Here is a 144,179-nt window from a genome sequence, read left to right as displayed (position 1 = left end):
ACTTATGAGGCTTAGAATAATACTTCAGGTTGAATGTTTTTTTGCTTGTTATCTATTCAATCTATCACAAAATGTTTCAAATGGAGGCATTGCAAGCAAATTTTCTAATCCATTCATAGTAAAGTAGAGAAATATGCAAATACACCCTTTAACCTAGACAAAATAAAAAATGTACATTCCTTATCAGCTTTATCTTTTTCACAACTAGTTCATTAAGGTCTCAATGATTTGAGCTTAACCAATATCCTCAATAGTAGGGGAAATATCAACAAAAGGATATGTAATTTCTATGTCCAATTTGATAACTCTTGCATCACTAACTAAACCAAATATATCCTTGTATTTGTCCCATCTATTTGGGAGCAGTACACTCCTCAATTTAGAAGGATAAGCTATTTTAAAATGCATTTCAATCAAGCCCACATTCTTTCTTAAAGGTAGGGCATTTTTTATTCAACTCGATCACAAACCCTTATGTCATTTTGACCTTCCAAGTATAATATTCAGAAGGATTGATAAGATAAAATAGTGATTCAACAATAGAACCACAAGCATAAATAGAGCAAAAAAACAAATTGTTGACACAAACATATCTTAATCCTCCTAGATCTGAAGCATGACTAAAAATGAAGCCTTCCTCGTGAATAAAACTTCTCCATGAGATAGTTTGTCGAAGACAATAAATTAGATGTTAAAATTGCAAAAGCTGAATAAATAAAAGTACATGGACAAAATGATAGAGCTCTTCATTGCCTTTCAAATGTTGTTGGAATCACAAAAAAATTACAACATGACAAAAAGTTGAGTTAGAATGCCAAAAGGAAGATATGTTTCAATCTACAATAAATGCTACCGAATAGCAAAATTTTTGGAAAAATATTTGCACAATTAAGGTTTATTTTGCTACGGGAATAGAAATATGGGAATTGGAGTTGTTATTCTAGAATAGAAAATGGGATACATATTCCTATTCTTGTTTGGTTCAGTCAAAATTTGATGGGGAATTCACGAACCCAAAAATTTATGTTTTATAAAATAAATAAAACTGGAATAGGAATACATATTCCAATTCCACCTATTTAGGTGAAATTTTAAATCCTCATTTGTGGGCCAAAATTGGAATACATATTCTTATTCACAATTTCAATTTGCTGCACCCAAACAAAGAATTCAAAAATTTAAGAATTTACATATGCCTATTCCACTCATATTCCACTCATAGATTTGGCTTTGTGACAAAATTGTTTTGATTACCTAAAAATAGGTTTTAAAGGACCCAAAATCTTTAACAAAGTAGCGAAGAAGAACTAACTAAAGAGTTCAAAAAATAAATGGCCCCATTGAGCAAATAAACATACAAAGAAACATGAGGCCAAGTACAACTATGCATAAAAAGACAGCAAAAAGAAAGCAAAAGGAAAACACCTGGACAGCTACAAAGTTTTAGCAAGTCTACAGCTTGTTCTGCCAAAATGTTCATATTTTCTACAGTAGCTTTCATTTCATCCATCTTTTTCACTTCCCCTCCTGCATTCTTCTTGGAGTTGGCCCTTGTGTGCTTACTCGACCCCTGTTCCTCATGCACAACAGAGGAGTCAAGTGTTTTAGCCCGATCCATTTTGTTCAGCCAAGTATTGAAGTTATTAGCCACATTCTTTAGGATGCTACAATTTTTGTCGACCAAATTCTTGATCTTTTTTTCCATAGTACTAACTCTAGCATCCATGCTCTCCATCCTTTTTTGAATTTCTTTATTAACCTGTTTCGAATTCCTTTTTTTTGTTTCGATTTGAGGCATCCTTTTCATTAGGTTTTAAACTTCTTCGGAATTGCCAATAACTTCAGACAGCCTATCAATATGTTGGCCCAACATATGCTTCCCCCTTGCCGTCCTATTGAGCTACTCAAAATCCTTTGAAATCACCTGCATTTGTTGTTTAAGGGTCCCTACCTCCTTCAATATTGACCTTGGGTTACCCATGATTCCCTTCAGGAATCCCTTCTCAACCTCCTCCCTACTATGGTCAAAATGGTTTTCTAGCTCCTCTTGTCTGCCATTGCCTAAATCCACCTCATTTGGCACATTATCCTCATTCTAAGCTAAAACCAATTTTCTTTTTCTTTCCATCCTTTGAGTTAAAGGCTCATCATCAGAGGGAACAAAGACCCTATCCTCATTCAAACCCTTATTACCCGAGCCCTTCCCTACACTTCCTCTCTTCTAAGATCCCTTTCTCATTTCCTCCTCGTAGTCAATATCTTATTCCGACTCACTCCCCTTTCCTTTCTTTTAATTCTTGGAACTGCTGCCAAAATCCCCTTTCATGCTCTTCTTTACATCCACCTCATCCCCTTCATCCTTGGTTTCCTTATCCAAGTCCTCCTTCGAATCACTGCCCTCCATCTCATAATCAATTGCTTTCTTACTTTGTCTGGGCCTATCCACCTTTTTAGACTTCAGAAGGTTCATAATGAGAACCATTAACCCCTCATGGCAGACATGATCTCCATCTGGGTCATTTTGAGAAGGCCAGAATGGAATTACCCAGAGACTATCTAAGATAAAAAGGCATATTTATCCTAATTCCATGCCTAAAATGATTGACTAACATGAAATGGTGCCCATAAATCTTTGTGAAGCGACCATCCAAAGTAAGATACTCAATAATCACAAACATCACAAATCTCCAAGGGCACGAAATGGAAGCTGGGTTGAAGTAGGAATTACATATTTTAATCAGTCTGTTGTATTCTTTGGTAGAATCCACAAACTCGTCGACCACTCTATTAGACAGCTTTCGATCCTGATAAAAATTAATGCCCTCCATCTCTAGACCTGTAGCCTCGACTATGATTTCTTCAATCACCTCCATTCTTTGATTTCCCACTAGAATAGTCCCATCTCTCCAAGTCTTAATAAACTGCCTAGTAATAGCAGGGTTATTTTCTTTTAACTTTTCCATAAAACCAATAAAGTTTCCTTGCTCAAGAATTTCCTATATTTCCTTCTTCTTCCACCACTCTTTACAACTAGTTGGTTCAATTCATTTTCATTTTCCTCCCATCTTCCTATCTCAAAAATGAATATCTTGTCTTCTCATAAAAACCCTGTACAAATGAATGTTGTAGTCGATTTCATAGCCAAGGCACACAGTGGCAAATAAGACCCACAATCCATGTGGAATTAAGTGAAAATGCTCTGTCCTTCTCATAAAAGCCCAACACTTCCCAATTTTGTCCATAAAATAATTAAATTTTTCTGACATAGTCATCATCATTCAAGCACTTTTGCTTACTTCTAAATTTATCATGTTCGATTAGTAAGCACCCCTCTATAGGTATTACATCATTATTGTTCCATATAATCTTTTCTTCACTCTTACATGCCACGTTAGTTGCCCAGTCAACAACTTGATTTGTTTCTCTATAATTATGAGTAGCAACACAAATTTTAAAGGAATTGATAATATCAATGGCTTGACAAATAATATTGTTAATAGTCCAAGAAGACTTGGTCATTCTATTAAGGAAATTAATAATATTAAGGGAGTCCCCCTCAAGCCATATTTTATTCAAATTCAAACTCTTTGCATAGATAAGACCATAAAGGGCAACATTAGCCTCAGCCACATGATTAGTTTGAATACCAATAGGGATGGCCATTCCCCCCATTCTATCTCATTACACATTCCTAACAATGATGCCACAACCAGCAATTCTTGGGTTGCCCTTCGAGGCCCCATCAAAATTTATCTTATACCAGCCCATCGGGGGACAATCCCATCTAGCTAGATCCCTGAGGTTAGGACAGATTTGCATCAATCTGATATCATTAAGATTCCAATTCTGGATCACCAAAGCTTCCCATTCATTATGAGGTTGTTGATCTTTTCCACTGGATCTGATATTCTTAGTCACCAAATTCTTAATCTTATAGAAAACCTAATCAGGATTAGATTCAACTCCCCTAAACACCCTATCATTTTGTTCCTTCCAAACACCCCAGCAAAGGAATAGGAGAATAAAATCCCACAATCTCAAAACTAAGGCATTATTAGAAGTAGGCTTCCAACCGTTGAAAAAGTGTTGAATGGTATTAGGGAAAACCCAAGCAATATTTAGTAGACCACTGACCCTATCCCACACCCTTTTAGTATAGGAGCAGTGCAAGGTCAAATGGTTGACTGACTCAACATCATTCTTACAAAGGTAACATCTATTAACAATATTGAACCCTCTCTTCAATAAGTTATCTGTAGTAAAAAAAATTCCTAGCAAAAGAATCCAAAAAAATTTGTTAACTTTAGGAATCATACCTTTAAACCACGCTTTAGCCCAACAAGGCTCAGATACTCTTCAAGAGCATTAGCATACACCAAAGACATAGAGAAGAGCCCATTAGAATTAAATTTCCAGATCAGTGCATCCTCCTCATGGCTTAAGAAGATCGCATTTAGAATCTTGTTGAGATCATCCAGGTTTCTATCCACCCTCTTGAAGTCTAGCCACTTATTCCCCTCCCAATAATCTTGAACAAAAACCCTGAAGAGATTCTTACATTTCTCCATAGAATCATTCCACCTTTGATCAACACTAAGTGGATGATCAAGAATCCAAATATCATCCCAAAAAAGAACATTCCTTCCATTTCCCACCTTCCATCTAACCCCTTTCTTAATAATTTATTTATATTTTTGAGCATATTTCCAAATCATAGAACCCCCTTGCATCAACTCATTATTAAGAAAGTAATTAAGATCTTGGTTCTCCCTATTATACTTATCGTTCCAAATATCACAACAACCACCTTCCTCATTATGCCATCTCCATAACAACTTGGCAATCAAAGCATCATTCATAGTGGTAACTCTTCTCAGACCAAGGCCACCTTTATTCAAAAGCATACAAAGTTTTTCCCAAGAAATTAGGGGCAGTCTTTTCTTTTTTTCCATACCCGTCCATAAGAAAAGCTTCTGAATTTTTTCAATAGCCAACACAAAATTTATAGAGATCTTAAAAACACTCAGGGCATATAGTGAAACATTCTATAAAATGGATTTGAGAACAATAACCTTACCAGCCCGACTAAGGAGGGAACCGTTCCACCCAACTAACTTCGAGTGAATTTTGTCAATCAACGAACTCCAGAAGATCTCAGGTGGGTCCATACAAAGAGGTAATCCTAGATAAGAACCTGGCAAGGTGTCAATCTCATAGCCAATAATTCTTTTAATTTTGTTCTATCTCTTATCATGAACATTGACAAAATATATCACACTTTTACTCCAGTTAATGATTTGACCCAAAGCTTGCTCATAATCCTCCAAAGCCCTCTTAATATTGCTAGCATTTTGAACTAAAGCTTCTCCCATAACTATAGAATCATCCACAAATTGTTGATGCAAACAAATCAACTCTTTGGAAGAGGGTTTAAGACCAACAAAATCCCCCACACTCAACAAATTTTCCACAAAGCTTCCCAAACATTCAACCATTAAAATAAAGAGGATAGGTGAAAGCGGATCCCACTGCTTTAAACCATGCGAAGCCCAAAAAAAAGAGGTAGGATAACCATTCAAAAGAACTGAGAAAGAAGCCGAAGAGACCAACATAAAGACCAAATCCCTAAATCTCTTATTAAAACCAAAAGCTTTGAGACCTCTTAGAAGAAAAGCCCAGTCCACTCTATCATAAGCTTTGGATAGATCTAACTTAAGGAGAAACCCCTCTTTCTTGGAAGCAGTGAGAGAGAATATTTTCATGCACCGATATAATTGAATCCAAAATCTACCTACCAAGATCAAAACCATTTTATTGCTTGGAAATCAAGCTAGGGAGAAGGGACAAAATTATGAGATAAGCACTTTAGAAATAACTTTATAAAAAGAATTACAAAGACTGATTGGTCAAAACTAATCCATACTATCAACACCCAACTTCTTAGAAATTAAAGCAAGGAAAGTACCATTCAATTCTTTGAGCATTTTCCTAGAACCAAAGAACTCCTTAACTCCATTACAAACATCATCACTAATGATACCCCAATACTTATGAAAAAACAAGAAAGGAAACTCATCTATCCCTAGAGCCCTGTCTCCATCAAAGAAGAAAATAGCCTTTGATATTTCTTCATAAGATGGAATAGTAGGAATTTATTCTGATCCTCTAAAATACAATTTGGAATATAATTCAAAAACATATTTTTTTTATCCTTGTCCAAATTGGGGTCACCTTGATTTAAATTGCTGAAAAAATCCATGGCTTCCCTCTTAATAATCTCCTCATCCTCCGTGGACCCACCATTAGTATTGAGTCTAGAAATTCTATTAGTCATCCTATGCTTCAAAGTTGTCATGTGAAAGTACTTCACATTCCAGTCTCCTTCCTTAAAAAAAAAAATTCTAGATCTCTGCCTCTAGAACATCTCCTCCTTAGTAATAATGTCATGAATCTTAGTCAATTTCACACTTTCTTCCTTCCTAGAAATAGTCTCATAACCATCAACCTGAATTTTATCCTGAATATATTTAAGTTCCTCAAAGACCTTCTTTTTATTCTCAAGAATGTTCCCAAAAGTATCCTTATTCCAAATTTTGATATTTTTTAAAACATTTTTCAACTTAGCAGCAACTTTGAACATGGCAATACCCTCCACACGAATGTTCCACCATTCCTTCATAAGATTTTCCAATCCCAGATGGAGAGTCCACATTTTTTCAAATCGAAAAGGATAATTCTTCTGAAAGGTTAATAGATCAGCCACAAGAAAAATGGGATACTAATCCGAACCGATAAGAACTTGAGTTGCAAGAGAGCATTTATATTTTAAAAACCAATCACTAATAATAAGTGATCTATCCAATCTAACTTGAATAAGTTCCTTTCGAGTTCTTCTATTTGTCCAAGTATAATCAATTCCATGCAGATCCATATCATGAAGAAGATGATAATCAATAAAGTCCATTAAATCCAATCTATTATCCAAATTGGTCTGACTCCCTCCCATCTTTTCAAATTCTTTCAGCAGAGTATTAAAATCCCCCATAATGATCCAATTCTCCTCCACAAAGTTTTTTCTTTGATTGGTAATATTTTCCCAAAGAGCCTTTCTACCCCATTTAGAATTGGAAGCATAGACATTAGTAAGCACCCAAGCAGTGCCATCCTTAGAGTTGGTAAATCTTATGTTCATCATATTTCTATTCTGAGAAATAAGTTCCCCATCAATATATTTATCATTCCAGTAAACCGCCATACCACCAAAGGCCCCATCTGAATCATTCCCAATAATCTTGCCTCCCCTAAAAACCAAGAGGTTGTCTACTTCATCCTTCAACATTTTTGTTTCTTGAATTAGAACAAAATCTGGTTTATTATCCTTGATCATATTTTTAATAATATCTTATTTGTGAGGATTATTTAATCCTCTGATATTCCATGATATGAACTTCATTTCTTATGGAAAATTTTTGTTTCTAAGATAGTCCTCTGACTACCATTTTCAATACTTCTATTAGTCTCAACCATTCTTCTCTGCACATTAGATGGTCTACCTACCAAAGAGGGAGATACACCCACATCTCCAATCTTAAAGCCTTTACCCATAGGTGTTGCATGAGTATAGTAGTCCCTAGCCTTGCAATTCTTCATTTCCCCTTTTTAACTTCCTTTTCCCAAAGGTGTGCTAGGGATATCTCCTTTCTTATTGCTCCTAGTTTTAACCAGAACATTCTCTTCGTTCTTTTTGGAGATACACCCTCAAGTTTCTTTTTAGACTGAGGTTCTAATACCGCCAGCTTGAATCTAGTCTACACCAGAGTTCTCCTCTGCACCCTGTTGCCCTTTAAAGATTTCCTCAACTTCTCCCCTATTATGATTGCTATCTATGGCTATAACATCTGCCAAGGGTTCAATTAGACATTGATCTACCTTACTCATGGAGAGAGAAGCAAATTCCTCAAATGAATTAAAACCATCTTCAATAGGAATATCATTATGGATCTGCCCACTATCTTTTTCTTCCCCAATATTGGGACTAATCATACCTCCTCCATGAGCAATACTTATATCATTACTACTTTGATCCAGTGGTACCCTAACCTGATTATCCCCTTCAACATTCTTCTTTGGTTGAGAAGCTTCTTCATCAACCACCGATGACCCCTTTACCAAACCACTGACCACTTGGGAAATCCTAACCTCCCCTCTGCTATTCTCATCTCCATTCTAATCATTCAATCCTTTTCGCACCCAAATTTTTTTTAACTTTTTGGGTGGAGCATTCAATGATGGACATTTTTTAGCCCAATGTCCAATTTTTTTGTAGTGGAAACACGCAAAGGGGATAGTCTCATACTCAATATTCTACTTCCAAGTACCAAGTTTAGATTTGAGCAAAATAAATTCTGGCATATCTGAAACTTGAAAAACACCCACACAGATTCTAGCATAAGTTATCCTTCTCTCAGAGACAGTGACTGGATCCATAGAGAGGAGCTCACCAAAGGTACTAGTAATACCTTGAAACACATCCTCCACCCAGAACTCCAGCGGTAACCCTGTCAATCTAATCCAAACTAGATCTTGGATACTAGATTCATCCAGAGAATACTAGATTGACAAAATTGTTGACAATTGGCTATATGTAGATATGTAAATGTTGTCATTAATGGCCACACATGATGTACATGCTTGTAGAAAACCTCGAAAATAAAGATACTTAGCTTTTTGGTACTCAGAAAATTGTCTAAGTATGGAAATGGTTTACAATTGTGTATTATTTTATGTATAACCTATTTATATGATGTTATTCTTGAGAGAGAAGATATTTGGGAATAGTATACATGTTGATGATAATGTATATAACCTCGGACATCAATACAGACAGTACAAAAGAAAGATATTTAAGATGTACAAAACATCGTAATGAAAGGTAAAGGAATGATTTTGTTTACAAAATAATTACTTGACCAATTAGGGACGACATCCTAGATGTTTACTCTAAGTTGGGAAAGTTTATTTTGGTCTTAGCCAACCTCGCAAAAATTTGTGAAAAGGCATGGTATTTATACAAAGACATCTTGTGAGATTATTGTGAAGTGTAATGCAAAAGTTGTGAATGCAAAGTTTTGTATCATATGTAGAAGCGAATTTTAATAACCTAATTTTGTGATTTGAGATTGAGCTGAGGTCATAGATCAGCTAAAAGAAGGTACAACATCCATACTTTTGTATTCAATGAACTTTAATTACTTTTTTGGGTAGTGAGCTCTTCTTGCACTCATTGTACCACAACTCCTAATAGGGATTCAAAGTCTCCTAATAGGGACTCATATGTACTTAATGAGTTTATAGACTCTTAGCAAGGTCCATCCTCTAACAAGGAACATTTATATTAGTACATCATCTAGTGGGTATCATCCCCATCGAGGTTTTCCCTTGGCCAGGGTTTCCTTAGTTAACAAAATATGGTGTTATGAGTTCCCTCTATGCATGGTTACTTTTATTGTTCAACATTACTTGTTTACTTTCTTATGCATGGTTCAAGTAATTAATAATATCTAATTGCTGACAAAAGTTTGTAGAATACTGAATCACCTACCCGCCCGCACCCCCCCCCCGCCCGACATTCCCTATTTCTAACAAAAATCTCATTTTCAAACAATGCCCTTTGTGTAAAATATAGTTTTTTTTTGAAGGCCTCATTTAGTTACTAGGGGGAAAATTTGTGCAATTAGGGATTTAGGATTGATTGCCCATATGATTTTTGACTATCAAAGATAAAAGACCCACTAGACATCAGGTAGGTAATGGAGAGCTAGTGATGAAGGTTGACATTAACTCCAATTGTAATTAACAACACTAAGCCTCAATCATTTATGTGACTATAAGCAATGGCACTTAGAAAATTAAATGACACAATAATAAAATAAAATATTCTTTTAAAAAATGAATTGAAATAAAAAATTGTTCCTTTAGTTGGCAAAAGGCAATGTAAGTCTGGGATTAATTCAAAGATGAGGTGATGTAGTGTATATAATCATTATGTAAGCAAGAGAATATTGGACGCGGCTGTCATCCCTACAAACTGTACATTTGACCAATTTTTAAAAACGAAAAATTTCAACATTTGATCTTCATGATCTGCATAGTTTGTCATTGAAAACAACGAAAAAATTGGAAAAACATCACTACATTTTCGTGAATCTGGAAAAAAAATTTTGACTTTATTTTTTCTTTAGTGCATTTTGTCCAGAGATTAGACTATCCTGAGAATGTCAATTATGTGATACAACCCTTACTCCTATATGGATTGTGTATATCCATATGGTACGGATCTAAATGGTAGGAATCTGTACAAATGGATGCCAAATGTGGCAGCATACTCAATGCTCATGAACCATTTTCCATTATACCTTAAAGAGAAGTCATTTCATGCATATAGGAACAAGATGGATTTCATAAAATGCTTTTAGTAATCACAAGTAAACATAATTTGCAAGTGTACAATAGAATGCCGCAACATTTTTCAGCATCTCTCACATTATGTCTGTGCAAAATGTGAAAGCTTTGGGACAATTTATATTGGAAGCAATAAGAGATATGGTGCAACCTATTTGCGAAATGCTTATAAGGACACCTCATGGATTACTATGATTGTGCAATACGCATAAGATATATTTGTTGAAAATCCTTGAGAATCATTCAAGCTAATGTACTGGATAGTTGTAAAGTCAAATTCCACAGCCTTCACTTATATTTTTGTTGCATGGGCATGCTAACGTGGAGGTTTTGGGATGAGGTAAAATCATCCCTCCAAGAATAATGGACAAGGTTTTAGTCAGAAGTTCTTGCTACATGTGTGAACCATACATAGCAATAAGGCTCGATATGAATGAGGAAAAGAGATTAATGCAATCCAAATGAGTTTATAGTGTGTTGTTGATATACATCAAATCATAATTACAAAATTGAATCAATGTAGAGACATTTGAAAAAAAAAATTGCAGCTTTAGAGAAGACGTGTAAACTATTTGACAAAATGTCTCAAGGAATGCGGATACAGAGAATGCAAGTGAATCATTTGTTAGAATGTCTCAAAAAGATATCATCTGAAGGGATGGAATAAGCTCGAGGGCAAAGAATAAACATTAATCAAAGGATGATGAAGAGTGATTTTTAAATTTTATAATTGTATATATTATGAATAAAGAACTCTATTAGCATAAAAAATATTAGACAATGGCTTAGCACATGCAAGAGATCATCTAGTGTCCAAAACTTATGTCACAATGCATGTGGGTATACAATCTTGATAATGGGAGGTGGGGGTAGTTTATGGTAGAGTGGTAGAAAGGCTTGATCTGGTGTCAATTGCAATTGTGTTTTAATTGTCTATTGTTAACAAGGGATATATGGAAGAAAATTTTGAGGAACAAATGCCTTAATTTGAAGCAAAAATTCGGCTCGTGCTACTAGTTGCTTGCAATTTGGGACCTAGAAATTTTAAAACCTTCAAGTCCTATCTTTGTCTCATAAGATATTATCCATATGATATAGTCAACCTCTGTATACTAATGAAAGGAGATTTAACTATCCTCATTTGTACCACTAAAAAGCAAGATGGAAGACATGTTTCAATTTCATTCTTCAATCACGATTGAAGACCATCAACAATTAGTGTATGAAGCTAAAGATGAGAAATTTAGAAAAAACAATAATGCTTCATTTGAAGCCACCAATGAAAAAAGGTCTCAATCTTTTTGTGATCACTACACATTCCTGCGAGTCATATTTAATGTTTTATTGTTCAAGTCGGATATAAGAAACTACATAGATTTGTTGCTTGTTAAGAAGAAATTGGGCTTCTCCTCTAGCAAGACATGATGACGGTGGATTCAATCAGAATGGAGAGAGGACATCAAGTATTGTAGAAGTTCTTAAAATTCCTCCAAAATCTAACACAATTATAGGTAATCAAAAATTCCAACTACTTATCTCCAACTAAAATAATTTTATTACAACTGAGTGATCAACATTTGTCAAAGGTTCCTTTTTTGAAAGATGGTTCTTGTGCGTGCTATGGTTTCAGTGGCGAAGGCTTCACAGTTACTGAGTTGTGGGGGTTGGTTGGCTTCAGTTTAGGCTACGCCTGTTGCATTTTTCGTAACTAATAACGTTGGTGGCTCTGCGCCCTCTGTGGGTAGGGACAGAGCACCTTTTGCAGGGTCCAAACCTGTTGGGGGTTTACTTGCAAAAAACGTGGTTATGCTTGTACATGGCCTTGTGTGCTCTTTACTTGGTGATGTTGTGTTGGGCTCTTCTTTGGTGTCCTCGGTTGTTAAGGCTCCATTGGTGGCCTCTGGTGTCCCTACAACTAGTGCTAGTGAAGGGTCCTGACTCCTTTAGTTCTTCTTATGCCCAAATCATTGGTGGTGATTTGGAGGTTGTTGGTAGCAGGGATGAAGCCAAACCATTTCCTGTTTTCCCTTCTATTATGATGGACCTTGAAGAGGATACAATTTTAGATATAAATGAGCAAAAAAAGACTCTTATGGGGGATGTTATCTGCAGGTATAAGGGATTCTGGCCCACTCTCCTGGGGCTCCATGCTTGGATTTCAAAGCATTAGGAACCACACATTTCTAACTTTGTGTAGATCTTCCCTATGGCTAACAACTTCTTTATTGCAAGATTTGATAACCTTGAGGACAGGAGGGTCATTCTTTGTGACCACTTTTATACTTTAGAAAATTAGTTTCTCTTGATGATCAAACCTTGGATTTAGAATTTTAATTCATCTTCTCAATCTTTTTTGTAAGATGAATATATGGGTTCATCTTTCAAATCTTCCCCTTCATCTTTTGTTGGATTTTTTTCTTGGGGAAGTGGGTGAGCTTTAGGAGATTTTTTAATTGTAGCTTTTGCATTTTCTAATATGTTTCACTCCACTTATGCTTGGATTCTTGTACACATCGATGCTTCTAAAGGATTACCAATGAAGATTAAATTTTTTTATCTGAAGGGATCATGGATTCAAACTTTAGATTATGAAGATATTCTTTATAGATGTAGAAAATGCTTCAAAATAGGTCATGTGGCAGCTAAGTGTGACATAGCCAGAGTCAAATCTAAGAGGCTATCTTCATGGTGGAAGGGTGCTTTGTCAGAACAATATACGTTTATTTAAAAATCCTCTCACGAGGAAGTGAATACCACAAATGGGAAACATGGTTCTATTGGAGTTTCTCATGTGATAGTTGCCTAGGATTGGGATGAATTTCCCTCTGCTAATTCTATCTTGGGAAAGGTGGAGGTTGCTACTAGTTTAGATATGCTAGTTGTGTGCTCTAAGGGTCTTGTTGGTCAAGCACTTAAGAATGTGATGGTGGTTTTGTCTGGGTTTGTTGTAGTTGATTGAAGAAATTATGATGTTATTGGCTTTTTCCATAATGACGTTATTGAGATTTTTGGTGCTGGAACTGTCTAGTAAAAAATGTATAAGGTTTCTATTAGGATGACTCTTGGTGTTAGTCCAGTATTAGCATCTAAGCCTTGTTCTAGTGTTTCTTCTCAAGACTCACATTCTTGGCAGATAAAGCGGCTATGGTTGAGGAGGGATGGATCTTGGTTATTGGAAAGCATTCTAAGAAGTCCCCTCCTCACTTTGATATGACTCTACACTCCCAAGGGAAGGGAGGTAAAGGAAAAACCTAGTTTCTCCTTTTGTTTTGTAGGTTGTGCATTCCTTTTTGCAAAACCCTTTGGAATAGTTTGGGCTTCATTATTATATATTCTCTATCTATGTCTTGGTTGTGGGATTTTCTTTCTCCTCTCAGAAAATTTAAACTTGATAGCTTTCTTTTTTAAATTGTCTTTATAATATTGGTCTTGGATAGAGCTATACTTGTCATTCTTTGATTGTTCTACTCTAGGATGCTTGACGTGTAATGATATTCAGTGGAAGCTTTTTTAACTTGTGTACAAGGTTTCAGGTTCCTTCAAAACTTGTTTTTGCCTTAATCAAAAATTTGTGTCAAAGGTTTGAAACTGAGTTTGGATGTAAGTTGAATGTTTTTGTTCTTCTAAGGCGTCCTTCAATTAGTGCTTTGTAAATATGTCAGTGATTTGTTTCTTAGTAACCATATACTCTAGTTTTACTTCTTTCTCTGTCACCTTCTCTCTCAAGAAATGATAATTGATTGAAATATATTTTTTCCTTGAATGTAACACATGGTTCTATGAAATATATATGGTACTTGAATTATCATAGTGTATAGTAATTGGTTCATCATAGATAACTTTGGTATCCTTCAACATTTTCTTCATCCAAATAACTTGTATACAATTAATAGCAACGGCAACATATTCAACTTCGGCAATAGATTGTGAAATACAATCTTGTTTTTTACTTAACAAGGAAACTTTCTTCTTAAGAAGAATGTTCCTCCAGTAGTTCCCTTTTCATCATTAGTATTGTGTGTCGATGTGCATCACTATATATATGAGGTGTAAATAATTAGTTTTGTCATATCATAGTCCATAATCCATTATTCATTTCAAGTATCTCAATATTCTTTTAATACCAACATGATATTCCTTTGGAATAATTTGGAATCTAGCAACATTTCTAGCTACATTAGATATGTTAGGTCTTACATGAGTTAGGTATAACAATCCACCAATCATAGATCTATATCTAGTCTAATTAGTACTCTTAGAATCATCATCCTCTTTCACTTTACATCTTATAGTCATTGGTATTCCAATTGAATTTGAATCTTCCATACCAAAAAAAGTCAATAATTCTTGTGCATAATTGCTCTATGACATGAAAATCCATGTCTCAGTTTGAGTAATTTGAAAACCAAGAAATAATTTTATCTATCCTATCATCTCAAATTCTTTCTGCATATTATTAGAAAAATTGAAACTTGTCCTATCATCCGCAAAGACTACAACACTCAAAATGCTTTCAAAATTAAATTTGAAGTATATATTATTGGCTACATTACATTTATTAAATACTAGCTTTAATAAATATTTATATAATCTTGCATACCATGCTTTGGGGGCTTGTTTTAATCAAAATAAATCATTCTTCAATCAATACACCATATCCTTTTAATTATCCACATTAAATCCATATGGTTGCTCAACATAATCTTCTTCCTTAAGATCTCCATTTAGAAATATCAATTTAACATCTATATGATATGCCATGAACTTTTGTAAGCAACATAAGAAAGAAGCATTCTAACAACTTCAGTTCTAGCAACAGGTGCAAATATCTCATCAAAATCTGTACCATCCATCTATGAACATCCTTTGCAAACCAGTATACCTTTTTTTATAACCATTTCCACATTTTTATTCAACTCATCAAAAAACTCATTTAATTCCAATAACATTTTCATCTTTAGGTCTAGGAACTAAAATCTGTGTCTTGTTCTTCTAAACCTAATCAACTTCTTCTTTCACAACTTTAATCCATCTATCATCTTTGTAGACTCCATTAACACTTTTAGGCTCAATTTTTGAAATCAAACTAATTTCATCTCTAGTAATATTTCCTCTAGTCATAACTCCTTGATTCTTATCACCAATAATTGGATCTTTAGTACAATTAAGATTTACATACCTTAGTGTCTTTGGAGCAAGAAATTCATCAACTTTGATTTCATTGTCAATCTGTTCAACTGAACCTTCGTGATCTTTATTCAAATTTTGATTGTTCTCTCAAGTGATTCATTAATGTACAACCTCTCATGTATCTAAAATATTTCATGAACTTCCACATTGGCACTCTAAACAAGTTTCTTGCATCTCAGATTATAGTGTTGCTGGGCTTTTCTCTTAGTAAAATAACTAAGAAATATTCCTTCATCACTTATAGGATAAAATTTCCCTATTTCATCATCTCTTGTGATGTAATATTTGCTTCCAAAAATTCTAAAATACTTAATGTAAGCACATGCACATAACATAGTCCATAAAGTGTCTTACTAGTAGCATGCTTTATCTAAACTTTGTTCAATGTGTAGAATGCAATAGCAACAAGTTTATTCTAGTGCATGTGAAGTACATTTCCTTCCAACAACATAGTCCTCATCAAAAATTGTCATGTTCCTTTTCCTTATTATTCCATTTTGTTGAGAGATTTTAGGGCTAGACATTTGTCTCCTTATTCCACATTTTTCACAATATGCATTGAATTCTTCAAATGTAAACTCTCCACCACAATCTCATCTCAAACATTTTAAATTCATTCTCAACTTTGGCTTTAAATATCATGAATTTATATAAATATTTTGAGTTTTCCTTCAAAAATACAACCCATATCATTGTAGAATAATCTTCAATGAATAGAATGAAATATCTCTAACCATACCAAGTCCTTATCTTAGTCAGACCAAATAGATTTGTAAGAACCAAGTCTAAAATTCTAGTGGTAGTAAATGTCTTGTTCTTGAAAGTAGTTCTTGTTTCTTTCCCGATAGTGCATTCCTTGCATAAAGTTCTAATAGGCTTCATGAACTTCAGTAGATCTTCCATAGCATTAGTAGTACTCTAATCTTCACAATATTATCAAATTTGTGTTACAAAATCTCTTATGCCATAACTAATTGTCATCAATCTTTGCAACCAAACATCAATTATCTATTGAACTCAGATAAAAAAATATTACCTCTAATTTTTGCTCCAAATGAAATCTTAATTCTGGAATCATTTGTAATAGTGCACATTACATCCTTAAATTGTAGATTGTAATCTTTGTCAACCAATTGTTCAACACTCAAAAGATTATGCTTTAGTCTATGAACAAATAAAACATCATCAATGTTATTCTTACCATCAAGAGCTATTGATCATCTTCCTTTGATCAAGCAAGGATTGTTGTCACCAAATCTAATAACACCACCATCATACTTATCAAGATTTACAAATGTATTCACATCTCATGTCATATGGTATGAACATCTACTATTGATGCAATGAGAATCCAAGGGTATTTCTACTGGAGGTAATCTGGATCCCTATAAATAACCACACAATGGAAACACAACAACAAGATACACAATTTGATACCAAACGCAACTCTTTATTCAAAAACAATTGTTTACATGCAATGTGCTCGGTCGTAAGGCCTTTTGGGTTAGGGCCAAATACAAAAAGGAATTACAAAACAGTTCTACAAGATCCCTCAAGATCCAACTCCACACTAATCCCAGCCGGTCTAGATCCACACTCCAATAGAAAACCTGAAGGAAATCTCAACTTGTGCTTGCAAGCCCACCAAGCAATATCCTGGTTTACCAAGCCTCGGCCACTAGCCCTTCAAATTTTTCTCCTACACTTCATCCTCTTCTCCAAGCTTTATGAATCTTAATCTTTGACTTAAGACTCCACAAAAAACCCTTACTTAATCCAACTAAGCCACAAGTCATCCTAGCCCATTACAAATTAAAATAAATCCTTACATTAAATGTTTGCATAATCCACAAGTCAAATGCAACAAAAATTAAATCCACATACACAAATTAAATGCTAAAAGTCGGCTCACTGACAACTCGGGCACCACAAGAACCAAGACCAAACTGAGTGTTAGGGAAAACCATGTCGAGTGTCAGCATTTCACCAGACATAACTAAGTTCCTTCACTAATTGAGCACCAGTATGTGTCAAGTCCTTCAGAAGAAACGAAGCCCCTTCATTGACTAAGCTACTCAGGCAACACTATTGTCGAGCTCTCAATATCTGCCGAGTGCCCCAAGCAATGTCAAATATCTTCATTAGCCAAGTCACTCGGTTAATATAGAAACCAAACCAAATCAGTATCGACTAATTTACCCTCCATTCTTTGACCGAGCTCTCCAACTCTAAGGTCAAACCAAACCAAGATGTAGGATTGAAAGCCAACCAAGGATGCTCCTGCATCAACTATCTATTATACATTCATCCCTTTTCTCTAACTATGTAGCCTAGGATTTTTCTCCAATCATGGGGGTTTCATCATTAATAGCAATAAAGATAATTTCTTCCTCACTCTTCTCAAATTCATCATCAATAGTGTTACTTTTAGATGAACACTCAATTGTATTTGCACTACCTGATGTTGATTTGTGTTTTCCAAAAGCAACAACCTCTTATGTTTGTAATGAGCATAAGTCATTAAGAGACATGTCCCTTCATGGGCCATGTCTATTCATTAACTAAATAATTAATATAATAACAAATTTAATCATATATATATATATATATATATATAATGAATGCATATATGTAAATTATATCTAATATATAATTATACTAAAGATTTATTTGACAAAAGCTAACAAAAACCAACACTTCCTCTTGGCTAGGGAGGACGCAGTGCCTGCCCGTAGTTCACATTTCTATTATCATTGTCGAACTCTTTTAGGCCAATTTTATGTTTGATAATTACTAGCAATATTTTGAGTTTATCAGGTATTGTTTCACATTTAGTTTATTATATGATGAGAGTACTTGGTACTCTATATTTCATGTATGCAAGATGATTATTACAGTACTTTCAGTTATTGATGATGATTAGTTAGATGGATTATTATGTATTTTCTTATGGATACTTGCCCCATACTGCATGTGTATGGTGTGCGTGTTTGTTTTTCTTTATGTATGTCATTTCTGATGTGGTTAAAGAAGGGAGTCATAGTCACCTGCTAGTCGGGATCTACACAATGCACCACTTCCTGCCATTGCCTATTTAGATTAGTATATATTGTGTTTGTACATGTGTGGATTTTATGTAGGTTGCAGGTACCAGTATCAACTTCCCTAAATTGTCAGGATGAGCGTACCTTATCACATTATCTCAATGGTAAGAGAGGGGAGATAAATTCTTAAGTCCAAATCCTAAACCCTTAAGCCATTTGTCCTAATCGATAATTAGGACAAGTATTTGAGTCGAGTACCCTCTAAATGCGTCAAATGACGTTAATTCGTGATTATAACCTTTTAGTTTGATTTTGTATGTGTTTTTCTATGATGAGTTTTTGTATTTTATTTTATGAGTCTTTGGTGTATTTTCTATTAATTAAGTCTAATTAAAAGATTAAATTAATGATTTAATTTAATGAAAAATTATTATGACATTTTAATATTTAATTGTATTTAATTAATTAAGAAATTAATTAAATAAAAATAATTAAAGTTGGAGATAAAAGTTATAAGTTTAAATTTAGAATGTGATAATATTTGTTTAATTTAATAATAATATATTTAGAGTTCATTTTTAAATAAATGCTAAATATTATTGTTATTTAAGTTAATAAATATTTTATCAAATTAAACATTTGAAAATAAATTAAAAGTGAAAAAGGATATTAAATTATGAAAAAGTTCAATGTTCGCATGATGGATGCATGAGATGAAAATATAAGAAATTAATTAAAAAGATAAAACATGTGAACTTAATAAAGATATTTTAATAAAGTGCACATAAGATTCAATTTAATAAATTAATGGAAAAAGAAGTCAAGTGAAAATTAAATAAAGTAATTTAATAATTCATTTGACGTGAATGGAAAAGATTAAGAAAAGATAAAAGAAAGATAAATAAAAGTTAATATAGAGTTTGAGTCTGGTGACCAAGGAGTCCTCTCGAGTGAATGCACAATTAGTGCCCCGATTTAAGGACAGAACTCCTTATCACAAATGGAGGGGTTCATTTTCAGGGATTGAAGTTTTTGGAAGGACGCGAATTTTTGGAAGCAAAATTTGGAAGGGAATTTTTGGGAAAATTTCAGAGAGAAGTTTTGGATACAAGCAAATTTTCTAACAATCTTCGGGTGGTTGCGTATTAGCATCAAGTTCAGGTAGGGTCTTGTGTTTTGATCACTGATTAGTTACACAATTTTCTTTTCATGTCTTCTTCGTGCCTGTGGATTGTGAATTTGAATTTCTCTGTGATGAATCCTTGAACATTTCAATATTGTAATTATTGAGTGCATGACAATACCCTCTGTATAGGTGGAGATTAGAAAAGAAATCAAAGACCCTCGTTTAGTAGATTAAGAAATTAGATCTTGATTCAGGAAGGGTTTGAAATAAGAAGAAAATTAGAAATTAGAAATTTGATTAGTTAATTGTATTTTTTCCTATTAGACTTAAATTGCAAAGGTTTTAAAAAGAAAAATATGTATATATAAATTATTATATTGTATTGGAGATTTGTTTTATTTAAATTTTATAATTGATAAAATATAATAAAACAAATTTAATTAAAATTGATTTTTTTTTAAAAAATCATTTGAATTTATATATGGGAGGGTGTTTGTTAGAATTTGATAAAATTTATATTTTGAAAAAAAAAAGAATATAATACATATTGTGGAATGTTGTTTTAAAATTTTAAAAAGAAATTAAAAATAAATAAATATAAAATAATATAAAACTTACCCCACTTACCTCTTTCCTGCTCCCACGTGCGTGTGTACCTGCATTAATTCGCAAGATACTTGCATTGATCGCAGGTGGCATTAATGTCGGCGGCCCTTTTTAAGGAGGTCGCACAGTTATAAAAGCCAGCAGCTTTTAAGTTATTGTGATGTGTGTTTTTTTTATATATAAGTTTTTAATTATAAATTAATTTTTTATTATTATTATTTAATAGTAATTTTATATAAATTTTAATATTATTTATAATTTTATTAATAAATTTTAATGTATTAACTTTATTATTATTTAGTAATATTTTAATAATAAGTTTTATAATATTTATTAAAAAGGATTTAATTCAAAGATTTAGTTGTTAATTAATTAAGTTAATTAATTGTGTGTGTGTGTGTGTGTGTGTGTGTGTAGTTTATTAAAGAATTTGTTAATAGTTGTTGATTATTAATTAATGATTAATTATTAATTTGGTAATGTAAATGAATATTGAAACTAATTTGAATTAATGATAAATATCATTTAATAATGTTAATTATATTTATCATTTAAATTTTTTATTTTTAATGGGTTTGGGTTTATTTTTATTTAATAATCAATTATTATTATTTTAATAATATAATAAATTATTATGATTACCTTTAAGCCATGATATGATTTTATAAATGAGAATGTGTTTATTTGCAAGGGTAAAATTGTGATTCTTATCTACTCGAAAACTTATACTGAAAATGGAAACTGAAAATTTTACTGATTAGCTTAACTGTGTGTTTACAAAACAAACCAAACTATTAGATTATTTTGTCTTCTATGTGATGTCTATGTTTGGGGTTTGGGTGGTCCTTGAGTGTTGACTAGTTTAGAACGTTTACCAGAGCTCAAGGGTTGTGTGACTATGATGTTAAGATGTTTTGATTTCGATCTTTTTAAAACCCAACCATGGTAATGCAATGGCATGCTCTATGATATGTGTGGATTATTTATTGTTATTGCTTTCCAGTTTCCTGAGTGAAGCTGGGGTATATGTATATGAGATATTTGACTTAACCATTTTTGAGTCCTCAATCAGTTATACTTGGGTTACTTTCTAGTCGCCTTGATAGGACTAAAGTGTTTGTTTGATCTCGGTGATGTCATTTTGTGACATGTTTGACTTAACCATTTTGATTTGTTGATCAATATTAATGGTATGCTTTGTGGTTGCTTGTTGAGAACCGAAGGATATTGTGATTTATCTTTGATGCTTTCTAGTTGCTCGCAGAGAACTGATGTGATTATCATAGATTATCTTTTGATGCTTTCTAGTCACTTGTATAGGGTTGAGGTGATATTTATATGATTCTTGATTTATACTTTTATGAGCCTAGGGTACATAATCTATTGTAGTGTCGGGAAGTGGCTTGCAATGGGGGCCAGGGACCCTAAGTGGTCATGGTGGTAACCCATTCTAAGTTGTTTAATAAGTAAAAACATTACACTAAATGGGGATTAAAATGAACCTAATAAGAGTCTTTGTATGTTCTCGCCCATGCCTCGATGTGCTAGTACAGACTAGGATGGGAGTAGAGAGAATGCTTGGTTGCGACCTTGCATTCCATAGTATGCCTTGTCAGTATGAGAGGATAGTAGTGGTTGCAGTGGGATCACTAGGGACCTGGGAGTCCTAAGGGACTGCTCGGATAACTTTGAGCATAATTCATGCGATGACACTTGCTCACTTACATAGTAGGTTTCCTACATGTCTTGTGTGCCTCTAGGAATTAGATGTTGATCTGTCTTAGAACCTTTGAGTTAGAATACTTTTAGGATTCCCTGGACCTAGAGAGTACTTGTGATATGTGATTTGATGTCCTGTTTGGGACTTGAGACTATCTCCTCAGCGTGGTGGGAGTGGGCCATTTAGGTTCCACGTAGTTGGGTGGTAGTGCTTTTTACTCTTACCATTGAGATCCGTCTGTAGTCATCGTGGCTAGAGCTTCGTGGGATGCTTGTTTATCATGTTTAGATGATGATATTTACTAGTGCATTTCCTTATATTGATGATTAGCATGTGATAGGTGATGTTATCTACTTTGTAGGATCATCTTATGTTTTATTCTAGAATGTTAGATTTCCTTATGCTTATGTTGTAGCATGTTTTAGTAGTGATGTCCCTATTAGATAGTACCGACGATCTGATCGATGGCTTGGGATGTTATGCACCGGGGACGGCTAGGGCCCACAATGGTCTTATGATGCTATTAACAGTTGGGAGGAACCATGCACTTAGTTAGTTGTGTTTTATGATGGATAGTGGTGTTTTATTATGGATGGATGTATCGTGTATGGTGGATGGTTTCATTTATTTTATTTGTACTTATATCATGGATCCAAGGAGGAGGATGTATTTTTATTTCTACATATGTATATTCTTTTAGCCTTTCATACCCTGTGACATGTACAGTGGACGATTGAGCATTCCGAATTTCATTTGTCAAGAGGCATTTGGAACAAATGTATATTATGGACATTGGACTTTTCATTATTCTTTCATGTGGATATGGTAGTAGTTAGACTTAGAATTAATTAAATTTAAATGTGACTCAATGTCTTGGGATTCTTAAGGAATGTAACCTGTTATGTATGCTTATAGTTGATTCTATGTTATTGCTTCCGCTACTATGTGTTTGATGTGTATGAGTAATCTATCTTGTTAAAAAAAAATGTTTGGAAAACTTAGTAAAACTTTTGGTTAATTCCTTTGGATCCTTTGGTGAGGCGTTACATCTAGTATCAGAGCTCAAGTTTCTACATTGGGAGCTATGGGTATATTGGAATGCCACTAGTGTTAACTAGTTGAACAAAAATGAAAACTTTAAATTTTCATGTATACTTTTTCAAATTGGAACTTGAACTAGTTAAACTGAAACAAAACTTAAACTTTTAGTTGTATATTTTTCATACTTCAACAATTGAACTTCTATTGAAATTATACGTAAACCTAAACTATGTTTTTAATCTATGCTTTAAGGTAGTATGCCTTTGATTGTCTTTGCGAGCATTATGTTATCCTTGTTTAGGATGTTTTAGGGGATCTATTTCAGTATTTGTTAAAAGGATGAATGTTGGACCAATGTGATTTTTGGTTTACTATTAAACCAAAATCATATTGTTGTAACTATGTTGTAGTGTTCTCAGTGGAGTCATATCCTCCTACAAGGGGGAAGGTTTCAATGGGACCCACACAGTGAGCTCTTCAATATTACCATTCTTGTAGGCTTCCAGGAGTAAGCCTAAGCCTAAGGGGGTGGATGTAGTGCCTGCCCCTAGTTTGCATTTCTATTATCATTGTCGAACTCTTTTAGGCCAATTTTATGTTTGATAATTAGTAGCAGTATTTTGAGTTTATCAGATATTGTTTCACATTCAGTTTATTATATGATGAGATTACTCGATACTCTATATTTCATGTATGCAAGATGATTATTACAGTATTTTCAATTATTGATGATGGTTAGTTAGATGGATTATTATGCGTTTTCTTATGGATACTTACCCCATACTGCATATGTATGGTGTGTGTGTGTGTGTGTTTGTTTTTCTTTATGTATGGCATTTTTGATGTAGTTAAGGAAGGGAGTCATAGTCACCTACTAGTCGGGATCTACACGATGTGCCACTTCTTGCCATTGTCTGTTTAGATTAGTATATATTGTGTTTTTACATATGTGGATTTTATGTAGGTTGCAGGTACCAGGTATCGACTTCCCTGAATTGGCAAGATGAGCGTACCCTATCGCATTATCTCAATGGTAAGAGAGGGGAGATAAATTCTTAAGTCCAAATCCTAAACCCTTAAGCCATTTGTCCTAATTGATAATTAGGACAAGTAACTGAGTCAAGTATCCTTTGAATATGTCGAATGATGTTAATTCATGATTATAACCCTTTAGTTTAATTTTGTATGTGTTTTTCTATGATGGATTTTCGTATTTTATTTTATGATTCTTTGGTGTATTTTTTATTAATTAAGTCTAATTAAAAAATTAAATTAATGATTTAATTTAAAGAAAAATTATTATGACATTTTAATATTTAATTGTATTTAATTAATTGAGATATTTATTAAATAAAAATAATTAAATTTGGAGATAAAAGTTATAAGTTTAAATTTAGAACATGATAATATTTGTTTAATTTAATAATAATATATTTAGAGTTCATTTTTAAATAAATGCTAAATATTATTGTTATTTAAGTTAATAAATATTTTATAAAATTAAACGTTCGAAAATAAATTAAAAGTGAAAAGGGATATTAAATTATGAAAAAGTTTAATGTTCCCATGATGCATGCATGAGATGAAAATATAAGAAATTAATTAAAAAGATAAAACATGTGAACTTAATAAAGATATTTTAATAAAGTGCGCATGAGATTAAATTTAATAAATTAATGGAAAAAGAAGTCAAGTGAAAATTAAATAAAGTAATTTAATAATTCATTTGACGTGCATGGAAAAGATTAAGAAAAGATAAAGGAAAGATAGATAAAAGTTAATATAGAATTTAAGTCTAGTGAGCAAGGAGTCCTCTTGGGTGAACGCACAATTAGTGCTCTGATTTAAGGAGAGAACTCCTTATCACCAGTGGAGGGGTTCATTTTCGGGTACCAAAGTTTTTGGAAGGACACAAATTTTTGGAAGCAAAATTTGGAAGGGAATTTTTGGGAAAGTTTCAAAGAGAAGTTTTGGATAGAAGCGAATTTTCTCACAATCTTCGGGTGGTTGCATATTAGCATCAGGTTCAAGCAGGGTCTTGTGTTTTGATCACTAATTAATTATGCAATTTTCTTTTCCTGTCTTCTTTGTGCCTATGGATTGTGAATTTGAATTTCTCTGTGATGAATCCTCAAACATTTTAATATTGTAATTATTGAGTGCATGACAATACCCTCTGTATATGTGGAGATTAGAAAAGAAATCAAAGGCCCTCGTTTAGTAGACTAAGAAATTAGATCTTGATTCGGGAAGGGTTTGAAATAAGAAGAAAATTAGAAATTAGAAATTCAATTGGTTAATTGTATTTTTTCCTATTAGACTTAAATTGTAAAGGTTTTAAAAAGAAACATATGTATATATAAATTATTATATTGTATTGGGGATTTGTTTTATTTAAATTTTATAATTGATAAAATTTAATAAAAAAAAGTTAATTAAAATCGATTTTTTTTTAAAAATAATAATCATTTGAATTTATATATGGGAGGGTGTTCGTTAGAATTTGATAAAATTTATATTTTAAAAAAAAGAATATAATGCATATTGTGGAATGTTGTTTTAAAAATTTAAAAATAAATAAATATAAAATAATATAAAACTTACCCCAGTTACCTCTTTGTTGCTCCCACAAGTGTGTGTACCTGCATTAATTTGCAGGGTAGCTGCGTTGACTGCAGGCAACATTAATGACGGTAGCCCTTTTTAAGGAGGTTGCATAGCTATAAAAGCCAGCAGCTTTTAAGTTATTGTGATGTGTTATATATATATATATATATATATATATATATATATATATATATATATATATATATATATATATATATATATATATATATATATATATATATATATATATATATATATATATATATATATATATATATATATATATATATATATAAGTTTTTAATTATAAATTAATTTGTATTTATTATTATTTAATAGTAATTTTATATAAATTTTAATATTATTTATAATTTTATTAATAAATTTTAATGTATTAACTTTATTATTATTTAGTAATATTTTAATAATAATTTTTATAATATTTATTTAAAAGGATTTAATTCAAAGATTTAGTTATTAATTAATTAAGTTAATTAATGATATATATATATATATATATATATATATATATATAGTTTATTAAAGAATTCATTAATAGTTGTTGATTATTAATTAATTAGTAATTATTAATTATTAATTTGGTAATGTAAATGAATATTGAAACTAATTTGAATTAATGATAAATATCAGTTAATAATGTTAATTATATTTATCATTTAAATTTTTGATTTTTAATGGGTTTGGGTTTATTTTTATTTAATAATCAATTATTATTATTTTAATAATATAATAAATGATTATTATTGCCTTTAAGTCATGATATGATTTTATAAACGAGAATGGATTTATTTGCAAGGGTAACATTGTGATTCTTATCTACTCGAAAACTTATACTAAAAATGAAAACTGAAAACTTTACTGATTAACTTAACTATGTGTGTTTACAAAACAAACCAAACTATTAGATTATTCTATCTTCTATGTGATGTCTATGTTTGAAGTTTGGGTGGTCTTAAAGTGTTGACCAGTTTAGGATGTTTACCAAAGGCTCGAGGGTTGTGTGACTGTGATGTTATGATGTTTTGATTTCAATCTTTTTAAAACGCAACCATGGTAATGTGATGGCATGCTCTATGATGTGTGTGGATTATTGATTGTTATTGCTTTTCAGTTTCTTGAGTGAAGCTAGGGTATATGTATATGAGATATTTGATTTAACCATTTTTGAGACCTCGATTAGTTATACTTGGGTTACTCTCCAGTCACCTTGATGAGATTGAAGTGTTTGTTTGATCTTGGTGATGTCATGTTGTGACATGTTTGACTTAACCATTTTGAGTCATTATTGATTAGTATTAATGGTATGCTTTCCGCTTGCTCATTGAGAACGGATGGATATTCTGATTTATCTTTGATGTTTTCCAATTGCTCGCAGAGAACTGATGTGATTATTGTGGATTATCTTTTGATGCTTTCTAGTCACTTGTATAGGGATGAGGTGATATTTATAAGATTCTTGATTTATACTTTTATGAGCCTAGGGTAGGTAATCTACTTGTAGTGTCGGGATGTAGTGCATGCCCCTAGTTTGCATTTCTACTATCTTTGACAAGCCCTTTTAGACCAGTTTTATGCTTGATGATTAGTGGCATTGTTTTAAGATTATCATATATTGTTTTACATTTAGTTGATTATGTGATGAGATTACTTGGTACTCTATATTTTATGTATGCATGATGTTATTACAATGTTTGCAGTTATTGATGATGATTAGTTAGATGGTTTATTATCATATGTGTTTTCTTATGAATACTTACCCCATACTGCATGTGTATGGTGTGCGTGTTTGTTTTCTTTATGTATGGTGTTTCTAATGTGGTTAAGGAAGGGAGTCGTAGTCACCTGCTAGTCGGGATCTACACAATGCACCACTTCCTACCATTGCCTGTTTAGCTTAGAATATTGTATTTGTACATGTGTGGATTTTATGCAGGTTGCAAGTACCAGGTATTGACTTCCCTAAAGTGCCAGGATAAGCGTACCCTATCGCATTATCTCAATGTTAAGAGAGGGGAGATAAATTCTCAAGTCCAAATCCTAAACCCTTAAGCCATTTGTCCTAATTGATAATTAGGACAAGTATCTCAGTTTTGAACCCTCTGAATGCATTGAATGATGTTAATTCATGATTATAACCCTTTAATTTGATTTTTTATGTGTTTTTCTTTGATGGGTTTTCGTATGTTTTTTATTAGATAAACAGGTTTTACAGGGACCCTAAAACCCAAGAGTTAAAACATTAACAAGGCTGAAAATAAGTGAGAAAATCCTACCCAAAAGAGTTCAAGTTCAAAGGCTGATAATAAGCACAAGGCCTAGCTGAAAAACAAAGAACATAGAAAAGACCAAGAACAGAAACAACTAGAACCAACAAAGGCAAAAGCCCTAACAAAAAGCCAAAAAAAGGCACATATAGAAATAAAAGAACAGGTAGTGGATTAGTCCTCATTCATTCTCTCCAGCTCTTGCATGACCTGAGCAACCTCATAGGCCATCTGGTTCTCCTCAGCCTCTTGCTAGTGTACCCTTTGATCCTCCTGGTCCTGACCATTGTTGATGTTGTCCTTTGCAAGGTCGACCACCAGTCTAACTTTTTTCCTATTTTTTCCTTCCTCATCTTCCTTCATAACTCTGTCTTTGATCCAACCAATTAAAGATATGATGTTGTTGTTAATGGAGCTTAGCAGCGAAATCATCTGGTTCGAGAGATTGTGATTGTAGATCTTGAGGTTGTTAATCCTTCTCTCCGCCAGACTGAGCCTCTCACCGTGGCCGTCTCTATTATCAGAATCCACTCCATTCCTATTTTCCTCCATATGACCCACCTACTCTTTGACCTCCTCCAGCTCATGGAAAAGCCACTTGATTGATCTGAAGTTACCAATCATACTATTGCAGGCATTGTTCAAGAGGTTCATCCTAGTTTCCCTTGCTTTATCCAAAATAGCCACAATCGCCAGGCCTATGAGTTCGTCAAGCTGCAACCCTTCTTGGTTTTCCACGAGGACCTGCGGGTTCATGGCCTCTCTAAAAATGCCCATTTTTGAGGTCCTAACATTAAAGTTTTTCCAAGCTTTCCTCCCGTCTTTAACCTGCACCTCCCCTCCCTCGATCTCAAAATCCATTTTTTGCTCCTCAGGTTGGGCTTGAATATGGATAGGAGAAAGAGGCAGTGAAGACATATCCAGTTCTTGCTGCATTCTCTCATCCTCCAGACCCTCCCTCTTGCATTTCTTCCCTCCTCAGTCTTCCTTATTATCCTCCAACATCTCCTTCTCCTCCTCTTTCATCTCCACATCCTCCTCATCATCGTTGTCAACCTTCTCATCCTTCACAGGTTGCTTCTGCCCATGAACCCTAGGGCTTTTTCTACTAGGGGTTATGGAAGAAGGCAAATTCTTGACCTGATGGGTGATTTTTTTACTAGCGGAAGAAATCCTGCCATCCTCAGAGCTTAAGCTCTGAATATCATCTGAGTCTAAAGAGAAGCTGGAACTTCTAGAGGTCACATTCTTAGTCTAAGGGAGAGCATTGCTTATTGTCTGAGCCTTAAAGTGCTCATAAATAAGTAGCAAGAGCCCCTCATGTAGAGCGGGGTTATCAGTGGACTTCTTTTTGAAGCTATCCACTGCCTTGCTCATGGAAGTTAACAAGTAGAAAGGAAAAGAAATTTTACAGCTATGCTGAAAATGATTCAAAAGAACAAAGTGGTGGGTACGAGCCCGATCAAACCTAGGGTCCAAAGTAATATACTTGATTACAGCTCTCAGAACATACCTTCACAGTTTCTTCATGGTATCAGGAACATAGTACGTGTCAATCTTCTTCAGGGCTTTTAGTTCCTCCACATTCTTCATAAAATCCCGCACAACATTAGATGAGAGCTTCTTGTCCCTGAAGAACTTAAAACCCTCAATCGAGATTTCAAAAACGGTCGATATCACCTCCTCAATGATCTTGAAAGAAACCCCATTCACCTTAACTCTGCCATCCTTCCATGATCCAACCATACTATTGGTCACCTCTTGATCAAATCCATGCAATTTTTTAATGTATCTAGTAATCCCACCCTGATCCAGCTACTCCCAAAATTTTTCCCTGCTCCTCCATTTCTCTATTTCACCCATCGGCTCCTTTCTACACCTTTCACCTACCATATCTACACTCTACACACACTCAATTCTCATATGCACCTCACATTGTAACTGATAGGAACCTCTATGTATGAGTAGAATGCAAAAAGAATTAACCTTTATGTTGCTCCTATTGCAAATGCAAAAAATGATCCACAAAGCATGTCTAATAATCTGTAATAAATTACAGCAATTACGATTTTCCATGCTACCTTTTTGGGAAGTACCCTTTCCCCTTAATCCATTCATACTCATAATTACACATTGATCTTCTCTCTACTTCCTTGGATCTTGTCCAGTTTGATCATGCTTTTGACATCTGCCAGCAAACTATTTTTGGGATGCCATGTCATTATTTGGTTTGTGTCGACCCCTATATTAGCAAACCTATTGACTACCGGGTTAGCTTCCCAGAATATATGAGTGAAGTGGACTCTACTGAATTTGACAAGAGTCTCACGTGTCTCATCAATAAGATTTGCAATCGATCATGATGGATGAGAGTTTCTTTTAATACATTTTATAATGTTGTTCAAATCCCCTTCAAGCCAAAGGTTAGTAACTCTAATTTCAAAAGCCAGTTTGATAGCATTACACACAGCATTCGCTTCTGCAAAGTGGTTGGTTTGAAATCCCAGTGGGAGGGAAAAAGCCACAATACATCACCATTTTCATTCCTTATTATGCCTCCACTTCTCGAGGAGCCAAGATTTCTCTTGGAAGCTCCATCGAAGTTGGCTTTATGTCATCCTTCCGAGGGGAGAAGCCATTTGGCTTCCTGTCTTTTCCTCTTTCTGTCTTTTGCCTTCTCCTTTTTTTTGCCACCTAATTCTATATCTCCCCCTTTCCTCACTAAATAGTTTTCCATAATGTTAGAAAATATTTTCTTCCCTATCACTATAGTCAGCTCTTCTTTATCTCTAAAGATTCTATTGTTTCTCTCCTTCCAAATGCTCCAACAAAAATGAGGCAGGATCCAGGAACTTAATTCTTGGAGATTAGACCTATTGAAAATGCATTTCCATTGACAGAAGAGATCTAGAAGGTTAAAAGGCACACACCAGCTGAAGCCCAAGTCTTGGGTGAGGAAAACCCAAACCTCCCTGGAGAAGGAGCAATGAATGAGCAAATGATTGTCAGTCTTCGTCTGATCTTTACATAACACACATCTGCTAGGCATAATATGACCTCTTTTAATGAGGTTATCCTGGGTGAGGAATATATTAATTTTTGGAGTGAGGCCAGGGAGCCAAGCCCTCGACCAAGGAGGAACCTCAATTAATCTCTAAAGGGCCGAATACCCAGAGGCAACAGTATATAGCCCATTGGCGTTATCTCCCTAGACCAATTCATCCCTATTCTTGTTTAGGGCCATAGAGTTTAGCATTATCATAATAGGATTAAGATCTTCAGAGATGACGAAAAGGTCTATCCATCCCTGGTCGTTCCTATAGTTACTAACTTTTTGCCCAAAATGGTTGATGCAGTCATTCACCCAGACCTCATAGCTGGGGTTGTTCATAAGAGGGACCTGAATAAGCCAGCTATCGGACCAAAACTGGATATCCTCCCCATTTTCCAATTTCCAAGAGACTCTAGAATTTTTCAAGTCCCTGGCTTTTAAAAAACCATTCCAAATAGCGGATCCTCTTGGGATATCTTTACTGAAGAGGGTAAACTGTTAAGAGGGTCTTTTTTCATATGTTGCTTTATGAGTCTTTGGTGGATTTTCTATAAATTAAGTCTAATTAAAAGATTAAATTAATGATTTAATTTAATGGAAAATTATTATGATATTTTAATATTTAATTATATTTAATTAATTGAAAAATTAATTAAATAAAAAGGAATTAAATTTGAGGATAAGAGTTATAAGAATAAATTTAGAACGTGATAATATTTATTTAATTTAATAATAATCTATTTAGAGTTCATTTTTAAATAAATGCTAAATATTATTGTTATTTAAGTTAATAAATATTTATCAAATTAAACATTCAAAAATAAATTAAAAATAAAAAGATATTAATTATTAAAAAGTTTTAAGTTTGCATGATTTATGCATGAGATTAAATTTAATAAATTATTTGAAAAGTGAAGTCAAGTAAAAATTAAATAAAGTTATTTAATTAATTCATTTAACGTGCATGAAAAGATTAAGAAAAGATTAAGAAAGATAAATAAAAGTTAATATGGAGTTCGAGTCTTGTGAGCAAGGAGTCCTCTCGGGTGAACGCACAATTAGTGCCCCGATTTGAGGAGAGAACTCCTTATCACCACTTGAGGGTTCATTTTCGGGAGAGAGGAATTGGGAGATGAATTTGGACAGGAATTTTTGAAGCAAATTTGTAAGCGAATTTTGGAGAAGGAAGAAGATTTTCGAAAGGGAGAAGATTTTGAAAGAAGAAACTTTGACTCTCACAAATCTTTTTAGGTGTTGCATTGTTTTCATCATTATCTAGGTAAATTCTTGTGCTTTAATTCACATAGTAAATTTAGGATTTCCATTCTTCCTGTCTTCTTCGTGACTGTGAATTGTTTGTGCATACTTATCTGCGACGAATCTTTCAATAATATATTTTGGATTTACTAGAATGCTTGTGGGTTCTTTTGTATACGTGGGGATTAATATATTGTTAAAACCCTTTTTCAATAGAAGTAAAATTGTAAATTAAATTGGGATTTGGGTTTGAATTAAAATGGAACTGAGAAATTAAATTTGTGTAGGGTTTGAAAGAAAAGAAAATCTAAAATGAGAAAATTTGAATGGTTGATACTAATTTTTCTATCAAACTATAATTGCAAGTGATATTAAAAATATATATACATATAAAAAAAAATATGTATTAAATTTTATGGAAGGGGAATGTTGTTCGTTTATTGTTAAAATAAATAAAAATTATTTATTATACATTTGGAGGGGGGGGGGGGAGGGGGGGTCTTTGTTTTAAACAAGCTATATATATGTGTGTGTGTGTGTGTGTGTGTGTGTCTATATATATATATGTGTGTGTGTGTGTGTGTGTGTGTGTGTGTGTGTATACACACACACACACACACACATATATATATATATATATATATATATATATATATATATATATATATATATATGTATATATATATATATATATATATGTATGTATATACACATATATATGTATATATGTGTATATACATATATATGTATATATAGATATATAGATATATGTATAGATATATGTATAGATATATGTATATATGTATATGTGTGTGTGTATATATATATATATATATATGTATATATATGTATATATATAATAAATTAGGTGGGGCAGGTGAACCACTTACCTATCGGCGTTGTACGCTACTGGCGCAAGCCGCGACAGTAGTACTACTGTCACAGACCCAGCGTTAGCAGCGTATGCTGCTCGGCAACCCCTTTATGGGGAGGCCAGCAGCCTTATCATATGCGATTTTTAAAAAAATCGTTATTTTATATATTTTAAGTTTTAATAATTTAAATCGCATTTAATCTTATTAAATTTTAATTATATTAAAATTTATATTATCGATTATTAATAATTCCATTATTAAATTATATTAATATTTTATAAGTCAATAAAATAATAATGAATGTAAGATAGTTTAATAAATTTTTAATTATTTTAATTGAATTTGAATTAATTAAGATTTATGAAAAATGAAAGTTGTTAATGAAGTTGTAAATTTAAATATTATTGTTAAAAAATTAATAATATTGATTTTAATTAAAATTGTAATTATTTTATTTAAAATCGATATTGGTTACTTTTATAACTTAAATAAATACTATCCTCAAAATTTATTCTTTTAGGAGATTGACTTTAATAATGAGGGTCACTTTATATAATTGAGTTGAATATATGAATGAGTTATTAGGTGGGATAAACTAAGAACCTTATACACTTAAAATGTTCATTGAGATGCAAATTGGAACTTTACTTTTAACTCTATTGTGTATTTCAAAATCAAAATTTAACTATGCAACCTATACTCTATTATTTGTATGTTGTTTATGTTTTGGGGTTTCGAGGTTTGTCCTAATGTTGACCAATTTAGGTTGTTACCAGAGGCTTGGGGTTTCTGTGAATGTGATGTTATGGTGATTTATTCTCGATTTTTTCATCCCAACCATGGTAATGTGATGGCATGCTATATGATGTGAATGGATTATTGATTGTTATAGCTTTCTAGTCTTCTCCTATGAAGCTGAGGTGTATGTTTATGAGATACCTGACTTAACCATTTTTTAGTCATCGATCAATTATATTTGATTTTCTTTCTAGTCACCTTGATGGGACTGAAGTGTTTTCTTTGATCATGGTGATATCATGTTGTGACATGTTTAGACTTGACCATTTTGGAGTCTTCAATCAGTATTGTTTTGGGATACTTTATGGTTGCTCATTGAGAACCGATGGATATTATGATTTTTTATTTGATGCTTTTAGTTGCTCGTGGAGAACTGATGTGATTATTGTGGATTATCTTTTGATGCTTTTCAGTCGCTTGTATAGGGCTAAGGTGATTTTTATATGATCATTGATTTGTGCTTTTATTGAGCTTAGGGTAGGTTATTTATATGTAGTGTCAGGAAGTGGCTTGCAATGGGGGACAGAGCCCCACAATTGCTCTGGGAATAACCCATTGTAAGTTGTTTTAATAAGTGAAAATATTACACTAAATACTAACTTAAATGAACCTAATAAGAGTCAATTGTATGTTCTCACCCATGCATTGAGTGTTAGTACAAACTAGGATGGGAGTAAAGAAAATGCTTGGTTATGACCTTGCATTCCATAGTATGCCTTGTCAGTATAAGAGGATACTAGTGGCCGCATAGGGATCACTAGGGACCCTAGAGTCCTAAGCTAACTGCTAGGGTAACTTCTACATGATTCATGCAATGACACTTGCCCGCTTACATAGCAGGTTTCCTATGTGTCTTGTGTGCCTCTAGGTCTAGATGTTGATCTATGTGTTCGAACCCTTGAGTTAGATTACCTTTAGGATTTTCTGGACTTAGAGAGTATTTGTGTTATGTGATTTGATACCCTATTTGGGACTTGAGACTATCTCCACAATGTGGTGGGAGTGGGCCATTTAGGTTCCACGCAGTTGAGTGGTAGTGCTTTTTACTCTTACCATTGAGATTCGTCCATAGTCACCATGGCTGAAGCTTTTTGGGATGATTGTTTATCATGTTTAGGTGATATTATTTTCCGATGCATATCTTTATATTGATGATTAGCATGTTAGATTTCTTTATGTGTATGTTGTAGCATATTTTAGTAGTGATGTCCCTATTACTATAGTACCTATGATTTTTCAATGGCTTGGGATGTTACGCGCAGGGGATGGCTACGGCCCATGATGGTCTAATGATGCTATTGATGGTTGGGAGGAATCACGCACCTAGTTAGATGCATTTTATGATGGTTAGTTATATTTCATGTGGGATGTTTATATCTTTTATGATGGATGGATGTATCATGTATGGTGGATGGTTTCTTTTATTTTACTGTACTTTATATCATGGATTCAAGGAGGATGATGTATCTTTATTTCTATTTCTACATATGTATATTCATTTACCCTTTCATACCGTATGGCATGTACAATGGATGATTGAGCATTCCGAATTAATTTGCCAAGAGGCATTCAGAACAAATGTATAATATGGACATTGTACTTTTTGATTATTCTTTCATGTGGATGTGGCAATTGTTAGACTTAGAATTAATTAAATTAAATGTGATTCAATGTCATGAGATCCTTAAGGGAATGTAACCTGTCATGTATGATTTTAGTTGATTGTATGTTATTGCTTCTGCTACTATGTGTTTGATGTGTATGATTATCTTTCTTGTTTTAAAAAAAAATGTTTGGAAAACTTAGTAAAACTTTAGGTTAATTCTTTTGGATCCCTTGGCAGGGCGTTACATCTGGTATCAGAGCCCGAGTTTCTATAGTGGGAGCTCTGAGTATATTGGAATGCCACTAGTGCTAACTAGTTGAACAAAATGAAAACTTTAAACTATTTGTGTATATCTTTCAAACTAAAACTTGAACTAGTTGAACTAAAACTAAACTAAAACTTTTAGTTGTATATTTTTTCATACTTCAACACTTAGTTGTCAAACAAAAAATTATACTTAAACCTAAATATAGGCAAACTGAAAATTGAAACTTATTCTGTTTTTAAGACATGTATCTTGTATCTATGCTTTAAGGTATTATGTCTTTAATTGTATTTGTGAGCATTATGTTTAGAGAGTGTTTAGGGGATCTATTTCAGTATTTGTTAAAGTATGAATGTTGGATCAATATGGTTTTCAGTTTACTATTAAACCAGAATCATATTGCCCTAAGTGTGTTGTGGTGTTCTCAGTAGAGTCATATTCTCCTACAGGGGGAAAGAGTCCAATGGGACCCGCATAGTGAGTTCTTAGCCTTACTTTTCTTGTAGGCTTCCAGGAGTAAGCCTAAATCTAGGGGGGCGGATGTAGTGCCTGCCCCTAGTTCACATTTTTGCTATCTTTGACGAGCTCTTTTAGACCAGTTTTATGCTTGATGATTAGTGGAATTATTTTAAGATTATTAGATATTCTTTTACATTCAGTTGATTATGTGATGAGATTACTTGGTACTCTATATTTCATGTATGCATGATGTTTATTACAGTGTTTGCAGTTATTGATGATGATTAGTTAGATGGTTTATTATCATGTGTTTTCTTACGAATACTTACCCCATACTGCATGTGTATGGTGTGCGTGTTTGTTTCCTTTATGTATGGTATTTCTAATGTGGTTAAGGAAGGGAGTTATAGTCACCTGCTAGTCGGGATCTACACGATGCACCACTTCCTACCATTGCCTATTTAGCTTAGAATATTGTGTTTGTACATGCATGGATTTTATGCAAGTTGCAGGTACTAGGAATCGACTTCCTTGAATTGGCAAGATGAGCGTACCCTATCGCATTATCTCAATGGTAAGAGAGGGGAGATAAATTCTTAAGTCCAAATCCTAAACCCTTAAGCCATTTGTCCTAATTGATAATTAGGACAAGTATCTGAGTTGTGAACCCTCCAAATGCATTGAATGACGTTAATTTGTGATTATAACCCTTTAATTTGATTTTGTATGTGTTTTTCTTTGGTGGGTTTTTGTATGTTTTTGATAAGGTAAACAGGTTTTAAGGGGTCCTGAAACCCATAAGTTTAACAACAAGAAAGGCTGAAAATAAGCGAAAAATTGCCCAGCCAAATCATAATCCTTACGGCTGAAAATAAGCCCAAAGGCCCAGCCCGAAACAGCTGCCCACTAAAAAGGCCAGAGAACCAACCAGAAAAAACGGAGACCAGACAAAAAGCCAAAGCCAGGAGAAACAAAAACCAAAGGACAGAGACCAAACCTAGCAGACTACTTCTCCATCTCGAGCATGGTCTGGGCAGCTTCGGCGCACTCTTGTTGCTCTTCTACCTTATGATCCTGGGCGTTCGTCAAATCCTGCTCCATAGTGCTGTCCTTGGCTTTATCCACATCCAGCCTATCTTTGTCTCTGTTCTGTTTATCATCTTCCTCCATCTGGCTCCTGTCTTTGAGATTATCCAAGAGAGAGAGGATGTTGTCGTTGATCGAAGCGAGGAGGGAGATCATTTGACTAGCCAGGTTGTGATTGTAGTTCTCAATATTTTTTACTCTCCTCTCCATCAGAGTCTCCCAGCTGTTCCGGTCGCCTTGGCTTTCAGTACCTGTCTTGCTCTTGATTTTTTCCATTTGGGAAACCCTATCTCTGACATCCTCAAGCTCATGGAAAAGCCATTTAATTGATCTGAAGTTTTCGATCATGCTATTGCGGGCATTGTTCAACAGATTCATACCCGTTTCTCTTGCATTATCAGAAATAGCCACCATAGCCGGGTCAATTAGCTCATTGAGTCTAGGCTTCTCGAGGTCGTCCACCAGGAGTTGGGGGTTCATCGCCTCTCTGTAAATTCCCATAGTGGCCGTTCTCACATTGAATTTCTTCCAAGCCTTCCTTCTGTTATTAACTTGTACTTCCCCCTCAATCTGTCCAGAGTTGTCATTTTCCTCCAAAGGAGGCTGAGGATGTATAGGGGAGAGGGGAATGGGCAGAGAATCCTTTCCCTGACTGCTGGAGTGCTCCATGCTCTCTCCTTCCCTCTTCTGTCTTTTTCTCAGTTTCTCCTCATCCAGCTCCTCCTTCGAAACCTTGTCAGAATCATCAGTATCCATTTCCTCCTCCTCCTCAGCAGAGCCAATTTTAGCTGGGGTATGACCTCTAGGGCTCTTTCTGCTGGGTAATTTGATAGAGGGGTAATCCTTCTTATGGCTTTTAGTCTTCTTACCTGAATGCTCAAAAACCTCATCAGAGCTGATGCTCTCGACATCGTCAGAATCTGAGGAAAAACTGGAGCTACTCTTGTCAACATCCGCCCCCTGGATAGGGTTTTTGCTAATGGTTTGAGCGTGGAAGTGCTCATGAATCAGAAGCAGAAGACCCTCATGCAGTGTCGGGTTGACGGTAGCTTTCTTTTTAAAACTAGAAATGGCCTTGCTCATCGAGTTAAAAAGATAATACGGGAAGGAGATCTTACTACCATGGGTTTTTGTATGTTGCTTTATGAGTCTTTGGTGGATTTTCTATTAATTAAGTCTAATTAAAAGATTAAATTAATGATTTAATTTAATGGAAAATTATTGAGATATTTTAATATTTAATTATATTTAATTAATTGGAAAATTAATTAAATAAAAAGGAATTAAATTTGAGGATAGGAGTTATAAGAATAAATTTAGAACATGATAATATTTATTTAATTTAATAATAATATATTTAGAGTTCATTTTTAAATAAATGCTAAATATTATTGTTATTTAAGTTAATAAATATTTATCAAATTAAACGTTTGAAAATAAATTAAAAGTGAAAAGATATTAATTATTGAAAAGTTTTAAGTTTGCATGACTTATGCATGAGATTAAATTTAATAAATTATTTGAAAAGCGAAGTCAAGTGAAAATTAAATAAAGTTATTTAAGTAATTCATTTAACGTGCATGGAAAAGATTAAAGAAAAGATAAAGAAAGATAAATAAAAGTTAATATGGAGTTCAAGTCTTGTGAGCAAGGAGTCCTCTCAGGTGCACACACAATTAGTGCCCCGATTTGAGGAGAGAACTCGTTATCACCACTTGAGGGTTCATTTTTGGGAGAGAGGAATTGGGAGATGAATTTGGATAGGAATTTTGGAAGCAAATTTTGGAGAAGGAAGAAGATTTTCAAAAGGGAGAAGATTTTGAGAGAAGAAACTTTGACTCTCACAAATCTTTTCAGGCATTCCATTGTTAGCATCAAAATCCAAGTAGATTCTTGTGTTTTAATTCGCATAGTAAATTTACAATTTATATTCTTCATGTCTTCTTCATGACTATGAATTGTTTGTGCATACTTCTCTACGATGAATCTTTCAGTAATATATTTTAGATTTACTAGAATGCTTGTGGGTTCTTCTGTATATGTGGGGATTAATGTATCGTTAAAACCCTTTTTCAATAGAAGTAAAATTGTAAATTAAATCAAGATTTGGGTTTGAATTAAAATGGTACTGAGAAATTAAATTTGGGTAGGGTTTGAAAGAAAAGAAAATCTAAAATGAGAAAATTTGAATGGTTGATAATAATTTTTCTATCAAACTATAATTGAAAATGATATTAAAAAAATAATAATATAAAAAAATAAGTATTAAATTTTATGGAAGGAGAGTGTTGTTCATTTATTGTTAAAATAAATAAAAATTATTTATTATACATTTGGGGAGGGGGGGAGGGGGTCTTTGTTTTAAACAAACAATGTAAATTATATATATATAATTATAAAAATTAAAAATTAAATTGGGAGGGGTGGGTGACCCCCACTTACTTGCGGACATCGTACGTTGTTGGCGCAGACCCTACATCAATAGGGTACGTCGCTCGGTAGCCCCTTTATGGGGAGGTCAACAACCTTATCATATGCAATTTTTAAAAAAAATTGTTATTTTATATATTTTAAGTTTTAATAATTTAAATCACATTCAATTTTATTAAATTTTAATTATATTAAAATTTATATTATCAATTATTAATAATTCTATTATTAAATTATATTAATATTTTATAATTTAATAAAATAATAATGAATGTAAGATAGTTTAATAAAATTTTAATTATTTTAATTGAATTTGAATTAATTAAGATTTGTGAAAAATAAAAGTTGTTAATGAAGTTGTAAATTTAAATATTATTGTTAAAAAAATTAATAATATTGATTTTAATTAAAATTATAATTATTTTATTTAAAATCGATAATGGTTACTTTTATAACTTAAATAAATAAATATTATCCTCAAAATTTATTCTTTTAGGAGATTGACTTTAATAATGAGGGTCACTTTATATAATTGAGTTGAATATATGAATGGGTTATTAGGTGGGATAAACTAAGAACCTTATACACTTAAAACATTCATTGAGATGCAAACTAGAACTTTACTTTTAACTCTATTGTGTATTTCAAAATCAAAATTTAACTATGCAACCTATACTCTGTTATTTGTGTGTTGTCTATGTTTTGGGGTTTCGAGGTTTGTCCTAATGTTGACCAGTTTAGGTTGTTACCAAAGGCTTGGGGGTTCTGTGAATGTGATGTTATGGTGATTTGTTCTCGATCTTTTCATCTCAACCATGGTAATGTGATGGCATGCTATATGATGTGAATGGATTATTGATTATTATTGCTTTCCAATCTTCTCATATGAAGCTAAGGTGTATGTTTATGAGATACCTAACTTAACCATTTTTGAGTCATTGATCTGTTATATTTGATTTTCTTTCCAATCGCCTTGATGGGAATGAAGTGTTTTCTTTGATCTTGGTGATGTCATGTTGTGACATGTTTTGACTTGACCATTTTGGAGTCTTCGATTAGTTTTGTTTTGGGATACTTTCTGGTTGCTCGTTGAGAACCGATGGATATTATGATTTGTCATTTGATGCTTTCAATTTCTCGTAGAGAACTGATGTGATTATTGTGGATTATCTTTTGATGCTTTTCAATCGCTTGTATAGGGCTGAGGTGATTTTTATATGATCATTGATTTGTTCTTTTATTAAGCTTAGGGTAGGTTATCTATATGTAGTGTCGGGAAGTGGCTTGCAATGGGGGACAGAGGCCCTAAGTGGCTCTAGGAATAACCCATTGTAAGTTTTTTTAATAAGTGAAAATATTACACTAAATACTAACTTAAATGAACCTAATAAGAGTTAATTGTATGTTCTCACCCATGCCTCGAGTGCTAGTACAGACTAGGATGGGAGTAGAGAGAATGCTTGCTTACGACCTTGCATTTTGTAGTATGCCTTGTCAGTACGAGAGGATACTAGTGGCCACATAGGGATCACTAGGGACTCTAGAGTCCTAAGCTAACTGCTAGGGTAACTTCATCATGATTCATGTGATGACACTTGCCCACTCACATAGTAGGTTTCCTACGTGTCTTGTGTGCCTCTAGGTCTAGATGTTGATCTATGTGTTGGAACCCTTGAATTAGATTACCTTTAGGATTTCCTGGACTTAGAGCATATTTGTGTTATGTGATTTGATATCTTGTTTGAAACTTGAGACTATCTCTACAGTGCAGTGGGAGTGCGTCATTTAGGTTCCACGCGGTTGGGTGGTAGTGCTTTTTACTCTTACCGTTGAGATCCGTCTATAGTCACCATGGCTGAAGCTTCTTGGGATGCTTGTTTATCATGTTTAGGTGATGTTATTTTTTGATGCATTTTTTTATATTGATGATTAGCATGTTTGATTTCTTTATGTGTATGTTGTAGCATGTTTTAGTAGTGATGTCCCTATTACTATAGTACCTATGATTTTTTTGGTGGCTTGGGATGTTACACATGGGGGATGGCTAGGGCCCACGATGTTCTAATGATGCTATTGATGGTTGGGAGAAACCGCGCACTTAGTTAGATGTGTTTTATGATGGTTAGTTGTATTTCATGTTGGATATTTATATCTTTTATGATGGATGGATGTATCATGTATGGTGGATGGTTTATTTTATTTTACTGTACTTCGTATCATGGATTCAAGGAGGAGGATGTATCTTTATTTCTATTTCTACATATGTATATTCTTTTAGCCTTTCATACCCTATGGCATATATAGTGGATGATTGAGCATTCCAAATTAATTTGCCAAGAGACATTCAGAACAAATGTATAATATGGACATTGGACTTTCTGATTATTCTTTCATGTGGATGTGGTAGTTGTTAGACTTAGAATTAATTAAATTAAATTTGATTCAACCTCATGGGGTCCTTAAGGGAATGTAACCTGTCATGTATGCTTTTAGTTGATTGTATTTTGTTGCTTCTACTACTATGTGTTTGATGTGTATGATTATCTTTCTTGTTTTTAAAAAAGAAAATGTTTGGCAAACTTACTAAAACTTTAGGTTAATTCTTTTGGATCCCTTGGCGGGGTGTTACACAAGAAGTGACTTGCAATGGGGGTTGGGGAGCTTAAGTGGTCTTGGGGGTAATCCATTGTAAGTTGTTTAATAAGTGAAAATATTACACTAAATGAGGATTAAAATGGACCTAATAGGATTCTTTGTATGTTCTCATCCATGCCTCGAGTGCTAGTACAGACTAGGATGGGAGTAGAGAGAACACTTGGTTGCGACCTTGCATTTCGTAGTATGTCTTGTCAGTATGAGAGGATACTAGTTGCCATAGTGGGATCACTAGGGACCCGAGAGTCCTAAGGGACTACTCGGGTAACTCTGAGAGTGATTCATACGATGACACTTGCCCGCTTACATAGTAGGTTTCCTACGTGTCTTATGTGCCTCTGGGAATTAGATGTCGATCTGTCTTAGAACCTTTGAGTTAAAATGCTTTTAGGATTCCTTGGACCTAGAGAGTACTTCTGATATGTGATTTGATATCCTGTTTAGGACTTGAGACTATCTCCTTAGCGCAGTGGGAGTGGGCCATTTAAGTTCCACGCAGTTGGGTGGTAGTGCTTTTTAATCTTACCATTCAAATTCTTTCATAGTCATCATGGCTAGAGATTCATGGGATGCTTGTTTATCATGTTTAGATGATGTTATTTATTGATGCATTTCCTTATATTGATGATTATCATGTGATAGGTGATGTTATCTACTTTGTAGGATCATCTTATGCTTTATTCTAGCATGTTAAATTTCTTTATGCTTATGTTGTAGCATGTTTTAGTAGTGATGTGCCTATTATGATAGTACCGACGATCTGGTCGATGGCTTAGGATGTTATGTGCAGGGTATGGCTAGGGCCCATGATGGTCTTATGATGCTATTGATGGTTGCGAGGAACCACGCACTTAGTTAATTGTGTTTTATGATGGATAGTGGTGTTTTATTATGGATGTATGTACCGTGTATGGTGGATGGTTTCATTTATTTTATTTGTACTTGTATCATGGATCTGAGGAGGATGATGTATTTTTATTTCTACATATGTATATTATTTTAGCCTTTCATACCTTGTAACATGTATAGTGGATGATTGAGCATTCTGAATTTCATTTCCAAGAGGCATTCGGAACAAATGTATATTATGGACATTGGACTTTTCATTATTCTTTCATTTGGATGTGGTAGTAGTTAGACTTAGAATTAATTAAATTTAAATGTGACTCAATGTCTTGGGATCCTTAAGGAATGTAACCTATCATGTATGTTTATAGTTGATTGTATGTTTTTGCTTCCGCTACTATGTGTTTGATGTGTATGAGTAATCTATCTTGTTAAAAAAATGTTTGGCAAACTTAGTAAAACTTTTGGTTAATTCTTTTGAATCCTTTGGTGAGGAATTATAGAGGATAAACATAAGACAAAAATTACACCATTGGTAATATTGGGAATGGAGAATTTTAAGCATATCTTTGATAAGGAGATATCCATTATTTTGATATCACATTTGATATCATGAGTATTGGCCTCCAAAATATCAACATATGATATTCACCAAATACTCTGAGTAACATTTTGATATCATAATTGATAGCATGAGTATTGGTCTCCAGAATATCAACACATAATATTCACCGAGTACTCAATAAGGTAATGGCTTGTAGAATATCAACATATGATATTCACCAAATACCTATTATATATTTATACAAATAACTCATAGACCATGAAGTGAATGACATCTAACACTTAGTTATTGATTTACAAGATATAATCCATGATAATTTGTTTCACCATTTATATACATTGTATATCATTACTTTAAGCTATTGTAAGATTGTCACATTCCAATAACTTATGCAAATACAAGTGATAATCATTTGGAAGTCATCACTTCCTCATGATGTACATAGGGGTTAGGCCCATTAAAATCATATAGTCTCACACATGTAATTTCAAACTTTCTCTGAATATCAATCATTGGAGCTCCTCCTTCAAATTTGTCTTTGATAAAGTGTCAAACTCCTTTTGAATTTGATATCAATCCTACTTTTCCTACAAGAGCATCTTCCAAAACAATCAAGGCAAATAGCTCGTATAGTGGATGTAATACTTAAGGATAATAAATACTTATGTGTACATCAACATCCTTGATTTTGTTGTCATCACTAATGATTATCTAAATTACTAATTCCACCTGTAGATGTATTATTATTAGCAGTAAGGTATGCAAATTTTGATCCCCATATCACAATACTATTTCTCCTTCTTGTACTTAGGTATAAGCATATTCAATCATTTAATTGTATTTCTAATACCAAATTTAGGACATACCTCCTTACCTTATAAACTTTTTTTTCCTTCTTGTCTACTTTTCCTTCTTCATAGACACTACATTGACTTGACATGTCATGATTCATTTATGTGATCTCTGGGGTAGGCTTTAAACTACCTACTTCATTCATCACTCTTATTGGCAATCCCTCTCTAAGCTTCCCCAAGAGTTGCATTTGATATTGATGTAAACTTCAAATTGCGTAAGGCACTAGTTGTACGCAACATAACATCTTCCAAATGCTCAAGATCGCAGAGCTTCTTGAGAGACTTCTTGAGAATTTGTAACCATATGTGCAAATCATTGTATACTCTAAATATGCTTGTGAATGTAATTCCTAGACTTGGACGTTGGCGACAAGAAATTCATTACCATTTTGATAGCCATGAAACACATGAATAGTTATTTGATTATAGTTGAAATTACATATTCAATATCCCTTTTAGCAATCATAGTTACAGTTGAATTGACAGGCTTAGAAATTCTAATGCTAGTGAAGCTAAGTATTTCTCCAAGAATAAAATATTGCTCCCTAACATCGATCCTTCCTAGCATTATGTTTTCCTAATCCTTGCATTGGAAATGCTTTCTTCTCTCCCATCTTTGTCATGGATGTGAGTGTGAGCAATGTGAAATGTTCAGATTGCAGATTTGTTAATATAAGTCATTTTTCTGAAATACAAATGGTCTTTTCCTTCCTGTTGCCACTTGATGTGGACCCTCCTTAACATTTGATAAGAATACAATTCCTTAACAAATGCCACATAGGCCAAATACCATAATTTTCATAAAATTCAAGTCAATAGATGACTACATAGTCAAATAAACAAGTAATTAAAATATATTCTTACAATTATGTAACTTTTCGTGTTCGGTCTATATGTCAAAATGAAAGAAACAATAATAATTAAATTACAAATGCCAAGTATCGACCAAAATGTTGAGTACAACATGTCATCACATGACTATACATTTAAGTTATACATCCAAGAGGTTGATCGCCATGTCAGCTTCAATACAACAAGAGAATTAAGTCTATCATACATCAAAAATCACCATAGAAGAATGTCAACCTTCATGTCGAACATTACACAATGACTACATCACATGAGTATAAGATCATGAAATAACACAAACAATAAAGAATGATGCCATCGAATCTTTGTCCATCTGCATGTATCCCTATATCATTTTGTAGAACTCAGTTGCATTCTTATCGCAAAATAATTGAGGCAACCACCTCTTATGGAAAAGTTGCAGTAAATCCTCCCACGACATCTCACAATGTTGTATCTTCTTTTCAACCATCACATTTTTTCACCATGTGGCTGCTTCTCCAACTAGCTAAAAAGTGGCCCACACTGTCCTTGATTTTTCTAATAAATTTTGGATAAGGAAATATCTCTCCATAATAGCTATCCAAGCCTCAACATCTTCTCCTTAAGTCTTACCCTTGAAAGTAGGAGTGTCCTTGAGATCCTTACTTAGTGTTGAGATAATGGTTGTTGCACACATTACATAATATTTGTTATATTATTTTATTTTATTTTATTATGTAATGTTGTATCTAGGAGCACCTAGATGGATGTACAACATGTAAAGATTTCAATGGGATATTCTTGATGAGTTTTATTGTAACATTGTGATAATATTTTATGTATTTTTTTAATATTGGTGAAAATAATTAAAATTTCAATATTAAATGTGGGGTCAATGGGTTAGATAGCACATAGTTTTAGCAAATGGTTTATGAAATACCATTTGGTGGTTTTGTGGGACTTGCTACTATATAAGCAGCCACAAAGTAGTTGTTGTGTGAGAAGACAGAAGGAAAAAGGGAAAGAGTCGAGTGGGACAAGGCTTGACAAGTTAGCCAAAGGAGCATTTGTGAAGGTTGGAAGCATGGCATGGGATGTGTGGATTCATGTTTGTTCACATAGATTGTTTGGTAGTGACTATGGATTTGAAGGCTTCCATGGTTGTATTGCAATGGAAATTTTGTTGAATAATATACGGTGATAGATGCTTTTGGAGGCTAAGTTTTTCCCTCAATGAGGGTTTCTCAAGGTATATCTTGTGTCACATTTTTGTGGGTATGTTATCTATTCTCTTGCATGTGGATTTTAATTGCATGTTTATTTCAAATCTATTATGGGTTATGTGGAAATAGTTATATTATTTGTTGCAAATTTCCTTACAAGTGGTATCAAAGCTATGATTTTATTATTGTAACCCTAGATTGAATCCATGGAAATGCATGAGAGGATAAAAGAAAGGGAAAGATATGATGAGTTATTTATTGCAGATCTGAGGATTTTGAGTTTGTTGTTATGATGGGATATTGATAGATTTTGGGCACATGAAATTGTTAGACAAAAGAGTTTTTTGGATGTTTCATTTAAATGAGGGTTTTACGGGGAACTTGTAGAAATGACCTCCTGGATAAAAACAAACATCATCATTGGATCTAGGTTGACGTTTCCATAAATTTTGATATTTAATATGCCCTAGTTTGGCCATGTTCAAAGGAAATGAAAGAGTTTTTTAGTTTCAGCCCATGATAACCATCAAATTTAATCCTGTCAAAATTTTTGTCACAAAAAAAATTGCAATGAAAATGGTAAAATAACTGTCTTAGTAAAACGACCATAACTTTATCAGGATATTGGATTTCAGACTTCTTACAAGTGTTGGAAAGCTAATTCAAAGCACTACATTTTAGTTACATTTGGTTCTATGATTTTGATATTTTGTTGGGTTTTAAGAGCTCAAAAGGTTAGATATTTTTTATTTTGTGCACAAATTAGGGCATAACTTGGGCATACGAAGTCAGATTTTGGACTTTGAGTAGTCAACAAAAAACATTTGGAGAGCTCTACACATTGGTTCAAATTTGGTGTAGGTTTGGCATGGTTTTTTTGGAGATATATTAATCTAAATAGTTTATGATATATATTGACTATGGTAGCATTGTGAGTTTATGACATTGTATGTTTAGATATTTAAGATTTGATATCATTGTATACTCAATTCATATTTCAGATTGGTCTCATAATGATATGGTTATCAATATTTGATTTGGATATGTATGATGACTTGTTGGGTCTACAAGTTTTGCAGTGTTGTAAGCGGTCTATACTTACAGGTTGCATTTATAGTTTGGTTATGGGTTGTCTTTGCCCATTGATCTTTCATTATTGATGCATATTCAGATTGGTGGCTTGGATTTGGGTTATCTATGACCTAAGTCACATGATTTACTGATTTTTTCTTCATGTAGAAGTGTTGAGATGTTGTTACTAGGTACAATCATGGCAGAGGATTGTGGTTGACTATTTTATGCTGACAGATTGGACACTTTGAGAGTTAGTTGCTTGGTTCATGGATGTGATCATGGTGTCATGGATTTTGGCATGACATGATTAGATGTAGAGGTACATCTTTTATGTTCATTAGTTTGGATTCTTGATTTGGTTATGGTGTTATATCTTCTTGATTGACGATCATGGTTATTTGGTTTCATTGGAGGAGCTCATAATGTGCACTTTAAGTTCTTTGATGGTTTGATGCCTTGGTGGATTCTCATGGTTAGAGGATGATTTTTTTCATTATGATGTCATGGATAGATTGGATACATGGTTTAGTGGGAGCTTGTCAAAGTGATGAGGTGATAGTATAGGGTTAGTTCCTAGTTTGGTTTGTATCTTCTTGGTTTGGAGATCTTGGTACTAACACTTTGGTTGTGTGTGTGTAGACCTGGAGGATCTTCATGTAGGAGATGGATTTTATGATGCCTTGCTACCATGGTTGAGTGGGAATTTTTTTCATTGATATATTTATTGAGTGTTTGTAGATGTTGGAGGTTTGTCTTAGATCCTGCTGTTATAGAAGCATCTTTGACATTTGCACGGTGCACTTATTATCTTCATGGTGTGTGAAGATGGTTAGATCTTGAGGACTCATGGAGTTCTTGGTTATCTTCATGGTGTATGGAGATGGTTCTTCATGGTTTGTGGAGATGGTTTTCTTCATGGTGTGTGGAGATGGTTGCATCTTGAGGACTAATGAGGTTCTTGGTAAAGATTTGGTTTATGCTTTCCATTTGACATGATATCCTTGGTATGAGGATGTTTAATTATTATGTCATGATATACATTTGATATGCATTTAGAGTTTTGACATGTTATATTATGTTCATATGGAGCATGTTATCTCTTTGCTTGAGATGGTAAGATCATGTTGTCATGTTTATGTTCCTAAGACTATGGTTGGAACTTTGACATTGATCTTGGTTTAATATCTTGGTATTGAGTACATTGATCATAAGTTGGATACTTCATGATATTGTTATATTGAATTTAGAGTTGGAATGGATTGATTGGTTAGAGATGCTCATGGATACTTAGAGATGGTGGTGATGCTGGTTTTCTCTTGGATTAGAGAATTATTTGTTGCGATAATTATTTGGTTTCAGCAGGAAGTCCGAGGGGCATTCACCTGATATTGACTTGAGAGGAGATTTTTCTTAGATGAGTCTTGGTTGGAGACTTGGGTATCTTGATGAGCATTCTCATTCCCCCACTCTTGGTCTACTCGGTGATTTGTTACTTGAGAGGTATAGCCCATTGTTTCTCTTAGGTGCATTATATTTATACTTGTCTTTCATTGATATAAATCTTGAGCTACGGTACATGAGTTAATTCTAGAGGGTTCATTTGAGAGATGGTGTAGCATTGGTTATCTCCATTTACATATGTTGTTATGTTGGTTCAATTTGGGAGATGGGTTTATAATGGGCATATTCCTTGGATTAGGAATAGTTTATGAGTTTGATCTTCTTGTGAGAGGCTTACGTCCATGATTAGTTATATGGTATGGTTTGGGTGTTGTTGGGGCTTCTTGGTTGGAGTTTTATGGAGGAGATCATACTTGCACAATTTACATCTAGAGTTGTGTGTAGAAGGACATGATACAGGTTATGATTTGCATGGTTTCTCTTTTTTCTTAGTTATCTTCTTGGATGTTCGGTTTCACTTACATTGGATTTGAGATTGGTTAGAGATTTTGATCACTAGTTTTTTCTCATATATGTAATGTGAGAGATGGCATGATTATTCATTTATCTCTTTCCTCTTTTGGTTGTGGAGAACTTGGGAGAGCATTGGAGAATTGTTATGAGAGTTGTTCTTGTAGGTTATTGGTTTATGTATTATGGATGTCCTTGATACTACATGGATTCACTTCTTTGAGATGTGAGTGGATTGGTTATAGATGTGACATTATCTTTTGCAGTAGGAGCTTCTTGGTATATATGTGGTAGGTATTGCTCTTGAGGCTTGTGATTCCAGGTTATAGATTGGATATGTTGATGATGTGAGATTCACTTGGTATACATTTAGAGGTATGGATAGTTGGATGAGTGTGGCACTTGTTGTGGGTGCTATTTCAGTTATGGATATTTTGACAACTATGGGTACATGTGATTACCTTTCGATCAAGTTTTTGTGCTTGGCATTTTAGTTAGTACAGAATTTTATGATCTTTTAATGCAATAGGTTGGGTGGTTTTCTCTTTGAATGACTTTTATGTATGTCCAGTGGCAGTGGCATAATAGGATGTGAGATCATTCATGTTTGAGATGCTAGATACTTTGATTTTGTTGTGAGTACCGGGATGGAGCACTTGTGTACTTTGATCCATGATGGTGGATGTGTTGGGAGGGATTGTTCCCTTGTTCATTAATGTGGCTACAGATTGACCCTATGCAATATATACAAGAAGTGGGAGATTGTTGAGATAATGGGTGTTGCACACATTGCATAATATTTGTTATATTATTTTATTTTATTTTATTATGTAATTTTGTATCTAGGGGCACCTAGATGGATGTACAACATGTAAATATTTCCATGGGATATACTTGATGAGTTGTATTGTAACATTGTGATAATATTTCATGTAATTAATCAATATTGGAGAAAAGAATTAAAATTTTAATATTAAATATGGGGTCAATGGGTTAGGTAGCACATGATTTTAACACATGGTTTATGTAATACCACTTGATGGTTTTGTGGGACTTGCTACTATATAAGTAGCCACAAAGGTAGTTGTTGTGTGAGAAGAAAAAAGGCAAAAGCGAAAGAGTTGAGCGGGACAAGGCTTGATAGGTTAGCTAAGGGAGCATTTTTGAAAGTTGGAAGCATGGCATGGGATGTGTGGATTCATGCTTGTTCACATAGATTGTTTGGTAGTGGCTATGGCTTTGAAGGCTTCCATGGTTGTATTGCAATAGTGATTTTGCTGAATAATACATGGTGATAGATGCTTTTGGAGGCTAAGTTTTTCCCTCAATGAGGGTTTCCTAGGGTATATCTTGTGTCAAATTTTTGTGGGTATGTTACCTATTCTCTTGCATGTGGATTTTAATTGCATATTTATTTCAGATCTATTATGGGTTATGTGGAAATGGTTATATTCTTTGTTGCAAGTTTCCTTACACTTAGATCTGCTCCAATTTGGATCCTATCATGAACTAACTAAGAAATTCTACGATCAACTTCCTCCTTTTTTTGTTCTTCATTCCTCCTATCTTCCTCAAGCTTCCTTTGGGCCTCCAATATTTCATCATCTTCTCTCTTCTTATGATTTCCATTAACTCTATGCAAGGCCTTTATACGTTGATCGTCCTCTCTCTTCCTCACTTCCTTCTTAGCCTACCTACCCCTCATTGTGTTTTCCATATTATCCATATGTTGGTCTTGTTGAGTAAGGAGAGATACAATCTTATCCAACCTCTGATTCTTAGGCTCATCTTGTGGACCATTGTTGACTCTAGTCCAGTTACCTCTATGGGAGTACATGGTGTTAGATTATGTCTAAACCAAATTAAACCATGCAACTTAGCAACATTTGGACCATAGGCCCTAGTGTTAAACACAACTGTAACGCCACAAAGATAAGTTTGTATAAAATAATTTTGTAATATTTCCATCTGCTCTTTTAGAGGTTGTTCATTTTTTTCAAGCTCTCCTGGCCTTCTTTGGCCTATTGTTTATTTGTTGGTTTTTTTGGTTTAGGACTTAATGTTTGTTTCTTTTGTAAACCGTTGGGTTTCAGGCACCCGCAAAAACCTATTTTACTTAATCAAAATAACAAAAATTCTTGAGCATCCATTTCTTTTATTTCCTTTCATTATTGCATAATAGAACAACCTTGGTAAACATTATCTGTGATCAACAATTAAGTTTGAACTCAACATTTATCTTTGTTTTAAATAAGGAAGAAATGTTTAATTCTTTTTAATGCATGATTAAAGTGGATTCACAAATAACTTCCTCTAACTTAACCACATAGTCAAATGAAGTTGAAGGTTACAGACACTAATTGCAATCACACTGATGCATAATGTCTAGGTTTGTTGGTGTGAGTACACCAGATGATCCATACCATCTCTTCCAAGGAGCTAGCCTACTCTACCTCAACCACACTCTTTTCTTCAAACCTGCAAAACTCAGTTACTCGACAACAAAAAATGAGTCAGTATCCATTTAAATACTCCAAAATTCATAAAGTATATGCCACATGTTCCAATTAAAAATATTCCAAAGGATACATGCACATCATCACAATCATGCTAAAATTGTATCCATCTAACGTAACACAATATCGTGATAAATGCTTAACATGAAAACATCATAACCATGAAATCAAAATCAAATGATAACATTAGCATAGCATCATAGTCAATCAACACATTAATCAAACAAAGTCTACATCATATAAGATAATGAAACCAAAATCAAAAGTAATATAGTCGAAACACATAGCAACTAAAAATATATCAACCAAAGGTTCAATTTGAACATGTACCAACTTAATGTCTAGCTCACACAGATCAATGATAAATAAGTCTCCAGTCGAGGTCAACCAACCAAGTCAACTGAGTCAAAAGTGTCAACATCATCTTACAAAGTAGGAGTCATACAAGGTGGGTCGTGACAACTCAACTCTGCAATAGTTTAGAATTCTCAACTACCATATCATGCAGAGGGTTGAGTATAGGAAATTCCACTTTCCCTCGTGTTACCCTTGTTGTAGGATCTACAATTAATTCGCGGCCTTATAAAAATAAAAGAATATTATTGTATGTCAGTTGAATACACTGATGAAGCGATTCCATATGCTGAAATTGTTGTGATATTAATATGAAGAAATCCATATCCCTAACAGAGTACAATAAACATTTGAGGTAATTACAAATTGATGCTTACACTCAATTTTTTTTGCATGATCAGTCGAAAAAAAAAATGGAGACCATATGAATTGTGTGAACTGCACATATAGACTGCTCAGTTCAAGAACCATCAATTTCAAAGGATCCATATGATGATTGAGATATTTGATGATCTTCATCATTGTGAATCTATCCTAGACATTTGATCTAGCTTTGATACCATGTTAACTTTAGAGGATCACTCCAAAAGTATTTGCATTGCCTAATGTTAGTATATGTTTTCCAAATGCAACAACCTTTATATTTGTAATGAGCATAAGTCATGAAGAGACATATCCCTTCATAGGACATGTCTATTCGTTAATTAGATAATTAATATAAGAACAAAATTAATCATATATATACATATATGTGTGTGTGTGTGTATACATATATATGTATGTATATACATATACATGTATGTATACATATATATGTATGTATACATATGTGTGTGTAGGTTTATTCGACAGAAGTTGTCAAACATCAACAAGTGGCACCATCGCTAGTAGCATAATAACATTTCTTCTAATATATAGGCTTAAAACTCCCTCGAGTTATGTTTAGGAAATCTCTTCGGACATATAGATGCAAAATGACCAATATTATTAAATGCAAAATATTTCAATAGCAATTTTCCTTCATACTTTCCTTCACCTCTCAATAACCTCTTAGCAATCATAGCTTTTTTTATTTCATGTTCAACAATTTCTTCTCATTCCTTATCATATCTACTAAATCTTACAAAACTAGTAGAACTATCATAATCAATCTTATTATTTCCTTTAGAAATAATAGCTTTAAATGTCAGTTCTACTTTAGGTAAAGTATATCCAATTTTATTCATTTCAAAAGAAGACAAATTATTAACCAGTGTTTGTCATGTTACATCTGAAATTATTTTGATCTCTTCAATTAAAACTGCATTGGTATCATAGAAAGATGACAAGGATTTGAGAATATTGGACACAATTTCTTGTTGGGTAATGGCTCCTCCAACATCTCTAATTCTACAAACAACTATTGTTATCTTATGTATGTGTCATGGTTGTCTCATCTTTGATCGTCCTCATAGATTCCAACTTTCCTTTCAAACTTTTTAACCTTTGTTGTTACATAGACGTATCATCATAAATTGGTTGCAACTTTATCCAAATTTCATGGGCAATCTCATATTACATCACATCAATATATTCAATATTAGGTAGGTCATTGAGTTGAGACTTCCTTAACAATCATATTGCAAAAAAAATTGATGTAGAGCATCCACATAAACTGAATCACCAATGAGGACTTCCCGTCTTAAACTATTTGCTAGGTCTCCTTTCTTTACAAATTCATCAACATCTTTCCTATTTATTATGTTCTCTTAAACCCTCTTATACTACAACCTACTCAACACTTGCCCATTGACTTCACAATATACTCTTGATCAATCATTGCTTAAAATGTCCCCTTATGTACTCTTTGGTAATACAGTGTCCTTGTGGCTCCTAGCCATACCAACTCGATTTCATTTCCCTAATCAAACCCTTGACTCAATAAGCTCTTTCCATACTCTCACAAACATTAGACAATACTTTTGGGACTATTGAACCCTAATGACCTTATCATCACACTAATTGGCTCTTGATGGCCCTATTACATCATTTTTGGTCCATAAGGACCTTATTTACATATTGTTGTTCAAAAAACAAATTTCTCATATTGGACTAGCTAAAGCCCCTTAGAGCAATGAGGTGCTTTTGCAGTAAATTTCTTCATTTGTGCTTCATACGCACTCTCAAGACCTAGAATCCAGTAAGGGTCCTTTGTAATGTTCCAATGCTCTATAGCCATGCAAATCAAGTGTGTAAATATCTTTCCTTTCCATAGTGCATATTTAATTCCATCAAACTTTAGAATTTCATTCTTAAAGGCCACTACAAATTTCCTCAAGCAGTTAAGCTTCAAAAAGAGGGCCAAATAGCTCTGATACCAATTGTTAGGAATAAAAATGCACCACACACAATTGGGGGTTGGGGGTGAATTAGTTGTGACCTAGTTAAACATTAAACTATCCACAAAATATTAGATCCGAAAACTTAAATGAAATGCAAAGCAAATAACAACATAAGACCAATTTTTTTTTTTGTGTGGGAACCCAATTAAGGGAAAAATCATAGTGGGGATCAAGTTCACTAGATATGTACTAGCACATATAAAACCCTAATAAAGGTACAATATGGAATGAGCATGCATACATGTACTCACATGGAGCTCACTGCTCTATAATAGAAAGCGAACCAACCCTGATTGGACAACAATCAAGATATAAGGAAAAAAGCCCAATGAGTTAAAAATAATTCACTATGGACAGTAATCCACTAAGATGAACTTACTAAAATCATCAAATATGCAATATAGTTCCATTGAATTAGACATTAGATTTTACTCATACCTCTTCTCAATCAACTCTGATATTTGTCTCTGATCCAAACTTGCATCAACAACGTTGGTAGTATATCATCTTATCAACAATACACACAAGAATTCACAAAAGAGTTCACTCTCTTATACAAGTGTCAAAGACTTATTAGGTTGACTCAATATGAATCTAATAACAAAATAAATTACATCAACTAATGTGATTCCATAATTGTAGGCCAGAATACAATACAATGTTAAATAAAAAACTATCACCCAATAGATAATCATAATAATCCAAACAACATGTTTCTTGATTGAGGCAGCTAGGAAATAAATTCATTTTCAATGTCCAATGAGTAAATTGACTTTTGAATCACCAATCCTCAAGAAAATCCATGAATAGATGTGAATGTACCTCTTTGTTAACTATCCTAAATCATAGACCAAATTTTTGCTCCATCGAGAATCACAGAAGAGAAAATTGAACCAATGGTTGAAACAATTCTCAATAAATACCATTAGCAACCAATCTTCTGCAAATTTCTTGTAACTTCTTTGAAACAAATCACAAGTACATGTAATGGAAAATATAGCATGTAGACTCAGAAAATATAATCCTATAATGTTCCCTAGTTTAGATTCAGCAAACTATGTATTTACCAAAAAGTCTCTCCACACTGGTCAACAACACAAACATTGTCTGATAGATATGTTGACATCAACAACAAAACATAACCAGTTACAAATTCTAAATAGGAATCTCAAACAATCTCTCTAGAAATGGAATATTCCAACAATTCCAATGTTGCCTTTAGAGCCTGTTAATGAGTTTTGAACAACGTTAAGTAACACAAGGAATTTCATACGACCAAATTGTTCATTTTTTTATTGAAAAAGTCCAGAAGTGGGAATAAAAAGGACATTGACATAATATATAGACATTGAATACTCTAAACTTGATATAAAATTAGGAGCTTGAATTTTGTGACAAGCCACATTCATGTTAAAACTACAACGGTATTCAACAAGTAAAGGCTCTTGAAAAATATGGTCAATAAAGATTTTTCAAAAATAAGTACATGAAATGGTTATGTCTATATTCTAGATGAGACAAAGAGATGTGTGAATTATCGTCAAGAAAATATTAAAGGATGGCAACAAGTAAAGGCTCTTGAAAAATATGGTCAATAAAGATTTTTCAAACTCAAAAAAATAAGTACATGAAATGGTTATGTTTATATTCTAGATGAGACAAAGAGATGTGTGAATTGTGATCAAGAAAATATTGAAGGATGGTCATGTCCAACTCAAATCAAGTTAAAGAAAGGTGTGAATGTTGATCATGATCATTGCTAAATCCAATTAAATTAGTGTCTTTCCTTAATCACAGAAAATGGTTGGAAAAGGCATTTCAATTCCATTTAACAAAAAAAAAATTTCTAAAGTAGTTGGGAACTCACTTTGGTTGTGAAACTAAAAGAGAGTTATTAGTATTTTAAAGTATTTCTAGAGCTAGCATCGAAACTTGACAAGGTTCCTAGAACCTCATTGGGTTTCAATGTAGTTATTGGAACAATATTTTTTATCATATTACACATATTATTAATATCCATGGTAGTAGGTCCATGAGGCACAATAACATTGGTGGAAGAATGAAACATGATGACTTAATGGTATTGGTAGAATGGGAAGGCAAAGGCTTGATATAGATTTACAATTTTTGGTTAGGAGGTGCAACAAACTTGTTTTCTTGTCATTCGCACCCTCTGGAGTGATGGACATAATATTGATAAGGTCCTGGCTAGTAGTATTTAAATGGAAACGCTTCTCAGTATCATGGCTGAGTTGACATTTATATTGGCAAAGGGAATTGAGATAATGGGAAGCTAGAAGTGGGTTGCAAGGTTCAATCGATTTGACTGGAGGAAGTTTCAAAATATTACATTAATTAACTTCAACATAACATTATGCAAATATTTACAAAGAGATGTAAAATATAATGTGGTTTGGCCACAAATGACAAAGGAGACACACCTTATTATGCAGTTTCCACTTGCACATCAACATTGTTAGAATAGTTGTTAAAAGCCCTTTTTTTGGAACTTTTGGGATGATTCCTAAGAGGTGTCACTCTTATCAACTTGAGTCATTGGAGTGGAAGACACAAACTAGCTCACTTGAAGTTGATAATTATGAAGCACTACACAAAATTGGGTTTAAAAAGTAAACTCAAAAAACACTATCTTATCTCTAATGGTTTCTTGTAAATTATAAATGAAAATACACTAAAAACTCATATTAAGCACAAGATAAGAAGTTTGAGCATGTAAATGTTTAAATATACTAATAAAATTAGTCACGTTTTCCATAATGCCTCCTTACAGTGAATCAAAACAATTAAAGAAATTTGAGGCAAATGACAATACCAATATAAGGCCCCTTTTTTTTTCTAAATGACTTACTAAACAATTTATCCATAAGTCTATAATCATTAGAGAAGACACTACACAAGGTTCAAAATGATTTCACAAGACTCAAGATCACCTCTGTCATTATATGTCTCCAAGTGAGGTATTTCCATGCATTGAAGAATAATTACATGAATAATATCTTGGGACAAAGGGATAGAAATGTCACAAGTAGGAATGTTGAATTTGGATTGGGTTATCGAGGCAAGTTGTTTTTGCAAGGATGTAACACTTTGGTCAAGGCTATTAATTGTGGTTTTAGCAATATGTTGTTATTGGGCATGTCTAAAAGTGAAGGATAGGGAATGTTATGGGAAATGGATGGAGATGGTACATTATGGTAATTAGGTACAACTAAAGATTGGGAAGATGTGGAACACTAATAGGAGGAAGGATAAGATTAGGAGGACTTCCAAGACTAACATGTGTAGGATTGATATTTTGATTAGATGTATCCATAATAGATAGAGTATATGTAGGTTATGGGAAATGAATGAAGGTTGTACATTATCATATTTAGGTATAGTTGAAGGTCGAGGCATACATGAAACACTCATATGAGGGATTATAAGACTAGGAATACTTATGAGACTAACATGTGTAGGAATGACATTTTAAATAGATATAGCCATGATAGATGGGGTATATGTAGGCACATTAAGTAAGGATGTTGGAATAGGAATAGAATTCTCAACGTGGTCATTAGAATTTTTTTGAGGGTTATGAAGCATCACAAGTTGTCCCAATGAGTGTGGAAGTCTTTTATGGATCAAAATTATTGGTCTACTCAATGTTATAGGGCAATAGTGTTTGATTATGTATTTCTTAACAAAACAATAAAATCTTCACCAACATTAGTTAAGATTATTATTTGTGAACCACATAATATTCTCTAGTATCTATAGTCACAACTAATAGGGCCACACAAACACCATCCTCTCAACAAGTGTCCACAAGTATGTCATTGACCAGCACATCCCATATTGTTTTGATTAAGTAAAAACAAGTTTTGAAAGGACTCAAAACCTTTTACAAAGGACAAGAAAGATATATCAATGAGGATCAGATAACAACTGCGGAAAACCACTTGGGAAAAAAGAGGGACACACCAAAGTTCCCAACAAGAGGGCAAACAGCCCAAGCAGCCACAGACCATCAAGATTTACATTTGGTCCATTCTTTTGAGAATGTAAAGACATATCAAATAAGGTTTGGAGGATTTGCCCTTTTTTCCTTTAACTGATGTCCAACCATCCTCCACCTTCCCAGTGGCCTTCTTCCAATCCCCGCTAACCCCCAAACCCCCGCAGTAGGAGAAGCACCAACAACAGTGTTCTGGATAGAATCAACAGTAGAAAAAGGGACAACATCATCATTATGACCCAAAGTCGTCGATGGGACAACAGTCAAATCAACAGAGACATCAATAGGCGATGAGTCAGAAGCAACATTCTGGTTCAAACCGTCGTAGGGACAGCATTCGAATCATTGAAAACAACAATAGAATCCTCAACCAAAGTGAGATCAATATGAGAAGAGCTATCTGATCCATCCACCACCGTGGATACTTTTTGAACCGTATAGTGATCATCTGAAACCCCCAACCACCAAGAAGGTGATTTCTCCGACCTAACCTTGTCAGAGGAGCATCGTGCAACAAGATGGCCGATTTTATGGCATTTCTTACATCTAAAAGGAATACCCTCATAACCAAGAATCTGAATCCAAGAACCATTTGGAGAAGCCAACTTCAACATTGTTGGGAGCCCCTTGGAGGTATCCATCTCCACCAGGATGCAAGCATACGTTGTCCTATAGACATTGGAAGAAACTGAATGAACCAATAAGAAATCCCCAAGGGCATCCCTAATAGCCTCTAGTACAAAATCCTACCAAAAGTGAAGGGGAAGATTTGGCAACCTCACCCAAAGAGGAATCTTATTAAAGGTTTCAGTTGTCGGATTAAATGTCGGATACCAAGGTTTGGCCATCATGTGGAATCTTTCCTCCCAAGAGAAACCATGGCACAATATGGCATTTATGTCATTAGCATCAACAAATTTCACAATAAAAAACCCCTAGCAACAAGGTAAATTTGCACTACACCCAAAATGAATGGTTCCCAACATTTGGAAATCCAAGCATGCAAATCTGAAAGAGAGGGCCAAAAACCCCTAAAACGAAAAATTGCAGCTGTAGAGGAGTAATCCACCACATATGAATTGATCTCATCAACAATATCTTGTTCAAGATTAAGCACAAGCAGATTACATACCGAAACAAGCATAGTCGAACAATTGACAGAAGGCGCAACTGAGAAAATCCCCTTCCACATAGGAGCGGGAATACCTGCCTCATAAGCAACCTCATCTGCATAAGAAAGGGAAGATCGAGCAAGAGAAATCTCCACAGCATGAATAGCTTGAGCACCGAGTGTAGAACCACCAACCCTAGCTGCCACAACCACAATAGGAGGGCAAATGAGAGCTTTAGAAACACAGTCTGAAGCAGCTTGGGCAAGTAGAGTCATCGCAAAGGCCAGCACAGCAAACCTAGAAGCCACTTTGCTAGAAATTGCAGGATGAGCAAGAGAAAACGCAGGAGGAGAAGTGGGAGAAGTGGGAGTTTTCATCGTGGTGATATTCTACATCATAACACATCCCATATTGTTGTACATATCACTACATCCACTTTATCACATGAGATATAATAAAACAATCATCTTTTCAATGCATCACTATGAACTCAAACTAAGAATGTCCTCACACCAAACAATCAAAACCAAGGTCACAATATTTCACCACCCATATTGCAAACGATCGTTGATAAATTCCATTAATCGAAATAGCAACAACATCAAGAACACTGCAAAATCAAAGAAGTGTCTCATTTCCATTAGGAACTCGTATACTAGCACCATCTCCCATATTACACCATCCAATAGTTAGAACTTCACTCTTTATGGTGCATCCTCAAATCAAAACCTTAGTGGGGAAAATATTGGTATATCATCTTAGTCAAATCAAACTTCATAAAACCCATTTTTCCAACCAAATCTACATTTCACATACTTTACCTTGGTAAACATTTCAACACATTCCCAATTCACACATGTTCATCCACCGACCTTCATATCTTCATCTAAAGTCCACCTTAATTTCTAACATATGTACACCTACAACCAACCACCTATGTACCAAAATACATACCCCTTTTGGACCTAAATCATAATTTTAATATGTGCATTCCATTGTCACCTATGAAAAATATTAGCACAATATAGATGCAAAGCCTACAACAAAAAATGACCAATCTTCAAATACTCAATTCCAAGAAGACATATACAATGGATGACTAGTTTATGTAACCCTTCGACAAATCATTTTACTTGGCACAAATTTCTCCAAACATTAAAATGCCAAAATTCGACAAATAGAAGGAAAAGGGAGATCTTTGAGACCAAGTTAAAGAAATTTGCATTGCATGTATTGATACCACACATAACAATAGATATCACATGTGCTTCTTTCCTAGAAGTCTTGGTGGATCAGCCATGGAATGGTTCTTGCGCTTACCACTTTGAATGAATTAGCCAAGCAATTCATTTCTCCTTACCCAACTTTGACATGATCATTGGCCTAATAGTTGGATATGAAATATTTTCACCACGCAGAGTTGACCCACTATGAAAGCAACTTCAAACAAATATGTAGTGTGTTACAATTTCTTTCTATCTAATCAAATAAATAATGCATATAAATTTTTATCCTAAATAATCAACAAGTATATAGTCATGCTTAGATAATAAATTAAATAAAGAAATATCATATTATAAAACAACTCAAAACTCAAATTGAGATAACTATATGCCAAAATCTCATAAAATAAAGTCATTATATCACATAATTAAAAAAATTTCAAATTAATTTCACTATATATCTATTTGATTACATTTATCATTTATTATTTCCATTTATCATACTTATTATTTATATTTTTGCAAATTCTGGTCTAGCATGCATTTTTAATTTTTTTTATTGATTCTAATCTAGCTAGCATTATGAATCTTAGAATACAATAATTAACATCTCAATCAAGAGTTAGAACAATATCTAATCATAATGATGTTAGTTTACCACCTAAAATTTTAACCAATTTCCTAGTAAACACAAAACCATAATAGATTTCCATTTCCAACATTATATGGAAATAATCATCTATCATCCACGTAACTTTTAGTAATCTAAATTAACATTGAGATATACATGCTCAACATATTTGATAAGTGTAACAAAGGTTGTTGAGCAAGAAGGTTCACAATGTCAATCAACTAGAAGACATTTAACACTAAGTAACAACCAATGATTATTCATGATGCAATTCACATGACATAGAAATCAAGGCATTATGTAACATGGCAAGATTCATGCATAGATACTAGCATACACAACATTCATAGTCACACATATTCAAGCTCATGCAGTAGCCTCTATGGGAATTCCACCAAAATAGTAGCCTCTACTTGAAGGGTCTTTTTAGCTCTTGCATCCGACTTTGATCCATTCCCTACTTATTATTTAACAGTCTTGTTTGTCCAATTCTTGTGCTCATGGTGCTAGGTTGGCTTTAAGGCCAATAGTGGTACAAGGATGGTACAATATCTTATCCTATCTATGGATTCAAACCTTTGCAAGCACTATAAGTTCTTTGTTCTTATTCACTCTTTGAAACATGATAAATTATTGTTTATAACTTATGCCCCATCTTCCTTAGTGGTGGTTTGATGAAAATGAAGATTTTAATCTTCAATGGGAATCAACTTGTAAAGTCAACAATATGTGGTTCTCTCTTCCCATCTTATACAACTCGTCTTTGGATTCATTGAAGCATCTCATTGATGGTAAGCTCACACCATTTCCTTGTATCAATGGCTACTTCTTTGCAACTTATGTCTCTTTAAAAGATGGCTTGTGTATATATATGAATGTGACGAGGGCACACTCTCTCAATCAAACCTTGGGATATCTCCTTCAATCCCCTCTTTGGTCCTAGTAAACAAATTAAGATAACTATGAACCAAAATCTCATAATATAATTAAAGTCGTTAAATCGCATAATTATAATTCCCCAAATTAATTTCAAATGCCTTTTTTATAACTATCATCCCTGTTTTTCCCAATTTAACCATATTTATTATTTACATTTTTACTAAATTATTATCTGCCATGCATCATGTATCTTATTAAGCCGAGAGGCTTTCTAAAGTGGCAGCAATCTTCAATGTAAACATTTTCCATTTTGAAAAAAAATTGACGTTCATTTACATGTCAAAAAAATAAAATAGAAATAAACTAAATATAATTATAATTAAAATCGTGAAAATTACAGAGAGGAAATGGAAGTAAAAGTGAGGCAGATCAAGAGTTTCAAATCATTTTCTCACGCCTCTTAGACTCACATAAATATGCGATGATAAAAATTATGGGATTATGAAAATAGGTGACTCGAGAAGGATATCCCTCGGCTTATTTTATATATATATATAAGCTAGTAATATAATAATGATAATCATGTCTGCTCAACACCTAAAATTTTAACCAATTTCCAAGAAAACACATAAACACATAGAAGCATAATGCATTTGCATTTCTAGCATTAAACAAAAACAACCAACACCAATCTTCCACACTGCTTTTAGTAATCTAAATTAACTTTTAGATATACATGCTAACATATTTGATAAGAGTAACAAGGGTTACTAAACAAGGTCAATCAACTAGAAGACATTTAACACTAGGTGAAAACCAATGATAATTCCAATATACAACTAAGAGTAGCATTAATGACATCCAATCAATCTGCATCTGTGTGAGAATTCCCCCAAAATAGTAGCCTCTACATGTAGGGTCTTTGTAGCTCTTGCATCTGACTTTGCTCCATGCCATATTTGTTATTATTCAAGCAACAAATCTGGTTGGTCCAATTCCTGAGCTCATGATGTTAGGTTGGCTTTTGCAGCCAATAATGGTACAAGTATACTGCAATACTTAATTCTATCAATGCATTCTCCTTATCAACATACTGCAACTCGAAAAAAGTTTACTATTTTGGGACTAGGTTGCCAACAAACCTTTGTGACCACAGCAGGTTTTAAGGTTCTTATTTATATTTTGGTGGACAATGGTATCTCTAAGGCTCTTCACAAGGTTATTGCTTTGATGGTAAGGATAGATCTTGGACTCAACTTCTTGACTTTGAGGATCTCCCTTCAAATGCAGACAATGCTTTGCTATCAGCCACATCGGTTCTAATTGTCCACTCTCTTACATAAGGCTCATCTAGTTGGTAGAGAAATGCCCACAACAATCACTTGACAATTAATGCTTTCAACAACCTAGTTGATGATTCCTCATAGGATGCAATGTCCTCTTAAATTATTGACTCTTCTATTCTTATTCTACCAATGGCAAGTCATGTTCTTGAGAAGACTTCTCATTGGTTGGCAAGACTTTGGAGAGTTCCCCCCTTTTAGTTCTATCAGCTCCTACTGTTATCTCCCCCACATTCTGTTTCAATTGCTCAACACCCAATTTCTTCTACTCCTGCTATACCATAGGTTTCAGCAACGCCTTCAACTTCTCTAGAGATGGTCATTCAACAATTCGCAACATCTCCTAGGCATTTGTTTGCTTCATCAGTAATTCATTGAAACCAAGTATGTGGTCACAATTTCTCAAACTATTAAAACAGAAAAACAGAAGTTATTTCCATGTACTATGAAACTGCAATCATTAACATTATTGAGTGTCCTAAATTTTAGGTTTGCACATTTTTTGTATTGTAAATTTTTAGCGAGCATACTATTAATTGGCAGTGTTTCTATATAAGTTTCTTGCATTCAAGGTACAAAAACTAGTTTTTACCGACTTTTAGTATCAAATTGCACTCTAAAAACCAGTCAATTTCATGTCTTAAGTAAACTTAGTAGTGTCATGCCCTCTTCGGGATGGTGATCTTTCCACCTGCATCATTAACAATTGCTTGTAGTTGGCTCAAAGCTGCAGCTTCTTTCTGTCTGGATGCTTGAAGCTTCTCTTGGAAGACTGCAGATCTTTCCAGATCTTTTTTCTGCCTTCTTGCACGTTCTTTATCAAGTCTACACACAGTTTGAACCCATCAGCAAAGGGCCATCAAATTAAAGACCAGAGAAAGCACATCAATAGAAATTAGATAGAAAAAAATTGAAGTTTTTCTTTGACAACTTATCCTAAGGATTTATAGGAAAACAACATCCAACAATTTGTACTAACCTTGCATGAAAGTCATCACTACCACCCAAAAGATCTTTCTCTTTCATCAGTTCTGGGCTATCTTCTCGTGCTTTTGCTTTCTCCCTGTTCAAAGATCGTTTTTCAAGAAGCCTCTCATGTCCAGTAGCCTTTGGAAGCAGCTCGTCCAGTGCAACTTCTTGCATTTTCTGAAATTTCTTTCTCTCTGACTTCTCAATTTTTTTAGCCATTTCCCTTTCTTCGATGGGGTCTGTTGCAATCAATACAGAATTAAAACCAACATTAAAGAAATTTACAAAACTCTTCAAGTGAAACACATTACAAGAGGTAACTCACCTTCAGTTAATGAATTCTGTACTCCCTTCAATCCCCAATTGTGATTGGTGCGAGGAGCAGTGCTCATACCTTCATAGTAATCATTATGTAACTCTCCAGAATTCCAAGCGCTTACAAATTCAAGAAATAATGTGTGCGCACTCTCTGAAGAGAGATTGGAGAAAAATATTCCCCGTTCCTTCTTAAGCCATGTTGAAAATTCATTGTTCTTTAAAAAGTAATCCTCCTCCGACAATACCTTTCCCTTCAGAGACAGAAGTATCAGAAAATTGAGTCTTCAAAAAATGAAGTCCAAGCATCTAATTTGTTGGAAGCAAGTGTATGATACATATAGAAGCCAAGAGACACTACCAAGATCTACTGCATTGTAAATTTGTGTAAGTTGTCAAACATTATCAAAAAATTAATAATTGAAAAATGCAAGGAATGGGGCATTAAAGTTCAAGATTTATTTGCACTAAAACAAGATTTTATGTGTAAGAATAGAAAATGAAAGCTAACCACAAATGCATCCTTATTTGCTAAGGCATTAAATTGTATCATTAAAGTTACATATTAACTGCTTATTTAAAATATTAAAAAAATTATGTACCTAAATTTATGATGACTACCGTCTCATAAAAAGGTGTACAAATACTCACATCCTCTATGCCTTGCTTCGAACCTTTCTTCTCATCATGAAAGTGATCTGATTTTCTCCCTGAAAAAAGATAAAAGACTCATTTCAACAAGAAGTCACCTGGTTTGGAATATAAGTCCAAAATTCTAAACATTTAGTTATAATCTAAGATCCAAAGATCTCGACTTTTTCCAAAATCTTGAAAGAGAATAAGAATTAAATTCCAAGACCCAAGCATGCAGAATGCAGATAAAACATGAAATATCTAAGATGCTAATATAACACTCTCTGAAATGGTAGTTTGAACAAGTATATCTTCCCATCTAATCAGATCCGCAACAAAAGATAACGAGTAAAAAGCAATATTTTACAACAGGGCTTATATAAAATTGAAGAAATTTAATGTTTTACCCACAGACTTTTACACAATAGTGGAAGCATTGATAATATTGATAAAAGGATCTCTTTGCATATGCGTATGCATGGTTAACCTATCATTTATCACAGCATTAAATACTCGCATAATTCTCCAAGTATGATATAAGAGCCCGATCAGAATATAAAACATGTATTGCATAGTCTAATCAATTTAACTTATGCCACTCACACATTGTTCACAAGGTTATTTTCAGTGGATCTATCTACCTGTTTCACCATGCCATTTATTTGAGTCAACTCTTAGTCTTTACATCAAAATCTACTTTTTGATTGCGGTGGAATGTCCTAGTTTATAGTTGATATTTTTATAATATGATTTCTAGTTTAAAGTTGATAGTCTTATAATATGATTTCATTTGTCTTTGAGCTTGCCTGTATTTCAAAAGCCATCAATAATTTTAACTTGTATGATTGAATTCAGGTTGTGCACGTCTATCAGTGTTGTCCAATCTTCATAGATATCCCGAGTCCAACCAGTTCCTCTTGTCTTTTTTCAACCTATTCAAGCCAGGGATGGGTTAGTCATGATTGTTGGTCAATACTAGGACATTTGTACTATCTCACCTTGGCCAGATCCAATTTAATAAACATTTAATATTTGAGATACTGCTTTTAGTTTTTTATTGGTAGCATCATAACCTCAATGAGGAGAATATAATGGAGAGTATTGATTTATAATTAGAGTTAAGGGCCCGTTTGGTTGCGGGCATAGGAATTGAGAAATGGGAATTGTTATTCTCGAATTGTTTTTCTGGAATAGAAATTTGTTCTCTCTGTTTGGTTAGACAAAATAGAAATTAGAATTTGATGCATTCTTATGATCAAAATTGCAATCAAACTGACAAAAACACCATCGGGACGTTAATCAGACAAAAACAAAGTCGTTTATTAAGTGTCTCCCTGTATATGTCTGATTTCTAGTTCTATTTACCAGCAGAGATCTGAAATCTGGGAATCTCTCATCTCGGCCAAGGTTCATGGCTTTGAAAATGTGTTGATTCTGGGCAATCAAAACTTTTTTGTAAACTACTCGGACATCTTTTGCATGCTTCCGAAATCTGTGTCTTGTATGCACATTTACTTTCTTCTGTACACTGTGCTTTCATACTATATTCTCCTTGGGATTCAACCCATATACAAAAATTTTGCTTGCTGTGAGACATGCATACCAAAAAGTTTGCATACTCTGTATAATTTCAAGCAGTATAAATGTGTTTTAAATAATAACCTTAAGCACACATGGGTATGAAGGATGTTTAACAAGTACTGTAATATTGTGGCTTATGATTAATCATTATATACACCCCATCCTTCGATTCATCTCTCTTTACATGCGTGCCTCAGGCATTTTATCAAATAATTATTCTGCCATGTCTGTGCTTATACAAAAAGTGAAAGCATGGAGACTTTTCCCATCCGCTGCCTCCCACCAAAGCAACTATTTTGGCATATATTAGTTAATGCTTACAGATCTTGAATATATATATTTTTTCAGTATCATCAGTTTGAAAATGGCCATGATTTTTTATTTTGGGGAGCTCCAACAGGAAGTTATAATGAAGCGGATCTGAAAACATTTTCAAATAAGAAAAAATCAAAATGGGAATGGGAATAGTAATTCCCATAACAAGTATTTTTGAGAATGGAAAAATGCTCATTTTGGGGCCAAAATGGGAATACGCATTCCTATTCCCAATTCCGATTTGGTGCACCAAACAAAGAATTAAAAACGAATTCTAATTTTCCACTCCTATTTTGGTTGTATTCCAGCAACCAAACGGGCCCTAATGATTTAATTGTTTTGGATTTGCTCTATTTAATTTCTTGTTTGTACAAAATATGTTTCCAATCCACACTTTGCAGCAGTTGAGGATAACTGGTTTTACAAGACTCAATAGGTGTTTTCTTTTCAGCATTTGATGTGGCAGAATGGAACAAGGGGCATATCCACAACGGAAGAATTTATGAAGTATTTTTAACCAATGTGGTGCAGATGTTTGGATGCCTTAGGAAAACATTATTGTCTCCACCTGATCTAGAAATGAAGTGGCAGTTAAGGCTGTTTTGCCCACCATTCCTGAACATCCTGAAAGAGGGCAGATCGCTGGTATTTTTAATGCTCAAGTTGTGAACAGGAAGCAAGTCACTGAGCAAGCTCTCTATTGTTCTATAAGGTTGGGATTGAGGAAAAATCTTTGGGGCAGTTTGGTAGCTTTATTAGTGGCCATGGGGATCTCTTCTCCCCTTCCCAAATTGAGAGGATCTATAAGTGTGATGAAGGCTCGATGTTCATCATCACTAACTGTTGTAATTTTTTGGTTTGATTCTAGGTTACCTAGTACACCCTCAAGTTCTCATCCACTATAACGTCCTCTTTCTAGCACTTATAGATGATGATGTTGTTAGACCATTTCCCCTTGGTCCCATACGCTAGCTTTCATGTCCCCTTTTATAGGTAAATAAATTTCATTGCACCATTACCCCGTTTTGCCTTGGTCCTATGGGCTAACCAAGTATTCTCCAGGATCAGTTCAATTTTTGGTCTAGGTAGTTTCAGTTATTAACCAATTGGGGCTCTTTTAGTGGGGTTTCCAGACACTTACTATTTTTAGTAAGTTCGTAGGCTCAACATTTCAGGGTTGGACTAGAAGCATCTTGTAGAGATATCTGGCCGATTATCACACATGCATATCCAAGTCCATCTAATCAAAGATTTTAATACCTAAAGATTTAATTGATTTATTAGTAAAGTGACTAATATCTTAAGTTCATTTTGTTAATGTCACTTTATTGAGTATGAGCACTTTATTTTTCTTTATGGTAAAGAGTACTATTTATAAAAGGAAATTAAGAGACAGAGGGGGGAATGTCAAGGGTCACCAAGTTGTGTTTAAAAGGAGGAGCTCATTTTGTTAATGTTTCCAGAAAATAATGATAAATAGCAATAAGCAAGAATAAAGCAAAAAATAGGCACAAAATACACAAGGCATTTACGTCCAAGTACAATGCTTTCCACTTAATACCAGATACTCACACACAAAGCAATCACATATATATATGTAGAATTGAGAAACACTTCATATCACAACCAAAGGTCTCTTCAATTTCCAAAAACAAGTCTCTTCATATATCCAAATGCATGACTCTTCACATGTCGCATGTCTCTTCATATAATAAAATGTCATATTTGGAGTGTGACACTTAGAACACATTGGATGCCATAATGGAACTACTTAATATGACTAAAATATCATCATAAATATCTTCTCTAGTTGTTGATGCAATACAAAGGTATTGTCCCAAGCAAAATCAAATATAAATATCTCTATCGCAGCTACAATCTTCAACACTCCCTCTTAGCAAGAGAGATCTTTGGTATGACAGGCACACATACCTGCAACCAAATATGTCAAATAATATATTCTCATCACATATACTCATTAAAACATTGTTATCTCAACACAACACTATTCACCATAGTTACTACATAAGAGCATAAAATTAAAGGCATAGAGTCACACACATGACTTCCACGATGCCTACTCGTAGAGGGTGGAACAAGGGCTTTCACCTCAGACTTCTCCCAAAGAAGAACCCATTTTCACCATGCCTACTCGTAGAGGGTGATCCACCATACCTACTCGCAAAGGGTGGAACTAGGGCTTTCACCTCAGATTTGTCCCAAAGATGCATTTTTCACCATGCCTACTCATAGAGGGTGAATCTACCATGCCTACACGCAGAGGGTGGAACAAGGGATTTCACCTCAAACATCTCTCATAGATATCTCATTAAAAAGGGATTTCACCTCAAACTTCTCCTTCACAGAGAAGAACTCATTAATAGCACAAATTAGAATGGATGAGATTATCTATCAACAAAGACTCCATCTCAACGAGGACAGCTTCGATCACCACAATAAGATAGTTGATTCCAATTGACCAAACATGGAGCTTTAGCAGTTATACTATCACATAAGCTTGCAAAGAATTAGGCATTCTCCTTCTATCATGCAAGCTCTTTTTGAAGGTGAATAGCTTGCCTCTGAATATCATTTCTTCCTCTTTCAAAGAAACTAATCATAATAAGAACTTGATCAATCCAGTCCCATGATAGCAAGAAGCATTTTGATGTTCATTTAGACAGTCTGTATGAATTTTGCATATAATCTCTCATTATCTCATTGCTTCTTGACCCATCATAGATGCATTTTAGAGAGATTAGTAAATACTAGAAGCATATATGAGTCACTATTCTCTACGTTATTGCATGAATTAACTACATAGAATTCATGACAAATATTCAAAGGTATAATCAAAAAAAAATTCTCTTTATTGCAGTCCAAGAATACTTGAACCCCTTGAGAACCATAGTGTAATGTTCCCTTTTGGAACATTAGAAAATATTGAAGTATTATTACATGCAATATTAAATTGACCTTGAGACTTAGGCTCAAAATATTAAAAAGGTCGATTTAATGTTATATTAAGGACAAAGGGGCAGGGAGGAACAAGACGAAATGCTTTAGGGAAGTTGAAGAGCCACCAGGGAATAAGACGAAACCAGAGAGGAGTCGAAAAGTCTTGGTTTGTGTTTTAAAAGGAGGAAGTGGCTCATTGTTGGATATGCTTGATTTTGCTATTCAGTTCAGTTTTCTCTCTTGGAGAGTTTCAAAAAGCTTCAGCTTTCAGCACGTGTGAGCATGTAGCCCCTCGTGCAGGCAGGCAGTGGACGCAAACCCATTTGCCTATGGAGATATCATCACAGGTGTCTCATTGAGCTTACAGGTTCTTTTCCTCTCATTCCAATCTGACTGTGGAATTCTGTACTTAGGATTGGTTTTCTATGTATTGGTTATTGTATTGCCGTTGAATAATACAATAACGTTTAGTTACCAGGTGTTATATTGCGGATGTAAAAGGCAATATCATTGTTTAGGAATTTATAAGAGTTTCTGGTTTTATCATACAGTTTGTACTTCATGGTTGCATGTTGATATTCTGAATGTTATTGTGAAATAACGGTTGTTTTCATCTGGAGAAACTTCTAGTTTAATTCTAGTATTGTGTTCCATCTTTGCTTTCATCCGAATCTGATTGTTATACTTGAGGAAAGTGATTTGATTGGAATTTCTATTGGTTTCTTTGAATGTGCCAAAAATTATCTGCAAGGTTGCAAGGTTCATATCTAAGTGTATTGTTTAAAGGTAATACCAGTAAATATCCTGTTCGGGATATTACAGTGGTATCAAAGCCAAGGACCCTGCCATCCTGTGGAAACATACAAGAATCTTATAAACTTAATATCTGAAATAAGGGTGGTTTCAATGTGACTGAGTTATCTCAAGGATGAAACCCCTTGGGAACTAGAAGCTGGACGTAGCCCTAGTCTTCTTACTTGGAGTCTAAATATCTCAAGCTTTCAGAAGTTGTTGGCAGTAGTAAACAAGATTCAGGTACGGCTGAATATTTTATACAGTGGATTTGCTAGGGGAAAGTGAGTTTGTTGAAAAACCTAAGAATATTTTTGGAAGCAATATTTCCATTCGGGCATAGTATTCAGGTAGCCGAACAGATTACATTGACAGAAAGATAATTACAATTTGGTTTGAGGAAGCGGCAAATACAAATCATTATATTACTCCTCACGACCCGAGTATTTCCTAGTCATTTTTCATCTTCACGTGTTTGGAGGGAACTCGGGCTGGCACAGATTGAGACAAATCTGGGTCACGACATTAAACAGGAACAGCCTTTGCAAGTGGGACGGTGAACTGAAGAGGGAAACTGACTGTGATTCCCAGTATTGTAACCATCGGCACCAGTCGTGGTTATCAGCAAGGACAAGATACCTTCCGGACACGGGCTGACAGGAGGTTGTGAGCGGGTAGTTGCCAAAAGGGTTATACCGGTGCTTGTTTTCAGAACAGCTGAACGATTTGAAAATTAATACCCAGCTAGACTATAAGTCGGAATCAGTCCCAATTGAAGCATAACATTGTTCTCTTGACTGAGTTGGGTCCACCTGTTGAGACCTTAGGAAGGCGATTACCGATGAAGCTAAATCGGATTTCCTTGAATATCTGGTCGCCACGTTAGCTCAGTGTTTATCAAATAACAACGCAGCAGGAAAATTTTATCTCAGCGACGGATTCAGGTCCCCCATACATTTGTACCAGGAAGGAAAAGGCGTGAAAGGCGTTGTTACTCAGAATTCGTGACTGGATACCGTCGAGCAAGAGAGGACGCGGGTTTGGCATTGTGAGTGTGAGCGGTATTGTATTCACGACTCGATATCACGGGTTTAGCAGACATTCACACTAGCAGTTAGGAGATATCTGAAATACGGTGTGGATTAAACCCGACTAGGCATTTTGAGTTTCAAACGCATTCTGGTCGGCAAGGTAGCTGTTCACAAGCTGAGAGAGTTATTAGCATGCTGGGTGACGGGTGTGAGAAAATGTTCACGGGATAAGATTATTTTCTTATATGTTTGATGCCAGCACTGGGTTATGAGAATGTGCCACTGGGATTAAGTTGAATCTGCAGACAGTTGTTACAACCGGGCATTTACACCGTGCTTCAGTTCAAGGGTATTCTTCAATAATACAATCGACTCAGGTTGCAATGAAGATGTTGCCCAGTTCATATTCTCAGAATGATTGTGTTTGAGTCGGATTCGCTATTATTATTTTTCATAATCCTTGCTTCAGTAAACAGTGATTTATACTGGTGCAATAAATTCATATGTTGAGAAATTGAGTTTTTTTTATATATTGTTATCAAGATTCAAGATACACCGAGGTAGTTTGGGTTTTAATGCTCACAATCAGTAATACGTCTGTACAGTGGTCATTAAGCACGTCTCAGAAGGTCTGATAACTGTTTGACAAAATTACCAGTACAGTTCCAGAACTTTGTGCTTAAAATTTCTCAGAATATTACAGTTGGTGCTAAAAATTAGGACCGAAGTCCGGTAGGAGAAAACAATAGGAATATCACTTGGAGGAAACCCCCCCCTGGAGATATTTTGGTGTTCTTGACAGGCCAAGATGATGATGACGCTACTGTTCAGCTGATAACTGAAGAAGTTCAAAACACAGATAGCTCATCAGGATTGTCTGTTTTACCTCTGTATGTTGGGCTTCCACGTTCAGAACAGGAGCTCATTTTTGGTCCTGCACCCAGAGGGAAGAGGAAAGTTATTGTGGCTACAAATATTGCAGAGACAACGATTACCCTTGAGGGCATAGTTTATGTTGTTGATTGTGGCTTCTCAAAGCAACGATTCTACAATCCGATAACTGACATTGAAAGCTCAGTGTTGGTACCAATATCTAAGGCCTCTGCACAGCAAAGAGCTGGAAGAGCTGGGAGAGTCGTTCTGGAAAATGTTACAGGTTATACACAGAGAGGTGACAGCATGGTGACATTTGACAGGGTTTCGAAAGAATGAACAAAATTGTATGGCAGGATAGTATTGCTTAATCTCCATCAAAATGAGGTGAAAACCGAACAAGGCAAAGCATTAAATGTTTGAACAAAGAACTCGAGCAATTGCAGGTAATTCTAAATGGATTATTCATGGCAACTGTTTGACGTAATGATTCTAGGCATCTCTCCATAGTTTCTTTAATCTCACATATCAGTAATCAGTATAGAGATTTTAAGGTTACTTCAGCAGGTTTGCGAACTGTTTGACGAATTATTCCCTCAGATATACATCAGTATTTGTCACAAATTTTAAGGCCAGAATATTGCAGTGGCATTTTATCAAACAGTTATATGTATTGGTGACAAATGGAAACAACAATAAACATTGCATATGCTTGGAGTTTAATCAGCAACCAAATGAAACAGTGAGACGGCAGTTTGGGAAGGGAAGCTTAGCATAGCATTAAATCTGATTCTGTGCACCAGCAATACGGGTTTGTTCTGGTGTTCTATTACTGTCTTCGTTCCAGTAGAGAATAAGTACAATATCAATCAAAAACATCGCACATTCCAGAAAATACAGTAAACACAGCAGGGACGTACACCAAGTGTTTGACCAAATTCCTACGGCAAACATTTAAGCTTCTTGTTCAGGTTTAGACAAAACTGGGAAGTTTATTACAGGCATTGAATCAGTTAGTTAATCATGTCTACTTCAAGTACCCAGAAACAGTGGGACAAGAATATGGAGCAGCTTAAACAAAGTTTGAAAAAGTTGGATGAAAATCAGAAAAGGATGAATGATTTAATTTCAGACCTTGCAAAAATAGACAAAGTGGCACAATGTATGGTTTCCATCATTAAGAGGACTACATCACAGAACGAAGAGAAAGAGGAACAAGAGATCCCCATAGTATCTAGAAACCTCTATAATGAATTCCCAGCAGTTAGTGACCATCATATAGCTGACCCTCTAGAGGGCAAAAATCAGACCTTAGAAAATGAATCAGAAAATTCGTTTGATGACAATGAATCTCAAGATCATGATGTGGATGGACGCGCAGTCACCTTGGAAGTGGAAGTGCGTGAAGATATTGTTTTATCAGCAGCGTCTACCCCGCCAGTTGAGCCATCTTATGAAGTGCATAGCAACAAAACCCTAGATATTGAGGTGTGCCTAGATGATAGCATACACGATGCTGCTGATCATATGGAGAGAGACTTTGATTCAGCCTCATATCACAGCACGGATGACAAATGGGAAGATTTGTGCGGATATGTTTCGTCACAAGGGAATCATCATTTAACAAGCCAATTGAAGGTTAATGACAGGATGGTTGCCACAACCGTTAAGCATTTTGATGTTGCTTGTCAAATGTTGGCCACCTGTGGTTGGAGTACTCCTGTGACAGATGAGTATGGTGATAGTGTTTTTTCCCTTGCAGAAATACATGCACTCCGAGAAGCGATTGGAATGATGAAACAAAATTACCTACAACTACTTGCAAATAGAGATTTTCTTCTCGAGTGGGATTGCATTTGTTATGATGCATTGCAGGGAAAAGAGGAGAAGGTTGATAAACTCACTCATGAGCTTGAAGTGACTATGGACTCTTTGCAGAGTGCTCAGTTGGCCCTTCAAGAGTCACAATTTCAGATTGAGAAGCTTACAAAGGAGTTGAGTTTGGCACAGTCTCCACCAGCTGCAAATATAGTACAGTTACATACAGAGGTAGTTGATGAGGATCTTATATCCACGGGTTGTAGTGGGGATGTGGTTACATCTATCATAGATATGGTTACACCGGTTTCAGCTGGGATGAGTACCTTGATGGAGAACAATAGAGAACCACTGGTTGTATTGAGTTCTCCCGAGGTTAGTGTCGTGACAGTTGATACAGGACAGTTTACTGGTAGCTCTTGTGTCACAATGGTGGATTCTCTTGAGAATTGTGTGTTAGTGCACGACGCTACTCTGTCATCCACACAGGGCATTCGCAGAGTGTCATCTGGATGGGAGTATAGCTCTCATGTTGATTTGTTTCCATCTCCTGGAAGCAAATCAGTCACTTCAGTCCATGCAGCTGATTTTGGATGCCGGCTTGTCGATTTTCAAAATCAAAGGGATCAATTGTTTGATTCAAGTGCTTTTAGTGATGAGCCATTGACAGAGGTTGGAGCGTTTTACCACGAATACACAATGGGGAGTGCTCATCATTTTTCTTTTGACCCACACACGGAAGACTTGATGATGCATCGGTGTGGATTAGTTCCAAAATTGTACCATCTGTTGTGGGATGGGTATTCACCATCTTTTGGAAGATGGGATTAGCAGCTGCAAGCGTCCGACTCAGTTGTTTGTGGGGAATTACTTGCAAGGGAAACTGGTAGTTATACATCATGCTGATATGTATCCAACATGGTTTGCTATTTCTATGTCACAAAGTTCTCTTATGGATACATGGTTACAGGATGACTATGGTGACAGTTGGCATGATGGTTTGTTTAGTTATCACATCCATGGGAGTTTAGCGGAAGCTATAGAGAGATGTGTTATAGACGCTACTAGGTATTTTTACCTCTATATGGCGAATGGATGTGGGGTTCGATTGTTTTGGGATCCAGGTGGCGACAGGTTGGACACAATGTATTGGTTGATCGGGGATCTAGGTGTTGGCTGGTTGTATCTTTGGTTGGATGAGGATTTTATTGTGGTCATGGTGTTGATCAATGATGAGCAGTTTACAGGTGCAGGTGCTGAGTTTTTTTAGAGAGTTATATGGGATCTAGCGATTCGGTTGAGAGATAGATTGCAGAGAGACATTTGGCTTCGCAGTTTGGCCAACATTGTTTTCAGTTTGGATTACAGGGCTGCCTGCAGACTCGTATGGGATCCTGGTACGAATTGCTTGAGGGCAAGCAATTTTAAGGAGGGGAGATTTGTAATGTTCCCTTTTGGAACATTAGAAAATATTGAAGTATTATTATATGCAATATTAAATTGACCTTGAGACTTAGGCTCAAAATATTAAAAAGGTCGATTTAATGTTATATTAAGGACAAAGGGGCAAGGAGGAACAAGACGAAATGTTTTAGGGAAGTTGAAGAGCCACTAGGGAATAAGACGAAACCAGAGAGGAGCCGAAGAGTCTTGGTTTGTGTTTTAAAAGGAGGAAGTGGCTCATTGTTGGATATGCTTGATTTTGCTATTCAGTTCAATTTTCTCTCTTGGAGAGTTTCAGAAAGCTTCAGCTTTCAGCCCGTGTGAGGACATAGCCCCTCGTGCAGGCAGGCAGTGGACGCAAAACCATTTTCCCTTGGAGATATCATCACAGGTGTCTCATTGAGTTTACAGGTTCTTTTCCTCTCATTCCAATTTGACTGTGGAATTCTGTACTTAGGATTGGTTTTCTATGTATTGGTTATTGTATTGCCATTGAATAATACAATAACGTTTAGTTGTCGGGTGTTATATTGCGGATGTAAAAGGCAATATCATTGTTTAGGAATTTATAAGAGTTTCTAGTTTTATCATACAGTTTGTACTTCATGGTTGCATGTTGATATTCTGAATGTTATTGTGAAATAACGGTTGTTTTCATCTGGAGAAACTTCTAGTTTAATTCTAGTATTGTGTTCCATCTTTGCTTTCATCCGAATCTGATTGTTATACTTGAGGAAAGTGATTTGATTGGAATTTCTATTGGTTTCTTTGAATGTGCCAGAAATTATTTGCAAGGTTGCAAGGTTCATATCTGAGTGTATTGTTTAAAGGTAATACCAGTAAATATCCTGTTCGGGATATTACACATAGCCTTCAATTGAGTCACCTGAGCTTCTAGCTCCACAATGAATGCCACAAAAATGACCCCCGATAATGATGAAGAAGCCAATACAAAATCTTCATTTCAATAAATCTCTACATGCACACTGTGAAATTTTGGATACACACAATGTTGACGCACAGAATATACACAAATAATGTTTGTCACTGATCCATCAAACTTACATGCTAATAATCAATAGCCTCTACCCATGATAAGCACATCATTCTTACACTGATTCCAGTCTACTACAAATTCCTTTTGAATCATAATCAATATTCACATAACAAATCAAGTTGCAAACACAAAACAAATTACATGGAGAATAAAACTAATTATGTCCTATGAATAAAATAGTCATATATGCACTCTTTACTAAGTATATTAGCAGAATATCAATCACTTGACACTGCTTTCTCAACCCTGAGCACTAGAACAATTATCATGCACACAATACTTCACATGGATGTCGTCATCATATCATGTCAAATTCTGTCAAGCATTACTCACACAGTTTGATTCACTTGCTAAGGATAACCTGATACAAAAAAAAATCGTCAATAGTTGTTAATATGGAGCCTAATCAAACTCGGAGGTTAACTTTTTCCCCAGTTCAACCGACACAGTTTCCCCCCAGATTTTACTACGGGGGTTTGGGGGCAGGGCCTCCATGCTCTAGGAGTCAAGGGGCAATGCCCTTTGTAGGGTCTTGGGGCAGCGCCCCTTTCGAGGTCCTAGGGTCAACGGCCCCAGGCCCGCTCCCTATCACGATACAGGATCAATCGAGGAGCATTGTCGTCAAAGCCAAAAATGAATTTACTATTGTAAAATGCATCAGGAGTTATATTTTTCCACTGGTCGCCTTATTCTAGCCCTTATTTTGTAAGTAGCAAAAACTTGTATAAAATGGCTTAGGCATAGTAACAAGACTCACCATGAGTTGGGCGAGTCATCTGAGTCAGCGAGTCAAGTTACCTCAGCCGGGTCAAAGTGACCCGTGAACCTGGCTCGACGGGTCAACTCGACTAACTCGGCTGACTCAGTTGGGTGACTCGGTTGACTTGCCTAGGTGACTCGGCTGACTCATCTGACTCAGCTAATTTTCTTTTTTTTTGCCTTTGTAGTTACGTAATCAATCTATGTTACATATGTGATCAAAATTACCTTCTATTTTATGATGTTAGTGTCTTTAATCTTTATTCAAGAATGGGTGCAAGGAATTAATTTAAATCCAAAAAAATCTCTATATTTCAATTGTTTTATCACTTTGCCGAGTCACTGCCAAGTCCGAGCCGGGTCACGAGTCGAGTTACCCTTGCCGAGTCCAAGCCGGGTTCGAGTCTCCTTACTTTGGGCTTAGGGTTAGGGATTTCATAATGTATGATGAGATTGTAGCTTCTTGCAACGCTATTGAGCTGTAAGGGATTAAAGATTGTAATCAGGTCATAATCACTAAATAATAAGAATATTAGATTCGCTATTTGGTGGACATAACCTAGGGATTGGGTGAACCATGTTATCTTTGTGTCTTGTGTTCTCTTTTGTGCAATTTATTATTTTTGATATTGGTTATATTTGCATGTAATTGTTGTTTTTGTCTCGTTAATCCTAACAAGTGGTATCAGAGACTAGTTGTTTCAGTTATCCTCTGAAGGAAGGTCTCACGATTGAGTGGGAGCGATAGCAGATGAGGGTAAGTTGAAGGTTAAGACGTTTAATGGACAAAACTTTCAGTTATGAAAAATGCAAATGGAGTACTATCTTTATCAAAAGGATTTATGGTGGCCATTGCAAGGAAAATCCAAGAAACCAGCAACTATGACAAATGAGGACTAGCACAATCGATTGCATTTAATAATACGAAAGCTAAGACGACGGAAGAATAGATGCAAACCCTAGCTAAGTTGTATGAAAAGCCCTCTACTTCAAATAAGGTATTTCTCATGAAGCATTTATTTAATATAAAGATGGCAGAAGGTGGATTTGTCGTTGGTCATTTAAATGAGTTTAATACGGTTACCAATCAATTATCCTCTGTGAATGTCAAATTTTGATGATGAAATTAGGGCTCTCTTAATTTTGTGTTCTTTGCTTGAAAGCTAGAATTGATTGGTAATGGATGAATAATTCTATTTCTAGTTCCAATACCTTGTAATTTGATGATGTTATTGGTGTGATTTTGAGTGAGGAAACTCATAGGAAAAACTCAGGTGGATCTACATCAGGAAGTGTTCTGAACGCACAGAGCAAAGGAATAACAAATGAAAGGGGAAACAATTTAGGAAATCATGCGAATCAAGAGGAAAATCAAAAGGAAAGAGGTCTCAATCAAGAGAACCAACAGATTGTTGGTACTATGGGAAACTAGGGCACAAAAAGAAAGATTGTTGGACTCGAAAGAACAATGAAGGAGACAAACAAGAAGGAAACCAGAAGGCAAATTTGGTAAGTAATAAATCTGAAGAGGATGCTTTGCTTTTTCTCTTTAGAAAGTGTTGATGATTCATGAGTTTAGATTCAAGGGCTTCATTTCATGCCACTCCCCATAGAGGTTATTTTCTTGAATATGTCCACTGGGATTTTGTGCTAGTTTATTTGAGAGATAATGAACCCTATCAGATTGTTGGAAAGGGGAAAAATAAGATTAACTTCCAGAATGGGAATCATTGGTTACTACAAGAGGTAACACATGTTCCGAGGCTAAGTAGGAATTTAATTTCAGCAGGGCAACTAGATGATGAGGATTGCACAGTTACTTTTAACGATAAAAATTGGAAGGTTTCAAAAAGTTCTTTAGTAATAGCAAAAGGTGTGAAAGTAGGCATATATTGTTCTTTCTACTTTAATTGTTTCAGAAAAAAATGAATGTTCAGGAATAGTTGTTGCAGTTGAGTAGGGAGAACAAACAGTTGTTGTAGATACTAAAACAACACTATTGCACAACAAACTTGGGCACATGAATGAGAAAGGTACGAAATTACTTCGTTCAAAGAAAGTTTTACCAAGTTCGAAATGTGTCAATATGGATTTCTGTGAAAGTTGTGTACGGAAAACTAAACAAAGTTTTGTGAAGAGTGGGAAGGAAAAGAAAAATGAGAAATTAGAGCTTATGCATACAGATGTATGGGGACCAACTCAGGTATCTTCCCTTGGTGGCTCTCAGTATTATGTTAGATTCATTGATGATGCAACTAGAAAAGTATGGATTTATTTCCTTAAACAGAAATATGATGTATTTATAACTTCTAAAAAATGGAAATGTTTGGTTGAAAATGAGACTGCTAAAAGCCTAAAATGTCTTAGATTTGATAATGGTGGTGAGTATTGCAATAATGAGTTTGAAGATTATTTTTCCACTATGTTGTCCTTAATTTTGACATCACAAAATTGAGGCAACCCTACACAATTTTTTCATGGATTCGTAGGAGCGTCCTATTTGTTTTAACCCATTGATGAGGTATCATGAAAACAATTCATTATCTCTAAATTGTTCTTTGTACAGTCTTGTCTATGTTCTTTTGAAGGTTTTCTGTTGAGATTGTCCCCAATTGTTTCTTGGTAAGAGTTTTCCTTCTTGCACTATAAACACTAATTTTTCATGAACTTTCACTTCTTTTCTTTGTTTTTCTTAAGTTGTAAATAGTTTTTGATTTTGTTTTTGCCTTCGGTGAATAGCCCTTGGAACTTTGCTCAATTCGAGCTAACTTAGGTCCAAATTGAAGTTGTCTAGCTCAAGTTATAAGGAAAAAAGTGGGATTTTTTAGGTAAACTACATATTTTTATTTAAAACCTCATAAAAGTGGGTCTTTTATTGGCAATTGCACAAAATTATATTTTAGGGTCCATTTTAAAATTTTAACTCTTTCTGAGTTGATTTGACCATAGTTTTATATGTTTCATGAAAATAGCTTATTTCAAGACTATTTTTCATGTTCCTTTATAAAAAACTATAGTTGAAAATTAAATATAATTACATGAGACAACTTAAGTGCATAAAAGTGGGATTTTTATTACATATTGCATACATCCACACACAAAATACTTCATGAAAATCCACTCCTAGTAAATTATAAGTCCCAGCATTAAATTAAATGGACTTTTTATATGCAATAACATGTTTTAATGTGTTAAGTGGGTTTTTAATATGTATTTGCATATTTTAAGATTATTTCAATAAAAGTAAGTGAAAAAATCTAACTCATTTACATATATTGCATATATAGTTTATTTTAATTATTTTAATGCATTTAAATGGGTCTTTTCTAACCCATTGCATATACATCTTTTAAAATTACCACTTAATGGACTTTTTAAATCAAATAGCATGTTTTTATAACATGTAAATGCATTTCTAATGTGAGCTTTCACTAAATTTAGACAAAAAGTGGCACTTTTTAGCCCAATTACGTCTTTTAAAACATGTAAATGACTCCCAAAAGTGTGCTTTCCACTAAGTTATTCACTAAAAGCTCATGGTGGCGATTTTCCAAGCAATTGTGTGAGTTTTAAAATGTGTATTTGCTCTCCAAAAGTGCATTTGCCTTCATTAAAGGTAAAGTGGCAACTTTTTGGGGAAGAACACATTGTTCTTTATGTGCATTCCATGCAAGAAATCTCATTTTTCACTTTCAGCTTGGATTTGGTGAGTCATTGTGTTAGCACGAATGCTAATGATACTACATTGGGGGATTCTCTTAAGCATTGGAGAGTATTGACATGATGCATTCATGATTGTGTTTGTCATTGATGTCAACATAGTAGTAAGTCTATGAAGACTGGCAAAATAGCAAGGGGATCTTAGTTGTACGGACAAGATTTTGCTTGTCTAGTGATGCGTGGTCATGGACATGTTCAGTACAATGCCCTAATGACATGGCTTAATGCACAGCATGTAAGTCAAAGATGTACGAAAGTTGTAGTTGATTTACTTAGAGCAGCATAGAAATAGAGTGCTTGGAAAGCAGTTTTTGATATTTGTATTATATCTTTCATTTGAAATGTAATAAAGAGATGTGCGGTCAGACAGTGACAGAGGATAGTCGGATGATGATGTCAGTGGATGCACAAGCCCTAGTATCGCACATGTGTGTTTTGTATAGACTGTGAGCCAACACTGCTATTGAAATTGTAATTAATTAATTATCTTATTATAATTAATTGGGAAAGCCTCAAGGCCAACTCAAAGAATTATTTTGAAGATATGGTATAAAGGATAGATGTTTTCCTTGTTTGAAAAGTATCTAGTATTGTGTGAAGTGCGAAAAGGAGCACAATGTTTACTAAATGCGAGTGAGCGATCCAAGGGATTATTAGATGCGAGTTTTTGTGATCTAGTTACAAGATCAGAATGAATAGAAGTCCGGTTGACGGGACAGAAAAAGAAGTAGTATTCATTTTTATTATTCTGCAAGGAATAATACAAAGATCATTTGGACAATGGGTTCATTGGTCTTGCCCTTGAAGTTGTTTGGGCAGTGGGTCCAGTTGTCTTCCACAACTCCTAACAGGGTTAGCACAACTCCTAATAGGGTTGGAATCTCTTAACAGAGATTCAAAATCCTCTAACAAGGACTGATATGTATTGAATGTTGTTATAGGCTCCTAATAGGGTTCATCCTCTAACAAGTAATATTTATATTAGTACATCATCTTGTGGGTATCATCACCACCAGGGATTCCCCTCTGATCAAGGGTTTCCCTAGTTAACATATCTGGTGTTATTGTGTATGAGTATCTTGTTATGGTTTCTGATTATATTGCTCATGTGGTTAAAGTTGTTTAAATTCACCCCCCCCTTCTCAGTTATATTGGTGGACTATATATTCTAACACATTGTGCATCATTTTCATATGCAAACACTATCTAAATGTGCATCCAAGTATTGGCAACCCTTTGGCACATATTTTCACTCAAAAAAGTCACATTTTGAACTCAAATATAAGGTATATTTGGGCATTTTTCAGAAGTGGCAATTTTTGGAGTGATTGCATGTCATATGTTATATGTTTTTGGTCAAAAACAACTCGTCTAGGGCACGTTTTCTACCAAAAACATTGCATTTCTTGGTGAATTTTGGTTTCTAGTCATTCCAAAAAGCTTCCTAGGGTATGTATTTTATTTTCAGCTCGTTCTTCATCATTTTCAAGCTTAAAGTGATGCCCTAGACGTCATTTTTGAATTTATTTGCACATGACTTTGATTTGGTCAAAGTTCGTTCCTTTTTTTGGGCATTGTATCTCTCTATCTATCTCCACATGTCCAAATTTGAATCTTGACTATCCTCATTGTTTGAAATTTGAAATCTATATAAGTCTTGTGATATTTCAGATTTACTCGAAACTTGGATAAAGACTTGTTTTCTAATTTTTGGTGGAGTTGAGGTAAAATTCCTTTGTTGTTTTCCTTAAAGCATTGATGTATATATTTGTTTTCTTGTGAATGCAAATATTTGTCATTTCCATTTTCAGATTTGCATCTTGTTTTGTGTGCATGAAGTTGCTCCTTCTATCTTCCATCTTCTTCTCCAAGTTGCATGTGCAAAGTTTCATTTACTTGCATATGCAGTCAGGTGTGAAATCTCGTTGTCAAAAGAAAGGCAAGCTCACCGTTTTCCTCACATGCGAATGCAAGACAAAACCCCACCACCATGCATCCCATGGACCTCCATATGGCTATCCTATGGTTGAAGTTTCTCCCACATGCTTGCTGGATAGTATCACTTTTTGCACTTATTAAAACATGCTATGCCTAATGTGTTACTCTTCTCATTCAGTTAACTCCAAGCTTTCTAGTCGTACATGCAGTGGACCTTGAAAAACTCATTTTTAGTTTTTCTAATCACTTTTTAGCCATTCCGAGCTTGACCCATTTGCTCATTTGTTGTCCCTAACCATTCCATGCCCTTTCCCTATACATACCTTGCTCGAATCTGTATTTTTACACACCCGAGTTTGCTATGGACCATTCATATGATGATGTTCATATACTATGGAACTTCGATGTGACAATTGTGCAAGTACACCATTCAATAGTGTCAAGAGACGTTACACCAGCAAAAGGGAAAGAGACTATTGTTGGATTGAATGACATTCTCAAGTCACTCAATCATCAACTAGAGTTGGACGGGGATCTTGGTGTCTGGAATAGCATGACGTAGATTAATTTGAACATCTTGTGTGAGTACAAAGTCGTCACATCTGTTGAGATGTGTAATGATTACGCACATGTGATGACCAAAAAAGAGCATGTTTTAGAAGGATTTGTAAAAGATGCAAAGGCAGCAGTAGCTAAGATAACTAACCAAGAAAGCACAATCCGAGAGGCATTCTGAGGGCTACCATGCAAAATCATCACTAAAGATAACGGACTCAAAATGTTCTCATAGAGTTTGCAGAGGCCATCCGCTCGCAGCTTGAAGTGGATGATTTCAACATGAGTGCGTTGGATACAATGGCAAGCTGGAATTATTCATTAAAGAAATTGCAAAATCAAATGGAGATTTGTAACAAAGAGATATCTGGAGCAGCAAGCATTCTCAAGAAGGTTATAATGATCTCGCAACACATCGATGAACTAGATGTTGCAGTTGTACTCGAGTCCCTGCGGAAGTTTAGAGAGCTAGTTGATACCATGTGAATACTTCAAATCGGATTTTCATATACTTTAAGTAGAATAGCAGTAGGAAAGCTACATGTAAAGAGCATCTATGTTGTAAGTACAGGATAACATGCACCTATACAATCAGCACATGTAGTTAAGTTGCAATCACATTACCCATACAATTTTGAATAAAGTCAAAGTAGTTAGTTAGAGATAAGTCAAGGTGGTTGAGGTTGTTCCACTTTTTCCTCCACCTTTCTCTCTCGTATTTTTCTACATAGAGGAAGGAGCTCATTGTAAATAATCATCTTTTGGCAAGGCAAGAAATTTCTGTCAATTTATATGTGCACTCTAAGATGGATGTAAATCTAAATTGCTATCAAGAAAAGAGGCAACTTGCTTTCAAACTTTGTGTTGATTCAAGGTGTTATGTGACGACATTTTATGGATATTGATTGTGAGCTTTGGAGCTTTGATCAAGAGGGATTTGAATTTAATTGTGCACGCTTTGAGCAGCCTATTGCATTCAGAGCCAATTTGAACTTTTGAAGACGTTTTGTTGCAAGAGGACAAATTGTAATAGATAGTAGTAGTTGTTAATCATTTAGATATGAAGACTTTGGGCTTCAATTGTGAGTGTTTTTATTGAACTTGAGAGTATCCAATAAGAGACTTTGTGCCTTACTGGTTATTCTGCTTGAATCCTCATTCAAGACAAGTGCAGGAGACTTCGGTTTCTTGTTTTTGTTTCACAAAATATAAAAAGTAAATTGTTGCCCCTGGTCTTGTTCTTACATCAATTCCGAGGTCATTGGTATTATCGTAGCAATAAGGCACCTTTTGTTAAGTTGGAAAGTTAGAGATATATGCAAATCATTCCTAAAAAAAGAGGAATTGATCAAGAGAACCATCCTTTTTGTAATTTTGGTGAAGTTCCTATTGAAGCCACCTATTGTAAGAAGGGAGTCTCCCCTACTACTGAGAGGAGAGAGAAATCTCATGAAATGTTGCCTAAAGTCACAATTCTATAAGTCGTAGTCAGGACATACAAAAAAGTTAGCCAACACACTACTAAAATTTGTGTGCAAAAAACTGTTGAAAGGACTCCACAAAAAAATGGAGTGGTTGAACGCATGAATAGGACAATAATGGAGCGTGCAAGGAGCATGAGGTTGCATGTTGGGTTGCCCTTAAACATGTGGACAACAGCTGTCAATACTGTTGTATATTTAATTAATAAAGGTCCCTCTACTCCTTTGGGTCATGGTATTCCACAAGAAGCATAGACTGGTAAGAAGATAAGTTATTATTTTCTCACAACCTTTAGTTGTGAAACATTTGCACATATTGATTCTGAAAATAGAACCAAACTGGAAGCTAAGTCAAAGAAATGTGAACTTGTTGGATATGGCATTGATGAATTTGGTTATAGGCTTAGGGATTTTAAAAATCATAAAATTGTGAGAAGCAAGGATGTCATATTTAATGAGAAAGTGTTGTCCGAAGATCTGTTGCAGCAACATGAGAAAAAAGAAAATGATTATGCAATGCTAGATGATACTCAAAAGGATGATGTTTCAGCAATCCTTCATGCTCCGCAACAACAAATACCACAAAACCCAATGAATATTAGACAGTCAACAAGGCTAAATAGACCTCCAGAAAGATTTTCTCAGTCTTTGTATTTTATTTTATTAACAGACGGTGGTGAACCTAATTGCTATGACGAAGTTGTGCAAGTGGATACAAAGCTTTAGTGGGAGTCTGCAATGACAGATGAAATGGACTCCTTGCTGAAAAATCAGACTTGGGATTTATGTAAGGTCCCTACAGATAGTGAAAGGGCTTTACAGAATAAATGAGTTTACAGGCTGAAAGAAGATGGAGGTAAGAAAAAATTTAAAGCTATGTTAGTTTTAAAAGGATTTGCACAAAAAAAAAAGAATTGATTTTGATGAGATATTTTTTCAGTTGTTAAAATGATTTCTATTCGTATTGTTTTAAGTATTGTGGCCACTGAAGATTTGCATTTGGAGCAGCTTTATGTTAAAACAACTTTTCTTCATGGTGATTTGGATGAAGAAATATATATGGTACAACCATGGGGATTTGAGGTCAAAGGCAAGGAGAATTTAACATGCAAATTGACGAAAATTTTATATGGCTTGAAGCAAGTGCCTCAACAATGGTATCTTAAATTTAACAGTTTTATGCAAGAGCATGGATACGCAAGTGTCATTCAGACTATTGTGTTTACTTTAAAAGGTTGGATGATAACAGCTACATTATTTTATGTTTATATGTTGATGATATGATTGTAGTTAGGTCTAACATGGATCACATCAAGGGGTTGAAACAACAGTTAACACATTCATTTGCTATGAAGGATTTCGAGGCAGCAAAACAAATCCTTGGTATGAAAATTTGTAGAGATAGGAAGAACAGAAGATTGACATTATCACAGGTTGATTATATTGAGAAGATGTTGCAACGTTTTTCCATGGAGAATGCCGAAGTTGTCAACACCCCTTTGCCTAGTCATTTGAAATTGACTAAGGAGATGTGTTCAAAGACACGAGAAGAGGAAGCTAAAATGTCCAAGGTACCTTATGCTTCAGCTCTAGGAAGTTTAATGTTTGCTATGGTATGCACCAAGCCAGCTATTGCACATACAGTGGGAGTTGTTAGAGGGTATATGAGTCATCCTAGGATTGAGCATTGGAATGCAGTCAAATGGATTCTCAAATATTTGAGAGATACATCCAGTATATATTTACATTTTAAGGACTCTACTACTGATTTACAAGGCTATGTTGACTTAGATTTGGCAGGGGATCTAGATACCAGGCAGAGTACTACAGGATATGTCTTTATTATTGGTAGGACAACAATGAGTTGGATTTTTTGGTTATAGAAGGTCAATGCTTTATCCACTACAGAGGCAAAGTATGTTGCTACTACAAAGGCATCCAGGGAGATGATATAGCTTAAATTCTTCATGGAAGAATTGGGACACCCACAGAGGGACAATTATTTGTTTACTGATAGCCAAACTGTCAATCATCTTGAGAAGAGTTTTGCTCACATTCAAAGACAAAACACATACAATTGTGGTACCATTTCATTCGATCAGTTTTAAATAATGAACAATTAAAGTTGGAAAAGATGCATATAGATAACAATCCAACAAATATGTTTACAAAGGCAGTGACAATGGAGAAGTTGAACTCCTCTTCAGCTTCAGTTGGTCTTCTAGACTCGACAGAATAAAAGAACAACAAAGTCCAAGGTGGTTTATATTCTAGTTGGAGCTATAGGTTTAGCAGCGCTATGATCAGTCTCTAGGTGGGAGGTTATCGTTGTGGAGTCTAATCAGTCTCCAAGTGAGAGATTGTTGTTATATGGAGCCTAATCAGACTTGGAGGTTGATATTTTCTCCAATTCATTCAATGCAATTTTCCCCAGATTTTACTAGGTGGGTTTGGGACAGCACCCCCATGCTCTAGGGGTCAAAGGGCAACCCCCTTACAGGGTCCTAGGGTAGCGCCCTATGCGAGGTCAAGGGGCAGCACCCCTTGCGAGGTCCTAAGGACAGCAGCCCCAACCGCTCTCCCTGTCACGATACAAATGAGTTTACCATTATAAAAAGCGTCGAGACTTATATTTTTCCATTGGTCATCTTATCCTAGCTGTAATTTTGTAAGTGGCAAAAAGCTTGTATAAAATGGCTTAGGGTTAGGGATTTCATAATGTATGATGAGATTGTAGCTTCTTGCAGCGGTATTGAGTTGTAAGAGATTACAGATTGTAATGAGGTTGTAAACACTGGATAATAAGAATATTGGACTTGTTATCTAGTGGGCGTAGCCCAGGGATTGGGTGCACCATTTTAAATATTTGTGTCTTGTGTTCTTTCTTGTGCGATTTCTAATTTTCTGATATTGGTTATATTTGCATGTAATTGTTGTTTATGTCTCGTTAATCCTAACAACAGTTCCAAACACCAATTATATTTTGCTATACATAAGAACCACCTGATCACGAGGAAGTTGATGATACTTGAATATTCATCCTGATTGGCATTGACATCAGGAATGAATGATTACTGACGGTGATTAATCTTGCTAAAGCAATCAAAGCAAAAACTGTAAACACTTGACAGAAACTCTCCCTTTCGTATAGCACATACAACACATATAATAAGTTGAATCGCCATTGATCAATGCAAATACTTTCCTATCTTTATCATAAATACATTAGAGATATTATAATGTGATTGAAACTGAATAAACGACAATATCTTATTTGATACACAACAAAAAGAATAGACACCCTATTGAGAGCACATCAAATGCATCGATAATAATAAAAGTATCAAACCTCAAGAAAAAAAAATTGGACATTAATAACATTCACCAACACAAGGAAAACAAAGTGACACCATAGGTAAATGCCCATTCGCTTCATTATAAGAGAGTGGAGATTTTTTTTTAAATATGGTTTGAATAAAATAAAGAGCATTCACAATAGAGAAAAGGACCAAACACAATGCCATCTCAATACCATATGACTCATGATAGCACAAGGATAAATACTAGACACAAGGCTGTCAACAAAGATTAAGATTTGTGACGTGTCAGCAACAAATAAGACACCAAAAGAAGAAGTTGAAAAGGTCATGCGGCAGTAGAAGACTAAGTACGTACTTCAGCAATAGAACACAGCAACATACAAGCATAGGAAAGCAGATGCAACCCAAGCAAATATCAGATACAGAGAACTGGAAACAACCAAACTAGGTATAACCTAAATGAAATATCTCTCTTCATAGAAATAAGAAGCTTGAGTAGACAAATTCAGGTAATAAGATCAATCTCGCAGCTATTCATTTCAACACTACAATATTGTTGTTTGCTAACCTAGCTCCGATACCATGTTAATGTTTTGTCCAAAAAATAACAATAAACACCAATAAATAAAAATGGAGTAAAAATAGGCACAAAATACACAAGACAGTTGTCCTAGGAAAAATCCTACTTGAAGGTAAAACAAATCAGCCACACTATAAAAAATATCCCTTTTATTAATAATAAAAAATGTTCAAGTACAATGCTTGCCACTTACCATATCACACACAAAACAATCACATATATATATATATATATATAGAGAGAGAGAGAGAGAGAGAGATACTCTTTGTATCACAACCGAAGGTCTCTTCAATTTCCAAAAACAAGTCTATTAATATTTCCAAATGCAAGACACTTTACATCTTACGTGTCTCTTCATACGATAAAATGTCAAATAATTAGAGTGTGACACCCAACACACATTGAATGCCACAATGTTCACTTAATTTGATAGAATTATTGTCATAAAAATCTCCTCTAGCTATTGACGCAATACGAAGGTATTGTCCCAAGGAAAATCAGAGATGACGATCTTTATCCCAGCTACAATCTTCAACACATTTCAGCATGCTTGGTTCTTGCATTAGAATTTCTTTTTTCTCTTGGAGAGCTTTTGGAAAGCTATAGCTTTGAGCAGCCAAGAGGACATTGTCATGTCCCCTCTTTCGTGCGAGTTCTTTTGGCACCTGGTTAATCTATCTCCACATCTGGATAGAATAATGGCATTAACAGTAAGGATGCCTGCCAGTCACAAAAGAAGATTTGTCTTAAGTTCGTCATTTAATGTATTAAAGTACTTTAATAAAGTTACTTTATGTTTTAATAAGGCATTCACTTTATAAAGTGACTTAAGTGACAAAGACGAAATTGGTGTTTTATCCCACATCTCTTATTCCAACACTTTTCCCTCACTTCGAGGTTATAAATAAGACTCCGTCTTGGGAAAGAACACAACCATGAATATGATAAATATTAACAAATTGCTTCAAGCGGTTGCTTTAATGTGACTAGTAAAATCTGGGGACGAAACCTCTCGAGTTGTTTGAGGAAGTTGGACGTCACCCCAATCCCTCATTTGGATTAAAACACAGTTCAGAAGTGATATCAGTTTCGACAGTTAGAAGTAAGTATATTTAGAACATACATCAAAATGTGAATTAAATGCATTGATTGTTCTTCCACACGTATAAAACTTTGTCGGCTAAGTAAGATAGCGATCAGAACAAGGGTTGTAAGTGAGAATAGTGCACGTGATTCTCCAAAGCAGTTGGAAGGTATTCTACAGCGAAGGAGGTCATCAAGATTACAATCATAGACTGAACCGTTAAATCATATGCTCAATCACCACTCGGCAAACTTCTCTTCTCACTATTGAAGGACGTTTGTAGGGATGGTATAACCTACGTGTTAAAGACCAACAGAATGCTGGAGTTCACAGGTTGTAGCAAGAATTACAAAGACTAGGCACTCACGGCGATAGTCATCTCAGCTCCCACGTCAAGGAGAAAGGTCACGGGCTGCTAGGTTACCAGTGGGAGTACAGTCTGTGCCGCATTACCTACAAGGTCACGTGGTCGGTTCACACAAGGCAGTTAACTCTAGGTTCTATAATCCTTATCTCTGTTATAACATTGTAATCACATGCTGCCAGTGATGTTATCAAACTCCATTTCCTCACATTGTCGTACTTTCAATAGTATTTTCTATTCAATACTAATCTGATAACTTAGTTCCAAGCATTGCTATTGTATTTGAGTTCTGTATTATCCAATCTTTATTAGACTTTGGGCCTATGTTAGAATAGTCAGATTTTCAGTGGCTTCACAGTTTAAACTCAGAGAACACATACCAAGTGTTTGACAAAATTCCTTAAGCATAAATTTGAAGTTTCCAGAATCTAAACTTAGTACCTAGAATCTACCTAGTACCAGAATCTAAACTTAAAATCAATATTATGCACACCATACATGATGCACCTTCAGCGGGTCACCCAAGTTTTTTTAAAACCTACAGGCAAATTAGAGAGAGATTCTCATGGAAGGGGCTTAAAGATGATGTATTGCAGCATGTTAGAGAGTGTCAGACTTTTCGAAAGAACAAGTCAGAAAAGGACTTCCCAGCAAGTTTACTTCAGCCTCTTCCTATTCCAGCTCAGAGGTGGGAGAGTATCTCCATGGATTTTATTACAAGGTTGGCGAGGGTCCAGGGCAAGGACTGCATTTTTGTGGTGGTAGACAGATTGACTAAGTTTGTGCACTTATTTGCTATTACAAAGGACTGGTCAGCCTCTCAGGTGGCAGAATTGTTCTTTCGAGAGGTTTTTCGTCTTCATGGATTACCCAAAACTATCATGAGTGATAGAGACAACAAGTTCCTCAACAGCTTTTGGCAAGAGGTTTTTAGATTGGCAGGTACCGAGTTGACACCCAGTACTAGCTATCACTCGCAGACAAATGGTCAGACCGAAATCGTGAATAAATGGGTGGAAGGGTATTTGAAAAACTACATTGCAGGTCGCAAAGAGCTTGGGTTAAATGGTTGTATTTGGGGGAGTATTGCTATAACTCCACATATCATGTCCATTCGGATGACTCCTTTCCGCGCTCTTTATGGCTACGAACCTCTCTCTTTCATTGATTTGGCTTTACAGGACAGCAGGGCTCCCTTAGCCAAACATTGGATTCTGGATCAACAGGATATTCTCAAATCTCTTAGGGATAATATTTAGCAAGCGCAGAACCAATAGAAGTTATATGCTAATCGATATCGTACTAAGCAGAGCTTCGAGATAGGTGACATGGTTTATCTTCATCTCCAACCATATAGACAGAGCTCCCTAAAGAAAAGAAGATCAAAAAAGCTTAAGCCCAGATTTTACCAACCTTATTGCATCACCAAGAAGGTTGGTGATGTTGCTTACGAGTTGGATTTACCTGGTGACAGTCGAATCCACAACGTGTTTCACATCTCATGCCTCAAGAAGGCGATTGGTCAGTAGGTTGTACCATCAGAGGGCTTGCCTCCACTTGACGAGGAGGGTAGACTTCTATTGGAGCTCGCTGAGGTGATTGAGACCAGGGAAAGGAAGCTACGAAACAGATTTGTCAAAGAATATCTAGTCCGCTGGAAGGATTTACCGTATGAAGACGCCACTTGGGAAGGTGAGTCTATTTTACAGCATCCAGCATTGAGATTGCTTGACGGCAAGCAATCTCGGAAAGGGAGGACTGTCATGTCCCCTCTTTCGCACTAGTTCTTTTGGCGCCTGGTTAATCTATCTCCACATCCGGATAGATTAACGACATTACCAGTAAAGATGCCTGCCAATCACAAGGGAAGATTTGTCTTAAGTTCGTCATTTAATGTATTAAAGTACTTTAATAAAGTTACTTTATGTTTTAATAAGGCATTCACTTTATAAAGTGACTTAAGTGACTAGAAGACGAAATTGGTGTTTTATCCCACATCTCTTATCCCAACACTTTTCCCTCACTTTGAGGTTATAAATAAGAGACTCCGTCTTGGGAAAGAACACAACCATAAATATGATAAATATTAACAGATTGCTTCAAGCGGTTGCTTTAATGTGACTGGTAAACTGAGGACGAAACCCCTCAAGTTGTTTGAGGAAGTTGGACGTCACCCCAATCCCTCATTTGGATTAAAACACAGTTCAGGCAGAAATTGGCAACAAGGAAATGATATCAGTTTCGATAGTTAGAAGTATAGTTAGAACATACAGCGGAATGTTAATTAAATGCATTGATTGTTCTTCCATACGTATAAAACTTTGTCGGCTAAGTAAGATAGCAATCAGAATAAGGGTTGTAAGTGAGAACAGTGCACGTGATTCTCCAAAGCAGTCGGAAGGTATTCTACAGCCAAGTAAGGAGGTTATCAAGATTACAGTCATAGACTGAACCGTTAAATCATATGCTCAATCACCACTCGGCAACCTTCTCTTCTCACTATTGAAGGACCTTTGTAGGAATGGTATAACCTACAGGTTGAAGACCAACAGTATGCTGGAGTTTGCGGGTTCCAGCAGGAGTTACAAAGACTAGGCACTCACAGTGGTAGTCGTCTCAGCTCCCACGTCAAGGAGAGAGGTCATGGGCTGCTGGGTTACCAGTGGGAGTACAGTCTGTGCTGCATTAGCTACACCAGGTCACGTGGTCAGTTCACACAAGACGGCTAACTCCAGGTTCCATAATCCTTATCTCTGTTATAACATTGTAATCACATGCTGCCAGTGATGTTATCAAACTCCATTTCCTCACATTGCCGTACTTTTTGTAGTATTTTCTATTCAGTACTAATCTGATAACTTAGTTCCAAGCATTGCTATTGTATTTGAGTTCCGTATTATCCAATCTTTATTAGACTTTGGGCCTGTGTTAGAATAGTCAGATTTTCAGTGGCTTCACAGTTTAAACTCAGAGAACACATACCAAGTGTTTGACAAAATTCCTTAAGCATAAATTTGAAGTTTCCTGATCAGATTAGGCAAGGAACATTATAGACATAAACCCTCAAGCTTGGACAATGGACAGAAACCCATTGTCAATTGGAGACAGCACAAAAGTGTTTCACATTGTATTCTAGATTCATCTTTTCTATTATCCAGTCTTGTTTTAGTTACTGTATCTACGATTGGATTTCTTAAATATTTTGCTAAAGAGCTTTAATGAAATATTATTTCTGCTAGAGATTTATTGCAATAACATATTAAGACTTCTTTTTATCTGCTTATTTAATGGGGTTTCGTTGGTGAAATCTGAAACACGTTGCATGAATTTATTTGTTTAAAAATTTCTGAGATTTTATTTGAGAGCTTGAGGAAATATCTGACATAGGATATTACAACGGTATCACAACTATGTATCTTGCCAGCCTGTGAGATCAAGAAATTTAAGTGTTTACAGTTCTGTAATATTTTATCAGGTTTGATAAGATATTAATTTTCCAAATATCTAGACCTGAGAAAACAAATCTGTGCTGTTCAAGATTGGATGAAAATGACTAAACTTTCATAGTATGCATTGGAGTAAATTATTAAGCTGGTTCACCATTGTCATGAACTTTATTGAAGCCAGAGTGAATATTTAAAATATCGTCGAGATTGCCATCACATAAGAAGTGTTAATGTGTTCTTGCCAAATAAATATCAGCTCGAGTAAATATTTGACACACAAGCAATGGACAAACGTTCGAAACCAAGGAAAATTCTCAATGGTGCATGTTAACTTTCTTGACTTTCTTGGTGTGCAGCAATATTTTGAAGGCTTTGATTGTTTTGCCATAGTTGGATGGAAGTATAGTCTCCGTAAGAGGCTTTGACTATAGTTTTAATTTATATAGTCAGGCCTTTTATTTTGAATGTGATATATTGTTGTGGAAGCATGGTGGTTGGGCTTTAATGTTATTTTGGAGACCTTGAGTATTTTTTGCTTAGTTAATGAATTATGATTCATGGGCTCCATTCGCTATCTGTGGCATCTGACTATAGTTGGAGCAGATATTTGCACTTAGAGCTTATTTTGGGTGTGGTGGAGCCTAGATTTTAGAAGCTTCCATTTTATTTTTCTTAAAAAGAAGTTATCAAGGATGGAAAGAAAATGTTGAAGAGCCAAATTCAACGAAGCAGCAGCAATTAATCAGTGAATACTGGGCTTAAGATGGTGATGGAATCTTCTTTTATGATCATGGATGAACCAACATCTGGTAAAGACAGTGCTTCTTCACAGTTGTTATTGAAGGATCTTCAATGTGAAACTCTAAGATAGGGTAAATACTTCTATGGTACTTAATCAACTGAGTTATGGATTGTTCAAGATATTTAATAATGTTGGCCGGATGCATGGTGTATTGTGGACTGGCAGAAATTGACAAATATTTTTCAAGTCTTGGAATTAATATTTCTGATCGTATCAATTCACATGTTCATTTTATAGATATCTTAGAAAGGATTGCAAAACCTGATTGAAATTGAGTGCAATGATCTTTTATCCAAGGAATATGTGGTAAACTTCTTCTTCTTCCAATAGCATTTCCTGTCTGACAATGAAAAGATACAAACTTTGGACAAAATTTAAGAAAAATCAGAAGGTATGATGAACATTTTTTGAAAGGTTCAGATGTTGACACCTACCATTGATGAGGCCAATTCCCGATTGCATTTAAGACAGGCACAGCTTCATGAGGAAACCAGAGAGCTGGAGAAAAGCATAACAGATAAAGCAAGTGTTGCATGGAAGACACAGGTAAAAGTTGCCAAGACTAAGCATGCAACAACTCTTGCAGATTTGGAAATGGTGAAGAATGAATTGGAAAGAGTGAAATCAGAAAACAAACACCACATTATTCTGGATGCATTCATTGTTATCTACTGTGGTTTGAAACCTGAAAATATACTCCTATCAACAAATCTGTATTTAACAGGAATTCAACTTATTGGCTTCGAGTCAGCACTTATGGAGAATAGAGCAGTTTGATGATAATCATACATACAGAACCATTTTTAAATGATCTCAAAAGTTTCTTCTTGGGCACCCATATGCAACTGTTATCAATATGCGGTCTTTCAGATGTATTGATGCTGAGCTATTCTTAGAAAAGCTTCAATTCTTAGGAGTTTCAGAGCACGACTTCATTAAACGAATGAAAGAAGTACTCGGAGTTATTTTGAGAATACAAATGAGTATTTTAAGCATGTAAAACTTGATGTAAACCAAGATACATAACCGAATCAACATTGCAATAGCTTCTTCAGTGCTCACAATCTCCAGAAGCCATTCTCACAGATAATGAAAATATATCACAGAGCATATGCAGCTCGTCTATTCACAGAACATTGAAATGAAACGGGAGATGCCTGCCTGGCTACTATTGGTGCAGACGTGGTCATAGATGTATTTAGAGACATCTGGAGATTACTACAAAGAATGATTTTAAAATATACCTAAGCTTGATCATAAACAAGTATCGCATATGAAGAAAAGACATATACAAGCGGTTTTTGAACATTCAGAATTTAACTTCAGAATAATCAGAAAACAAATAAAGGTTTGGATGCCACAATAAAAAATAAGTATTGTAATGCATGTTAAGAGACAGAGGGGGGAATGTGAAGGGTCGTTGGGTTGTGTTTAAAAGGTGGAGGAGCTCATTTCATTATGCTTGGTTGTTGATTTTGGATTTATTCTCTCTTGGACAACTTTTGGAAAGCTACAGCTTTCAGCAAGCAAGAGGATGGAAACTCTCAAGCTTGGACAGTGGGGAAATCCATTGCCAGTTGGAGACATCGCACAGGTGTTTCACATTGTACTCAAGGTTCATCTTTTTTGTTATCCAATCTTGTTGTAGTTATTATATCTACCATTTGATTTCTTAGTCCTTTTGCTGAAGAGATTTAATGATATATTATTTCTGAAAAATGTATTTTTGCTGGATATTTATTGCAATAAGATTTTGAGACTTCTTTTTATCTAGGTATTTAATGGGGTTTCGCTGGTGAAATCTGAAATAAGTTGCATGAATTTATTTGTTTAAAAATTTCTATAATTTTATTTGAGAGGTTGAGGAAATATCTGGTTAGGGATATTACACTAACCAAGAGATTTAAGGGACTTACAGGCCAGTTGGCCTAGGCAGTCTTAGTTGCTGATCATTTCAAGGTGTGTAGAGGCAGTTTCGGGCATACTCACTATTTATTGTAAGTCATTCTGGACATAATTGGAACCTCTAGTAGCAGTGATATATTGATGGTAAATGTTTAATATTGACAAAGTATTTACTTATTCATCATTGATATGAGTTAATAAAGCTAGTTTATAAAGTTAAATTTATATATTTCTTTATTAATGTATTTTAAATTTAAATCTTTCTCACAAGTAAGTTTTCAAATTTCTTTTTCTATTTTTGTGAAAATCATTTTATCTTGTCTTTGTTGCATAAGATGTATAGAAACACTCACATTTGTTAAACACTCTAAATTGTCCTAGCGTCATGAACAAGATTTAGCACCAATTTTTTACATTTCTTTCAGATTTTTTCATTGTTTTCTCAAGAATCTCATCTTTTCCTAAATATTTAAAACCCTAACACTTTTTCCTTTGTTTTTTTTTAAGTTTCAACTATGTTTAAAATTATTAAAACTAATTTATTTTGTTTGGTAATTTTTTATTAAAAGATAATATATTAACTTGTGGTTTACATTTGTATGTGTAAGTTAAATTTGATTTAAATGGCAAATAAAGACTCTTCCACAACTAGGTCAGCATCAAGGTCTGAGAGTGCCTCAATAGATGCATGCTCATCTATATATGTAGGCATGTATCCTAAAGGGGCTAGAAATATAGCTTGGAAGTATGACTTTGAAGGGCCTGAACCTAATTTCGTAATTAACACAAAGTGTGAAAAACTAATTAGTTCTATCATGTACCACTTGAAATTCCACGAAGCAAGATCCAAGGGTTTGTGAGAACACCACAAAAGAAATAAAGAGAGAAATGAAAGCCTTGCTCGCTGCACAAGAAGAGAAAAAAATGCAAAGGGAAAATTCAAAATTAGCTATGAAGGCAGCCATTGTTAAATCTCAAAGTGTTTCATACAACCTTGATGAAGAAGCGGCACTTGAGGGCATAGTGAGCTCTCTTCGTGCCCCGCATATCTACAAATCCAACATCTACTCGGCCACCACTACTGCTAGTTCTAGTAAAGCACCATCGGTACCATAGTTGTCTTCTATAGATAGATTTTTTGTGCACAGAATACACCTAGAGCATAGCCATCACTAGAAGGAATTGGTACTTCAACAACATCCCTTTCAATGTTGCAAAATCCGTATTGGTTGAATTTGGTTAGTGGAATGCTTATGGTAGGAAAAGGCTACAAGGCGCCTTCTCGTGTAGACTTGAGTGGGAGGTTTACTCGCCTTAGTTTTTATATGTTTTAAGTAAGTTTTGAATCTTTTTTTAGTAAGTGTCTAGTGAACGTTTTAATATGATCTATGACACTGGCATGACACCCTCTAGCACCACGTGAAACACTTTTGGTCTGAAGCTACAAACCAATGAAGACACAAACAGGGGACTTCATCCCCTTATTACAAAGTTGAGGGTCAAACCCACGAGCACATTGGATCATTGAATGCACAAACTTGTGATCGCAATGGCCCATTGGAGGTTTGAACCCAAGTGGGGACGACAACACCACCACTTAAGCAACACACTAATTAGTGAACCCTAGCAGTTTTCAATCTTGATAGCTTATGTTGAGTTTTGATTTTTGGAGTGTAGAATAGATTTATGTTATTTTTTATATATGGTAATCACTTATTTTTGTTGAATGCAACTTACTTTTTTGATCAAAATTGTGTACTTAACTTGAAATCTATATTGTACTTGTAGGTTGCTCATAGATGCAATTTCTAGGGCAAAAGTAGTGGAAGAACAAAAACATGGAAATAATGTGGTTGCACCATTCTTTCAAATGGATGAACAGATTGCAAAAAGTGCATTATCATTATTTTTTTGGTTTCTTGCAAGAATGATGTGTTTTTGAAATCTATGGACACCTCCAACAAGGTGAAGACTCCTGAAACTTCGGTTCTAATGTTGGATCAAGTTGTAATAGAGGTGGGAATAGATAATGTAGCACAAATCATAACCATAATGCAATGACATATGTGGCAGAGGGCCAAATCCTCTAAGACAAATTAGTTTTTATTTTTGGACTTCTTGTTAAATGTGTGAAAAAATGGAATGGGTGAGACTGGTTTTTGAAGTTGCAAGAAAGATCACAAAATCCATCTATAATGATCCTTGGCTTCTTCACTTTATGAGATAACACACCCAAAGGGAGGAATTGATAAGAGCAGGAGATACAAGATTTGTAGCGATTTTCTTAACATTGCAACGATTTCTTACTTCTTTGAAGCAAATGTTTGTGAGTCAAACATGGCTAGACAAGTTTTTCGAATAACGAAGAAGACTAATGGAAAATTGTTGCATCTATGGTCTTTGACAACCAATTCACAACAGAGCTATTGAGATTGTGAAGGTAACTTGGATACTTCAAAAGATGAATAGTTAATTTTCTTGTATTCAAGTCTTCCATTATAAATTTGTAACTTTAATGATTAAATATTGTTTTACTTTTCAGTTGTAGGTGTTAGAGCCCTTGGTTTTAGTTCTCTACTTGGTTGATGGGGATCAACCCCCAATTGGATATCTCTATGAGGCCATCGATGGGACCTAGGAGCCTATCAAAAATTTTGCAAGGGGGTCGCCTCAAGTTTGACCCCATGTAGGAAATTATTGATAGGTAGAACTGTTAGAAATTTGTTCAGCACTCCCCTCAGGATTTGTGACAAGGGCTTAACCACCTCCTATGTACTATAAGTTGAGTGGTTCTATTGGGCATTGACAAATTGGTCTTTCGGTGCAACGACAACACCATTCTAACAAATGGTATCAAAGCTTGGTCACAGGTTTGAATCCTCAGACCCTCGGGCAACGTTGAGGAGGAGATTGTTAGAAATTTGTTCAGCGCTCCCCTCAGGATTTGTGACAAGGGCTTAACCGCCTCCTATGTACTATAAGTTGAATGGTTGTATCGGACATTGACAGATCAGTCTTTTGGTGCAACAGCAACCCCATTCTAACAAGAACAATTGGCTTCACCAACCCATTCATGTTCCAAGGTACTTCCTCAACCCTTATGTTCACTTCTCACCATCCTACTAGGTTACCAATAGAGAGAACCCCTTTTGCATTTAAATATATACATACTCAATGCATTTCTTTTGTTTACTCATTTACTGACTAATTAGATGCATCTGCTCATTGAATTTGCAAAGAAAATACATTTCTAATTAAATTTAAGCATTTTTTTTAAGTTGTCGGTTTTTTACCAATAAGTTGCCAGGTAATCACCAATATTTTGTCAGTAGTTTTTTGGCCTTTGGTGATAAGTTGCCAATAACGATAGTTCAACTATGGATAATACAGTTCAGTTAGAGTCAAAGGAGTGTTTTCTTGCGGGTGTGCTGTTTGTTGTTTACTTTCTAGACTTCTTGTGGGTGTGTTGACTGCTGTGTGGGCAATATTTTGTAATTTTATAGACATAAATATCAGTTCTTTTACTGTGGTGTTTCTATATGATATTTGTGTAAAAGTTGAGCAATGTATTGTGAGATTTCATTGTGTAAAACTCACCCAATTTGTGTAATTGAATAGCATTCAATTTAAGATTGATTTTTACTGTGGCTGCAGGCATTTTGTATAAGCATATTGACTGGTGAATCAGAGGCCAAGATATCATCTTTTGGCTGCAGCTTTTGCAGGAGTATTTTGGTGTATATTGACCATGATGGGAGCTATATTTGCAAATTGTCATTGTGATTTCTTAGAATATTTTGACTTTCTGTTTTATTCAACTTTTGGGTCTGTTGCAAGTATTGGAATGACTGTAATATCAGTCTATGTATGCCCATTACTGTTGTTTGATCACGTAAATGTTGATTCTTCATACCAGAAATGAAGATAAGCACCATAAACCAAATAATGCATAATAAGACACAAAAAATTATCCTGGGAAAAAACTCCAACTTACAGAATGAAAAACTCAGCCCCAAATATATCACTAATATATATATATATATATATATATATATATATATATATATAAAGAGAAGAAAATTGCTTTACAATTTGCTCAAACTCTAGGCTAAACTGGAGTAGTGATCATAGCACCTATCAATATGCAGAAAATAAAATCCCTTGATATCAATCTCCCAAAACAAAAGATATCAATCTAGAGTCATATGAATTCCTCCTGGATGAATATATAAACTTGTTTTTACCCTTCATTGTCTTGTCGTCACAAAGTGGAGACCCTTTGATGTCTTGACCCTTCATGGACTTGATGTCACAAAAAGCGGGACAAAGGAGGGAAAGAGAACTACTGCTGTAACATCAACACTCCCTCTTAGCTAGGGAGGTATCTTTCCAGAGATTCAATGTCATGGAGTCTCTCAACCTGACAACCACAACGGCTACACACATTGTGAGACAACATGTTTATCACAAAATCTCTCAACATGATACCATCATGGAGCCACTCAACATGACACTCACAATGACTACATTCATTTGTGGAAAAGAGTTTCTAACGATATCTCTCAACGTGATAATGTCATGGTCACTCAACATGATGTCCACGATGGCTACTCCCATGTGTGGAAAGAAGCATGTACATAAGTACTCATCACGAAGTCACTCAAGTAATGTTGTCACGGAGTCTCTTAACATAACATTGACCATGGCTACTCGCATGAGTGAAAAGAAGCACGTGTACAACTGCTTATCACAAAGTCACTCAACGTGATGTCACCATGGAGTCTCTCAACATGGCATTCACCATGGCTACTGCAATGAGTGAAAAGAAGCATGTGCACAAGTGCTCATCACATAGTCACTTAATGTGACGTCATAATGGAGTCTCTTGACATGACATTCACCATGGCTACTCCCATGAGTGAAAAGAAGCATGTGCACAAGTACTCATAACGAAGTCACTCAACGTGATGTCTACATGGAGTCTCTCAACATGACATTCACCATAACTACTCCCATATGTGAAAAGAAGTAACATATACTTTTCAGAGATGGAAGAGGGCTTTCACCTCAGATTTCATCATCTCAGAGAAATATGTATTTTAGCAAATAGCAAGGACCACTGATGTTGAGACTCCCTCTCCACAAGGACAATATTTTTCACAACACCAAGCTTGTCTCAAAAATGTGCAAATTTCACAATGAATCATAGTTGGCTCCAATGTTTGACCAAACAATCCTGCAGCGGCTTTTGAAGTCACACAGCTACTCAAGCTGCTACAAATACTGCAATGCATTCAACTTTTGCAATGCTTTGGGCTGCAAATGTTTCTTTCTTGCTAAACCAAGAAATCATGCAGAACTCCCTTGATACCTTCCTCTCCTCTCAAATAGGTCTTGGGCCTTGTCCTCCATTTATGGTGCTCTTAATCTGTGAAGACATGAACAGGGTCCAAACCATCATCCTTTGTCCCCCAAAGGAATCAAACCAAAATATCCATATAAAACTCTGAAAAATCATTATTGTCAATATCAGTGGTCCTTAAATCCTAAATGGTCATAACTCTATGCAGCACCCTTTTTGCAATCAAGTGCTGTCTCTTATCAATCCTTGCCTCTACGAAATAGAGAAAAGCGCACACAACAACAAGAGTGCTTACAGGAAGCCAAAATAGATGCAAACAACCACCCTGACAATGTCTTAAAGCATGATCTCCATATCAAACTCTGGTCACCGGCATCACCAAAATGTAAAAAGAATTGGTCCACCCTAAATTTTCTGAAAAAAAGCATCTCATGGTTCCAACCCTAATACACAGAATGACCATTCTTAGAGCAAGTGTAACCTTCATCTGAATCCACATTCTACCTTTCTTAACATCCACAATATATGTCTAACAAGATCATGGTGACTGCCCTCCACTATGTGAAGCAACAGATTTTCTTGGCAATAAAAGTTGCCAAATTTGTCTTGGGCCTCTAAAGAGACTGCTTAACCTTGGATTTGGGCAGAATTGGAGACAGAGGAGAAGGGAGAGGCAGAGATGTGGATGAAACTGAAGCAATATTGTCCTTAAATCCATTCTTGATATCCTCCATTAGTGAAGGAGGTGCTAATTGTTCATTCCCTTGAGCCACAAGAGTTAACTGAGACATGGACAACCTCTGCTGTAGCATCTTGCCAACATAGTAACCTTGCTCTTCAAAGAGATATTGGAGATGATTAAGGAAGAAAAGGTTTTAGGAACTAGCAAGTAAGGTGTTGATCAATTAAAACACTCATTGAAGTCATATTCGAATTTGTAAGCCAGTAATGAATGCACAATTAGAGTGGTCATAGACAGATCTTAGTTGTTTGAATTTCCAATAATATTTCTTGCAAAGCTTCTCCCTCTTTGTTTGTAACCAGAACTGAGCAGAATTCACTCTGCTTCATTCTTCACTGCCAAATCAAACCCATGTCAGAAAAGTAAACCCATCCATCACAACACAAATGCTATCTTAACTGGAAAATATTTTATGCTCAAATTTGCAGTTACTAGAAGCAAGATAGTATCAGAAAATTAGGTTATGTCATTCCTTCGTAATCCAGCTAGAAATTGATTACAAAGGAATTCAAATAAACTTCCCCTCCAAGAGTCGTGAGTGTCTCAATGAGCATAGTGCTCAGGAATATCATATGGAGTAATCCAGTTATGCAAGCAGCCATAAACGGCTGCGAGGACCCATACTCCACCCTGCAAACCATGACCACTGGCATCTCCACCTTGGCTAGAACCAGCTTCACACGACTGACCACCTTCAACATATCCTTGACCTTGTATTTCCTACCTGTCACAGTCTTCTCGCCAACTAGCACCATAGCCAAAAGCATGGGAAAACAGAGAAAAAGGAAGAAATTGAAACTTGGCTCTTGTACCATGTTCATTTTTCCTACCAGAAAAGAAGATAAGCAGCAAAACAAAATAATGCGCAATAAGACAAAGAATTATCCTGTGAGAACTCTCCAACTTGAGGGAAAAAATCCCAGCAACAAATATATCACCTATATATATTATGAAAGAGCAGAAGACTACTTTATAATTTCCCCAGACTCTAGGCTAAACTAAAGTGGTGATCATCGCACCTATCAATATGCAGACGATAAAATCCCTTAGTATCAATCTCCTAAAACAAAAGATACCAATCTATAGTCATACAAATTCCTCCTGGAAGAATATTTAAAATTGTCTTGACCCTTCATTATCTTGTCATCACAAAGTGAAGACCCTTCGTTGTCTTGACTCTTCAATGTATCGATGTTACAAAGTAAGGTGACAAAAGGAGAAAAAGATAACTCTCACTGCTATAACATGACCAGTAATTTTGTTTGAAAATGATCTGATATAAAATTATGCAGTTCTGGTGTTTCCTAGGCAGCCTATTTTGATGTATGATGAAAGCTTGGTGATAATTGTTTTAAAATCTATTTCCAACCTAGGATTATTTTCATAATTCTTATTTGATATATTACAAGAAAACATAATCAACTGAGGCAAAATGCAATACCCTTTTTCTACTAAGGTCAAAATGATGCCAAGGATTGGCCTATTGATGACATTTCTTTGGAGTCTCTACCTACAACTGAATCTTTGATCACTTACACCTTAAATATTCACAAAGCGGCAAGCGAGAATTTACTTCTTAGCATGTGATGAGGCACTCATCGAGGTGGCACCATGCAAAGGGATCCTTTCCAATATGTAAGCAGCTCTATATTGATGCAATTATTTATAGCTACTCATTATATACTTGTCAATTCTGACTATAAGATTATCAATTCTAGTTTTGTGCAAATATGGAGGTGTCAAGATGCCCAGAAGTCACAGGCCTAAAGAAAAGGTGGTGCAAATGCAAATCTGGTCCATAAATGCTTCTTTGGTGTGGAAGACAAAGTTGCACTAAATTTCATCAAATTGATTATTGGGCCTAAGGGATTGGAAGTGGCTGGAGGTATAAAGTAGGTCTCTATTGTTGCAGTTTTTGAAGCCAAGATTCAATCTAGTGTTACACAGGATGCAACCCCCTAGGCCTCCACATTCTTGGGATAGGAACATCCCCAAGATAGGAAGACATGGACAGTGCATCCTTCCACTACTGCTTTTCCACCACCAGTATGCTGTCGGGACACAAGATGGGGCACAAGAAGACATGGCATCCCTGGAAAGGATGTGAGGATGCCCAGGCATCCCTCAACCATCTCATGACCCTGTAAGGTCCATTGTTCCTTGACCATATTGGGGGTTGCTACCCCCAGACCCCACTTTCAAATTTAAAAACAAAAAAACAAATTGATGGAGAAATCATGTCAAATCAAATTGACATTTTTATAAGCACTTTATTGAGTTCCAGTGATGGAGGAGTTTGCCTTGAGGGATGATTACAGGCCTCCCATCACAACATTTTGGCATTTTGTACTTGTTTCAATAGCATGCTACTCATTGTAATCATCTTTATGATATTTTTGATATAATAGAAATCTTCCATTGATAATTGTATTTTCTATTTTAATTTCTAACTAGTAATTTGATTTTCAAAGCTGCATTGTTTGTTGTCCAATGTTCAAGTATATAGTATTTGGCATTTGTTTGACAGTTATACATATTTTCATAGCTAGTATTTCAAGTACTATATTTTGCTAAAGACAACAATTACCGTCCCATACATGTGGCATATGAAGTTTATCAATTATTCTTAGTAACTAGTGGGATAACTTACAAAGAATATACATTCACACCTTTATTTTCTATTAGCTATGAGCAAATTACAAAGTATATGCATCCAACTAATACTCACCAGTGTATAGCAGAATGGAATTCGTAACACTCTCTAAGGGAGTTGGCCCTAATTGAACCCAAAACTGTTCTATCAAAAACAATATGGCTAATTTACATGAATTACACGGATGTGCTAGTCCACGGGTTGTCGTGTGCTTTTTCTAATGTGACTGCTTTTCAGTACCTTATATTGTTGTGTGTGATGATTTGGTTGTAGAAACTACGGTTTATGGTACTCTATCTAGGTTTGAATTACGTGGTAAAAGAAAACAGAATGACCCTCCAAATACGATGGGGATTTCAGCTGGTACAAGTCTCTGACTAGAGCAATTAATTTATGGGTTCATCACTTCATAATGGGTGGGATGAGTGTAAAGTTTGTTACCAGATTTCAATGTGAGGCTGACTGATGCACAATTTTGATTGCAGATTTGAACACTGATGTCAATGAATTTGAATTGCTCCAGAGTCTGTATAAGTTAGTACAGAAATAATAGAGATAACAAAGATGTTCTTTGTCTTGAGATATAACTGACCCTTTGATATACTTGCATTAATTGATTTCGATGCCTAGTTATGTTGGGCAGATCGAGTGTTACATCCCAAATTTTGCCCTAAATTTTAAGTTGAACATAGCCGTTGTTTTAACGAAACAATATCATGTGAAATTGTGTTAGTTAATTATAGCCGTTGTTTATTTCTTCATATCATGTGAAAATGAGTTAGTTAATTATAGCCGTTGATTATTTCTTCATGATCGTGTGAAATTGAATTAGTTAATTATAGTTGTTGCATCGATTTATTTATCATAGGAAATTAAGTTAGTTAATTATAGCCGTTGTATCAATTTATTCATGATCATGTCAAAGTAAGTTAGTTAATTATAGCCATTGTATATACGATGAACATGTAGAGTTAGTTACTCTGACATTGATGAAATCCCTAACGATCACTTGATGATTTTGAATTAGTAATTTTTAAATCTTGAATTGATGTCTTGGCGAGAATGTTGTTTTGAATGGTTACAGGAAAAAGACTAAAGAGAGAGGGGAAGCATTGCTAAATGGGGTTATCGGAAGGGGATGGTCGAATAAGTTCAATCATCAAAATTGACAAGTATGACCTAAAACTATCTTGGCAAGGTTACTAGGACTTGGCAACATATTTCATGGTGGAACCGCATGAGCTATAAGAAGAACATTATAATAAATAAAGTAAAATACACATAAAATCTTACCTTTAAAAGACTTATCAAATATTATTATTTTACATTCTCAAATACGAACATATATAAATAATAATAAGATGACACCAATACATTATAAATAATAATCCAATGATGCCACCTTATCATTACATACACATAAGCGTAGATGAGAAAATATAATAATAATAAAATAATAATAACTTTTAAAACTTTTCATCTTCTTTCCTTCTTTCTTTCCCTCCTTTCTTTTTATCCTTTAAGTCGATTTGAATGGTTTCGAATGGTTTCTTGTAACGTATGGACGCCGTAGAGTCAGGCTCTTGTTTATTTCTTTGATTCCCATAATCGTATCACACATTCAACTATTTTCCTTCAGCCTTCCAAGCCATTACCGCTGGCGACCCAAAGGTGACAGAGCTTTGAAATTGAACTCATTTACGCCTGAACTTTCCTTATCACACTTGTCGCGGATCACAGACCAGAAATCAAGAATTCAATCAAGTGCAAGTCATTCAAAATCATTTAGAGGAGTCACGTAAGGAACCTGTTGCAACTTGCTTTTACTTTCTTTAATTGTCAAGTTCGATGAACAGAAAACCAAGTTTATATATATGCTCTAAGTTCCGTCAGTTCTCAGTTCTCCATTTCATATTGTAACAACAGTAGTAAGGAGATTATAATACCAATTCCAAGTCATGATATCAAATAGTTCCATTCGAATGCAAAGAATGATAGGTAGAAATAGATAGATGTATACATTTGTTTTCTAAATCATATAATGGAAACCCTGCCGTGTAGTCTAACAAATAAGTTTAAATCCAAATACTTCCTATCATATTTCATAATGGTGTATAGAATATCTTAAATCAGATCACCAATGAATTCACCAAGCGATGATGCCAAAATATGGTGAAGAAGGTGAAATGCTTTGCTGCAATTATAGCATGATAGCACCTGGGAATCACCGGCTTGGAGGCCTAAATAAGGTGAGGAGGTGTAGAGAATCTACAAAATAAGGTTGACATCAATATTAATAAAAATAACATATTAAACATTACTTAAGCTCATGCTTCAATTATTTTGACAAATAACTGTTGGGACTTCAACTCACCTGAATACTCTGATGGCTGGACTTATGAACATCCCAAGCTCGATCCTGAGGTAGGGAGGGTCGTTCTATTAAATTAGATTAAGTAGGGATAAGTAATGGTCCGCAGTTGGGAGGTTAAGCCTATGTCAATGCTTCTCCTCTTACCAATGTCGGGGCTTCGACAAGTAAAAGAAGTTTCTCAAATTATATTGTATGTTCTTTAACCCTCTGAATGTTTCGTTGTTTCATTTCAAGATTAATACTTGTTTAGGAAAATCAGTTTGTTACATATGGTATCAAAGCGTTGGGTTCGACACTAAACCTAGGACACATCACCTTCTTAAAAACTTAATGGAGATCTGAAATGACTACAGGATGTTAGTAAGTAAAACACCCTGCAAGAAAACTCGGCATCCAATCTTTCCCTATCTTATTAGAAACATGACTAAGTATGACTACTCCTGTTGTTCTGAACCTCAAGATAATGAAACCCTGAATTAGGCAATTCAGCAAATGAAAAAGGAAAGAGTCAAGTGGACTCCTGCCAAAAAGGTAGCTTATAGAAACAAGCTGATACAAAGCTGGAATGCTCAGCAGAGCAACCCCCTATTACAATTTCATAGATCCTGGATAGTACAAGATATGTACCAGTCTAAACCAAAATGTAATGCTGTAAAGCAAGATTAAAATGTTATGTAAATGTCCTCGGTAGAGGAAAAATTTGTAAATAAAATTAAGTTATTGGAAATATGTGTTATTAGACTCTATCTCTATTTCTTTTCTTTTGAAATTCTTCTTTCCTTGTAATAACACAATTGTAAATTAACAAGTGGGAAAATCTAAAATATAAAAATGAATAATAGCGGGAATGCAAAAAATCGAGATATAATACACGAAAATCCTCCATCTTCCAATGAACTACTACTCCAAATTTTGCAAGAAATGCAATTAAAACTAGAAACCATGGAAAGGAGGATGAGTGAAATAGCAGCCTAGATGGGGCAAAACCGTAAAGAAGTGCAAACCACACCCACTTTTAGAGCAGAGACAGAAGTCTCTGAACATAAAGAAAACCCCTCTCCCAAATGAACAGAAAAGCAAAAGAAGAAAGAAATAGTGGCTGATTTATCAATAGACATAAAGAAAATAAAACCACCTAAGTTTTTTGGTTTTGAGTCCAGAGAAGAAGTAGAAGCATGGTTGACTGAAATGGAGCAATATTTCGAGATTAGAAACTTCTCTAAGACCTCAAAGGCAGTATGGGGTATATATCATTTCACCGGGGAAGCTGCAACTTGGTGGGGAAACACTAAGGTCGAGCAAAACATTAGAACTACTGATATCACCTGGGAGAAATTCGTGGGCATATTTCGGAAACAATGGCTGCCTCAGACCTTTTATGATTAGAAACTCTTGGATTTCCAGAACTTAAAACAAGGAGATTTGTCAGTGCATAAGTATTGGGAGAAGTTTACTCGGTTGCTTAAATACGTACCACCTTATCAGCAAGACACCAATCTGAAGGTGAGAAAGTTTATCATGGGACTGAATAACAAGATAGGAGGAGTTGTTGATGTTCTTGCACCTCGGACCATGGAAGAGGCTTTGGAAAAGGTTGTTCGACAAGAGCATAAGATTAGAAAGGATGACTCCATCCGAGACAACAAAAGAAAGACTACCTAGAATTCAGAAGGCGCTGATTTTGGACCGCCGAAAAAACAATTTAAGGATTATAAGAATAACAAACCTGAAAATAAAAGCAGTGGAATAAAAGATATCAAAGGTAATTTTTATGTGAACAAAAACGACAGAAATAATGAGAAGAAAGGACCACCAAGAGGATGTTTTATCTATGGAGGAAATCATTATAAGAAGCAGTGCCCTAACCTCAGCTAGTCACAGCGTCCACCTTTGCCAGAACAGCAACAAGTCTTTCAACAAAGGATTCATGCAACCTTGGATAACAGGCAAGCAGGGCAGCAAATAGGCCCCATTGAAACCTCGGGTAAGATTTACGGAAACTCTGTATCCATATTAATTGATACTGGAGCAACTGAATGTTTTATATCACCTAAGTTGTTAAGTAGATTTCCAAAAAGATCTGATTTTATGGCAAAACCATGGACAGTCGAGTATGCAAACCAGTCAAGGGCCAAGGTAGAGCAATGCCTGTTTGAAGCTCAGGTTGATTTTTTGAATTTCTCTACAAAAATGAACTTATATGTAGCTCCGCTAGGGTCATATGACATTATCATTGGAATTAATTGGCTCAATGAACATAAGGCTAAGATAGATTGTCTTGCCAAAACTGTAAACTGTGTGGATGATCAAGGTAGACCCACAAGCATATCAGGGATTAAATATGAAATCAAACCAAAACAGATTTCTGCAATGCAACTTAAGAGATATGGAAGAAGAGGCTGTGAAATTTTCGCAATTAAGATTGAAGATACAAAAGAGCTTAAAATAACCACATATGGGGATGACTACATTTATGAAGATGGAGAAATCAAGCAAAAATTAAAAGAATCTTTTGAAAAAAAATATCCCTATTTGAAGAATTATCAAGATGTGTTTCCTAAGGAACTTCCTAGATTACCCCCTTCTCGAGCATTTGATTTTACCATAGACTTGATACCGAGAGTGGAACCCATATCCAAGGCCCCATATAGAATGACCACCATGGTGTTAATGGAGTTACAGATTCAATTGTAGGATATGTTGAATAAGAAGATGATCTGACCTAATGTCTCACCATGGGGAGCCCTAGTGCTATTTGTAAGAAAGAAGGATGGAACCATGAGATTATGTCTAGATTACAGGATGCTTAATAAAGTCACCGTCAAAAATCAGTACCCATTGCCAAGGATGGACGATCTTTTTGACCAAATGAAGGGGGCGACTGTATTTTCAAAAATTGATTTAAGGTTAGGATACCATCAACTGCGGATTAAAGATGAAGATATACATAAAACTGCCTTCAGAACTAGATATGGACATTATGAGTTTACTGTGTTGCCATTCAAATTAACTAATGCCCCAACAACTTTCATGAATTTAATGAATAGTGTATTTCAAGAGTGTATGGACAAGTTTGATTGGTCTTTATAGATGACATCTTAATATACTCCAAAAATGAAGAAGAACATCAGAGGCACTTAGAGATAGTTCTGCAAAGACTAAGTGAACACAAGTTATATGGGAAATTGTCTAAGTGTGCTTTTTACCAAAAGGAAATTCAGTACCTAGGGCATAGTATCTCAGCACAGGGTATAGCAATAGATCCATCTAAGATAAAAGCAATTAAAGAGTAGCCCATACCTAGAAACGTATCTAAAGTCAGGAGCTTCATGGGATTAGCTAGATTCTACATAAAATTTGTCAGAAATTTCTCGAGGATAGCCTATCCAAGCACTTCACTCTAGAGGAAGGGGAAGAAATTTGTTTGGACGAAAAAGTGTCAATCAACTTTCGAGTTTCTGAAAGAAAAATTGACTACTGCACCTATTTTGAGGGTACCCAATCCACAAAAACAGTTTGTAGTTATCACTGATGCATCAAGTGAAGGTTTAGGGGGTGTGTTAATGCAAGAGGAACAAATCATTGCTTATGAGTCTAGGAAACTGAAAAATTATAAACAAAATTAAGCACCCCATGATATGGAACTAGCAGCAATAGTGCATGCCTTGCAAATGTGGAGACATTATTTAATTGAAAAACCTTTTGAGCTTAGATCTGATCACCAAAGTTTAAAATATATTTTCACCCAACAGAATCTTAATGCTAGACAAAGGAGATGGCTGAAATTTTTAGCAAATTATGAGTTTGACATAAGCTACATTAAAAGAAAGGAAAACAAGGTGGCTGATGCCCTAAGTCGGAGAAGACACATCTCGGCAATGACTATGGTAAATTTCAAGTTGAAAGACCAAATTTTACAACATTTGGAACATGATGAGTTTTATATAGAAATCAGCATGGCACTTATTAGAGATCCGCAAGATCCCAAGTATTCAGAGTTTAGCCTAGAAGATGGATTGTTAAGATATCGCCACAAAATCTATGTGCCAAATGACCCTGAACTCCGAAGATTGATTTTAGGTGAATATCACTCAGCTCCATACTCAGGACATCTAGGAGTAACGAAAATGTTATTTGATATAAAACCTTTTATATTTCTGGAAGGGAATGAAAAGGGAAATAATCAAATTTGTAGCAAGTTGTTTAGAATGTCAAAGAGTGAAGGCAGAACATCGGTACCCAACAGGTTTGTTGCATCCAAATGAGGTACCTAAGTGGAAGTGACAGGTAATATCCATGGATTTTGTACAAGGACTACCTATGACTCAGAATCGACACACGCTATCTTGGTCATGGTTGACAGATTGACTAAGGTTGCTCATTTCATACCAGGGAATTTATCTGATGGAGCACCTGAAATTGCTCATAAGTTCATAAAAGAAATTTTCAGGTTACACGGGATTCCAGAGAAAATTATTTCAAATAGGGATGCTAGGATAACTTCCAGATTTTGGCAAACATTATTTTCAGCTCTGGGCACCGAATTGAATATTAGTTCAGCCTATCATCCTGAGATAGATGGTCAGACCGAACGAGTAAATCAAGTATTAGAGGATCTTCTAAGAGTATATCATATGAATCGACAGTATCAATGGGAAACATATTTACCTTTGGTAGAATTTGCATATAATGACTCTTACCAGTCTTCAATTAAAATGGCTCCTTTTGAGGCTTTATATGGTCGTAAGTGCAGAACTCCAGTAAGTTGGAATCGATTGGAAGACAGGGTCATTGTTGGGCCTGAAATGCTTCAAGAAATGGAAGAACAGGTACTTCAGATTCGTCAGAGATTGAAGGAAGCGAACGACAGACAAAAGAGTTATGCTGATGCTAAAAGAACATCCAGAGAATTCTCAGTAGGGGATAAGGTGTTACTAAGAGTTAAACCTCAGAAGAGTACTATCAAGTTTGGCAAGAATGTGAAATTAGCTCCCAGATATGTGGGACCTTTTGAAGTTTTGTAGGTTGTCAACCCAGTGGCTTACAGGATTGCTTTACCACCAACCCTTGCTAGGATTCATGACGTCTTCCATGTGTCTTACCTTAAAAAGTATATTAGCCACCATGAGCATATAATTGATTGGAAATTACTGCAGATGCGAGAGCCAAGAGTGGTAGAGGTAAAACCGCTCAGAATACTCGAGGTACGTAAGCTACACTTACGAAATCAAGAAGTAACACAATGCAAGGTATAGTGGGACCAGTATATGGAAGATAATGCTACCTGGGAAGATTATCATAATATTTTTCAAAGATATCCCTACCTTTTCTCTGAAGTTGAAAACTAAATACTTTATTTCTTTTATTTTAACTGATTAAGTACAATTTGTTATTATTTTCATCGAGGACGATGAAAAATCTAAGGAGGTGGGTATGTTACATCCCAAATTTTGCCCTAAGTTTTAAGTTGAACATAGCCATTGTTTTAATGAAACAATATCATGTGAAATTCAGTTAGTTAATTATAGTTGTTTATTTCTTCATATCATGTGAAAATGAGTTAGTTAATTATAGCCGTTGATTATTTCTTCATGATCGTGTGAAATTGAGTTAGTTAATTATAGCCGTTGCATCGATTTATTTATCGTAGGAAAGTAAGTTAGTTAATTATAGCCGTTGTATCAATTTATTCGTGATCATGTGAAAATAAGTTAGTTAATTATAGCCGTTGTATATACGATGAACATGTAGAGTTAGTTACTTTGACATTTATGAAATCGCTAACAGTCACTTGATGATTTTGAATTAGTAATTTTTAAATCTCGAATTGATGTCTTGGCAAGAATGTTGTTTTGAATGATTACAGGAAAAAGACTGAAGAGAGAGGGGAAGCATTGTTAAACGGGGCCATCAGAAGGGGATGGTCGAATAAGTTCAGTCATCAGAATCAACATGTATGACCTAAAACTATCTTGGCAAGGTTACTAGGACTTGGCAACATATTTCGCGGTGGAACCGCATGAAATATAAGAACATTATAATAAATAAAGTAAAATAAACAAAATCTTACCTTTCAAAGACTTATCAAATATTATTATTTAATTATTATTTTACATTCTCAAATACGAACATATATAAATAATAATAAGATGACACCAATACATTATAAATAATAATAATCCAATGATGCCACCTTATCATTACATACACATAAGCATAGATGAGAAAATATAATAATAATAAAATAATAATAACTTTTAAAACTTTTCATCTTCTTTCTTTCTTTCCCTCCTTTCTTTTTATCCTTTAAGTCGATTTGAATGGTTTCGAATGGTTTCTTGTAACGTATGGAAGCTGTAGAGTCAAGCTCTTGTTTATTTCTTTGATTCTCATAATCGTATCACACATTCAACTATTTTCCTTCAGCGTTCCAAGCCATTGCCGTCGGTGACCCAAAGGTGACAGAGCTTTGAAATTGAACTCATTTACGCCTGAACTTTCCTTATCACACTTGCCGCGGATCACAGACCAGAAATCAAGGATTCACCCAAGCGCAAGTCATTCAAAATCATTTAGAGGAGTCACGTAAGGCACCTGTTGCAACTTGTTTTTACTTTCTTTAGTTGTCAAGTTCGATGAACAGCAAACCAAGTTTATATATATGCTCTAAGTTTCGTCGGTTCTCAGTTCTCCATTTCATATTGTAACAACAGTAGTAAGGAGATTATAATACCGATTCCAAGTCATGATATCAAATAGTTCCATTCGAATGCAAAGAATGATAGGTATAAATAGATAGATGTATACAGTTGTTTTCTGAATCATATAATGGAAACCTTGCCGTGTAGTCTAACAAATAAGTTTAAATCCAAATACTTCCTATCACATTTCATAATGGTGTATAGAATATCTTAAATCAGATCACCAATGAATTCACCAAGGGATGATGCCAAAATATGGTGAAGAAGGTGAAATGCTCTGCTGCAATTATAGTATGATAGCACCTGGGAATCACTGGCTTGGAGGCCTGAATAAGGTGAGGAGGTGTAGAGAATTTGCAAAATAAGGTTGACATTAATATTAATAAAAATAACATATTAAACATTACTTAAGCTCATGCATGTTCCACTTATGTAAGATGTTGTCAAGTCAAGTTGGCGGAGATTGGATTTGTCGACCCACATTTTGAAATCCTTGGCCAAGGTGAAATTAAGCAGATTTGTCGAGCAAGTGATCTTTGTTGAATGTCCAGACACTTCAGTTATTTTGGCGAATAACTGTTGGGACTTCAACCCACCTGAATACTCTGATGGCTGGACTTATGAACATCCCAAGCCCAATCCTGAGGTAGGGAGGGTCGTTCTATTAAATTAGAATAAGTGGAGATAAGTAATGGTCCGCGGTTGGGAGGTTAAGCCTATGTCAATGCTTCTCCTCTCACCAATGTTAGGGCATGGACAACAAGTAAAAGAAGTTTCTCAAATTATACTATATGTTCTTTAACCATCTGAATGTTTAGTTGTTTCATTTCAAGATTAAAACTTGTTTAGGAAAATCGGTATGTTACATCAAGTATACATATTACACGGAGGGGTGTGAGGGTGACTAGGCATGTCTCCAAATGGAGTCATGACCATTCACCGTCATACCGGTTCAATGTTTGTTTATCATACCTAATTATAGTTAGACTTAACACAAGTCTTAAACATGTATAACTGATCATAATGAACTCGATTCATATGCAGCCCGATTTTATATTGATCGATAATGATCTTTAAATCAAAGGAATCAGAATAAGTTTTGATCATGGCTAAGATGTGATCTCAGATAATATATATGTTCATCGATTCAACTGTATCCATCATATGCAGAATTACATATACTGCCATTATATATGTATGTATGTACGTATATATAACAATATGTACATCATACTAGTATACATATATACATATGTATATATAGATCTAATCACAGTCATTGTCAGACCGAAGCTACATGCTTAAACACTCCCTCTTAGCTAGGGAAGAAAAAGTGCATATATATAAGTTCTCCTTATTTGAAAAGTGATATCACCTTGATAGTGATATACTTAAGAAAATCAAGTCTCATTATATTCTTTCTAGTTATGGTGTGTACACAGTTATCAAGTCTCATGATATCTACCATAAGAGATCATGGTATACCAATAGATATCATGTCACATAATATCCACCATGATAAAAATGAACATATTGATCTTCTACAGAGATCATGTCACATGATATCTATCAACATGTTATTTTAACTATCATGACTTGTCCATGAATATCAAGTCACATGATATTCATCATGATTGTAATCTAATAATTATAAAGTCGTCACCTTATAATATTAGAGTCAACATTTCATTATAAAAGATTGTCACCTTTTAATAATGTAAATAGGGTAGGCCCATAAGTCATAGAGTCACACATATGATAAAAGAGTTTACACTTTAAACATCTTTATTAAAAATAATACAAATTTACAAAGTTGAGACTCAATCTCATAAACTTACATTTCAACAATACCAAGTTTCTTTCTGAAATGATCAACCTTCACTTTAGGAAGAGCCTTGGTGAGAATGTCAGTTGTTTGATCACCTGTATTAATATATTCCAACTCAATAGCTCTTCTTTCCACCATGTCTTTTATGTAGTGGTAGGGAATTTCTATATGCTTGGATCTATCATGAAATATCGAATTCACGGATAACTTGATACAACTTTGGTTATCATGGTGAATAGTGGTAGGTTTCAGAGGCTCGCGAAATAAGCTAGAAAGCAATTTTCGAAGGCACACTGCTTCTCTAGCTCCCATAGCTGCTACAATATACTCTGTCACAGTAGAACTCTAAGCAACCGAAGCTTGCTTCCTGCAAATCCATGAGATCATAGCTGATCCTAACCTAAAACAACATTCTGATGTGCTCTTCCAGTCTTTTACACTTCCGGCCCAATCAAAATCGGTATATACATGTAACTCCAGGCTGGTATTCTCATTTAAGTTCATACCCAATAGTGCCTTGAAGGTACCTTTATATATGCTTCAAAGCAACAAGATGTATTTCATGAGGTTCACAAATGAACTGACTTAATGCATTCACAGCATAGTAGATATTAGGTCGAGTATTCACAAGATACATCAAAGACCCAATTATTTGTTTGTTATAAAGTGGGATCAACTAGTCTGAATTCAGCATTTGCTTCCTTTAGCTTGTGTAAGTTGGTTTCCATAGGTGTTCACATAGGTTGACAACTCCACATTTCATATCTTTTCAGAACATCGACAGTATACTTCTTTTGATGTAGGAAGATATTCCCAAACTTTTAACAAACTTCCAATCCAAGGAAGTAATGAAAAATCTCTAAGTCCTTCATGTCAAATTCAGAAGTCAAATCTTTCTTACACTAATCAATGAGATGGTCTTCTCATAGGAGGCAGCATCATGAGTCACAAATCCTTCTGGTTGTTCCAAGTATACTTCTTCCTCAATTGTTCCATTTAGAAAAGCAGTGTTTACACCCATTTGATGAAATTTCCAACCTTTAGCTGCTGCAATGGCTATTATAATTCTAAGTGATTTATACCTGGCAACTAGTGCAAAAGTTTCTTTAAAGTTGATTCCTTCCTTTTGAGAGAATCCTCTAGCCACAAAATTTGTTTTATGTTTTTCAATGCTACCATCTGCAACATACTTAACTTTGAAGAGCCATTTGGATGAAACAACAGATTTTCCTTTAGGTCTAGGAACTATATACTAAACATCATTTTTTAGTATGGACTGATAGTCTTCCACCATTGCATCTTTCCAAACATGATGTTTAAGTGCTTCTGAAGCATTAGAAGGTTCAGAGTTTGGAATCTTACACATGAATGCATTGTATGTTAATTTTCGAGGTCTTTTGCTTTCTCTGAATGTCCCTAAGGTGCTGCAAATTCATCTCCTTCCTCTATAACTTTCATTGCCCAACGTGGCCTTTTAGAATTATTATCAAGACTCTCTTCTTGAGTCTCTGGAAGGATCTTATTTTCATTTGAAGTCTCTTCAGGGTACACCCTCTGAATCTCAAGAGCAAGAGCCTCTTCTAGGGAACAAGATAAATCATCTGTAACTAGTGCATCTGAAATTCTGGCTCTTTTGAAAGCAATATCTGTTGGAAATATAAGAGGAGAAACTGAGAGGGTCGGAGTGAATCAGTTACCACAAAAATAAATTGCAAATCCCTTAGATGTCAATACGAAACATAAACTTTGCTGAAATTGCTATCACTCGGTTAACACTATCAATATACTATAACTCGGCAAGCACTGCAATATCAACTGTTACTCGGCAAATACTGAACATGCAGATCTTAAGATGTCAACTGTGATTTAATTTAATTAACTTAGTTGCATACACATAACAGAAATAGCATGAACACAACTAACACCAAGATTTAACATGGAAACCCAATTTGGGAAAAACCACCAATTGCAACTAGTTATTGTTTTCACTCTTCTGAAGTGAGCCTTGTTAGAAGCCAACCATATTAAAGGTTACAAAACACATTGTTAGGCGTGACCTTGTTAGAGGATTTAATCACCCTATTAGGAGTGACCTTGTTAGAGGTCTTTAGACACTTCAATCTAGAAATGCCACCTTGTTAGAGGATTTACAAATAACTACTAGGCTAACTCTGTTAAGAGATTTGAATCACTGCTACAATGGTTAGAGAGTAACAATGAAATGACTTGATTGTTGATGCAACTGTATTGCTAATTTCAAATCTCAATTATGGCTCGAATACTTGATCCTTCCTGATCAGATTAATCTTTGCAACCCAACAAGAATATTTTGCTTATCCTTCCAATTCGCTTCATCTAAACCTCTTTTTATCTTCCACACATTCTCACTTATCTTCAATCCTCAACTTGACCTTATACATATATCATATACATTGTCAAGTCGGCTTGAATACAACTTATAACAATAATTCTTCATCTCTTCAGTCAGCTAGAACCAACAAACAAATTTATTAAACTCGATATGCCAAAACAAGAAAATCCTTTGTTAGCTGATCCAGCTCGGTAGACACTAACACTGAAATGATTTTCCTATGTTAACCCAATTCTTCAACTTTGTAAACTTCCTTTGGTAACCGAGTGAGCTCGGTTAACACTGAACTTCTATGAACTTCTCTTAGGTGCCTGAGTGAACTCAATAGACACTACCTTATGAACTTGGTAAACACTAGAATGCTCGACAGACACAACAAATTGTCTTCATTGCCCGAGTGAGCTCAGCATATATTGACTAGTAAAGATATGACACTTTGTGTAACATCAAAGACAATATACAATTAATCAATTGTTTTCAACAATCTCCCTTTGGCATTGATGGCAACACAACATGTCATAATACAATGAAATTTTAGAGCAAAATAAAAGTAAGGCTAATATCCTTAGTTTCATTCTAATTCTTATCTATGAGAACTCTCTCTATCAGTGTGAACTTCCTCTGACATCAATCTCTCCCTCTGATTTCATTTCTCCTTCTATCAGCAAACTCTCCAAGTTTATTCTTCATCAAAATCTTCCTCTTTGACATATTCAAAAGATTTTCTTTGATATAGCAAACTCTCCCTTTACAAAATTTTTGTGATATGACATCAAACTTCTCCCTCTTTGACATCTTATGCCAAAGACAATATTCAATGAATTTCAATGTACCTGATGTACTGATTCATATGCAATTTGCCCTTTCATTATTACATCAATTTGACTAATCTTCAAGAATACTCAATTGATGCATCACTAAATGTTGTTTAGTGAGCTTCAGTTAGGGGAATAACCCCTAGCTTACCTCTTAGATACAAGAATGCATCCTTAGGTAATGGCTTGGTGAATATGTCTACAATTTGTTCTTTAGTATTCACATATTCCAATTTCACCTCTTTGTCTTGCACTAATTCTCTCAGAAAATGATATTTTATTGCAATGTGTTTGGTCTTGGTATGCATCACGAGATTCTTTGATATATTGATTGCACTAGTGTTATCACAGAAGATAACCACTGGATCCTTGATTTCTACCTTCGTACCTGCCAACAGTTGTTTGAACCAAACAATATTGGAACAATTGACTGCTGCTACAACATACTCCGCCTTTGTTGTAGACTGCGAGATGCAATTCTGCTTCTTACTTGTCCAAGACACTAGTCTCTTACCAAGAAAGAATGCTCTGCCACTGGTGCTCTTCCTGTCATCAACACTTCCTGCCCAATCTGCATCAATGAAGGCTTTTAGATCTAAGTTGCCTCCTTTCTTGTACCATAATTCATAATCTTCAGTACCCTTTAGATACCTTATGATTCTCTTGATTACCATCATGTGATTTTCTTTAGAATTAGCTAAGAATCTTACCACCATCCCAACTACAAGAGAAATATCAAGCCTAATATGTACTACATACTGAAGTTTTCAAATCACAGATCTATATGTGGTCTAATCTACCTCCTTGGAATCATCATTTTTGGAAAGCTTATGTCCAGTAGACATAGGTGTTCCAACTGGTCTTGAATCCTCCATTCCAAATTTCTTTAGTATCTCCTTGATATACTTAGATTGAGTAATGTAGATACCATCTTTTTTCTGTTGAATCTGCAAGCCAACAAAGAATTTGATTTCTCTAAACATTGACATCTCAAATTCCTTACTCATTTCCTCTTAAAAAGATTTGCACAAATCATCATTTCCAATAAACAATGTATCATCCACAAAGATTTATGCCAACACAATCTTCTTAGCTGGTCCTTCTTTGATGTAAAGGCTGTTGTTATCATTTGTCCTTTGAAAACCAATCTTCATCAAATAATTATGAAGTCTTCCATACCAAGCTCTGGGAGCTTGTTTGAGACCATATAATGCTTTGTGCAATTTACAAACCATATCTTTTTTGCTGAGATCTACAAAACCTTCAGGTTGCTCTATATAGACTTCTTCTAAAATTTTATTCAAGAATGCAGATTTCACATCCATCTGATATAGTTTAAATCATTTATGTGCAGCATAAGCAAGTAGAGTCCTAACACCTTCTAATCTTGCAACAGGAGAAAAAGTTTCACCATAACCAATACCTTCCTCTTGAAAATAGCCTTTGCACACTAACCTTGTTTTGTTCTTGAAACTTCTCCATCTTCATTCTGCTTATTTATGAACACCCATTTTGTGTTAATTACATTCTTATCCTTGGGTCTAGGATCAAGAGTCTGGGTCTTATTCCTTTCTATATGTTCTATCTCTTCATTCATTGCTTCAATCCAACTTTCATTATCAAAGTCATCTTTAACTGTTCTAGGTTCAAATTCAGTAAGCAAACATGTACCTTTCAATTTGTTCCTTGTCATTGTACCATCTGATTTGTCTCCAATGATTTGCTCAGGTGCATGGTGTCTTCTGACATATCTTGCAAGTACAAGTACTTTGGATTTAGAGCTTGTTTCACTTGCCTCATCATGATCTTCTTCATCATGCACAGGTCCCACTATCTGTGACTCAGGTCTTTCAGACTTGGACTTGGGTTGCACTGGCTTCAACTCGGTAGCTTCTAACTGCGACTCGGGTTACATTGGCTACAACTAGGGTGCTTTTGGAGATTTTAGGGACTCGAGAGGTGAAGTCTGCTGACTTCCAATTAGATTAGGCAATGTATCAGGTTCAAAGTAAATAAATTTTCTATAGTCTTCAAGTTCTTTGTTGCTTTCTTCTTCACTTTTTTCTGCAAACTCACCAATTTTCACATGTGCACTTTCATGATCTTATGAGTAGTTAGATTCAAACATTTGTATGTTTTACTTCTGCTAGAGTATCAGAGGAATATGCCTTCATCACTGTTGACATCAAATTTACCTTTCCTAGTGTCCTTCAAAATATAACATTTGCTACCAAATACTTTGAAGTAACTTACATTAGGTTTATAGTCATACCATAGTTCATAAGGAGTCTGATTTGAATCCTTCATCAACTGAACTCTGTTCAAGGTATGAACTACAGTGCTGATTGCTTCCTTCCAGTATTTGATTGCAACATTCTTTTCTATCATCAGAGTTCTTGCACAATCCATGATTGATCTGTTCCTTCTTTCTACTGTACCATTTTGCTAAGGTGTAACAAGGGTTGATACTTGTCTTTTGATTCCTCTTTCAGTGCAAAATTCATTGAATGAATTCACCTCCTCTATCTAACCTTAAACACTTTAGCTTCTATCCTATTTCTTTCTCAACTCTAGCCAGATACCACTTGAACTTTTGAAAAGCTTCAGACTTATCTTTTAGATACTTAACTGTCATCATCCTAAAATAATCATCAACAAATAAAATGTAATACTTATCTCCATTGTAGCTCTCTATGCCAATAGGTCCACAAAGGTTTGTATGAACCAGCTCCAAGACTTCTTCAGAATGATAGTTCTTGCTTTTGAAACTTGTCTTGCCCATCTTAATTTGACAATTCTTGCACATGCCCATGTCAAGTTTCCTCAAACTAGGAATACTTCTCACTCTTTTGTTTTTGTTTATCTTGATCAGGTTATCAAAGTTCACATGACAAAATCTTTTATGCCATAACCAGCTTTCTTCTACTTGAGCAATGAAACATGAACTTTCACTTAGATCTAGGTAGAATAAGTTACCTGTTGTTTGATTACTAGACCCAACTAGATTTCATTTTCCATCTAGCAGCTTGGCCTTCCCATTAATGAACTCTACCTTGAATCCAATGTTATTCAACTATGTCACACTCAGTAGATTATGTTTTAGTCCTTCAACCCAATAAGCATTATCACATCTGAGTTCACTGGTTAGAGAAATTCAACCTTTTCTTTTTATGCAACATGGTTCATTGTTTCCAAATCTTACACTCTCACCATCATAGTGTTTCATATGTTCAAAATTTGTTTTATCACCAACCATATGATGAGAACAACCACTATCAATAATCCATGTATCATTTTGCTAACATGAGAAATAAATGCCATCTTATCATCTTCATTATCTGATTCATCCTTTACAGCAATATAAACCATTTCATCATCATCACTACTATCAATAAGTGTCATCTTATCATCTTCATTATCTGATTCATCTTTTACAGCAATATAAACCATTTCATCATCATCACTACTATCAGACTCTTTAGCCATGAAACAGGACTTCTCACCTTTATCCTTGTAGTCCTTGTAGTTTTTGAAATCCTTCTTGCCTTTGTACTTGTTCTTCTTCTTTTCTTCTAAAGGTCTTCTCTGTTTGGAATCTGAACACCTTGTAGCAATGTGACCAACTTCTTCACAAGAAAAACAGATTAGAGGAATTTTACCTTTGTACTTTCCTTTGCCTTTGGGATATCTTCTTTCAAGCAGGGCTTAAATGGCTTCAAGATCGCTGTCACAACTATCTTCCTCTTCACTTTTAGATTGTTTGCATTTAGACTTTGCAACTTTCTTCTTGAGTGACAACTTAGCTTCAAATGCAGACTCAAGATTGCTAGAACTAGGAACATAATTATTATAGTTATCTAGATCAAATGCTGTCAACCTGTCCACTAGAGCATCCAATTTTATCTTATTATTGGGATCACATCTCATCTCTTGAATAGCTAACACTCTAATTGCATAGATAGGAAGAAGGGTTCTGAGTACCTTGCTTACAACTATCACATCATCAATTTTTCCTCCAGAGGCTTTGATTGCACTTACACTAGTGTTGACTCTGTAAACATATTTTGCAATGTCTTCATCTTCCCTCATTTTCATCTCATCAAACTAACCTCTTAAGCTTTCTGCTTTGGCTCTTCTCACATTGTCATCACCTCCATAGATATCTTTTAGCTTTGTCCACATCTCATGAGCAGTAGCACAGCCTTTGACTTCATCAAATTCAACACAGTTAGGAGCAGATGCAATGTCAATCATCATAATGTCATGACTCTTCTTTTCAGCAATCTCCTCCATAGTCAATGTTCCAGTAGGAACTTTATACTCGATATTCAAATATTTCAAACCTCAATCACTAATGGTTGCCAGATGTAGCTTCATAAGTTCCTGCCATGCCTCGAAGTTATCTTTGTTCAACTTGGGAATCTCTCTTTTGTAAGACATCTTGATCTTTAGCTTAGGTCCTTGAAACCTTCTCAGCAAGCACCAAAAGCTCTGATACCAATTGCTGGAAATATAAGAGGAGTAACTGAGAGGAGAGGGGTGAATCAGTTACCACAAAATAAATCCTAGATGCCTTAGATGTCAATACAAAACATAAACTCTGCTGAAACTACTGTCACTCGGTTAAAACACAGGCACTCAGTTAACATTATCAATATGTTATAACTCGGCAAGCACTGTAATATCAACTGTTACTCGGCAAATACTGAACATACAAATCTTAAGATGTTAACTATGATTAACCTTAATTAACTTAGTTGCATACACATAAAAGAAATAGCATGAACACAACTGACACCAAGATTTAACGTGGAAAATCCAATTTGGGAAAAACCACCAATTGCAATTGGTTGCTGTTTTTCACTCTTCTAAAGTGAGTCCTGTTAGGAGTCAAACCTGTAAAAAGTTACAAAACACACTGTTAAATGTGACCCTGTTAGAAGATTTAATCACCCTGTTAGGAGTGGCCTTGTTAGAGGTCTTTAGACACTTCGATCTAAAAATGCCACCTTGTTAGAAGATTTACAAATAGTTGTTAGGCTAACTTTGTTAAGAGATTTGAATCACTACTACAATGGTTAAAGAGTAACAATGAAATGACCTAATTGTTGATGCAACTGTATTGTTGATTTCAGATATCAATTCTGGCTTGAATACTTGATCCTTCCTGATCAAATTAATCTTTGCAGCCCAACAAAGATATTTTGCTTATCCTTCCAATTCACTTCCTCTAAGCATCTTCTTAGCTTCCACACATTCACTTATCTTCAATCCTCAACTTGACCTTATACTTATATCATATAAATTGTCAAGTCGGCTGAATACAACTTATAACAATAATTCTTCATCTCTTTAGTCGGCTAAAACCAACAAACAAATCTATTAAACTCAATATGCCAAAACAAGAAAATCCTTTGTTAGCTGACCCAGCTCAATAGACACTAACACTAAAATGATTTTCTTGTATTAACCAAGTGAACTCGGTTAACACTGCAACTTCGTAAACTTCCTTTCGTAACCAAGTGAACTCGATTAACACTAAACTTATGCGAACTTCTCTTAGGTGCCTAAGTGAACTCAGTAGACAGTCTTCTAAACTTGGTAAACATTGGAATGCTCAGCAGACATAGCAAACTGTCTTCATCGCCTGAGTGAGCTTGGCATACACTAACTGGTAAATATATGACATTTTGTGTAACATGAAAGATAATATACAATTAATCAATTGTTTTCAACAATATCTTCTTCAAAGATGACATCTCTGCTGAGGTCTATTTGTTTTTGTCCAAGTATGTAGATTTTGTACCCTTTTACTGTTTCACTAGAACCAATAAGAATTCATTTTCTTCCAATAGGTTCTAACTTTGTCCTTTTCTCCTTAGGTACATGAACATACACAGGACATCCAAATATCCTTAAATGGCTAATGTCAAGTTTCATTCTTGAAAATGCTTCTTCAGGAGTTTTGTTGTCCAAATGTGAATGAGGACATCTATTCTGAATATAGATTGTTGTATTAGATGCTTCAGCCCAAAATGACATGCTCAAGTTTTGATCATATATCATAGCCCTAGCAACTTCTACAATAGTTCTATTTTTCCTTTCAGCAACTTCATTTTGTTGAGGATTGTAAGGAACTATAAACTCCCTCTTAATCCCAGCAAGTTTGCATAATTCTTTAAATATTTCAAAAGTGTATTCTTTTCCATTATCTTTTCTTAGAACTTTAATTTTCTTTTCTGAAAAGTTTTCAGCGATAGTTTTGAATTCTTTAAATTTAGAAAGAATCTCTTCAGATTCTTTGCACTTAAGTATATCCATGTCTTCTTTGAAAAATCATCAACAAATATCACATAGTACAAGAACCCTCCTATGGATGGTGTAAACATGGGTCCACATAGGTCAAAGTGCACTAATTCTAACACATCTTTAGTTTTGCTCAAACTATTTGGAAATGACTTTTTAGTGTTTTTCCCCAAGGCACAAACTCTACAAGATTCATTGTGAATTTGACTTAAATTGGGCATTCCAGTTACCAACTTCTCCATAGATGTTAGAGCACGAAAGTTGATATGACCTAATCTTCTATGTCAGATTTCATTTGAATCTGAAAGCTCATGAACAAGTGCAAGATTTGTCTTAGTGCAAAGCTCATATAATAGTCCTTCTCGTACTCCTATTGTTTGAACCTTCTTTATAGTTGAATTCTTAGCCCATTCTAGCACTTTTCCTTCCATGAAAGTAATTCTATAACCATCAACTTCAAGTGCTGATATAGATATTAAATTCCTTTTTATATCTGGTACATATAGAACTCTAGAAAGCTGAATAGATTTTCCGAATTTTAATTTGATCGTGCAGGTCCCAATTCCTTTTACGTAATGTGCAAAATCATCCCCAATTGTAACTTCTTCATTTGTTTCTATTTGCATGCTTTCTAGGTTATCTTGATATCCAGTGATGTGTCTTAAAAATCCACTGTCAATTATCCAAGTGTTGGACTTGGTTGATATTTGACTAGACAAGGTTGAGTAGAAGGTATATTTCTCAGAAACTTGACCTTCGATTGATTTGTCAGTTTTAGCAAATGATGCGTGAAGTTTTGATCGATTAGGACAATTTAGTGCATAATGTCCATATTGATCACATCCGAAACATTGAATTTTGGACAAGTCTTTCTTTTGTTTTGACTGTCCATTTCCATGAAAGTTTTTTTTCCTTTTGGTGTTCTTCTTACCCTTTTTATGAGAGTTGGTGTTAAGAACATGAATGTCTTCATCTAAGGTTTTATGTTTTCCTTTAATCATTAATCTCGACTCTTCTTGAAGACAATTAGATCTTAATCGATCTAGTTTTGCGATTTTAGATCTTGCACTTATACCTTGTACAAAGGACTCCCAAGAATTTGGTAGTCCTCCTAACGCTATTAGGGTTAACTCTTGGTTGTCAATCTCATAACTGATTGCAGATAATTCATCTCTCAATTCTATGATTCTCATGAAGAAGGCATTTACTGTTTCTCCTTTATTCATGTTGATATTATTCATTTGTCTTTTAAGAGCAAGTTTTCTACCAGTGTTATTTACTATGAATGCATTTTCAAGAGCTTTAAACATGTGATACATTGTTGCATGTTTTGCCACAATAGGCACTATGTAATCTTGAATGACATCCACGATTATCTTCATGGCCTTCTCATTATTCTCGATCCATAGAGTTTTCTTTGGATCATCTTTAGGTTCTTCCTTTTCTTGTTTTACAAAGGAATCTAATTTGTTCTCTTTTAATAGCATCATTATACGAAATTTCTAGGATTCGAAGTTATTAGCACTTGTAAGGTGGTGTTCAAATCTTAACATGTTTGTCATCTTGAAGAGTAATGAGAGACTGCAACTTAATGTGAAATCTGATCTCTTAAACTTAATGAGATCTCTCCATAACAAGGCTCTGATACCATGTAAAGTTTCTTACCAGATTTCAATGTGATGCTGACTGATGCACAATTTTGATTGCAGATTTGAACACTGATGTCAATGAATTTGAATTGCTCCAAAATCTGTATAAGTTAGTACAGAAATAACAGAGATAACAAAGATGTTCTTTAACTTGAGATGCTATCGATCCTTTGATATACTTGCATTAATTGATTTCGATGCCTTGTTATGTCGGGCAGATTGAATATACATATTACACGGAGGGGTGTGAGGGTGAATGGGCATGTCTCCGAATGGAGACATGACCATTCACCATCATACCGGTTCAATGTTTGTTTATCATACCCAATTATAGTTAGACTTAACACAAGTCTTTAAAATGTATAACTGATCATAATGAACTCAATATGTGTCATGTCCCCTTTTCAAATAATTAAAAAAATAATAATATTTTCTAAAGCAGGCAAGTCCAAAAAGGTGAAGTTTCGGAAAAAAGGGATAATCTTTGGAAGCTAATGGACTAATAAATGAAAATTATTATTAAAATATGTTTTATTAACCCTTCTTGGAAGTGAGTTAGGGTTATGCCTTCTTTTAAGGGGTTTGGAGGTATTTTGGGCTAATTCCAGAACTTGATTTTTGCTCATTTCTTTGTTATTTTTCAGAGGCTGCCAAACTTGTGGAGAAGGAGACCCAAGAACAGGAGTTTGCAGGTTTCTAGGAAGGCTAAAGACGGGAGTTTGAAGCCATTCCATGTGCATGCTCATGCAGAGTTTGCCTTTGTGCTGAACAGTGCAGATTTGTGATTTTTCGGGTGTGTTTTTTGTAAGAGTTTGGTGTTTCCGGTTGAGTATTTCATATCAGTTTGGGTTGCTACTATATTTCAGACTTTTAGATGTTAAAATAGAGCTGAATATATGTATTTGGTTGTGATTATACTTCTGTTATAGATTATTAGTATTTTTGTGGTGTTTTCGGGCTATTCTATGTTGTTTTCGGGAGCCCGATGAGCATTGTTTTTATCCTCCGTTTGGGAGCTGTTGTGTAAATGTTATACAGATCTGAAAATGTCATTTTGTAAGTTGTTATGCTGCTGAAATTTCTATAAAAATGTCCACTTTCAGATTTACTAATAATATGTGAAGCTGTGAAGTTTTTGGCACTATTTCCGGCATACCCGATTTGGGGTTTATTGAGAAATTGGTGGATCTTTGAAAGATTGGTTGTTTGATTTTAAAGATCTGATTAGAGGCTTGAAATATCATATAAAATCAGAAAAGGGACATTTCAGTGGTATCAGAGCTATGATCTTGCCAGCCTGAGGGTTTGTAGAAGTTTGCATGTCAGTTTTGACAACTACCCAAATTTTGCATGTCAAAATTTATGGTTGCATGCTACTTCTAATCATTTGCATGTTAGTTCTTGGTGAATTTGGTGGTTGCATGTTGCTTCTAATCAGTTGCATGTCAAAATCTATGGTTGCATGCTACTTCTAATCATTTGCATGTTAGTTCTTGGTGAATTTGGTGGTTGCATGTTGCTTCTAATCAGCTGCGTGTCAAAATCTATAGTTGCATGCTACTTCTAATCATTTGCATGTTAGTTCTTGGTGTTTGAAGAAGTTATAACCTATTGGGGTGTTTGAAGAAGTTATAACCTGAGTTGGCCTAGTGGTGGAGAACTTGTACTCTTGAAAGAGAGGTCACAAGTTCAAATTCCACTGGGGGGTAGGGTATGTACGCCTCGTTTGTAGCACCAAGCGCCTCTCGAAAAAGAGTACAAGGTAGTTCCCATATCACTATCACCATATGTAAACCCAAAAACTATGGCATAGTGTTGTGGACTATAATACTTACTTACTTACTTACTCTACTCTATCTAGAATGGACACGTATAGTACAGAGTCTCAGAGGACACGATCTTGGACAATTGATATCCAGAGTCAGAACAGTAGAAAGGATGGTTATTTAGACATTCGAGATAAACTTAGAAAAATAAGCCATGACATGTCTGAACAGTTGGTTGAGCACCACCGTATGATGAATGACATGTTGTCCGACCCAGCTAAGGTGGATAAGTTGACCAGATTTCTATTTGGCAAATTTTCTCACAGGGCAGGTGACACAATTACCAAGAACTTGCATGAGGAGTTTGAGAAACTAGCTTATAGCCAGGCAGAGGTTTCAGATTCTACTCCGCCACAGGAGGTAGTGAGAAAGGATATTACGCAGATTGATAGTAATGGTCAACTTGATACTCAAATTGAGACAATTGTATACAGGTCGTTAAAGGGTGATATCAAAGGTATTCAGGATGGTATAGTTACAACAGGTAGTGACTACAGTGTAGTGGGTTCAGATGATGATTATGAGGATGTTGTTGTGCATGATGGTGAGATACCTGGCAGAGATGAGCAGACATTGAGCATTCATGACTTTGCTGAGAAAGAGTACCAGGCACAGTTAGATGCTTCGTCACATGAGGTTGAGGCTGGTAGTACTTCACACGATTTGTCCAGCCAGCTGAAAGTGAACAAAGACATTATTGTGACTTCATTATCTCATCATGACAGGTATGTGGAGTTAGTTGGTATTGGTCATATTACTCAAGTGAGGATTTTGCTTGAGTTACCAGCTGATTCTAGTTTACAGATATGGACTCGAGGCATTTGGGATTCAGCTAACTGGAGATCTTTAACACTTTTTGGTAGCAGTGTTTGTTTGGGTGCTATCGTGGATTTGATTAACAGATTGCATGGTGTTGTCTTTTCTTGTGCTAGCAGCTTGTCCGATGTTGGTATTAGTTTTTATACACTGGTGTTGGGCTTTGTTCATATATCCAGTCGACCATACTTGCTGGAATGTGTTGATGATCTTTCATATTTGGCAGTGTGTACAAATGAGTCCCAGGATCATATTGGCATTGATGACATCTAGGAGGATGCAGTGGGCAGTTTTGAAGACTTAGTTTCCTTGGGTACAAAGGAGTTGAACAGTAGTGCTACAATTTTTGATACTCCATATGTTGATATGAGCTTTAGAGTTGATTCACAGGATATGGATGGTAATACTCTAGAGACTAGTAACTTTGAGGATACTCCTTTAGACAGTGCATCAGAGGAGGTTTGTAGGAGACCGTCAAGCCAGTGCCATCATGTGTCTAATCAGTTGAGAGTTAGTGAGCGAGACATTGCTATCGCTTGCCAACATTTCAATGTTGCTCGTCAATTGTTAGCAGTTTATGGATGGGGTTCTCCTACTGGTGATGAGCAGGGAGGCAGTTATCTTTCCTTGACAGAGTTCCACTCTTTATGGGAGGCTATCCAGATTCTGAGACAGGATTATATGTAGTTGGTAGCCGACAGAGATTATCTTATGGAGTGGGGCAGTACAGCATATGATGCATTATTGGCCAAGGAAGATGAGGTGAGTGAGCTTTCTGAGCAGCTTGAGGTGACTTCTGAGATTCTTGAGAGTACACAGTTGGCTTTCAGGGAGTCACAGTTTCATTTGGCTAAGGTGACCATGGAGTTAGAGCAACTACAATCTTTACTAGATTCTGTACAGTCACAAGCTGTGGTGTCTGATGATCCAAGGATGTCCATGGTTGAGATTGTCAAAGATAGTGGAGATGGGGATGCATCCATCCTTGATACTAACATTGGCATATTGGGTTCATCCCCACTAGAGTCAGGCTTAGTTGAGTTGGGTGTTGCAGCAGATTGTTGTGGTATGCCTGACATGGTGGTGACCTCTAGCACTAATGGCACGAAGACTAGAGATGTTGTATCAAAGACCATGTGTGATGTTGGTGAGCCGATAGTTGGCATGGTTCCTGCTAGTAATACTACTCCCTTGGCGATGTCTTTAGAGGTAGTAGTCAATTCCAACTTGGTTAGTGATCGATTGCAGTTAGTTACATCTGGATTGCAGTCTGAGCCACTGACTGAGATTGGCGCATTCTATCAACATTACATTGTGAGGTATGCTCATCAATTTACCTTTGATGACCATGTTGATGAGATGATGATACAGAGATGTACTTTGGTTCCTAGTGCTTATCATCAGTTATGGGATAGTTTGATGCCTCGAGATGAGAGTTGTGATGGGCACGACATGGCAATAGGTTCTGCAGTTGACATCTTGATAATACGTGACTTAGAGCACAAGTTTCGGAGTGATGCTTCAGCGGGTGTTGTTATTGATTCTACTCCTTTGGCTATGACATCTCCTTACTTAGCTGGTGATCAGTCACAATGGGTTGTATCACTTGTTAATGGTGAGCTGTTGACTGAGGTTGGTTTTTTTTATCAACATTATATTGCAAGGTATGTACATCAGTTAGCATTTGATCCTTGTGTTGAGGAGTTGATGGCAGGCAAATTTGGTTTGGGTTCCAATTCTTGTTGTTTATCTTGTGATGGCTTTTCACCATCAAGGGTGCATGGGAGTTATGGTTATGAGACAGTGGTCGATGATCTACAGAGTTGTGTTGACTGCAGGAGTTGTACAGTGTATGGTTTCTCCATACTTGGTACAGTTTCATTCGGGAGCATTCACCATTGTTGCAGAGTTCGATTGTACATTCCGTATAGGCCAGTGGAATTCGTTGACGGTATTTACTGTGTTGGTAGTTTGATTTGTCCACTTTACTTGGGTTTTGATGTTCTAAGAGTTTGTGTCTCGTGGGTTTCTGACTGTGGAAGTTGTGACTTTGGAGTTTGGTTGAGCAGTAATTGTCAGTTTGATTATGGATTCCTCTTGGTTATATTGCAGAGGATATTGCAGGAGCCTGTGTTAATTGACAATAGTATAGTTCATGACTACATTTGGGATCCAGGTGGATTGATTGGTTTATTGTTCAGCCATTGCTTGAGGACAAGCAATATTTGGAAGGGGAGGACTTGTCATGTCCCCTTTTCAAATAATTAAAAAATAATAATATTTTCCAAAGCAGGCAGGCCCAAAAAGGTGAAGTTTCGGAAAAAGAGGATAATCTTTGGAAGCTAATGGACTAATAAATGAAAATTATTATTAAAATATGTTTTATTAACCCCTCTTGGACGTGAGTTAGGGTTATGCCTTCTTTTAAGGGGTTTGGAGGCATTTTGGGCTAATTTCAGAACTTGATTTTTGCTCATTTCTTTGTTATTCTTCAGAGGCTGTCAAACCTGTGGAGAAGGAGACCCAAGAACGGGAGTTTGCAGGTTTCTAGGAAGGCTAAAGACGGGAGTTTGAAGCCATTCCATGTGCATGCTCATGCAGAGTTTGCCTTTGTGCTGAACAGTGCAGATTTGTGATTTTTCGGGTGTGTTTTTTGTAAGAGTTTGGTGTTTCCGGTTGAGTATTTCATATCAGTTTGGGTTGCTGCTATATTTCAGACTTTTAGATGTTAAAATAGAGCTGAATATATGCATTTGGTCGTGATTATACTTCTCTGATAGATTATTAGTATTTTTGTGGTGTTTTCGGGCTATTCTATGTTGTTTTCGAGAGCCCGATGAGCATTGTTTTTATCCTCCGTTTGGGAGCTGTTGTGTAAATGTTATACAGATCTGAAAATGTCATTTTGTAGGCTGTTATGCTGCTGAAATTTCTATAAAAATGTCCACTTTCAGATTTACTAATAATATGTGAAGCTGTGAAGTTTTTGGCACTATTTTCGGCATACCCGATTTGGGGTTTATTGATAAATTGGTGGATCTTTGAAAGATTGGTTGTTTGATCTTAAAGATCTGATTAGAGGCTTGAAATATCATATAAAATCAAAAAAGGGACATTTCAATATGTAGCCTGATATTTATATAGATTGATAATGATCTTCAAATCAAAGGAATCAGAATAAGTTTCGATCATGGCTCAGATGTGATCTCTGATTATATATATATATGTTCATTGGTTCAACTGTATCGATCATATGCAGAATTACATATACTGCCATTATATATATATATATCATACTGGTATACATATAGATAGATCTGATCACAGTCATTGTCAGACCGAAGCTACATGCTTTAACAATGAGGAAAATGTAATTGTTCATGTTGGGTTTTCTCAATAAGTATGTCATCTCCCACCATTTAGGTTATGTAACCCATTTAAGCTATGTAACCCACCCCAATTCAGGCTTCCAAATCTGTTCCTCGCCTACTTTATGTAATCTCCCACCATTTAGGTTATGTAACCCACCCCAATTCGGAAGCAACTCAGGCTTCCGAATCTGCTCCTCACCTACCTTGTGAATCATGGTAATCTGTAGATCATGGAGATCTTAGTGATAACATTGCTTACTAATATTTTGATTGAACGTGATGTGATCAAATTTATCCTTTATTGTTTTTCATTGTGATCATATTTTATTTTTAATAGCCTATTGTTGCAATGATATTTCCAGAAATTTTTGTGTTGCAATAATTATATTTGTTTATTGTTCAAGGTTAATTAACTTGGAAAGATTGATGCATATGGAGATCCACCAAAAGTTGCAATGGAGGATAGGCATCCCTTAGTGTATACCACTACCCTCCGTTTGAAATCAGTCTCACTAATATTTGCACCGAAAGCCCAATCACCCCGTCATATCAAACCGTACTTCCTTGAAAGACGGAATAAATATTGTGAACGATAATGAATCGGTGTAAGCCTTCCCCCAAAAGGATTCAACGCTGATAAATATCTCCTTGAAAAGCTCCTATGGTGGCAATGAATGAGACCCCAATGGGCTTCACGCTGGATATATAAAAATATACAACCCAGAATGCATATGCATAGAGCGTTCCTTCAAAGGCAATACACAGATACAAGCATTTCCCCTAAACAGATTCGGCATAAGCAAAGTGTCGAATGAAAGATTCAATAAAGGAAATATGTATCCCCAAAGGCCTATTAGCACATGGAAATGAGTAATTTGCAAAGAGCTCCATCGCAATCAATGTTGAATTTCCCAAACCGCTTCAGAACTAGCAAAATGAATACTGAAACGGGACTTTAAGCTCAGCAATGGATACATAATTCCTTTTCTTACAGGATATCATAATTTTTCAATAATTTGAAGTAATAAAACTTGCATCTGCGTGGTAGATAATGATTTCCAGAGCCCTTGCTAATAGATTTACATATGGGCCCGGTGTAAGGGAAAGTTACCGAAGTTTGGGTACATTAGGTGCTGCGTTCAATTCTCATAAGAGAAGCACGGATTCTGGACTGGCTGGCCTTGATCAATAAATATATCTTATCCAACAAGACAAGAAATTCAAAAGGAAAAACTATTAATAAGCTGCTAATATAGTGGATGCTTACTTTTGTGGCTGTGCTTGTGTTTGTGGCTCCCCTTTTTGTCTCTGGAATGCGGCTCATTAGAATCAGTGTCGTCGTGATCATCTCGGTGTCTTTTTTTCGGCTTGTCCTTTTTGCTTCGTTTGTGCTTCTTTTCCTTCCGCTCCCTCCGTTCTTTCCTTTTCCTGTTGTCGTCTTAGACACAGAAGAAACGTATCGCAGAGCGATGAATAACACAAACTTTAAAATTGAAAAAAAGGAGAAGTGAAAATAGCAGTGGCAGGGCACCTGCAGAGGAGTCGGAATCAACCAGGGATTTCTTTTGCCGCCTCTTTTTGCTAGACTTGCGCTCAACTTTATCGCTATCACTATTCCTACTATCACCCCTTCGTTTTACTTCTTCGCTTCTCGCCATTTCCAAACCAGAGCTTATGCTGCTTTCGGAGATTTGTTCAGCAGTGGTCTTCTTTTTAGCTCAGAGTCCTTTGTTTAGCGCATATTTCTTTTAAAAATTTGATGGCCTTATGTTGGTATTTATAAATTATTTTTAACAAAATATAGGGCTTCTCAAAGTCTTCGTGGAAATTTTAAATAATTTATATTTTTAATATTAGTTTATTTGACAAGTCTTTTATGTATAATTAAGGATTGAGAGAAATATTGTCAAATATGATTCTATGTATGTTTCTTGCAAAGGTGTCTAAAATAGTCCATAAAAATTTAGATTATTGTCATACAAATGAGAGACCAATACTTGCACAAGTAATGTGGCATCACTGATTGATTATTTTTTAGAACTATGGGATACATTTCATTCAATTATGGGTAATCATAATTAGCAATAACAACTTTAAAGTCACAACTACTGGTTTAAAGTTGGCAAAAATTTTAGATATTAAATTAGCAATTGTTATCAAAGTCATTAGAACTCGCTCAAGTATTGGATCATTTCCCCTATAATGACATATTTTCAATAAGGAGATACTTTGATGTCAGTGAATGAATGATTGACTTTAATAATGACATCCATTAGACTAAAACAATTTGTGAGACCAAAAAAACATCCTTAGTTTATCTTCTGAATCTTTTTTGGTGTCAAATATCCTATTAATTTTGACTAGGTAGTTGGTTGTTTGGTTAATCTTATTCAAATAGCTAGTGCATGTTGTCAAAATTCAAGTTGTTTTTGTAATAAGTATGGGTATCCTCATAAGATGTGCATTCCATAAAAATTTGTCATTACATTTCCACTATACCTTTTTTATTGTAGAATATGTTTGTTCTTTAGTTTCCTTTTGTACAATTGCAAGATTTCTTGCAGCGATCCTTCAGTCCTTTAACTTAGCTATTGCAAAGTTAGAAATATATTTTGGACATTGTCTTGGATTATTTCCCTAGTTCAAACTGCATTCAGTTTCATCTTGATCAAGGTATGTTGGATTATTCTCAGCTTGCTAGTGTTCTTGACACTTTCTTGACCAGATCGTGTTTTTTATCTCACAATGTTATTTCTTGGTTGATAGTACAAGTTGGTGTCTATCTTGATGTTCTTAAATCATATGTGGACTTATATCTTAGATCAAAATAGATTTCACAACTTATGTGATGATATTTATGTAATTTAGGCCATGTCCTATATTGTAATCTGTTTTGCTAATCTTGGAGAATGTAATATATTCTAGGTCAATGTGCACATCGTGAAGTCTTTATAAAGCTTAATTAATCTTATTAGAAAGTCGGTAATTAGAAAAAATAGAAATTAATTCTAGACCAAATATTACTAGGAAAAAGTTTATTTGTAATTAGCTTGTTGCCTGGAATGTATGGTTGCATGTTACAGACGTATTGCAATCAAATTTCTAATAATTAAAGGTGCATATTGTGTGTCTCTTAATTATTCCTTATTACTTCTTTTGTGTGACTCTTATTGCATGATTGGACCAATCTCCTCGAGACCTCTCCAACCGTGAGTGCACCAAGTGGTATCAAAGCTAAGTGTTGTTCCTTGTGGAGATTGAGTCGATATTTTAAATTTACAAAGCCTTGATTAATTTTTTATGGGGTAGTAGAGTTGAGATCTCAGATGCAATTGCAAATAAACTGCACAAAGATGGTTTATAGAAGGAAAGATGTAAATCTAGCCATGATGAACATATTGAAGATGTGAGTGAAGATAGAGAAGAAAAAGCACAAAATCTTGAATAAGGAGGTGAAATATTTCTCTTATCCCTGACCAAAGTGGATGAAAATCCTCCTTTCAATCCACCTGATTATGATGGAAAGTTGGATTTAGATTAATCACTTAATTGGGTTACTAAGATGGAGAAATATTTTTGAGTATGAAAGTACCAATACAAATAAGAAAGTCAAGTATGTTAGTACTAAGTTGAAAGTTCATGCCTCTTCATGATAGGAATATTTGTAGATCGATACACAATAGAGAGGAAAGGAGAAGATTAAGTCATGGGATCAAATGGTGAGTAAACTAAAGGCTAAGTTTTGGCCTAGAGAATATCAAGTGAACATGATAAGGGTATTGTAAAACCTAGGGAAAAAGGAATCAAGTGTGAAGGAGTATACCAAGTAATACTATAAGCTTGATATCAAATTAGGCTATGTTGTTGACAAAGTTGAAAGAATTGCAAGGTGCCTAAATGGTTTGAGGATCGCAATTCATGATAAGATTGGTAAAAGAGAAAGAACAACACAAGAGGTAAGGTAATTATTGATAGAGTATGAAGACATAATATTTGATGACACACCTGATGGATTGTCAAGTAGTGCCTCTCCCATTTGATTTTTGTATGTCATCTTGATGGATGTGACCTTGATGTTTTAGTTGATTGAATGATCATGTTAGAACTAATGAATGGCCTTCACCCTTGGGGTGATTTTATTTGTGTTGTTGTATAAGTAGATTGATAATGTTTTATATCTTACTTATGTTACTGATGTTTTTTATTAAGTAAAATAGGCTTTTTACAGGGGTTCCTAAAACCCACTAGTTAACAACAAAAAACTAAAGAAAGTTCAAGTCTAGCAACAAAGCAACAAAAACAACAATAGGCCATACTCGACCAATAGAAGAAGCCAAAAAATAGTCAGCCAAAAGCCAAGGAAAAGATTTAAAAAAACCAGAAGCACAAATAAGGGCACCATTTCTTTGACTAGTTCCGCTTTCTTGAGCTCCAGCTCTCCCAAAGCTTCCGCTTCATTAGTCTTTGATTGACTATCATCCAAAGAAACCTCCTCTCCCCTCTTCCTCTTTTCTGTTCTCCTATTTTTGGTCGAGCTCTCAACCTACAAAGAATCGTCATCATCAGCCTCCCTAGTTTCCTCTTTGTCCTTTTCCTCCTTCCCCTTTTTGCTATCCTCCATCATTAAGTACAACTAAATGATATTATCATTAAGTCCTTTTATAATGTTGAGGCTTTGGTTAGCTGAGCTATGGAGAGAGCTCTTCATTCTTTCCACTCTTTTTTCAATCTCAAACACCCAAGCATCCAGCTAACTAATTCTAACTTTGTCGTCCCCCCCCTTCCAGCCTTTCCTGCCCCTGGACCATGAACTTAATCTCTTCAATTTCATGGAACATCCATTTAATGGACCTAAAATTATCCACCAAACTATTGCGGGCATTATTAAGGAGGTCCATCCCCATTTCCCTTGCATTGTTGCTTAGGATCACCAATTTCGGGTCAATGAGCTCCTCCAACTGAATTTTTCCATCCCTTCCCTCCAAAACCTCCAAGTGGATATGCCCTCTAACCAGACCCATTTTTGTTGTGCTAGCATGAAAGTTCCTCCATTCAATTTTCCTTCCCTTTGCATCTAGAGTAATAATGGTTTTAGCCGAACCATCTCCCTCTTGCTTCTCTTCCTGAGCTTCAATATTGATCTCCTTACCCTTACCAAGTGCCTTCTCAACTTCCTTCCCACCACCCCTTCTCCTTTTGACTAGGTTGTCATCCTTCTTCTTAACTTGAGCCTTATTGGTGCCCACCTCTTTCACATTATCCTCCTTATCTGTGTCCATCCCCTCTACCTCATCATTGTAATCTTCCTCAGAGTTAGCCTCATGCTTTATCTTTCTCTTCGTACCTTTCCCAGGCATCTTTTTCTTCTTCCTTCCCATATCCTTCATGATTTTAGCCACCTCCTCTTCATCATCTAAGTGCAGACTAGTGCTATCCTCCATATCTGAAGGGAGGTAAGAGTTCTTTGTTTCCTCTGAAGAAATCTGCCTTCTAGGCAACAACCCTTTAGCGGGTTTGAGCTTTAAAATGCTCATATAAGAGTAATAACAAACCCTCATGGAAGGAAAGATTAGCATACACTTTCTTCTTAAACTTCATGATACTCTTATTTGCAGAGAAAAAAAACTTTGGGGGAAATGTCCAGTAGGCCAACGGAGCAAGTACTTGGCATGAAAGCCCCATAAGGGAAACTGGCCTGCAACCCTTCTCCACTACAAAGGGGAGTCAATCCTGTGACCTCAAGGAAGTAAACCTCAAGGCACAAACCAACTCATCTACAAGTGGTGGCTTAAACTTTGGGGGAAAAGTCCAGTCTTATACCCCAAGCCAACAATGGAGCAGGTACTTGGCAGGAAAGTCTCGTAAGGGAAACTGGCCTACAACCCTTCTCCACTACAAAGGGGAGTCGAACCCATGACCTCAAGGAAGTAAACCTCAAGGCACAAACCAACTCACCTACAAGTGGCAGCTTAAACTTTGGGGGAAAAGTCTAGTCCTATAGCCCAGGCTAGCGAAGCAGGTACTTGGCATGAAAGTCTCATAAGGGAAATTAGCTTACAACCTTTCTCCACTATGAAGGGGAGTCGAACATGTGACCTCAAGGAAGTAAATCTCAAGGCACATACCAACTCACCTACAAGTGGTGGCTAAAAACTTTGGGGGCAAAGTCCAGTCCTATATCCTAGGCTAGTGGAGCATGTACTTGGCATGAATTCCTATAAGGGAAACTAGTCTACAACCTTTCTCCACTATGAAGGGGAGTCGAATGTGTGACCTCAAGGAAGTAAACCTTGAGGCATAGACCAACTCACCTACAAGTGGTGGCTAAAAACTTTGGGGCAAAGTCCAATCCTATACCCCAAGCCAACGGAGCAGGTACTTTGCACGAAATTCCCGTAAGGGAAACTAGCCTACAACCTTTCTCCACGACAAAGGGGAGTCAAACCTATGACCTCAAGGAAGTAAACCTTAAGGCATAGAATAACTCACCTATAAGTGGTGGCTAAAAATTTGGGGGAAAAGTCTAGTCCTATACCCTAGGCCAACGGAGCAGGTACTTGGCATGAAAGTCCAGTAAGGGAAACTAGCCTACAACCCTTCTCCACTACGAAGGGGAGTTGAACCTGTGACCTCAAGGAAGTAAACCTTAAGGCACAAACCAACTCATCTACAAGTGGTGGCTATTATGACCTATTCTGTGTTACTTATGTTATTTATGATACTTATGAGCTATTCAATAGTTTTACTTAGGTATGTGCTTGTGGATACCTTGATTGGCATGGTATCATGATGCTATTTTGTGAGTACCCTTGAGATATGAATAATGGTTGCATTGTGTGATACATTGGAGTACTAATCTTGATTTTGGTTCCTACAATAGTGTTAACTTATATTTTTGATTAAGTTGTTAGTAATATTTTGGCCTTATATGTATGTTGATTTTGTAGGTGTTACCTAGTGTGTTTTACATTTGAGATTGTTGATGTTTCTTCAAGATGACCATCTAGAATTTTATGTTATAATATTCCATATATATTGTTGATAAGTTCAATTAGTTATTTCCATTGGTAAAATACTTAAAATAATTGGCAAATGATTTATTTATATTTGGGTTAGGGATTATGGATTGTATTTGCATATTGAGATGCTTTAATGACAATACACTATCTTGATTACTAGTATCATAGTTTTTAGATGTTAGATGATATTTTTTATTTTGTTTGATCATATCTGTGTGACAATGCTAGTGATGTGACATGATGTTTAATGATGATACCTAGCTTATTTCATATTTAGGCATGGATTATGATTAATGTGTTATTAGATGGATGTCATTAGAGTCACTTTTGGTGTGATTTAATGTTATGGATATTTATATTTTTTTGTCAATAAATATATGCTTAAATGATGAATAATGATTATTTAAATGATTTAATTTAAATTTTTTATCATGTAATTATATGTTCTTATATTGTACTTCACCATTGTTATGTACAAATTGCATGTTGTTGCTAGTACAAAGTCGAAACAGAGTCATAGTCACTTTCGTACAAGATCTACATGATGTTTTATTCTCCTTCGGGTGAATATGTGTCTTTATGTGCTTCAACTATCCATATATTAAGCATTTGCAAATTATTTTGACTTGTTTACTAAATATGTACCAAGTACATTCACCCTGAATTTATGATTTGATTGTGTACCTATATCCCTAGGAATGGGCACCATGAGATAGTGACTTTGAACTTTTATGTTGCGTCAATTTCATCCCTATATGGGGTACATAGATTCATAAAGTATTATGTGATTAGACTTGTGAGTGTATATATGTATTTAGGGTTTCGCAGTCATTGAGGAAAATATTGAATTGCTAATTTTGGGGGATTTTATTTTATTTTTTATTGACTAATTTGCCATAGTTGAATTCTAAATATCTAGAATTAAATTGTTTAATTTGGGAATAGGGCCAATTAGTCTATTAAGTGATTTAATATTCCAATTTATAAGCCACTATTATAAAAGTACTTATATAAGGCAAAAGTGAGTTTTATTACTTAGTTCTCACTTTCCAATTTCATGTTTGAAGGATTTTTCTCCAAAATCCTCTTGTGAGGATTTATTGTTTTTCCCGTTGTTGGAGATTCGCTTGTTGGATCTTCATAAGAGTAGTCTCATTCGATTTGTAGCAAGAATCTATTTCTATGTTGTGACTTTCAACATTTTTGGAGCTCTCCTAAATTCTTATTTCATTCCCTAGTTTTTAGTTTTTGGCTTGAGGTAGGGCTCTTGTAATTTAATTAAATACTTGATTATTTTGATTCAAGTTTCACTTGGTAAATGTTTGGAGGTTGACAACTAGTGTTCCCCTCCATTTTTATGCAATTCTATAACCTGGTTGGAAAAGGATGAGTCTTTCTTTAATTTATATTTTTGAAAATGAAGTTTAAGTAATGTTATACTGTCAAATTTTGTATGTATTCTTGGAACTTGATTTTTATTTGTTTTTTGGGAGTTTGGGTATGTTTTAGAAGTGGGTTTTTCAATTTCGTCAAATTCTAAGATGTTTGAATTTTGGGTGGTTTTGACATCGTATCATTTTGCACACCGCTCAATATTTTTTTGTCGCCTTATTTGGCTTGAATTGAATGTTGCATTAGTAACATCTTCTACAAAGAGTAGCATCATAGAGTTAGAATGATTAGAGGGCATTCCAAGGTACTTTATATCTTGATCTTAAAGTGTGATTTTTTTGTAAATGTGGACTTTTATCAGATTTTGCTTGTGAAATCAATTTGTGAATTTTATTGGACCCTTGGTTGTTTGACCACATTTTGGAAGTGGGTTTTCACTTTTGTTGAGATTGAAGAAGTTGCAATTTTGGCCATTTTTATCCTTGTCTCATTTTTTGTGCTACCCATATTTTGTTGGGATTTTTGTAGCATATGTTTAGATGATGGAACTAGCTTGTAGTCCATGTGTTCCATTCAATCATTGGTTTTACTTTGTGGAATTTTGGATTCATACTTCAATCCTTACTCCTAACAAGATGTTTGGTTGAGGGAATTTTTTCTACTTGATTCTTTTGTCATATTTCCTGAATCCAACTCTTACATTGGTATTATCATGTTTAGTTTGTGGAGTTGGTTGTGCCTACCCACGAGAACATGTACGTGTGTATAAAAGGATCTTGCAAGACCCAAACTCCTGGATTTAGGTTGATTGAGTGTTTGTCCATTTGGCGGTTGGGTTGGGAGATTGTATTTTCTATGAGTACTCATTGTGTGATGAGTAGGGGTATGTAG

The 144,179-nt window shown here is 35.2% G+C and overlaps 2 protein-coding genes across 3 annotated transcripts; both read right to left on the bottom strand.

The window, feature by feature from the left end:
* Positions 1-6,415: 6,415 nt before the first annotated feature.
* Positions 6,416-7,339, bottom strand: LOC149542752 (uncharacterized). Its single transcript, XM_089795753.1, has 2 exons — positions 6,869-7,339; positions 6,416-6,739 (listed from the first exon to the last, which is right to left on the bottom strand). Exons 1-2 carry the CDS (start codon positions 7,337-7,339, stop codon positions 6,416-6,418), a joined length of 795 nt encoding a protein of 264 aa, XP_089651879.1.
* A 57,426-nt stretch (positions 7,340-64,765) lies between these two features.
* LOC149542751 (uncharacterized protein C297.06c-like) lies at positions 64,766-136,632 on the bottom strand. 2 transcript variants are annotated; one of them, XM_089797640.1, is made up of 6 exons: positions 136,409-136,632; positions 136,145-136,315; positions 66,260-66,318; positions 65,619-65,862; positions 65,304-65,532; positions 64,766-65,149 (listed from the first exon to the last, which is right to left on the bottom strand). In XM_089797640.1, exons 1-6 carry the CDS (start codon positions 136,533-136,535, stop codon positions 64,984-64,986), a joined length of 996 nt encoding a protein of 331 aa, XP_089653766.1. In that variant the 5' UTR covers positions 136,536-136,632; the 3' UTR covers positions 64,766-64,983. The 2 variants fall into 2 exon arrangements, with proteins under 2 accessions (XP_089653766.1, XP_089653767.1); XM_089797641.1 differs by having other exon boundaries at positions 65,619-65,856.
* Positions 136,633-144,179: the final 7,547 nt, after the last annotated feature.

This window comes from Cupressus sempervirens, chromosome 8 (genome assembly GCF_028749045.1).
Source record: "Cupressus sempervirens isolate cs-2001-9-10 chromosome 8, ASM2874904v1, whole genome shotgun sequence".
Classification (NCBI taxonomy): domain Eukaryota; kingdom Viridiplantae; phylum Streptophyta; class Pinopsida; order Cupressales; family Cupressaceae; genus Cupressus; species Cupressus sempervirens.
Note: the sequence above shows the minus strand (reverse complement) of the source record. Positions and strands in the feature narration are given on the sequence as shown.

Bases quoted from the DNA above. Each gene is read 5' to 3' on its own strand.
- LOC149542752 (XM_089795753.1), bottom strand. From the start codon at position 7,339: ATGTTGAAGGATGAAGTAGACAACCTCTTGGTTTTTAGGGGAGGCAAG. The intron at 6,740-6,868 runs GTTAGATTGGAT...TTAACCTTTCAG, and splicing joins CTCGAAAGGAACTTATTCAA to AAGAATTATCCTTTTCGATT.
- LOC149542751 (XM_089797640.1), bottom strand. From the start codon at position 136,535: ATGGCGAGAAGCGAAGAAGTAAAACGAAGGGGTGATAGTAGGAATAGT. The intron at 136,316-136,408 runs GTGCCCTGCCAC...TCTGTGTCTAAG, and splicing joins TGATTCCGACTCCTCTGCAG to ACGACAACAGGAAAAGGAAA. The intron at 65,150-65,303 runs GTTAGTACAAAT...AACTGTGTGTAG, and splicing joins AGTGATGACTTTCATGCAAG to ACTTGATAAAGAACGTGCAA.